This window comes from Malaclemys terrapin, chromosome 1 (genome assembly GCF_027887155.1).
Source record: "Malaclemys terrapin pileata isolate rMalTer1 chromosome 1, rMalTer1.hap1, whole genome shotgun sequence".
Classification (NCBI taxonomy): Eukaryota; Metazoa; Chordata; order Testudines; family Emydidae; genus Malaclemys; species Malaclemys terrapin.
Window position 1 is genome coordinate 195,376,034 of NC_071505.1, and position 144,179 is coordinate 195,520,212.

General features: G+C 43.5%; 2 protein-coding genes across 4 annotated transcripts; one reads left to right on the plus strand and one right to left on the minus strand.

Moving 5' to 3' along the window:
• The first annotated feature begins 11,007 nt into the window (after positions 1 to 11,007).
• On the plus strand, positions 11,008 to 41,881 carry LOC128835220 (interferon-induced GTP-binding protein Mx1-like). The gene is made up of 14 exons (XM_054024611.1): positions 11,008 to 11,016; positions 11,585 to 11,827; positions 14,270 to 14,462; positions 21,917 to 22,054; positions 25,123 to 25,277; positions 26,996 to 27,134; positions 27,602 to 27,800; positions 28,639 to 28,717; positions 29,681 to 29,803; positions 31,755 to 31,896; positions 34,086 to 34,244; positions 34,668 to 34,744; positions 35,763 to 36,020; positions 40,194 to 41,881. Exons 1-14 carry the CDS (start codon positions 11,008 to 11,010, stop codon positions 40,422 to 40,424), a joined length of 2,145 nt encoding a protein of 714 aa, XP_053880586.1. The 3' UTR covers positions 40,425 to 41,881.
• Positions 41,882 to 41,977: 96 nt separating this feature from the next.
• On the minus strand, positions 41,978 to 80,258 carry TMPRSS2 (transmembrane serine protease 2). Of its 3 annotated transcripts, none has more exons than XM_054049502.1 (15): positions 79,952 to 80,041; positions 65,561 to 65,677; positions 63,213 to 63,283; positions 61,925 to 62,132; positions 61,192 to 61,278; positions 58,515 to 58,634; positions 55,901 to 56,030; positions 54,739 to 54,849; positions 53,179 to 53,222; positions 50,848 to 51,022; positions 47,754 to 47,929; positions 45,853 to 45,948; positions 45,335 to 45,477; positions 43,969 to 44,121; positions 41,978 to 43,601 (listed from the first exon to the last, which is right to left on the minus strand). In XM_054049502.1, the coding sequence occupies exons 3-15, from the start codon at positions 63,225 to 63,227 to the stop codon at positions 43,590 to 43,592; spliced, it is 1,470 nt and encodes a 489-aa protein (XP_053905477.1). In that variant the 5' UTR covers positions 63,228 to 63,283; positions 65,561 to 65,677; positions 79,952 to 80,041; the 3' UTR covers positions 41,978 to 43,589. The 3 variants fall into 3 exon arrangements, with proteins under 3 accessions (XP_053905477.1, XP_053905485.1, XP_053905469.1); XM_054049510.1 differs by lacking the exon at positions 79,952 to 80,041 and adding an exon at positions 67,417 to 67,435; XM_054049494.1 differs by lacking the exon at positions 65,561 to 65,677 and having other exon boundaries at positions 79,952 to 80,258.
• Positions 80,259 to 144,179: the final 63,921 nt, after the last annotated feature.

Below are 144,179 nucleotides of genomic sequence, written 5' to 3' on the forward strand. Positions count from 1 at the left end.
GAAGAAAAACTGAGGGGTAAGTCCAACATTTCCCCTTTTAGACAAATGTTAGTAGAATCAGCTGAATTGTTTTTGAATTTTGAGTACTAGGAAAACATACTTTAAGCTATCTGGTCTTAGCAGCTAGCTTCATTGAGCTGAAAAATGGCAGAAGCTAGAAACTTAGCTTATTTGTATGTGGGGACATCAGTGGGGCTTAAGCATAGGCTTAAGTGCAGTCCTGAATAGAGATGAATGTAACGATTTGCTTAAGAGCTTTCCTGAATCGAGGCCTTTTAGAAACAGCTCTCAGAGTGCTATGGCCAGTATCCTGCAATGTTTATAAATTCTACAGAGGAGACCATTGTTTGAGCCAGGGAGCATTTAGCATAAACTCAGGGCCAAGGAACTACAAACTCCATTGGTGAAGCCAAAAACCCTCAGTTTTCTTTTTACCCCATTCAAATACTAGTGCAATGAAATAATAATAATAAACAGTTAATGTTAAGGCTGAACTATTCAAGCACTCTGGGGTCATTATGAAATTCCTGAAGTTAAGGATGCTCCACCAATGTTAACTCAGCTACTTTGTACAGATGTATGTTTTCTATTCTTGTTTTCCTTTTTAAATGTTAACTTCAAAATATTGTTGTTTATAAAAATGTATTTATATAAAAGGATGCAGATCATAGCCACGTTAAAGAGGTAGTGACAGCCTTTAGCTTTCAATTTGTCCTGGCCCTTGAAAACATGATATTCCAAATGAAGGGTGCACTACTTCATTTGTATGAAACTATTTCCCAGCAGAAGCTTTTCCTACGGTCCTTTATAGAGTCACTTCCAAGATGTGCCAACCTTCTCTAAACACCAACACCAGGTTCCCACCATTCCTAGCCCAGCTATTACCCTTCATACTTCAAGTCTGGGAAAGGCATGTAGGCTTAAGAGCAGATTCTTTACTGAGTTGGGAGGCCCTCCTGGAACAGTCAATAAAAGTCACTGCTGGAAAGGCCTTGTAGGGGGCCAGATGTGTACCTTATTCTTGGCAATGAACCTGGGAGCGCAGCACATTGCACCCCCGCAATGTCTGCAGCTGCCTCCCTATACTAGGAGCACTGGAATAAATGCCCCAGAGCTCATCTTCGACAACAACAAGCCCAACCATCTAGCACTGGGGAATACCAGCACTTCCCCTTCCATTTCCTTCCTCTCTCCTTCAGGGATTATAACTTCCCCTCCCTGTTCTTAGTCTTGCCTTCCCCTGTTTTCCTCTTCCTTTTCCCTTTCCCCTATCTTTCTCTATCACATTTCCCTCTCTTTCCAGTCTCCCTCCTTTCTCTCCACCTCATTTTCTATCACCCTCTTTCACCCACTCTTTTTTCTCTCTTCTCACCTCCCCCATCACTGTCTTCTTACTTCTGTTTTCTTCCACTCTGCTAAATTTCAGTTTCTGTTCTTGGGTCTGATGCAGGGAAACTGAAACTGATGTAGGCAAAGAGGAAAAACTCCCATGAATGACCGAATGTGCATGAGCCCCAGAGAAGTTTGCATCCATGTCATTTTGAGGTGATTAAAAGGGAAGAACGGATAAAATTATAAACTGCCAAAAGAGAATTCTTGTGAAATTGCTGTTAAAGGGAGCAATCCAACAGCAGAAAAAGAGAAGGTATGAGGAGCTTCTCATTAAATTGCAATACACAGAGTAATTTTTGTTTACTCACTGCTAGCTGTCACATCCTTTTTTCCTCATCTTTGCTCCTGTTATGCAGCTATACCAGTTGCTACATAAAGATGCTGCTGAGTTTTCATAAGAAGTCTGAGTTTGCCCCCCCCCCCCCCCCCCGCTTTAATAATAATACTAAAAAGAGAAAGACAGCTTAGCCTCCAAATTGATGATAGGTTAAGTCTTGGGCTGCCACTGAATTCTTCTGGAAAATGTAAAGTGATTTGGACATGGGCTTGCTGATTTATAATGCCATAACAATAGAGGAGGTTTTCAGTTTCTAAAGTTTTGGGGTTTTTTTGGCAATTTTGTAGTGGAAAAAAAAACAGTAGAGAAATAAAATTAATGTCACTGGATGGATTCCCCTAGATGTTATCTGGTGCACAATACCAAAATATAGTTTTATGAAGCTAATCATCAACATTACTATTAATTATTTGTAGCACCTAGAGGTGCCGAAAGGTATTGGGCCCCCATTGTGCTACACACTGTGCAAACAAATAATGAGAGACAGTTCTTGCTCCAAAGAGCTTACAATTGAACTGGAGAAGACAGCAAAGATGGGGGGAGTTGGAAGACACAAGGCAGTGAAGTGACTTGCCTAAGGTCACACAAGCTTATTGGCAGAGCTGGGACTAGAACTTAGCTGTTTGGTGTCCCACTCTGGTTTCCTAGCTACTGGGCCATACAACTTGGGAGGATACTGTGGTTCTTCATATCTGGTATGCTTAGGAGAGCTTGTCAGGCACAGTAGGAACAATACACTTCCTTTAAACAAAAAGTAGTTCTCTTGCCTTTTTCACCACAGAGATAGAGCCCAAAGTGTAACTTGATCCCAAACCAGTCACTGGAGAAACAGATATTTTTTTCCCCAGCCAAAGACTTGAACAGGGAACTGAATCCTCCCAGTTGGAGGAGAGAGAGGAGGGGTGTGTGGCAGGGAGAATGAGATCAAATGCAGGCAGCTGGGAAGATTGCAATTATAGAGAAGTTTGGGGGGACATCTCTGGCTCCCTCATAAGCATTCCGACTCCAAGGGACATCATCAGCCTCCCTGCTGCCTTCCTGTTGTGATGATGAATCACCTCAGGTTTGGCAGAGTGGGAATCCCTGTTGCTGATCTGCAGAAGGCTCACCAGACAAGGATGTCAAGTATCAGGGGGTAGCCGTGTTAGTCTGTATCTACAAAAACAACAAGGAGTCTGGTGGCACCTTAAAGACTAACAGATTTATTTGGGCATAAGCTTTCGTGGGTAAAAACCTCACTTCTTCTATGCATCCGAAGAAGTGAGGTTTTTACCCACGAAAGCTTATGCCCAAATAAATCTGTTAGTCTTTAAGGTGCCACCAGTCAAGGATGGAGCCACTGGAATAGAGCTGGTGGCAGTGTCTCAGACAGCTTCAGCTCCATGTCCCCCCCTCTGCTGATGGGGAGTCAAAAGGCCTACATGGAGAACATTACTAAGGGTTTCATGGATGTGGGGGGCATGTATGGCTTCTGTCTTCCCCCACACTGTGTGTGTGTGTGGGGGGGGTGACAGTGGGAGAGACTGGGGATACATATGGCAGGGGGCATAATTGCACACATATGGGGAAGGGGCAGGAATGTCCCTGTAAGTGCTGTCCCATATTAATGTCCCTCATTCTTGGGAGGGTCCAGCTCTCACCTGAGTTCCTCAGCTCTTTTGGAGAAGATCTACCACGGATGAAGCCAGGGCTCTTCATCACGGAGGGAGATGGCTCAGCAGCTGAACTGCTCTCCCTCGCCACTATGTGAGCAACACCTTGGAACATCCTGGGGGACAGAGCCCACCCCCGCATCTGATGGGCTTCCTGACACAGGAAGCAGAATGGGATTCCTCTTCGTGTGACGATCTAAGACCTTATGACAAGGGCGCCAGAACCTTCGCCCTCCCAACTTCTACAAGGCCAAAGTAGCAGAGGCAGAGACAACCTGTACCTGCCAATAGTGGGGGAGGGCCACAATTTAAATATCCCCATCCCCCCCACAAGCAGCTCTTCCCCATTACCCTCAGTCTTCCCTCCTTGCAGCTCCCAGCTGTTGCTCTTGCCTCTCCCTGTTGGGTGCAGTTCCCAACTCACCAGCTCCAGCAGCTGCTGCGCCAGGAGGAGGCCCAGCCGCACCATGTGACCGAGCGGGGCTGGCAAATAGAAACAGAAGTCTGGGGGCATGTGACCCTATGTACACCCCCCCCTGCCACCGCCGCTTCGCCTCTGGACAGAGGAATTAAAATACTACTTAAATATCCCACAGAGAGCGCATTGCAGAAGGCCTGAGCTATTGACTATTTGTCAGTTTAGCCCTTGGGCAGGAGCCCTGAGCCACAGACTTCTTACTAGCCTAGCCTATCCCCCATCCAGGAGGCCAGAACTGCCACTTGCCCCATGGCTCAGCTGCAAACCATAATAACTGATCACCCCACTTAATGCGAGCACCAATTCCCCATTGCCACTGAAGGGGGCTCCTCAAAGGAGACCTGAGGGAACCCTACACATCCGGATTCAGGATGGGACAATTTTTCAATATCTTGAAATGTTCATGGGAAGGGAAAAACCATTTCCCACCCAACCCTAATAAAAATGATACTTTTGCATCTGAGAGGGGGAATGAATTGGGGACCTTGGTGCTGGGGACCCTCAATGGGAGATTAGCCTGGCAGAAAAAACAGAATTTGGGTGGAGAACTGGGGGGAGTGTGGAAAGAAGAGAGAAGAGGCCAGGGAGCCTGGATGGGAGTAAGGGGAAGTAGAGAAGGAACCTGGAACTAGAGATGCTGCATGGAGAGGAGACGACCAGGACAAAAGAGGCTGGAGGCTGAAGAGACAATGGATTGAGGGGAGTAGGCTCAAGTTTGTGTGTTTGGGGAGATTGACTGGGATTGTTGAGGAAATTGGTTTTTGAATGTGCGGCGGGGACATTAAGACTGATTAGGTGCTGATTGGTGGGGACTGCCGGCAGGCGGGAGGCACCTGGGGCTGGGGAGCAGATGGAGGGCTGCTGACGTATTACTGTGGCTCTTTGGCAATGTACATTGGTAAATTCTGGCTCCTTCTCAGGCTCAGGTTGGCCACCCCTGCCCTATATAAATACAACATGTGAGAGTAAATGCAACACTGATTCTAGAAACATGAATTCCATTGTGAAACTAATTTACAGTGATGCTAAGGATACTCTTTCCAGTTAGTTTCATTTCCCCTGGTTACTGCCTGAGAATGTGGATGGAGTGAGTGACAAAAGTGTAAAAGAAAGAAAATGTGTTTCATTGCAAAATCAATTCACAGTGCTGCTACCAGTGGTAAGCTTTTGAGTTACTTTCATTTCTCCTGTTTTCTGTCAAGTATTGTGGGTGGAGCTGGTGACAAGCTGAAGAACAAAGACATTCTGTATTAGATAGTTTCCTCTTGAACCGAGCTCAACACAGGTAGGAATTTTTCTTTTGCCTCTTTTCAGTAAGTATTTAAAAGTTTGTGGGTATGTTTAGTTCATCTCTTTTCATAGCTAAGTGTGGGTAGGCTGGTGGACACTGCAAGGAAATCTGAAATAAGAGAGAAGACTAAATGAGTTACTGGGCATAGAGATACTGATAATTTTATAGAGGAAATGCCTATCAGCATACAGATTCAGGATACAAAATAAATACAAAGTTTGTTACCTCTTTATGAAGATGTGCTGGGAGCCAAAGTTTTAAATTGTTAAAGTAATGATGCATTTTTAGATGAGTGTGTGTGTGAGAGAGAGAGACAGCCTGGATAATCCTCTAATAGTTTTCAGTGCTGTGAACACTGGTCCAACTTTCATCTCCTGTGGGAGGCTGTGTGAAGTTAAAGTATAGCAAAAAGGATGGGCTTTAGACATAGGCATAGTTTGACTTCTATCTTTGGGAGGTGTAGGTGGGGGCTTAATATTATTAATAGTGGGTATAGGTCTAACTTTCAGATTTACCGATTGACAGACCCCCTCCACAGCCTCACAGACACCCCTGCATTTGCATGGGGACCAACCACCCCCCCATATCCCATCCCCCCTGCCCCAAGGAGGGACCAACAGACCTCCCCTTCACCCTCCAGGAACCCCCTGCACCCCATAGGGACCTCCCTAGATCCTGTAGCCCTGCCTGGGAAGGGACCAACAGATCCCCTCCCCAGATCCTGCCCCCTCCCACCCCTCACTCTCAGAGATTATCTCCCCCCCCTCGCATGCCCATAGGAACCCCCCCCCAGATCCTGCACTTCTGCAGACTCCCCCATACTTCATAGGGAACCCCCATGGACCCCGACCATCCCGGGGAGGGACTGACAGGCCAACCCTGCATCCCCTCACTCTTGGGAAGGACCAACAGACCCCTGCCACACTCCCATTGGGAACCCCCCCCCAGCTCCAGCACCCCCTGCCCTAGGAAGGGACCAATGGACACCAATACACACTCCACCCAGTGACACCCTCCCTGCACCCCTCCACAGGGAATCCCCCAGGGTTCCACACACATCCTGGGGAGGGCTCGACAGAACCCCATACTCCCCCCTGCCTGCACACTCCCTTTAGGGAAGCTGCCAGGATCCAGCACCCTCCTATAAGGGACCCTCCCCCAGATCTCGCACCACCTGCCTGGGGGAGGGACTGACAGACCCACGCCCCATAGGGAACTTCCCCACGATCCCATACCTCCTAACCAAGGGAGGGACTGATAGAGCCCCCCCCATATTGTCCACGGGGATTCCCCCCAAGATACCTCCCCCCACTCCAGGGAGGGCCCAATAGATGCACCCCTCCCTGTGGACCCTCCTGCACCCTGCAGGGACAAACCTGGCTAACTCCACTTTTGCCACCAGGAAAGGGGCAGGACCCCAATGTGAGTTCCCCACAACTAGGATTCCTCCACCTGCCCACCCCACAGGGGGATTCACCCTGCCAGGCAACTGGGAGGTGGTGAAGAGCAGGGGGATCCCCTCCCTGACCCCACACTCCTCCCCCTCGCTTCCTGTTGCTGGAGGAGAATCTCTCTCCCTGGCCCCCCATCTGGGGGTGATACCCCCCACCAGTCTTTGTCCCCCCCATTTGGGTGGAGTGACACCCCCCCATGTCCCCTGTTATCTGATAGTGATGCCCTCACAAGTCCCTGCCCCCCCAACCTGGGGGGGGGTGACACCCCACCATGGCCCCTCTTATCCGAGGGTGCCATCCCCCCCACCAGTCCCTGCCCACCCATCTGGAAGGATGCCTCCCATGTTTCCCCATAACCTAAGGATGACACATCTGGAGTAATGCATCCCCCACTCCCTGCCCCCACAATCTCTGGTGGCGATGCTCTCTACATCCCCCCTACCCAGGGATGATGTTCCGGTAGCTAGGGTGATACCTCTCCAGTCCCTGACTCCTCACCTCTCTCCTCACTGCCAGCACTGGGGAGTCTCTGCCCCTCCTGGGCTTCTCAGGGGGCAGCAGCCTCCTTGCAAGAGTCCCCCCAGGAAGGCAGGGGGGCACTGGCGGAAGCACTGCTGGGGAGTGGAGTCCCCAGCCTCAAAGGACTTTGCCCAGCAGAAGCGGATTTAGAGTTAGTGGGGCCCTGTGCTCAGCTTCATTTCCCCCCCCCCTTCATTTTTTTCTGCATTCTCCTCCTGGGGCTCAGGGCTGGAGGTGCAGGGTCTGGGTGGGAGTTAGGGTGCGGGAGGGGGCTCAGGGTTGGGGTGCAGGGTCTGGATGGGAGTTCATGTGTGGGAACAGACTGTGGATGGGGGGGGTCTGGCCAGGAGTTAGGGTGTGGGAGGGGGCTCAGGGCACTTACCTGGGGCAGCTCCCCTTTGGTGCGGGGAGTTCAGGTGGCTCCGTGCTGCCCTGTGTTTGCCCACAGGCACCACCCCCCACAATTCCCATTGGCTAGGGTTACCATATTTTAATTTTTAAAAAGGAGAACACTTCATGGGGCCCCAGCCCTGCCCAACTCCACCCCTTCCCCTCCCCCAGCCCCACCCCAACTCTGCCCCCTCCCCTGAACGCTCCGCCCCCTGCTCCTCCCCCTCCCCTGCTTTTGATTCGCGGGAAGCCTGAAACAGGGAGGCAGCAGGTAAACTGGGGCTGGGGTGGGGTGCGGCCGAGTCCGGCCCCCCTGGCCGAGCGGCTCCCTCTGGCGGCCAGCCGGCCCAGGCCAAGAGGCTCTGGCCCCGGCGTCTCCCGCCCGGCTCGGCTCGGGCCCTGGGGCACTGGTCCCCGGCCAAGTGCCCGCACCCCCACCCCCCCCCCGGCCCAGCACCGCGCTGGCCCCGGCCCCTCCCGAGCACCACGCCGCCGGCCCCTGCCCCAGCAGCCCCAGCCGAGCACCACCGGGCCCTCCCTCCCTATTTTTCCGGACATGTCCTGCTTTTTGGGATTTCCCCCCGGACGGGGATTTGGGGCCCGAAAAGCCAGACATGTCCGGGGAAAATCCGGACGTATGGTAACCCTACCATTGGCTGTAATTCTCGGAGTCACTCCCCGCCAGGAAGAGCCGGAACGCAGGGGCTTTAGGGGCTGCAGCCCAGGCTAAGTGGGCCCCAGAGCCCTGGGCTGCAGGCTTCAGCCCCTAAAACCCCGCCCCCTTTCTGAATCCGGCCCTGCAAGCACGGGCTGGAGGACTCAAGTGGAGCAGGGGCAGCCACGCAGCTGGAGAGAAGCAGCGGTTTCCCTATCAAAGCGCCGCTTCTCTCTGGCCGGCTGTGCCTCTGCCCTGTGCTCCTTCCGCCACCCGCACCTTCTGCATGCTCCCCTGAGACTGTGGGTGAGCCTCCCTCCCTACTCTTCTGCTCCCCACAGCTTCTACCCCCGCAGCCCCCCTCCTGTGGAGCAGCCCCCCTGCAAGAGGTGCGCCGATGCTGAGCTGCCCGAGTGCCCGGCCCTGGAGCCCCCTGTTGTTGGGGGGCCTCATGCCAGGGCACTGTGTTTCATGGTAAATCTGCCCCTGCTGCCCAGGACACGGGAGCTCAGCAGTGCATTGTGGTAGCTATCCCAGTATGCAATATCCCAGTATGCAAGTGGCTGCAGTGTGCTTTTCAAATGGTGGGGTGGAGTGTGATAGGGAGTGTGTTGTGTGTCTGTGGGGGAAGAGACAGTGTGTTTTGGGGGGCAGAGAGTGTGTCAGCATGCTGTCTTGTAAGTTCAGACAGCAGCAGACCCACCCCCCCCACCTCTCTCTCTCACACACACACACACGCACAAATGCCTGCCTCTGCAGCAGGAGCAGTCCACAGTAATGGTTTGCTTTGTATCCCGGAGCAGATAAGCATGCTGGCTGTCAGAAACGGAGCTTTGAAAGGGGATATCCACATGCCTGCAGCCAAGTTCAAAACAATGACCAGAGTGGCCATTTGACTTCAGGGGATTATGGGACGTTTCCAGAGGCCAATCACAGCACAGTAATGCAACACATTGTGCACACTGACACCTGGGCGTTTCAGCCAGGGCGCAGCAAGCTCTATGCTTCTCGTGGGGGTGGATTACCAGGAGCGCTCCAGCCCCGGAGTCCAGGCACTTTAAGTGCCTTGCCAGTGTGGACACCTCAGGAGTTAGGGTGCCTAGGGCTGATTTTATGTACTCTAACTTGCAAGTGTAGCCAAGCCCTAAGATGACAGGAGAGAGATCTCCCTTTGGCATAATTAAACCATCCCTAACGGGCAATGGGAGAAACTCCTCTCCCAACATAGCACTGTGCACACTCCCATTTATGCCAGCGTAATTTATGTCACTCAAGGGGCTAGAATATTCACACCTCTGAGCGACGTAAGTTTTATCATTATAAGTGGTAGTGTAGACATGGCCTAAATTTAGGCCCTTTCTTTTAGCACCACAGCTCCAAAACAGCCATCGGAAAGTGAGCAGGATTGTAGTTAGGGTCACATATTAAAAAAAACTTGTTAATTAATGCTTAATTTTCATTACTAATAATGAAATCAGTGGGTGCTATTTCAGTATATTTAGGAATGGATTCATGACACACTGGGAGATAAATACATAAAGGTGAAGGAAAAAATTAATCCAGTATTATATTGATGAATGGGGTTACAGGTTGCTCTGGAAGGGAATAATGTGTGACTTTACTAGCAGCAGTCCTGTCGACAACAACAAAGGGGAGGGAAAGAAGGAGGAGAGAATTGTGGAATACTTTTGAAAAATAACTTTTTTTCACAAAATTTGAAAAAAATTCAGCCAGCTCTATAGCTAGTTAAAAAACGACATTTTTTTCAAAAAATTCCTCTATTCGTTTGTTTATTTTTTTCATTTTCAAATGTCCCTATTTCAACCATGTATTTTTCCTTGGATGAGATATCTCCACTGATTAACATGGGTTTTCAGGAGCAGTTTGGGACTGATTGCTACCCAGTCTCGCTCAGCTGCCTCAGGGCCAGGACTGAAGGCCGGCAAAGTGTTGATTTAAGGTGAGTTTAACAATGAAGTTGGACATGTACAACTTTTTCTTGTTTATGAAGTATAAAGAAACCCTAAATGGTTGGGTTTTTTTAAAAAGTTCTATTTTTTTTCTCCTCTGCTGGTTTCATGCATTAGAACTGTAACTAATGTCAAGTCTAGTCTTCCCCATTTTGCTATAGGCTTGTTTTAGAAGACCCAGAAGTCTGGATCAGCCATTGATTAAAGGGATGAGGGTTATGATACTTCCACTAAAGAATTTTTCTTCTTACTCCTTTTTTCAAGCATCTCAATTAAGTAGGTTTTTAATAAAACAAACGCCCCCTCCATTTTTAAACCAACCACATTAAAGAAAAAAAAATCACTGCCTCTCTCAGTCTAATTGCCATGGTAACTGAGATCATAAACCTCCTGTTTCTCCAGCCATTCAGATATTTTTCCAGGAAAAGGAGGGGAGACAAAACCTGAATTTTTACTACATTAAAACTAAACAGGAAAAGAAAAAAGAAAAAACTTCCAGTTCTGCTTTTCACAATATAATGCAGCAGAAAGGCCACAACCCCTTTTTTGTTCTTTTACAGGCCATTTTTAAGCAAAGGGAGTGTCCCTAAGAAGCAGAGCCAGCCACTAGTTGTCCAGATTTGTCCTTTTGAAACATGAAATGGCCTGGGGCTGACACAAGTAGCTGGGGCGCAATTTAAGGAGGGTGGAGAGGCTCCTCCTTCCCCTCCCGAGTTTTGCACCACAGGTCTAGTCGCAGCACACGCCCCAGCCCCAGTCGGAGCTCTTACCTGCTGCACCATGCAGGCAGGTCCCCTCCTTCAGGAGCCGGGGTTGTCTGGTTGTGGCACCCACAGTCAGTTTCCTCCACTGCACTAGGGCCTCTGGGGATGGGACAGGCAAGTAAAGAGTCAGTCAAGGTGGAGGGGAAGCACAGGGGCCCCAGTTGTGGGGGGGAAGAAGCAGAGAATCCCCAGTGGCCGGGGGGGGTTGGAACTGGTAGGGTGGGAAAGGGGAGTCACTCTAGGGAGAGGTGAGGGCCCAGGGCTGTGCCCTAAGGGAGAAAAGACGCTGGGGCAAGGATCCTGAGGGTGGGGGAGCTTAAAAAGGGGGGCCTAGGAGCAGTTAAGTGGGTCTTGGGGTCTGTTTGCCTGAGAGAAGCAGGGAGCACCCTCACCTCTCCCTGGGAAGAGGCTGAGGACAGACCCCACTAAGCTAATGCAGTCTCTCAACTGACTAATGTGCTCTCTGCCTTCCTCCCCATCTCTCCTACTTTAGGGTAACCTTAGGGTTACCATCCGTCCGTATTTCCCCGGACATGTTCGGCTTTTGCGTCTCTAAATAGCCATCCGGGAGGAATTGGTAACAAGGTTAAAATGTCTGGGGGTTTTTTCTCCCTCGCCTCCCTCCCTCCCTTCCATGCAGAGTGTGGCTGCTGATTGGGCGGCTGGGCTGATTGACCCACAGTCTAAAGCAGTTTTTCCAGGATCACTCCCAACACAGTCAAAAGAAGCTTTAACAAGACTGCAACCAACAGAGTCAAAAGGAGCTACTGCAGTGCCACACCCTTGCATGCAGAGTGCACCTCCAGAGTGGAATGAGATGATTCAGAGACAGATAGCAGCAGCCCAGTGTGCGGAGTCTGAGAAATATCAAGAAGAGATGAAACAGCAAGGGGGAATCCCTGATCTCGAAGAGCAACAGAATGAGGCAAGTCGGATACTTGGCACTTGAGTGAAAACTGACACCTCTTCTGAGATTTTAATGCTCAGCTGCTGCTGTCATTTAGGGCTGAATTTTCAGCAGTCTGCCTTCACTTCTGCACACATGATTTTCAGGCACGGATCAAAATAATTCTGTCTCTGTGTGAGAAAGTCTGGGCACTAATCCTGCAAATACTTATGCACATGTTTAACTTCATGCACATGTGTAAATCCCTTTGACTCGTATAATACTTTGTAAATCATATGTGTAAATCTTTGCAGGATCGGGGTCAGGTGTTCAGTCATGTAATTACTAAGGGCATGGCTACACTCAGGGCCGGCTCCAGGCACCAGCATAGCAAGCTGGTGCTTGGGGCGGCACATGGAAGGGGGCGGCACATCCGGCTCTTCGGCGGCGGGTCCCTCAGTCCCTCTCGGCAGGAAGGACCTGCTGCCAAATTGCCGATGAAGAATGAAGCGGCAGCGGTAGAGTCGCGGCCTAAGTGCCGCAGATCACGATCGTGGCTTTTTATTTATTTTTTGGCTGCATGGGGCGGCAAAAACCCTGGAGCTGGCCCTGGCAACACTTGCAGATGTAGAGCGCTGTGTGTTAAATCAGCCCTCGGAGAGCACAGTAGGGAAAGTGCTGCAGTGTGTTCACACTGTCTGATTCAAGCGCACTGGCATGGCCACATTAGTAGCTCTTGCGACGCCACAGAGAGCAGTGCATTGTGGTAGCTATCCCAGCATTCAAGTGGCTGCAACATGCTTTTCAAATGGGGGTGAGGTGTGACAGGGAGTGTGTTGTGTGTATGTGGGGGGAGAGAGAGTGGGTTTTTGGGGTGCTGAGAACGTGTCAGCATGCTGTCTTGTAAGTTCAGACAGCAGCAGACCCCCCTCGCTCCCCCCTCTCTCACACACTCACAGCAAGCAGCATTCCACAGTAATGGTTGTTTTGTCCCGGAGCAGATAAGCATGCCGGCTGCCAGAAACGGAGCTTTGAAAGGGAATATCTGCATGCCTGCAGCCGAGTTCAAAACAATAACAAGAGTGGTCACTTGACTTAAGGGAATTATGGGATGTTTCTGGAGACCAATCACAGTGCAGTAATGCAACACCTCATTCACACTGACGCCCGGGTGTTTCAGCCAAGGAGCAGCAAGCGCTATGCTTCTTGTGGAGGTGGATTACCAGGAGCGCTCCAGCTGCAGAGTCCAGGCACTCTAAGTGCCTTGCCAGTGTGGACTGGTCGAGAGCTAGGGCGCCTGGGCTGCTTTAATGTGCTCTAACTTGCAAGTGTAGCCAAGCCCTAAGATTCGCACCTGCATTTCATTTACAGATTTAAAAAAAAAAGAAAAGAAAAGTAGGCATCGAAAATAGAAGGGCCACAGCCTAACTCCAGCTTTCCCCTAGAATGTATACCTTAATGAATATTCACAATAAGAAACTTTAAACAGATATTATGGGATTTGGGTTTTTGTTCTTCTACACGAGGCTCCAGTGCATTCAACAGAAATTGGTAGAAATACCAAGACTCTTATTTAATGTTTCCTATGTTTAACACTGAGAAAACCAGAATAGACTTTTGAAAAATTTATACTAAAGTTAATAAAGCAGTTAAATAAAGTTATTAGATAATAAGCATTGCAGTTATGCTCCAGGGGTTCAAAAATATTTTCTTCTGGTGATAAGTATTGTTTTACTTATCACTAAAGATAGCTATTCTGTATTTGTCTTTTCATATATTTATTTCCTGAAATAGTGTTTTTAATTCAGGCTGGGAGATAAGAATTTAGCTCTTTATCTCTATACACAGATACCAAATTTTAGATTAAAATAGGAAGCTGCCTGACCTGTTAAATCATAAAATTAGGGCTGTCAAGCGATTAAAAAAATAAATCACAATTAATCACGTGATTCATCATGCTGTTAAGCTATAGAATACCATTTATTTTAAATATTTTTGGATGTTTACTCATTTTCAAATATATTAATTTCAGTTACAACACAGAATACAAAGTGTACAGTGCTCACTTTATATTTATTTTTTATTACAAATATTTGCACTGTAAATGTATGATGCATTATAAATAAATGAAAGAAAAAAAACTGCAGTTACCAAAAATAACGGAACAAAGTACATTTGATGGGGTGTTGTTCTTACTTTTCTTATTGTGTATTCACTTACTTGCTAATTTATAAAATTCAGTAATTTGCAATAGATATTTCAGCCATTGGTGCAAATTAGCTAAATTTTGCTGAATTTACAGAAGTGTGTTTACCTTGTCAAGAATACTACAGAAGGCTTGTAGCTCACAGTACTAAGCGAGTGGTCTGGTGGTGTGAAGTATAGTTTGCTGATGATGTACATCATTTATGGCATAGACATGTTTAACTTCGCCTGATTCTGTGAAACAAGCTCAAATTAAATGAAACACTATTCTTACAGAACACAGAACACACCTTGTACAACTACTATGAGGAGAAAATCCGTCCCTGTATTGATCTCATTGACTCCCTGAGAGCGCTCGGAGTAGAGAAGGACCTGGCTTTGCCAGCAATTGCAGTGATTGGAGACCAGAGTTCTGGAAAAAGCTCAGTTCTAGAAGCCCTGTCCGGAGTCGCTCTTCCTAGAGGCAGTGGTAAGAATTTACCTTTCACCTTTTCATCTCAGAAATCTGACTCTTCCCCGAGTCGCAGTGGTGTGTTTCTATCTGATATTCTGTACTTCATGTCAGTTTGGGGACACTGAAAGTTGGGTTTAGATTCATCCCTGACACAACACAAAAAAATTTGTATTTTCCCAATCCCATCATACAGAAAACACTGTTATGATGAGAACTGTCCGGCAACTGGAATATCCCTTTTGTGGGAAATTCCACTGTTTTGAAATTTGCTTTCATTCCATATTGGAAAACAACATCATATTTCAGACTTAATTGTGAAACAATTTTTGGAAATGTTATTTTGGGTCAATTGAAACATTTAGATTCAATAACATTGAAATGTTTTGTTTCAATGTTGACTTTATGTTCTATTATAACTTAGAATATAAAATAAAAATTGAAAGAAAAAGTCATTTGAAATGAAAAAAAAACCCAAAGTCAATAGTTTAGATTTTTCTAAATTAAATTTTGTTTAAGTCAACACATCTCCCTGCAACATAAAGGAGAGATGACACAGAACTGGGGAGCTGGAAATCAAATCAGTGTCTTAGATGTCTGTATACTAATGTGAAAAGTATGGTGAATAAGCAGGAAGAACTCAAAATGCTAGTAAATAAACACAACTATGACATAGTTGGCATCGGACAGACTCGGTGGGATAATATGCATGACTGGACTATTGGTATAGAAGGGTACAGTTTGCTCAGGAAGGACAGGCGGGGGAAAAGGGAGGAGGTGTAGCCTTATATATTAAACATGTATACACTTGGACTGAGGTTGAGATGGAAATAGGAGACAGAGTTGTTGAAAGTCTCTGGGTAAGGATAAAAGGGGTAAAAAACAAGGGTGATGTCATGGTAGGGGTCTACTACAGACCACCTAACCAGGTGGATGAGGCTTTTTTTAAACAACTAACAAAATCATCCAAAACATAGGACTTGGTGGTGATGGGGGACTTCAACTATGCAGGCATTTGTTGGGAAAACAACACAGCAGGGCACAGATTGTCCAACAAGTTCTTGGAATGTATTGGAGACAATTCTTTATTTCAGAAGGTGGAGAAAGCTACTGGGCAGAGGCTGTTCTACATTTGATTTTGACAAATAGGGAGGAACTGGTTGAGAATTTGAAAGTGGAAGGCAGTTTTGGGTGAAAGTTATAAAATGATAAAAGTTCATGATTCTAAGGAATGGTAGGAGGGAGAACAGCACAATAAAGACAATGGATTTCAAGAAGGCAGACTTTAGCAAACTCAGGGAGTTGGTAGGTAAGATTCCATGGGAAGCAAGTCAAAGGGGAAAAACAATTGAAGACAGTTGGCAGTTTTTCAGAGAGACATTATTAAGGGCAAAAGAGCAAACTATCCCACTGCATAGGAAAGATAAGGCTTAACCAGGAGATCTTCAATGATCTAAAAATCAAAGAAGAGTCCTACAAAAAGTGGAAACTAGGTCAAATTACAAAGGATGAACATAAACAAATAACACAAGTATGTAGGGACAAAGTTAGAAAGGCCAAGGCACAAAACGAGATCAAACTAGCTAGAGACATAAAGGGTAAGAAGAAAACATTCTACAAATACATTAGAAGAGGAAAACCACGGACTGAGTAGGCCCGTTACTCAATGAGGGGGGAGGGAATACCAACAGAAAATGTGGAAATAGCAGAGGTGCTTAATGACTTTTGTTCCTTCCTAAATAGAGTACAATCAGTTACACACATACAAAATGGGAAATGACTGCCTAGGAAGGAGTACTGTGGAAAGGGATCTGGTGATCATAGTGGACCATAAGCTAAATATGAGTGAACAGTGTAACACTGTTGCAAAAAAAGCTAACATCATTCTGGGATGTATTAGCAGGAGTATTGTAAGCAAGACATGAGAAGTAATTCTTCCGCTCTATTCTGTGCTGATTAGGCCTCTACTGGCGTATTGTGTCCAGTTCTGGGAGCCACATTTCAGGAAAGATGTGGACAAATTGGTAAAAGTCCAGAGAAGAGCAACAACCAACCCTCCCTGCCCCCAGCCCCTTACCGCGCTGCCTGGAGCAACGGTGGCTGGCGGTGCTACAGCTGCACCGCCCAGCTGGAGCCAGCCACGCCACCGCGCAGCACAGAGCACCAGGTCAGGCCGGGCTCTGCAGCTGCGCTGCCCCAGGAGCTGGCAGCCCCACTGCCCAGAGCATTGCACCAGCGGTGGGGTGAGCTGAGGCTGAAGGGGAGGGGGAACCGCAGGGCAGGGGCCGGGGGCTAGCCTCCCAGGCCAGGAGCTCAGGGGCCGGGCAGGAGGGTCCCACGGGCTGTAGTTTGCCCACCTCTAGACAAACACCTGTCAGGGATGGTTTAGAATTAGATAATACCTAATCCTGCAAGGGACTGGACTAGATGACCTCTTGAGGGCCCTTCTAGTTCTGCGATTCTATGAACATTTTGATTTTGTTGAATCAGCATTTTCTGATTCAGAACATTGCTGGAAATTGTCAGAAAATTTTTGACCAGTTCAAGTTATGACTATATCCTTGAGCAGTAAGTCACTTTTTCCAGTCAGGTGGGAAACATCTAGAAGTGTTCTACTAGGTAAGAGGGACTATTTGTGGTTCAGAAGGATGCCCATCCTTACTCATTACAATAAATAAAAAACAAACAAACTGCAAACTCCCTACCAGTTGAAAAAAATCTCTCAATTCCTCAGTAAATACTTGAATTTTTATCACTTTTGCTATAGTATATCTAATTTTTGCTTTATCGTTATGATTGATCTACACAGATCAGGAAACATATTAAGGAAACATTTTTAGTTCAAGAAATGCATTTGTTTAGATCTCTTCATAACCAGCACCCAATTCCAATCACTGAAGGATATAAAGGGGACTTGATACTTTAGCAAAAAGAACAGGAGTACTTGTGGCACCTTAGAGGCTAACAGATTAACTCCCACCTGTTTATGCTCTCTGTATGTGTGTATATATATCTCCTCAATATATGTTCCATTCTATATGCATCCGAAGAAGTGGGCTGTAGTCCACGAAAGCTTATGCTCTAATAAATCTGTTAGTCTCTAAGGTGCCACAAGTACTCCTGTTCTTTTTGTGGATACAGACTAACACGGCTGCTACTCTGAAACTTGATACTTTAGCTTAGTCATGTTTTCAGGTGGATTGCCACATTCAGTGAGTATGTTACTGAAATTCCCCAAGAAATCTAATACACCTCCACAGTTTCAGGGTGGCTCATATTTGGTGGGCAGTAATGTCTCAAGCACATGAAACTATTTTCTGATAACATCTGGTATTTTAGTGTATTCTACACCATCCCTTACGCCAAGATGCAGCTTTTAATTTTGTTTTCTAGAGGTTCTATTTTCATATTTAAAATAAAGTTTTCCTTCGTCAGAACTACAGAAAGATTTTAAACACCAACCAATGCCTTAGAACAGTGGTTTTCAAACTTTGGGTCGTGACCCAGTACTGGGTCACAGAATGCAAGGCACTGGGTCGCCTTGCTCAGCACTCAGGGACCCTGGTGGCTGGCCAGTAAAAACTAGTAGTCCCTTCCTGTTCTGACACCGTGCTGCACCCCGGAAGCAGCCAGCAGCTGGTCCAGCTCCTAGGCAGGGGGGCCACGGGGCACTGCACACTGCCCCCACCCCAAGCACTGCGGTGCCTGTGGGCAAGAGCTGTGTGGAGCCAGACCTGCTGCTGGCTGCTTCTGGGGCACAGCACAGTCTGCGGTGCCAGGAGGAGACGGGAAGCCTGCCTTTGCATCCCGCCTGCACCGCTGACCAGGAGCCACCAGAGGTAATCCTGTGTTTCAACCCCACGCCCCAATCCTCTGCCCCAGCCATGAGCTCCCCCACAAAACCGGAGCCCCCTCCTGCACCCCTGTCAAGGCTGGATCCCCACTTTGAACTTTAGGGTACAAATGTAGGGGCCTGCATGAAAACTTCTAAGCTTAACTACCAGCTTAGCTCTGGTTCCGCTGCCACCATCAATTTTCCCTCCCTGGGAAGCCTTGAAAAACCTTCACCAATTCCCTGGTGAATACAGATCCAAACCCCTTGGATTTTAAAACAAGGAGAAATTAACCATTCCCCCTCCTTCCTCCCACCAACTCCTGGTGAATACAGTTCCAACCCCCCTGGGATCTACAACAGGGAGAAATTAACCATCCCCCCTCCTTCCTTCCACCAACTCCTGATGAATCAAGATCCAAACCCCTTGGATCTTAAAACAAGGAAAAATCAATCAGGTTCTAAAAAGAAAGCTTTTAATTAAAAAAAAAGGTAAAAATCATCTCTGTAAAATCAGTATGGAAATTAACCCTACAGGGTAATCAAACTTAAAGAGCTCAGAGGACTCCCCTCTAGTCTCAGGTTCAAAGTACAGCAAACAAAGATAAACACTCTAGTAAAAGGTACATTTACAAGTTGAGAAAACAAAGGAAAACTAACACGCCTTACCTGGCTATTTACTTACAAGTTTGAAATAGGAGAGACTTGTAGAAAGATGTGGAGAACCTGGATTGATGTCTGGTCCCTCTCAGTCCCGAGAACGAACACACTCCCAAACAAAGAACACAAACAAAAGCCTCCCCCCCCCCAAGATTTGAAAGTATCTTGTCCCCTTATTCGTCCTTTAGGTCAGATGCCAGCCAGGTTACCTGAGCTTCTTAACCCTTTACAGGGAAAAGGATTTTGGAGTCTCTGGCCAGGAGGGATTTTATAGTACTGTACACAGGACAGCTATTACCCTTCCCTTTATAGTTATGACAATCCCAAACCCCTCATCCCCAGCCCCATCCCAGAGCCTCACCCCCCTGCACTCCAACCCCCTGCCCCAATCCAGAGCCCCCTCCGATACCCTGAACCCCTCATCCCCAGCCCCAGCCCAGAGCCTTGACCCCCCTCCCGCACCCCAAACCCCTGCCCCAGCCCAGAGCCCCCTCCCACACCCTGAACCCCTCATTCCTCACCCCAACCCTCTGCCCCAGCCCTGAGCCCCCTCCCACACCTCTCATCCCCAGCTCCATTGGGTCATGAGCATCAACAATTTTCTTCAACTAGGTTGCCAGAAAAAAAGTTTGAAAACCACTGCCTTAGAACATCTGTTGCACTTCTCCCTCTGCATATCTTTACCATGGGTTGGTATATCTCCCACTTCAGCTAGCTGAGGAGCATGTATCAGTGCAACACTCCTCCTGCAGCATTAATAGCAGAGGTAATTGTGTGGAGTGAAACCTTTGAAAGGGAATCAACACTGTTTCCTAGCCAGATAATAGCAACCTTTGTCCCAAAGAACATAAGAATGGCTATATTGGGTCAGACCAAGGTCCATCTAGCCCAGTATCCAGTCTTCTGACAGTGGCCAATGCCAGGTGCCCCAGAGGGAATGAACAGAATAGGTAATCATCAAGTGTTCCATCCCCTGTCGCTAGGGTGACCAGACGGGACAGGGGGTGGGGGTTAATAGGTGCCTATATAAGACAAAGCCCCAGACTGTCCCTATAAAATCAGGACATCTGGTCACCCTGCCTGTCACCCATTCTCAGCTTCTGGCAAACAGAGTCTAGGAACACCTTCCCTGCCCATCCTGGCTAACACTTCCTTATTTACTCTCTCCACACCAGTCATGATTTTATAGACTTCAATCATATCCCCCCCCTAAGTCGTCTCTTTTCCAAGCTGAAAAGTCCCAATCTTATTAATCTCTCCTAATACAGAAGCCGTTCCATACCCCTAATAATTTTTGTTGCCCTTTTCTGAACCTTTTCCAATTCCAATATATCTTTTTTGAGATGGGGCGACCAAATCTGCACATAGTATTCAAGATGTGGATGTACCATGGATTTATATGAGGCAACCTGATACTTTATGCCTTATCATCTATCCCTTTCTTAATGATTCCCAACATTCTGTTCGCTTTTTTGACTTCTGCTGCACATTGAGTGGATGTTTTCAGAGAACTATGCACAATGACTCCAAGATCTCTTTCTTGAGTGGTAACAGGTAATTTAGACCTTGTGAGGGTTTACGCCCCTGGTTGCCGGGCAGTACAGCCCAATGGCCACAGTCTATAGGATCGCCCCTGGTTGCTGGGCGGTACGGCCAAATGGCCAGAGTCTCTCCCACTCGACCGGGCCCCGGCCTGCGGCCCTAACGACGACGTAGGACCTTGCCACTGGCTTAGCAGGGGGGTCCTACCAAAACACATGGAGGCTTACTGGGGGTAAGGTACCAGTCCATCACACACCCCCGGGTGTGTATAGCTTCCTCCCGGCTTGAGAGTTGGGGTCTCCCATGAGTCCCAAGGGTCTCCGCGGGTCTCCAGGTCCGTCACCTGGGCTGCTCCGTGACAGACCTCATCATTTTATATGTATAGTTGGGATTATGTTTTTCAATGTGCATTACTTTGCATTTATCAACATTGAATTTAAGCTGCCATTTTGTTGTCCAGTCACCCAGTTTTGTGCAATCCCTTTGTAGCTCTTCACAGTCTGCTTTGGACTTAACTATCTTGAGTAGTTTTGTATCATCTACAAATTTTGCCACCTCACTGTTTACCCCTTTTTCCAGATCATTTATGAATATGCTGAATAGTACCAGTCCCTGTACAGACCCCTGAGGGACACCACTATTTACCTCTCTCCATTCTGAAAACTGACCATTTATTCCTACCCTTTATTTCCTATCTTTTCACCAGTTATCAGTCCATGAGAGAACCTTCCCTCTTATCCCATGATAGCTTATTTTGCTTAAGAGCCTTTGGTGAGGGACCTTGTCAAAGCCTTTTTGAAAATCTAAGTACACTATATCCACTGGATCCCCCCTTGTCCACATGCTTGTTGACCCCCTCAAAGAATTCTAGTAGATTGGTGAGACATGAGTTCCCTTTACAAAAACCAGGCTGACTCTTCCACAACAAATTATGTTCATCATGTGTCTGACAATTCTGTTTTTTACTAGAGTTTCAACCAGTTTGCCCGGTATTGAAGTCAGGCTTATTGGCCTGTAATTGCCAGATCACCTCTGGAGCCATTTTTAAAAATTGGCATCACATTAGCTATCCTCCAGTCATTTGGTACAGAAGCAGAATATGAGCCCTGTGCTTACACAGGAGGACACCCACCTGCAGCTCTCATGACCCAGGCAGCAGTATGGGCATGCAAAAGACCTTCTGACAGCATATGCTGAAGCTAGTGTCTAAACGGGAGACACATGAATTGCACTCCAGGTATTTACGAAAGACACTATGTTAAAGCTCTGCAAAAGGTGTTGTTATTCTGAGCCACTTTACTCTGTCTAACAACTGAAGAACTTTGAGCATTCTTCTGCATACTGTGGGAAAAGCTACATTCTGTGTTGTGCTCTGTACCCATTCAAAGTAACAAGGATGATCGTTAACAGAATTAACTCTCTTTATGGACAACTGCAGGTATTGTTACCAGATGTCCCTTAGCCCTCAAACTGAAAAAACTGGCTCCTCAGCAGGAATGGAAAGGGAAAATTAGTTACCGGGATATAGATGAAGAACTCCACGATCCCGCAGTGGTGGATAATGAAATAAGAAAAGGTAAGTGCTATTTATTGCATTCTGATTTAATTCATCAGATCCTCCTTTTTATCCTCTATTCCCTTCTGTTATGCAGCATAACATTTCCCAAATTAACACCCTGATCATCAGTGCTGAGAATGCCAAGAATACAGGGAGCCACATTCACAGTGGCGTTGCAGCATTTTACATCAGAAGTGATTTGCTCCAGGAGTTTTCAGACCAGCTCAGGCCATAGTGTATCCTTGCACTTGGCATTGGCCAATACCTAGTATTCTAAGGGAAGACAAAAAAACATGTAGCTAGCTAGTTGTAGTGTTCCACCTGATGGGAGAAAACATCTCTCCTACCCCTAAGGGCTATCAACTTATGCTCCCAAGCTTCACGTTTCATTGTCCTTGTTGTCGTAGCTTGCATACTTACATACATCGTTACTGGTGATAACGTTGTTTGGTTTTAAGTATATGTCACTGTGCCTAAGTGGGACATAGCTGCAAATGCCAGCTCAGGACAGATTGCCGAGAAACAGAAGAGGCACACTCTAAACTGGTGGTTATTCTGTCATTAAAATTTATCTAACCAGTAACAAAAAGTGAGTTCTTGTATCATCATACTGGTTAACAAGAAGCCAAAACCACAGTCTCCTTAGGGCATTCCAGTCCCTGGCTCACCACCCAGACCACTGAACTTTATGATGAAAGGTTACTGAAAACCAGATTCACCATACATAAGGTTCTTCTAATTCCAAAGGGTCAGACACACACACCAGGTCAAATTATAAACTTTAGCATTTTACCAAATACAACACAAATGCCAATCCTTTAGTAATCTAAAACTAAATGTTTATTGATATAAAAGAAGAGAGTTATTAAATGATTAAAGGAGCATATACAACTGATTTTAGAGTCTGTAGGTCAGGATCATAGCAGTGATGGTAAGTCTGCTAGCTTGCAAAAAGTCTCTCTGGATCACCCAAACAAGTTGGAGGTCATCAGTCCCTTGTTCAAAGCTTCCTTGTTAGAAATCACAGTCCAGAGGGGTGAAGTAGGAATTTAGACAAAGTAGTGATGTCACGTTATCCTCTTTTATACTTTCAGCCCATGTGCCTGGAAAGTTACTAGCAATAAGATGGATTCTTAGGTCGCATGTCCTTATCACATGTCTTGCTGAGTCACTGGGCAATGATTGCCTCAGTGCTAGGGTGACCATACATCCCATTCTGGCAGGGACAGCTGTCCCGACTTATTTGGCAAAAGCGGGTATTTGTCCCATTTCTTCTTGTCAACTTGATCAGTTGGCAAGAGCAAACATGACAAATTCCCGCTTTTGTCAAAAAAGGTGGGTACAGAGGAATGTTTGGGGCGGTGGAGGGGGGGGGGGGGGCAAGCACGGACACCAGCCCTAGCCTTTGGCAAATAAGGTCACCCTATCCAGTAAGCGTGTTGCTGATCGCCTGAGCCCTGCCTGCCCCCCACGTGGGGAGGGGGGCTTGGGCGAGCGGCTTGGGCCAGCTTCCTGGGGAGGAGAGAGAGGGCCAGCCCTGCGCCATATCCCGTCTTCCTTTTTGGAAATATGGTCACCGTACTCAGTGCCCTCTGAAATGTCTACAGGAGGAACTCACTGGCTGAGTTGAGTCTCTTCAATGGCCCATCAACACATGGATGGTTAGACCTGATGGAAATCTGATTTGGGGGGCGGGAGGTTACCCAGGAATACAACACATGTTTGAGATACAAATACATAGCAAATATTCATAACTTCACATACAAATATGATACATGCATATAAACAGGATTATTATACTTAGCAGTCTATTGTCTAAGTCTATTAAATGTATACTATGATGCTGTATAAACGGAAGGTGACCATGTAGATCACTGTTGTTACCACTGTTAGAAAATGACCATAAATTTGTACAAAGTATTTCAATAGAATACTTTACATGAAATACTTTGTACAAATTTATGGTCATTTTCTAACACTGGTAACAACAGTGATCTACATGGTCACCTTCCTTTTATACTGCATATAGTGTACATTTATTCTCTAAGGTTTTCAAGAAATAATAAAAAAAAAAATTGGTACGGGAGCGAGGTAAGTGACATAAAAGTCAAATAAGCTAATTATGCATCTGAAGGTTTCTCATGAGAAATTATTTACTTTGGTATCAAGAAATAGCAGCAACACACAGCTATGAAATGATGTAGTTATGTTGAATTAACAAATCAGTTGCAGGTACTAGCAGGCTTCTGTGAGATGGTGTTTGATTTAGACAGTGTGGTCTGATAGTTAAAGCAAAGTACTGGCACTCAATATCCTTCCATTCTGTTCATGACTCTGCCACTGATTTGCTATATGACCTTGGACAGGTCACTTAATCTCTGTGCCTCACTTCATCCATTTATAGAATGTGTATAATAATCCTTTGCTACCTTGCATGGTTGTCAAGGATTAATTAATGCGTGTCCAGCATTTTGAAGATGAGGAAGCAATTGTGTAAATGCTAAGTAGTTTATTGTATCACTATATTATTATTTTTATAAGCCATCTCCAGATATTTGATTTTTGTACATTGAGATTTCTGAAAGTTTAATTCAGAGACCAGGAATCGGCAACCTTTGGCACGCAGCCCATCAGGAAATCCACTGGAAGGGCCGGGATGGTTTGTTTACCTGCAGCGTCCGCAAGTTCGGCTGATCTCAGTCCCCATTGGCCTGCAACGGTGAACCGCGGCCAGTGGGAACTGCGATCGGCCAAACCTGTGAATGCTGCAGGTAAACAAACGGTCCCGGCCCACCAGCAGATTTCCCTGATGGGCTGAGTGCCAAAGGTTGCCAATCCCTGTCACAGACAATGTATTCTTCAATTTTTATTAAGGCTCAAATCCTGAAAAGGAGTCTATTGATTTCCATAGGATTTTTGCCTGGGCGGGATTGTTCCCCAAAATGCTTTTCTAAAAAAAAAATTTAAAAATACAAAAAAAACAGGTGGTAACAGGAGCTTTCCAGTTCTGATATGTGCTAATCTGAAATTCCCATGATGAGTTTCTAAACTTTGCTTTTCCTCTCTTTCCCTTTCCTCCTTTGTAGCCCAGGATGCAATGGCTGGTGAAGGAGTGGGCATTAGCCAGGAATTAATTTCCCTAGAAATTAACTCCCCGAATGTTCCAGATCTGACGCTGATTGATCTTCCAGGGATTGCTAGGGTGGCTGTGGGGAATCAGCCACAAGACATTGGAGAACAGGTAATGCACATACATGTTCTGAGCTAGGAAACAGTAAAGTTACATTAGTAGGGATCTAATGCACAAATTATCTTAAACAGAAGGTTTTACTGGAGGATCTAGACAATAATGTTCTATACAGTTCACTTAGCTCATAACCAGAATTAAAGATGTTGTAGATAACAGACAGGACAGTTATTGATGGAGGAAGTGCTGAAAAGAAGTGTGGTGGCCACTTTAAAATGTCTTTAGTTTTGAGCTATCCTTTTGCTGAATTTTGTCTGTAGAGCTGACCAGCATATGTTTCATTCTATCTAGTGTATTCTTCTACAACTGAGGATCATGTTGTGTAGTAAGGAAAAGACAAACTGGCTCCATTATTAATTTTACTGTCTCTCAGTGCTTCCCCACATAATGGATCAAATTCTAACTTCAGCGGCATTATTGCGAATTTACAGCAGTGTAAATGAGAGTAATATTTGACCCATTTTTTTCTGAATCGTGTAGAACACTTTATGGAGTGAAAGAGATAATGCATAAAGTAGAAGTGAGTGATGATTTTCCCGTCTTTATTATAGAAAAGGTAACAAACTAAAATATTTTTAATTCAAATAAGAATTCTGCAAAAACAAGGCCACTTATAATGTAGCCCTAGTGTTAGCAGGAGCTTAAGGGATGGATGGTGGTATACAGTAGATATGTGTATTAGTACCTCCTCCACAATACATGTAAATGGTAAGCTGTAATGAGAGTTGCAAAGACTTGACAAATGTCATCAAAGGTTAATTAAATGAGAAGGGTTTGGCCATGTATTGCAACAGTGTCAAAGATAATACAAGTGGGCTCCCTTATCCAGCCAGAATGCAAGAAAACAATCACTTTATTTTGTGATGAAATTACTATAGTAATTTGTACAACTCTACTCATTTTATCCAGAATAAAATGGTTGGTGTGACACCAGCTGCACATGTCAATTGTCCTGAATGGCCCACGTTCTCCAGATGCAAAATAAGGGAGATAAAGCATCTTACTTTTTGAACGTGACAGAAAATGTTGTTGAAGGGAAATATAGAAGACAAAGGAAGATTTATGGAAACTCAGATAGGATAATAGTGACATGAATTCAATATAAGTAGAGCTGTGTGAACTTTCGGCAACACAACACAAAACCATGAGAAACTCTGATCTTTGGGATTCAAACATGGGGGGGGGGGGGGGAAACAGCCAAGTTTCATGTTGGGTTTTTTTTTTTACTTTTTACAAATCTCTCATTGAAAGGCAAAGAAAAGACATTTTGTTTTCTTTTGAGAGATACACTTTTGAGATGGATGTATTTAGCTCTACATTTTATCTGATCTTGACATGTCAATATAATCCAACTTGATTTTTTATTTCTTAGCTGTGCATTTAGACAATATAATTTGGTTGTCTCTAATGCAGGTAAAATATTATTAGCATATTCATCAACTAGATTGTGTACCTGCCCTAGTAAATTTTTATGATAATTTTCCAAGGCTGATATAATAGCAATCTGTTCTGGGGCATGTTACACATTTGGATTACCTTTAGATAATCAGGCTGAATTCAGCTGCTGAAATTTGCACATTAGCTTCTATTGTATGATTGTATCCATCATGTGTATGACATTCCACCTAGTCAGATGAGGAGGAGCCTGGCATCCAATGACATTTGTCACATCAAACTTTACTGCATTTCTTTCTTACCATATTTTATTACAGATCAAAAAATTAATTAAAAAATTTATTGCTAAGCAAGAGACTATAAATTTGGTAGTGGTGCCAAGTAATGTGGATATCGCAACAACAGAGGCACTGAAAATGGCTCAAGAGGTAGACCCTGATGGAGAGAGAACGCTAGGTGAGACATACTTTTAAAAATACAAATGGGGGGAAGTTAGGTCATAGAGTTCTAAATTCTTCCCACCCTGCCCCAACCCTGCAAAGAGTTACCTGCTATAAGGAAAAAACAAGCTCTATGGAATAACATGAATTTTGCACACTGATAAAAGGGAAACGATATCTAAAGGGATAGCATAATTTGGGGTCCTGCCGCCATTGATATTATGGCTATAAATATATTGAAAACTGAAAAGATTAAAAGTTAATATTGTAAAAGCACTGCTATTAATTTGGTGTTCCTGGAAAAGGTGGGGGGAGGAGATAAGGGTTGGGAGTGGGGGGGAAACTTTACAGGACCACTGGAGAAGTCACTTTAGCATATGTTACAGGGAACAGACCTGCATTGGGTGACTAGATACCCCCAATAGATCTTTCCCATCATTAATTTCTGTGCTTGTCTAATCTTCTCATCATATTACTTCCCAGGGATCCTAACAAAACCAGATTTGGTGGACAGAGGAACTGAGTCGTCGGTTGTTGATATCGTACAAAACCTTGTCATCCACCTAAGGAAGGGTTACATGATTGTTAAATGTCGTGGGCAGCAAGATATTCATGACAAGCTCACCCTGGCCTCTGCAATCCAGAAGGAGAGAGCATTCTTTGAGCAGCATGAACACTTCAGGTAGTTTTCAAACAGGCCAAAAAGGGCCTGATCCAAAGTCCATTGAGGTCAATGGAAAGATTCCTGCTGACTCCCGTCGGATTTGGATTAGGTCCACAATGAGAATTATTCTCGAGTTTGTTTGGGATGGGTTTTTTTGTTTGTTTGCATTGTCTGTGTGGTAGTGTTTTCCAAAATGCAAGAATGAGTTTACATGTTAAATAACTTCTCTTAAATGCAACTTCTTTTCAGATTCAAGTTTGATTTAAGCCCTGATTCAGAAAACCATTTAAAAACATGGTGACCAGTAAACTCTGAAGTAGTCCCAAAGGAGTCAAGTTAAGCACTTGTTTTAAAGTGCTTTGTTGGCTCGGGCATTAACGCATATCGTTCTATTCACTGGAAAGTATGGGAAAACTCACAGGAAAGATATGGTCTGTGTCAGGAGAACGCTATCCTCCACAAACTATTGCTCTTCAGCGTTTCATGCATAAAGAGAATTTTTGAACCCGAAAGTGGTTCTGAATGAGTATCCCTACCATATATAGCAGTACATACGTTCTTATAATACAACAATTAATGTGGATATTCTCATCTCATGATCTTTTTCTGAAGTTATGGATCTGAACCTTTTTCTGTTCTCAGTCTGTTCAGCAAACAGCTCATCATTTCAAATCTAATCTTGCACAAAAGCAGATTTGGCAGGATGTAGTGAGGCTACAGCTGCACCTTCACTAGCATTCCCCTGCTTGATCTGAAGAAACTGTATTTACCTGCTTTGTGTTGCAGAACTAGGGAAGACACTGCTCTCTTGTTTGGCAAATGCGAGTCTATATTTGTATTCTTTATTCTGTTTCAGAGTTCTTCTGGATGAAAACAAGGCTACTATCCCCATTTTGGCAGAGAAACTTACAACTGAGCTTGTGGAACACATTAATGTAAGCTAACAAAGAAACACTTTACATGAGTAACCATTTAAAAAAAAATAGGACCCGATCCTGCAATTTTGGAGGATTGAGCCCCTCAAAATTATTTCTATGAATAGCCTTTAATTACCCCGCCTGATGGCAATCTGGAAGTATATGGTCCACTATACTGAGCCTTGGCTTGGCAGTCAGGTGTAGATCTGGGCGGATAATTGATTTTTCAGTTCAGCTGCCAAACCGGGGGTATAATCAGGGAAATATTCATTTTGGTTCCAATAAAGTTTGGAGTTTGTCAGTAAATTAGAAAAGTCCAGCTCTTCCCCAGCTGAAACTATCGGGTCATATTCAGATAGTTTTGGGTTGACCGAAACTGCTTTTTAGAGTGAATAAATTATTCATCCAAAAAATTTTACTCAGTGATAGTCAGTTGACCAGTATTCTATTCTCAGATTTGCTGCTGATCTACTATTTAAACATGGGTAAATCACTCTGTGATTCAGTGTTCCTGTCTTTAAAGTAGGGATTCTGATACTTGCTTTCCTTTGTAAAGCGCTTTGAGATCTATGGATGAATAGTGCTAACTAGAGCGAACTATTATCATAATTGTCAACTTTTGGAAGCCTGAATAATTTAGATACAGTAAATATGAAATATTGTAGATACTATGTGTGCTTTTTATAAACAACTGGTTAATAATAATGGAAAGGTTCCTGAGATGCACTGGTCCTCTAAATAGGATGCTGTACTAGACCAGCAAAGCAACACTGCTTTTTTTTTTTTATGTAAGAGAAGCACCGAAGAACAACACTCTTTAAACCTTCCCTATTTTTTTCTCAGTACAGGCAGTGTTAGTTTAGCCTGCAGAGCATACCTGGACTTTTAAGGGCAGTGCAAGATTCACTCTGAAATGTTCTGTTTCTTTCAAAGAATGGAATTGTCCAAACTGTACAAATATTGTTGTTTTTTCTCCCCTAGAAATCTTTGCCCGCTTTAGAAGAGCAAATAAACATTCAACTCCAAAAAGCAACTGAAGAGTTACGCAAATATGGCAAAGGCACACCAAAAGCAGAAGGCGAGAAGTTGTTTTTCCTAATAGATGTAAGTATAAATATGTATTTGATTGTGTAGCACAGCAAAGAGAGCTGAGCAATTACTAAACTTTCCTGAGCTTATCAAAATCAGGAATTTCAAATGAAACAAATTGATTTCCGCCATCAACGCTTTGTAGGGCTTTCATTGCTTACAACACACATAAGCCTAAGTGCATCCCTGGATTTAAACCATGGATGCATTTGGCTCATGGTGTCCAGTCTGATGATGTATTTTGCCCGAAACGTTCACAGAACTTAGAGAAGTGGATATAAAATAACTTACACGTATATTCCCTTACCCAAGCTTAACTTCTCTGTCCACAGCTCAGGCAGGTCTGGGGCTTCTTTTTCATCTCTGAGTTGGGAGAACCAGTCTACACTGCTTGCAACAAGCTTCCTCTGCCTCCGAATGAGACCTCACAGCCTGTCAGCTGTTTTACAGACACTCTCAGGGTCACCTCCCCCCTGTCACTTGAAGTTCCCTCCCTTTGATATAGCCTGTGAGGTCTCAGCTTTAGCAAAATAAAGCCTGTTTATTTCACTGGCATCTGGAAGTAGCATCTCCCAGTAATGCCCCCATTGCTCTCTTAGTTGCTATGAAGGTGTGGTACCTGAAGCTGTCTGATCTGTTAATCCTAGTTTTGTTTTCTGCCTAGGACAATCCCCAATTCCAGTCTGATTTAACCGTTTGAGTTCAAGCAGGCAGCAAAACAAAATGGAACAGGGAAACCAGGTCAAACATAATATTCAGTAGAAATAATACAGACAATGAGCTCCTGAGAAAGCCAAGGGCTTTGGTCACATAATATAAGTTTCAGGACAACTCAGGATAGGGGAAGCTGAGATTACTACATTTACTCAAAGGTTTTAATCTTCATATCCACATATCTAGCTGGCCCCCAACAAAACCACATCTCTCTGTGTGAAAAATGAAACTAACAAAAGTAGGATAATGTATGGCAGCTTCTACCCAGCCTCGCTATTGTCATCGGGCTCTATTGCTCGCTCTGAAAAATCGTTACTGCTAATTGCTATGATGGCTGTTCAGTGGTCTGTACAAAATGAGTTGGTGGTCTCAGCAGTTCTCAGCAGACAAGTGGCCACAGTAAGGAAAAAAGAAACCTCACAGTCCATGCTGATTGCTAGCTCTCTCAGCAAAGAAAACCAAGGACTAAATGAGCATGGAGAAGGAACTACCCCTCCAGAACAGGGCTGAGGCACATGGACAGAATGCTGATGGAGACGCTCGTACATCTGCTGTCCTGGCTGATAACTAGACAACTTCAGACTCAAAGGCTGTCAGGAGCAGTAAATTTAAAACAAAAAAGAAAAGAAAAAAAGAACAACTTTTTCAAAAGTAGGTGTTTAAAAATAGGTACCTCAAGCCAAATATGGGCACCCAAACAAATGGTCTGATTTTCAAAAATGCTGGGCACCCACCCACTGCCACGAAAATCAGGCCACTTGTATAGGTGCCTGAATCTGGATTTAGGAGCCAGTTATAGGCACCATTTCTGAAAATCTTGGCTGATGTTAGAGCAGCTTTTAGGGTAAAGAAAAAGGGACAAAGGAGGTGAATTAAGATTTAGGTTGGGATTTTCAAAAGTACCAACGTGAGTTAGCAGCACAAATCCCATTGACTTGTAGAGCAGTTCAATGCTGGACAGAACTTGATCAATATGACATTATAGCGTTCCATGGTTACGTCTCAATGATTTCCATAACACATGTCCTCAGTTTACAAATATAAGATGCTGGTTCTGCAGACAAAAATAGGCCCTCAGCTTTGATACCTGTGTACACTGTACCTGTACCTTCATTGGCTCTGCATAAATCTAACCGATTGGAATTTAATAAAAGATTGCCTTTATCCACAAGGAAAACAGAATCAAGTTCACTCTTGCTTAGCTATGCTGCCTTTACAGAACTCAGAGTGTTTTTTCTAAATCTCATTACAGAAAATCAAACTGTTTAATCAAGACATCGTGAGTTCAGCGGTGGGAGAAGAAAAGTTGTTTGAAAATGAAATTAGACTGTTTACAAAAATCCGCACAGAGTTTCAAAAATGGGGGAAGATACTTGATGACAGTGCATTGACTGGTAAGTACAGGGGATTGCCTGTGAAGCTGCTATGAAATATTTATTTTGACTGAAGTTGTAAGACAGCTAATAGATCAAGATTAAAACTTGAAGTGATGAGAACTTATCTACCAAGAGTCTCAGCTGGTGTGAACTCACATAGCTCCACTGAAATCAATAGATTCCCTCCATTTCCATTGAAATCAATGATGCAAGGACAATTTCACCAGCTGACAATATGCCCTTCTTGATTCTTTGAATACCTTACATAAAATTTTTTTCTAAAAGTCTATGGTTTAAAGTCTAGCAATTTATGAATAATAAAATAACCACCTAAAGAACACCCATGTTTCACAGATAACCCAGTCTGCTAATTGCTTACTGAATCCAGATCTAAAAGGAGAAGAATGTCTCACAGAAATTGAACTTTAACATCAGCTCAAAACATTTCTAAACCTCTCAGACTACCCATTAATTCTTCCTCTTGGTGAACATGTAGCACACATTTCTGTCAAGCAGCACCTATTACTATATGTTTTTAGCTGTCCGTGCATGTCTACATAAACATTGCTAAATGTAATTCTAAATGAATAGTTACAAAATTGATGCAGGGGTACATGTCACTGAGGGGCAACTACATTTAGACACAGGTGTTTTCTATGGTCTAATCTGTCCTATCCCACCACATACCTAGAGCCAGTTAATCTAAAGGTGTTAGGTGAGTGAAAAAAATAGGAAAACAGGTGCAAAGAGGAGATAGCAGGTGAACAAAAACACAGGGAAAAGAGAAGAGGAGAAAGCCAGTAAAAACTAGTTTCTTTATGATGTTACTTATTCCCTTTAAGAATCAGTTGAAATGCTTGTGTGTGTGTGAATGGGAGGTGCACCTGCATTGCATGTAAAATGGAGATAATGATACTTCCGCCTTCCTTGAGATCTACCCATGAAAAGCACGGTGTATGAGGCAGGTATTATTGTTTATATAACTGAAGTCATTGCAAGGTAAGTTCATCTAACAGTTCTAGTTGCAAATCATCAGAGAACTGGAATAAATATTAAACATAGCAGATAAATGGAATAGACAAGACTTACTAAATTATTCAAGTTTTTGGACTTTCTATTGTAAAGTACATTGGAAGATGTTTTTCTGGTTGACTGATTAATTTTACAAACCCCTATACACCTTCCTTCTAAAGTTTTGCCTCTCAAACTCCAGTCTACTTATCATTAAACACTGCAAAAAAAATTGCAGTGTAGTTTGTGTCAAGCCCATAAGTTTCTGGAATCTCTTGGAACTTCTAGGAGGAATGGTCCTTAAGAATTGAATGCAGCATTACCTGTGCACCTCCTGCCTCCAGTCATGCATGATTATGCTATAATTTCTAAATCCACACATGATCAATCAAGATTGGACACTTTTTAATGCACTGACCAGGTAGACAGGAAAAGCCCCGCAAACTTTTGAATTTCATTTCCTGTTTGCCCAGCATGGAGAGCACAGGTGACCACGCAGAGCTCATCAGCACACCTGTGTTCTCCATGCTGGAGCTCTTTTGCGATCCTGGGACTCCATCATGGTTACCTGTGCTGATGAGCTCTGCGTGGTCGCCTGTGCTCTCCACGTTGGGCAAACAGGAAATGAAATTCAAAAGTTCGCGGGGCTTTTCCTGTCTTTCTTTCAGTTAGTGTGTCTGAATTGAGCTGTTTCCATCAGCAGATATGGGAATTATAAAAACAGTTCATTTTCACTTGTACATGCGGATGTGAGGTACACATGTATCAAAAAGGGGAACAAATATTATGTAGGATGGCAAATTTCTCCAGTGTTGACAATGTTTTAGTGATGGTGTTGTCTGAGTGTACTAGAAGGTCTAGAGTAGACTTATTTGTGGCAGTTTTTCAGCTGCAGAAAAGATATCAGACTGATAGGAGTTGCTGTACTGGATCAGACTAATGACCATTGTTCCTGTTTCCATTAGTTTATATGTTCATCTCAGTGAATGAAACAGCTCATTCTTAAAAGTAGTAATGGCATATTTTGGCTCAGTTCTACGGAAATCAACTTGCTTAAATGATCAGCTGTGTACTAGTTCTTCCAGTCAAGTGTCTTCAGAAAAAAGAACTAAACTTCCACTTTAAATCCATAATTTTCTTTTATCAATTCATCAGATTTGGTGTCTTTAAATAGTGCTGTTGTTTTAATGTTATAGTTAGAAAAACTATACAACATGAAGTATGGAGATTTGAAGAACAGTATCGTGGAAGAGAGCTCCCAGGGTTTGTCAGTTACAAAGCATTTGAGACCATTGTAAGACAGCAAATCATGGCACTAGAAGAACCAGCTATTGAGATACTGAAGAAAGTAATTGGTGAGTTTCATTTACTAAGCTTATCCTAAGCTTTGGAAATATTGGGTTGTCTACATTTTGGTTGACATGGCAAGAGCCGTATCTTGGCTGCTTCAGGCAGGGGAAAATGAATCTGAATCAAACCAATTTCATGGCATGAGACAGATCTCTAGACCTCAATCCCTGACCTTCAGACTTTGAAAGTACAAATTCCTAAATGGACATTTCTGAAAAAGTTAGAAATCGACCACGATAGGAAAATGAAAGATCATCATAGATATGACCAGGAGGGATTAAAAACTGCATTGATGAGGCATAGCTCCAGGGCAGTGTCATTTGGATAGATATGGTGAATGACCAGTTTTCACAAATCTTGTATGACCAGTAGCTCAGTAATCACGTTTACACTGCTACCTTTATTTTATGTCTCTTTTCTCCCCTCAGAACTTGTCCGAAAATCTTTTACAGAAGTTGCCAAAGATCATTTTGAGGATTTTCACAATCTTAACAGAGCTGCTAAGGTGAGACACCACATGCTGCCCAGAAAACATACAAAATTATTGAAGATCTGGAAAACATGACCTATGAGGAAAGATTGATTAAAATTGGGTTTGTTTAGTTTGGAGAAGAGAAGACTGAGGGAGGACATCATAAGTTTTCAAGTACATAAAAGGTTGTTATAAAGGCAAAGATGAAAAATTGTTCTCCTTTTCTCCGAGGATAGGACAAGTAGCAATGGGCTTAAATTGCAGCAAGGGGGGTTTAGGTTGGACATTAGGAAAAACTTCCTAACTGTCAAGGTAGTTAAGCTCTGGAACAAATTGTTGGGGGAAGCTGTGGAATCTCAGTCATCTGAGGTTTTTAGAACAGGTTACACAAACACCTGTCAGGAATGGTCTCGTTATTATGTAGTCCTGCCTTGAGTGCAGGGGACTGGACTAGATGACCTCCTGAGATCCCTTCCAGTCTGACACTGCTATGATTTTATGTAACCCAATATAAGACCAGCAATACTGAATGGCATAATATATTGTATATAGAACATCATGTTACTCCTTCACTCTTGATCAGTCAGTTGTTTGATGGTTGTACCTTTAAGCAACTTGTGGAGATTCCTGTAGACATATCACCTTTATGACTATGTTGAGGCTCAATACAGCATCGACAATCACTACATGCTGTATCAGAACATATTGAATGATCCCATCAATATTTCCCTTGCCCTGCAAACTCATCCCTCGGGGGGTTTCTTACATAGTTGGCAGCACAAACACTCCTCTGTTGTTTGTACTCAGGGAACTCAAACGGCAGGCTTTTGGCTGTCCATGTCCACAAGTGTAATGGGGACACAGAGCAATGCAGCCTCTCCTGCCTGCTGACACGGAACCAGAATCTAGCACTTATCGTGTGCTCTTGAGAACTGTGTGACACCATGTCACATGTTACCTGTCACAGGGGGCTGGTCCTATACTCACCTCTACCACCTGTTGCTTAGTAGATTTTGATAGTTTGCTTCCCCCCCTCCCTCTCCCTTCACAGGACAGAATTGAAGACATTAAAGACAAACAAGCAGAGGAAGCTGAAACAATGATCCGAGTCCAGTTTAAAATGGAGCAGCTTGTATACTGCCAGGACAATGTTTACAGACAAGACTTAAAAGTTATCAGGGAAGAAACACCAACGGAAGCAGCCAACGGTCTGAACCCGGCCTCCTTGAGTTTCAATTTTGGAACTGTTCCAACCCAGAACCACTCTGCCATTATGGAAATGGGTTATCACCTGGCGGCATACTTCAATGTGAGTTTATGGATTCCTACCAGTTTTTATTCCATTCCAAATCCTTCAGCATGTACTAATCCCGTTCCCTTTGCAGTTTTTAATTTAAGAAAACCCTGGTACCATTTATAAGGCATATAATTCCCCCCTCCCCGCTGTCCATGGCTAACATCTTTTTGCATTAACTGGAATTTTGAACAGCCGATGTAAAATGTCTATGGGAAAATTCAGAAGTGATGTGAAAGACATGTACAGTATCAATGTACAGAATCATTATGTAGGGGTAGTTACAGGCTGAGTGCATAGCATCTGCCTTTTGATTGCTTTTCCTGCCATAAGTCTACCTCGGTTTTCAAATTACCCCAACTTTCATCAACTTAATGACAAAATTTATGCCACCTCTGAATTTAGCCCTACATCAACTCAGAGATTAAGGCCCTGATTTTTAGGTGAGTCATAGCCTGGTCTGTAGCGATGCACTACCGGCAAAATTCAAGTGCAATGGCACAAAATGGATGCATGTGTAGATACAAATCAATGCATCCATAATACTAGAGGCAGCTATTGAACAACCAGGCCTGTGTTCTCTCTCTCAGAACAAAATGGAAACTACATGTAGCTCCTGTTAGTAGAAGTGGTTATTTTAGCCATAGATGCTATGAGGTAGGGTGAAAAGGCAAAAGAGAACTTGCTTTTATATCATCTCACACAGACTTGTGGTGTCCTAAAGTGCTTCACTTGGCAATAGGTTAAATAACACTAGAGCAGTAAATCTGCAGCAAAGAGCCATTAGACACTCAGCATAGGGTTGCCAAGTGTCCAGTTTTCGACTGGAATGCCTGGTCAAAAAGGGACCCTGGAAGCTCCGGTCAGCAGTGCTGACCAGCCACTAAAAGTCCAATCGGCGGCGCAGTGGGGCTAAGGCAAACTCCCTGCCTGCCTTGGCTCCGCGTCCCCCCCCTCCGGCACCTAGGTGTAGGAGCAGCCTGGGGACTCTGTGCGCTGCCTCCGATCCAAGTGCTAGCTCCGCAGCTCCCATTGGCTGGGAACCGCAGCCAGTGGGGGTGGCGCCTGCGGATGAGTCAGAGCACAGAGCCGCCTGGCCGCGCCTCGGCGTAGGAGCCAGACAGGGACATGCTGCTGCTTCCTGGAGCTTTTGAGGTAAGCACTGCCCGGAGCCTACCCTCCCCCATGCCCCAACCCCCTACCCCAGCTCTGATCCCCTTCCCATCCTCTGAACCTCTCGATCCCAGTCCAGAGCACCCTCCTGCACCCCAAGCCCTGCATCCCCAGGCCCAACCCAGAGGCCCACACCTCCAGCTGGAGCCCTCGCCCCCCCCACTCCAACCCTCTGCAGCTCAGAGCCCCCTCCCGCACCCCAAACCCCTCATTTCCCAGCCCCACCAGAGCCCTCAGCCCCTTCCGCATCCCAACCCACAGCCCCCTCCCACACCCTGAACTCATTTGTGGCCCCATCCTGGAGCCTGCACCCACTGCTGGAGCCCTCACCACCTCCTGCATCCCAACCCCCTGAGTCAGCCTAGTGAAAATGAACGAGTGGGGGCTGGGCAAAGATATTCAGATTTGTGAGAGTAGAAAGTTGGCAACCCTAACTAAGCAACATTTTCAAGAGACACTATGCAGTTAAATACCATCAATTTTCCATGAGAATTAGGCTCCTAAGTTTGTCACTTCTGATAATGGGATTTAAGCACCTAAGTACTCTTGGAAAATTTTACCCTCAGCTTAATGATTTGAAAGGAGAAATGTTGGGCAATAGACTGAGATTTCTCACAAAAGTGTCCTTCATTTAAGTTCCTTCTGCTAGTCAGTCACCTTGAATAGCTTGTCTGAATTATAAATCGCTGCCTCTGTTGTACTCTCATTTGTTAGATTAAGAGGGAACTAGCTCAGTAAAATGCAATTAGCTTTCATGGTTCTAAATAAATGATCAAATCCCCACGATGACATCCGTTAAGGCGAGGGCATAGCACTAAGGCAGCCCTGTACTTCACAGGACTAGTACAAATAAGTTCTGGATACTGGGAGTTGACTTTGGGCTGTGCCCATTTGACTGCTTGTGCCAGATGAGTTGATAATGTTAAAGAGGTTCAAGCTAGAATCCTAAGATGTGAAGTTTGTGATAAGTAAGTAGGTAGGACAAAACCTAATGTACTATGAGCCACTCCATTACTACCCCTCAGCAGTTTGTGGAAGCAGGTCAGCCACACACTATGGCTTCTGTGGAAGGAGTTTTCTTTACAACAGTACAGTAACTACCTGCTTAACGGTGTAGTTATGTTCCTGAAAAATGTGATTTTAAGCAAAACAATGTTAAGCAAATCTAATGTCCCCATAAGAATTAATGTAAAGGCAGGGCGGGGGGGGGATTAGGTTCCAGGGAAATGTGTGTGTGTGTGTACACACACACACACACACACACAGAGTATAAGTTTTAAACAAACAATTTAATATTATACATAGCAATGATGATTGTGAAGCTTGGTTGAGGTGGTGGAGTCAGAGGGTGGGATATTTCTCAGGGAATGTCTTGAGGCTAAATGATGAACTAGCAATCGGCTAAGCCCTCAAGGGTTAACACATTGTTGTTAATGACAGGTATCAGAGTAGCAGCTGTGTTAGTCTGTATCCGCAAAAAAAAAAAACAGGAGTACTTGGGTCACCTTAGAGACTAACAAATTTATTTGAGCATAAGCTTTCGTGGGCTACAGCCCACTTCTTCGGATGCATAGAATGGAACATAATATTGAGGAGATATATATACACATACAGAGGTCCGTCATCCAGGTGGCAATTTTGCAACAGAAAAGCTTCAAAAACAAACTCAGAGATTGCTGAGTTGGAATTGATATGCAAACTAGATACAATCAATTTAGTCTTAAATAGGGACTGGGAATGGCTGAGCCATTACAAACATTGAATCTATCTCCCCATGTAAGTATTCTCACACTTGCTGCTTATCAAACTGTCTGTACTGGGCTATCTTGATTATCACTTCAAAAGTTTTTTTTTTCCCCCTCTTACTTAATTGGCCTCTCAGAGTTGGTAAGACAATTCCCACCTGTCTCTCTATATGTATATGTATCAGGGGGTAGCCGTGTTAGTCTGTATCTACAAAAACAACAAGGAGTCTGGTGGCACCTTAATGGTGGCATCTGTTAGTCTTTAAGGTGCCACCAGACTCCTTGTTGTTTCTATATGTATATATATCTCCTCAATATTATGTTCCATTCTATGCATCCGAAGAAGTGGGCTGTAGCCCACAAAAGCTTTTGCTCAAATAAATTTGTTAGTCTCTAAGGTGCCACAAGTACTCCTGTTTTTTTTTTTTTTATTGTTGTTAATGTAGCTTCACACTCTACAAGGCAGCACTCTAAGTACATTGCCTTTTTAAATAAATCAGCAAGTTGAGACAGCAGCTGCTGCCAGCAAGCTCTCTCCGTCCTGAGCCCTGTCATGTCCCCACTCTGCTCCATGGAGATGGGGGGGCAAGGGGGACACCCTGACATTACCACCCTTCTTTCTCCCCTCTGCACAGCAAGCAGGAGACTCCCAGGAGCAGCCCATGGCAGTTGGGGGAGGGACAGCTGAACTGCCCAGCAATTGATAGCCTGCTGGGCAGCTGCTGCACAGGGAACCTTGGGGTGTGGGGAGCTGATAGGGGGCTGCTGGTCCACACTGGCTCCAAGCCGCCACCAGCTAGCTCCAACAGGCTGCTCTTTCTGCAAGCAGTGGACAAAGCAGGCAGCTGCCAAACAGTGTTATAAGGGAGCATTGTGCAACTTTAAATGAGCATGTTCGCTAATAGATCAGCAATGAAACACTGTTAACCGGGACGACCTTGAGTGACGAGTTACTGTAAGTGGTGTTTACTGGATGGCCCTCTGCTGGCAAATGTCAGCATTAATTAGGTTATACAAGTAGTGACTGGTCTGCCTGGTGTTTATGCTCCTGAGAAAACTTGTGGTTCAAATTAAGAGCACATCTCATTCATATTTTCAAATGGGATTAAAAAGGAAAAGTTGCATCTCAGCTCTCTGAGCCATTTACAGGCTAATTCATGAAGATGCTGGAACAATCACTTGCCACAGAACCTTGTAGCTTCTTATTGACTTTCACTAGAGAGCCCTTCCTGTGTCCTCTCTTTGTTTTATAACCATCTTCTGTTTTCAGAGTGCAGGTAAACGTCTCTCCAGCCAAATTCCTCTGATCATCCAATTCTACATCCTTCAGGACTTTGGAGATAAATTACAGAATTCAATGCTGCAACTTTTACAAGAAAGAGAAAAATTGAGCTTCTTTCTTCAGGAACAGAAAGATGCTGCCGATCAGAGACATTTTCTGAGTGGACGAATTCATCGTCTTACACAAGCTCGCCTTCGCTTAGTAAAATCTGTGCTGTAGCCTCTCTGCTTTAAATGGTCTGTTTCAAATGTCAGTTCTTGGTACTGAAAAGATCTATAATCAGAGCTTTGTATAAACCCTTTAGAAATTGTGCATCTGTCTACATTGGCCTTAAAAACTGAATTAACTAAGAGTTTAGCTAAATCACGTAATTGCTTTAACCGCATCAGTTATGTGTGTCTCACATGTTCACCTGTGAACCATTTTATTTTGTTTTAGTTTCCTATGCTTCTTTGTAATTATGTTGCTACAGGGAAACATTCTGAATGTGTTCATTTTAACAAGTGAGGACATGAGCTCTCTGGTACAGACCATACAACCTTCAGTAAGCAAATGAATTAAACCATATTGCATGAGAGACTGAATCAAAAGTGTAAGTATATTTTAAATGTGTGCTTTCCTTCTTACATTTTTTGTTGTGTTCTTCCACATGCTTTATTTCAGCCCTGGAAATGAGTTAGTCTATTTTAACATTTTGAAATTATGGTACATATTAAAAAAAAAAAAAAAAAAAAGGTAAATGTCACTTTGCAAGTGTAGTGTAGGATATAAAGTTGTTAGATGCTGGACTGAGATCCTCTGTATGTCACCTGATGTCCTGGCCCAATCACCGGCAAAGAACCTAATCATAATGTGGCTCAACAAATCATGAGTTGAGACCAAGTTGTTTCTGTGAGTGTGTACTGTAATTATGCTTCTATGAAACTCTTAAAACTTTTTATACTGTTCTGGTAAAGCAACTGAGGTTGATCCCATCAGAGGGTTCAATTGCCTACCCAAAGGAGTGGTAGAGAAGCATATGTAGCTCATGTTGACCTGTTTGTTAGACACAATGGAAGAGCTGAGGGGCAAATGGGCATAGATTGAGCTTTCTTTAGTATATACCACAGCTGTGTGGTGTGGAAGCTTTCTTGGCCCTACTCAACTCCAGAAACTAAAGTCTCTATTTATAAAAAGAGGTACATTACTCTGCTGCTATTCCATCAACAGTAATGTGAGCTTATGGTCTTAAAAGAAAAAAAGACCTGAAAGAAACACTTTTGGACACAAGTTTTCTTTGATTAAACTTCGTTATCCTTCATATGCATTCAGTAGTGAACTTGGTGAATACTTTTCTTTCAAGTATCATCAGAACACAGCACATGCCTGTTACAACTAAAGATAAGTCCAGTACCGACTCAAATCCAACCTTTTATCCGGCAAAATAGCAAAATAGATACTTCCCCTCAGCCCTTACTGCCTTTAAGATGAGCTTCCTTGCCACTTGTAAGTCCACTAAGTATCACTAAAATTGTCCTTCCCACTGAAGTTATTTAGCAGTGGGGGGTAGTCAGCACTTCTGAAAGTCAAGCCAAGTAACCTGTTTAAAGAACTACCAGGAAGCTTGCTGAAAGGTTGGAGAAAAAACCAGCTCCCTTAGGTGCCCCATCTTGTGCTTAAATCAGAAGAGTATCCTTCATCTCTGAGGCTCTCAAGGTGCTTTATAGACTTTCAGTCAAAATCAAAAGATTGAGAGAGGTAGAAATGCTGTAATAAATTACTGCAAGGAGAAATGATTTGTAAAAGATTTATTAGTTGTACCACTTATGTGCAAGACAACTGTATTTGTTTTCTTAAGAACATTTTGCCTTGTTTTGGTATACATTGCTATTTTAAAAAAAGTCATTCCCCTGAAGAGATTTGTCATTCCTATAGAAAGTGACTCATTATGGCTTTTGTGTCCCCCTGAACATTCTAGCCTTTACAACCATTTTTAAAATATTATTTAAGTGGCACTCTGATATATAACAGATTATGGTTCCAAAACTGAAGTGGAAATTTCTCCAACTCAAGCTTTGGGAATTAAGGTACCATTCAGTAACAGCAAACTTGGTCATTTCACTCCATTAGAATTGGAGAGCACATAAAGCAGAAGGGATGTACTGAGTCTCATTACTTTTGGTCAATTTGTCAGCACCATACCAGTGTCTTTTTGTACACATCTAGAACTACAGCATTTTATTTTTCCTCTCTTAGAACATTAAAATCATGAGACTTATGTGAATGGTTAGTGACTTTGTGTTTTGTTTTGTTTTTTTAAAAAAGCTTAAGTGATTGGTCTCCTGCTAAAAATCGCCACATGGACAGGTACAGAGAACTTTCTACGGAATTAAAAGCCAGATTACTTTAAAACTGAGGTAGTCATGTGTTTGGTGGAAATGGGTTTTTTTTTTGCATCTCTGATTTCCACACTTTCCCAGCCTTCCGTACCTACACTTTGATCACAGAGAATGACTACATGGAAGGCAACCGCACAGCAAAGCTTTGTTCTTTGCCTTTCAGAGGGAAGAGTTCTCGGAATCAGTTAGCAGCTCCCAGCTCATAAAACTGAGCATACTACTGGTACACAGTGTCCTGCTACAAGCTGTTCTCAGCAGCCTACCTGTGTTGACTAGCTTTAGAACAGTAGTTACTGTATTTCTCCTGCATGCTAGATGTGGGACCCAGGAAGGGTAACCGTGAAGAACAATGGCACATTTTCAATTACTGAGCTAAATGCTGATCCTATTTATGTTGGGGTAAAGCCAAAGAGATCACCCTGGCTGTTACCGCACCTGTAAAGATCCTGAGGATTTTTAACCACCTGAACATATGCCAAGACATCTCTCCCTGCCTCTAGTCTCCAATGCATGAAACAGTTTCCCTTTACCTATAATGCCCAGACTGACATTCATCATGTGTTTTCCTCTTTAAGTCACCAACTAGGACCCCAGAGATTCAGATTTACACCACAACTTACATTTAAATTAAATTATGCCAGTAAAGCAAGTGTCAAACCACCCTGCTTGTAATTGAAACAGTGATTATTTCAGTTACAAATGTGATTATAGAAAACCCTATAAACTTGGAAGCTACAAAACTAAAGGAACATGTCAGTTACCAGTTGACAGCAACTTTGTGCCACCAGGCACCATAATGAGAAAGGTGCTTGTTGTGAGTCTTCTACTTCATTAAATAGTTCAGTCACTGCAGCCAGCACAGAACTGAGTGTGCAAAACTTCAGGTTATTTGCAAGTAGTAAAACAAATTGTAAGCATCTAGAAATTCTTTTTAAAAGTACATAATAAGGTAGCCAAGAAAGCCATAGCTCCATTTAGGATTGTTCTTGAAAATGATTCAGCAAGATCATCTATTTGCCTGTTTAAAAAAAAAAGAAAAGAAAAAAAGTGGTGAGTATCATATGTCTCAGTTTTCTCAATTACTTGATATGATAGAGTCAGCTAATGGTTCTCAAGGTCATTAAAAATGTGATGTTACTTTTCATAATATGAATAATGGGGATTTGGAATAATAAATAGTGGGGGTTCTCTAACTCAAAGTCTTTAAATCATGATTTGAGGACTTCAGTAACTCAGCCATAGGTTAGGGGTCTATTACAGGGGTGGGTGGGTGAGGTTCTGTGGCCTGCAACATGCAGGTGGTCAGAGTAGATGATCACAATGGTCCCTTCTGGCCTTAAAGTTTGTTTAAAATGTTGAAGAAAGAGCATGAATATATATTTTACCTGCATATTTCTGTAAATCCAGTCGGTGAACATAGTCATATTTCCATAAACTCCAGGTCTTCTGCGACTGGCACAGCCAGTTCCCCAGCTTGTGTCACCAACTAGCCACCACACGGAGTTTTTCTCAGTTACTAACGGACCTCCACTGTCACCCTGGGCAAAAATAGGAGCCCACAAGCATGCTATTAGTGACCGTGCCCATTAGAAAGAGCTGATGGTTACAGTGTTTGAATCTGTATTTAAGTCTCAGAGGGAACAATAAAAAAATAAAACCCACTAAGTATTGCTTCCACACTGCATCTAAAACAGAGGTTCCCAAACTTCTTTTGCTGCAATCCCCTGTGGAGAGTCATGTCCAAGCATGTCCTCCTCTTTCTAAGAAACAGTATTCCATGGACACCTAGGGTCCAGGACCCCACCCCACAAGCCTCCCCTGCACAGGACACATTTCAGGCAGGCAGCCTCAGCAGGACACAGCCAGTCATGCTATGCATTCTCCTTGTGTCCCCGCCAGAATCACTAACAGGCTGCAGGCTCCTCTGGCCTTAGCATGATCCCCAGCACGCATGTGCAAGAGCCTATGTGGGCAGAGAGGAACTACCTCCCAAGGAGAGGCCAGAGAGCTGCAATCACCCACCCCACCCCTCCTACAAGGGAAGAGGCCATGCCCTCTCAGTCCATCCCTCCCTCCTCCTTGTTAGTTCAGCCTGGCAGCAGGAGCTGAGCAGGAGGCTCAGCTGTTGGAAGAAATTATTATTTTATCAATGCTGTTTTGAAGAAACAAGACAATTCTTAACCAGCCAGGTCCTTGCCTCCCCGATAACCTTGTTCTGCCCCATCCCCAACCCCGGGAGGCCACGCCCCGGTTTAAAAAGCAAATGATCTAAAACAAGGGCTACCTCAGTTACAGTACTACATAGTTAGCTTACCCACCAAAAATGCAAGAACTCATATATTGTTGGCTGCGTATTAAGGGTGGGAGAGACTGGTTTTCCCTTTTCTCAAAAGCATGAGAAAAGTGTTGCTACATTTGTGAAAAGTCACTCATTTTCAGTGTTCCCATGAAATTGTTACAGATTTGCATTTGAAAATGAGGGGCTAGCACTTTGCACAAATTTAGCAACAAGTCGATATTGGCATCGAAGACTGAGGAACTGGGATGGGAGAATCCAACTATCAGCCCTACCTCTAGCAGTTCTCTCAGCATGATGAAAACTGGAAGCCCGACTGCAATGCTCCAAAGACAGTCACTTGTCTATTTAACTAGACCTGTCATAGTCACTAGCATTTTAAATACCCTTTCCTGCAAGTGTTAGAATAATCAAAAAATTAATCTTTAAGAGCTAAAATAAACACAGATTATTACCTGGCAGGAATCCTTTCCTCCTTCTATATACCCAGCACATATCATGGTAGGCAAAACTAAGCCATTATAGAATTTGGCAGAATTACACACAGAACGTTCTATTAAAGGCACCATTACGGCATTCAAGACATCTGAAGTTTTACCTAAAGTTGAAACACGCACACACACAAAAATGAAGTTAGAACAGGTCTCAGATTGTCATGTGTAAAGGTTACAAATCCCAGCAGCTAAATTTGCTTTCAGTGGTGCACAAAATCAAAAACCAGTCAGCAATGCCTTGGCATAAACACGGACCTTTGATTAAAAGTAGAACACAGATATTAAAAACCAGTTTGAAGATGACAATACATTATCCTAAACAACATAAGAATACCCATCCTGGGTCAGACCAAGGGTCCATCCAGCCCAGTATCCTGTCTGCCGACAGTGGCCAATGCCCAGTGCCCCAGAGGGAGTGAACCTAACAGGCAATGATCAAGTGATCTCTCTCCTGCCATCAAGTATATTAAAAGTCTCACCCCCTTGGTATTCTGCTCCCCATCCAGATATCCAGCACTGTTGATCAGGTTGGAACATCATTCCAGGGTTAGGCAAACAAACAGGTGCTACAGTGTCTGTGAAGTAAGAATATACTGGTGATTAGCAAGCCTAAGTAAGAGGACATAAATAAAAAAATAAAAAAAAATAAAAATCTATTAGAGGGTCTTCCACCCAAGAGGAGACCCATGCTACACTGAATACTAGGAACTCCAAGTACACACTAGCGCTTTTAAATATAAAGGCTCCTCCCCTGTCCATTTAGCTTCCTAGCATCTAAGCAAGTATTGTGGTCATAAAAGCTGCCAGCCTGAGAACACTGAAGATCTCTTTATCCACAAGTAGTACAGGATGGGTAGAAGAAGTGTAGGCTTCCAAATGTTTCTAAGCCTTGACCTAAAGTTTCAGCCTCTGGGGATTCAGAGGGAGGTTAGTTCCCTCTCCATCACTCAAGTAACATTTAATTAACAAGTTAATGCCAACTGTTTTGATAGGGTTTATTTTCGGGGGGTGGGGGGAGAGTGAGTAGGAGAGAAGGGGGCAGAGGGAGCAAGACATGGAGATGAGACACTGATCCACTAGGACACAGACTGAGGGCAAGCATTGGTCAAGAATGCTTAATTCCCATGAGCATTGTGTACTTTCCATGCAAAGTCCTATTGAAATTAGTATGCTGCTTCTTCCACAGATTCCAAATAGGTTGTGCACAGCATGCAAACTAGCAGTAAAATATCTGTTAAACAAACCTTTGTTTGCCTCTTAGCATGTAGGGCTCATGCTATTCCTATCACCAGCAGCAAGAGGGAGTTTTCTTCATGCTATTTTTGCCATTTCTCCAAGCACTATACGTTGTTTTTCTTCATTGCATCTTATTAGAAAGTCTTAGGACTTCAGGTAATTTGAAAAGTCTCTTGAATGCCTTCAAATTCGGGGCACTGTAGTTGAGAGCATCCTCTCTGCCATCTCTCTCTGGGTTTGCCCTATGCCTTGTCTTCCAGTTTTCACTTCTAGTTTGGCCACTGCGCTTCATTTCAAAAAGAGCCCACTTCAGTTTTGCACGCTCTTCCGGGGTCTGAAATAGTTTTGCTTCTTTCTGGAAACTGTTTTAGGTCTTGATCCATTGTGCACTATTCAGCTTAGGGCAAGGTACAGAAGTTAGTAGCAAGGCCTGGGAGTTATGTGCACCAGAATGGACTATGTGTTTGATTTTAGTAGTTCATTTTCAAGTGCTTTATAGTGGAAGAACTGTATGCTGTTTTGATGGAGAGGACACTAGGAGTTATAGCTAGTCTGAAAATCCCTGATGAATGGATTATGTGGTACACACACACTGGATTTAGAGTGTTTCCTTAGGTACCTCCTCTTTTCATAAAAAGATTACTCATTGCATTTGATGTGTAAGTCCCATATGTTGCAGTATATTCCTTGCATGTATAGGCTCTCTAGAAGGCCACTATGGGTAGTTAATAGAATGATCAGGTCATCAACACACAGCAAGGATTTCATTTCTCATTCATGAAGAATCCTGGGTTCCAGTAGAGCTGGCAGGTCATTTAAGTGTCCTTTGAAGAGGGCAGTGCTGACATGACATCCCTGCCATACCTGCAGACCTCTGATAGCTGATAAATTGACACCCAATTAAAAAAAGTACGTTTTATTACCGTTTCTATTTTGTAGCAGCTTAGTGTTCAATCCGGGCTCGCTGACTACAGGTTATTAAAATATCTTCCCATGCTTTGTATTTTTCTCATGTTTTCTAAGTGTCTGCAGAGCAAGCCCTTCCTCTTTAATGGCTGACACAATTTAAAAAATAAATAAAAGGGGGTGGGCAATTTCTGCAGCTGAGTTTTTGGGCTTAAGCACACAACAAGAGAATACCTACCAGTAATACTCAGTGGTGTCTGTAACTTCATCAGGGCAACGTCATTGTCTTTAGTATCTGAATCATAATTAGGGTGGGAAATTATTTTCTGCACTCTGGATCCACTTCTGTAGCGCGTTTCCGTTTGCTTCAGAATCCCAGCATACACGCTCCAGTAGTATGGAGAAGAAAACTGTCTGGAGAGTAAAATAAGGTTAGATTATTTGCTTCTGTATTAAGCAGAGCCCCATATACTTTCTCCTGCAGCAGTCAAATGATTTCAGATCTCATTGACTTTTTACTGTGAATGGATAAGCACAAACATTGAACTATTATATCCTAAGAGAGTGGTAAACAATAGATACCTATTGTTCCCAATCCTCCTTCAGTTGCCAAAATAACAGCAAGAAGAATGTTAATACATTTAATCTATATGTGGCAATGAAGCTGGGAAAACCAGTGTTCACAATGGAGATGGTAGTGAGAGAAGAAACAAAGACCTGGTCTACACTGGGGGGAGGGGGGATCGATCTAAGTTAAGCAACTTCAGCTACGTGAATAACTTAGCTGAAGTCGACGTACTTAGATCTACTTACCACGGTGTCTTCACTGTGGTAAGTTGACAACTGACGCTCTCCCATCGACTCTGCCTGCACCTCTCGCCCTGGTGGAGTACCAGAGTTGACACGGGAGAGTGCTCAGCAGTCAATTTATCGCGTCTAGACTAGATGCAATAAATCGACCCCCGCTGGATCGATCACTGCCCCTCGATCCAGCAGGCAATGTAGACAAGCCCAAAGAGTACGGAAATCCTGGCACAGACATTCCATATTTACCCACAGTGTGAAGATGTAGACATACAATATAAGAAAGAGACAGTCAAATTTTTGTAGTCTTGGTGTCATTTCAATGACTGACCCTGAAGACAGCAGATCACAATGATGGGATTCACAAGGGGGCCTAACTACCAAAATGTAGTTCTGGGGAAGGGAACCCCAGTTATTAGGAAGAGACAGGCAATAGTAATGGGGGATTCAATTATTAGAAATACAGATAGTTGTGTTTGGGATGACCAGGAGAACTGCAGAGTGAATTGCTTGCTTGGAGCAAAGGCTGCGGACCTCTCAAGACATCTAAATAGACTTATGTGCAGGGCTGAGGAGGAGCTGGTGGCAGTGATACATGAAGGTACTGTGGAAGCAGAGAAAGAACTGACAGGAAGGGGATGCAATGCATGACAGTTCGTTAGCAAGAGGCTAACTGTAACCCTAATAACGCGAGATTTGTAGAAGCAAGGATTGCGTGAGGTGAGTGGGAAAGAACTGTGTGAGAAGTTGTTGCGATCTTGTGTAGATAATGTGTAGAAAATATTGTATGTAGACTAGAGTCAAAACAAGTGAGAAAAATAAGATATCAAGATGGCCTATGTTTAAACAAAATGCAGCTGTTGCTTATTATTGTCTGTAATGAAAGGTATAAAGGTTTGCCGTAATTGTTTACCTGTAGAGAGACCTGTTTAGCTCTCTCCCTCTAAGCAATTGTTAGAGAAAATAAAGTATCTGACTTGCTGTACCCAAACAAAAAGTGAGAACTCTGTTATTCTCCGACAATTTGGGGGCTCGTCCGGGATGGCAATGCCCGCAGAGGTACCGGCAGCTGCTACGGATCGTTCCCCTTCGAACCCCTTGGCGCCACAATAGAGGTAGGAGACCTTTTGAAATCTCTATTGGGGTGTTGGAGGAGGACTGTCCGACTAAAGTTCTCAGCTATGAATCCCAAGTGGAGATAGATGCTTTCCTCAGACCCAAAGTTAGGCACTGAAGTCCCTCAGAGAGGCAGGGCTTAGCACCTACCCCTCTCCTTACCATTTCCAGGGGACAGACAGGGAGCAGGGGTCGGTTGGATGGGGTGGAGGTTGGGGGGGGGGGGGAGGTAAGGGGATGAGGGGGTTGGATAGGCATGGGAGTCCCGGGGGGCCTGTCTGGAGGCGTGCGTGTGGATAGGGTCGGGGCAGTCAGGGGACAGGGAGCAGAGGGTGGTTGGATAGGGGGTAGGGTCCCGGGGGTCTCTGGAGGGGGCAGTCAGGGGACAAGGGGGGGGGTTGGATGGATCATAGGTTCTGAGGGGGGCAGTCGGGGGTGGGAAGTGGGAGGGGACGGATAGGGGGTGGGGGCTAGGCTGTTTGGAGAGGCACAGCCTCCCCTACCCAGGTGTAGTGTATTAAATTGCTCCCCATACGAATGTTCTACTTACTGTGACAGCATGGCTGCCAGTCCTGATGCTCCATAAGTAACACATTCCTAAAGGGAGCAATTTAATACACTATATCCGGTGGCTCTCGCAGCCGTGCTGCCCTTCAGGACCTCGCAGCCTCACCACCCAGGGCGCTGGCAGCACGGCGAACTGAGGCTGAGGGGTAGGGGCTAGCATTCCTGGCCAGGAGCTCAAGAGCCGGGCAGGACGATCCCGCAGGCTGGATGTGGCCCACGGGCCTTAGTTTGCCCACCTAGATAGATTTTTTTTTTTTTTAATTAAGTATATTGAAAAACAGATTTAACCAGTCTTTTGTATGGTTTTAACTGGAATTAGCTTTGTGCTTTCTGGTGTAGATTTTTGTTCCCTAAATAATCAGCATAATTACCCAAAGTCCTCTGTATCTTCAAGTGTATCTGCATCCCTATGACATATAGGGAGGTCCAATTTTTTAAAAAAGGGAGGGTGGAGCGGGGGGACAGGCCCCACCCATGACATGAATGGAAACAGATGCTTCCTATTGAAAGCAAACAGCAAATTCCCAACTACCCTCTTACAAAGTGATTTTCCTTTAATAAGGTTAAAATGGTAAGAAGTTAGAATACCACAGAACATACAACCAGATCGTCTCTCCCCACCCTCCACATGCACATCTTGCACTGATTGTATGTAAAAGAGGGAAAAAATTGATCAATTCAGTTTGAAACCCAGGAGGAGTTCTCTTAGATTTGACTTCCCCTACAACCTGAAGTCAGTATGTCCACCATCCCAAAAATCTACACTCAACCGTATATGTTGTGCAGTACCAGAATTCCCTCTCTTTGGGGAATCAATTGACAGAATGCAGTAGCTTAGGACTTACCCTTCTACACAGTGAGCAGCTGTCACTATCCATTCAGGGGTGATAATGGAGCCTCCACATACATGGGAGCCTTGGACTTGAAGGCTGACCTGCCACGGCCAGTCCCTCAGCACTGCAGCGCTGCCACCCACAATTCTGCCGGCAGGATTCGCATTTTTACGGGATACGCCACACTCTGAAAAAAAACCAAACACAAAGATGGGGTGTGTGAGAGAGAGATTGTTTTCAACTATTATTGGCTGCAAGTCTCAGGATAACGATAATTCAAAATTATGTTGGGATTTTCCCATTTAAAAAACCACCACCAGTTAACAAGGTGGAAAACTGGAACTCTGGAGGCTGAAGCTTTTAAATGCAGTTTATCAACAAAAATAAGTCATGACCCTCTGGATGGGTCTTTGAAGAGACTGAATCCAGGACCTTTGGCTCTGAAAGCATAAGCCTCTACTGCCTGAATTAGAGGGTCAGAAGCAGTAGCAGACCTGTAACCTTCCTTAGGTGGTCCACCCACTAGAGGATATACCTATCTCATAGAGCTGGAAGGGACCCTGAAAGGTCATTGAGTCCAGCCCCCTGCCTTCACTAGCAGGACCAAGTACTGATTTTTGCCCCCGCTTCCCTAAGTGGCCCCCTCAAGGACTGAACTCACAACCCCAGGTTTAGCAGGCCAATGCTCAAACCACTGAGCTATCCCTCCCCCCATAGAGCTGCTCTACTCTTGGTGTCTTATTTGGTAGCTTTTTTAATTGTCTGCCAGGATGTCTAAATTAGTCAGGATCAGCAGTCTAACAAATTCACGGGTTCAAAATTCCATACTAAAGGCCCAATTCTCACTTATACTGCTCTTGCAGTGTGAACTATTGCAAGTAGTTGCTGATCTCTGGATGGGAAATGAAAAGGTGGGTCCTTTTAACTATCAGCATTTCAGATGGAAGACAAACAAACCCAAGTAAGGGATACCCCCAGTATGTAGGATTGCTTACATTTCAAAACAAACTCTGGGGAAAGAGGGTAAGTCTATATGAGCTGTTGCTGTCCGCTTACCACTAGAATACTTAACAATTCAGAGATTTCCCCTCCTCCTCCACCCCCCAAGGTACTTGGTCTCCAAGTTGCATCCTTAAAAATCTCACTAATGAAGAGGAGTCACCAGGTTACTTCTCTAACAAAATGACATGGGACTAGCTTAATTTTTCATTCCACCTTTCTTTCCATCAAACTTGGAGTCGGTATGTGGAGGAGGTGGATGCAGGATTACTTGTAAATGACTGACCGAAGGATGACGATTGGGGTGGGCTTAGAACAACTGCATAACTATATGAATTTGTACCACGCTGTCACACACACTAGTGTTCCTGTACTAGAGCCTGCACAAGGGAGAAAAAAGGAGCTCCCACACCAATAAATATAGGCTAAAAGGCCAGACATCATCGTATTCCAATCATTCTGGATTCTATGTATAATTGTAGGGATAAATATAAGAACATAGGACTGGAAAGGATCTCCTGGGTTATGTTCAGCCTCCTCTATTGCAGACAACCCCATCATACAATATGGATTATCATACAATATATAAAAGACATAACAGGTATGAAGTATCATTACTACAGACACAAGAATCTGTCCCTAGATGTTTGCCAGGATGGGAGACTGTCCTTGCAAAACTATATAATCAAATGTCCCTTATTTATATAGAACAAGGTACCTTACCATAAAGGGAAGGGGAAAACTACACTTAGGCATAAGCAGAACTGCGGAGAGCACTTTTCTCCCCTCTGAGCCACAGAGAATAAATATTACTAGGGATAATGAGAACATCCACAGATAGGATAGGAATAAAAGAAGCTAGAAGGGATAAATGTTTCACTAACTGTCAGGGATTCATGAAAAAAATTTACACTATGGGCAGGTTATTCCTCAATTGCTCATTACAGGGTTTTTTGGACTTGCCTCTAAAACATTTGATACTGGCCACTATCAAACAGGATTCTGGATTAAATGGCCCTACTGGTCTGATTTTTATATGGCAATTTCTATATAAATTTAATCTTGGGCAGATTATTCAAAGGTTCTGATAAAGCCAGCAACAATACAGTTAGACAAAGAAAATTTGGGATCCAATATCCTGCTCGTCTCCCCTAACTCTCCCCCAATCTGCTAGCCCTCCCCCCGCTCCAGATTCCGCATTTAAACTACAACTAAGATGCCTATCCCATCAGAATAAGATGTGCTTCAACATGCAGAACACTTGCACATCTGCTTTCTAGACAGTCACTGGAAACAAGACAAATGAAAAAATTATATTCTTCTAAAGAAACAGAAAACACTTACTTGTGCAACGCAGAGATACCACTGCTCCAGACACACACGAGTCACTAAAATAAATCAGCATACAGTTAGTCTTTATAGTGCATATAGTTAGTGCATATAAAGACTCTGCTTAGCAAATGGCAGTCAGAGAATTCTCCAGCCACAGCAATACATTGTGCCCTCCATCCAGCCACACTTGTCTCCTTCCCCCACTCACTCTCTGACTGTCCTGCCGGTGCTCACACAACCTTCACTTCTGTTTCCTCCATTAGTAGGAAGCATGCAGCTCCGATTGTAACCGGCAGAAACATAGAACTGTGAGATATATCAGTACAATGAAGAGATTGAGGTGAAGGGCAGTGGAAGAGAGGTGTGATCACACCGGTCCCTATTACTCATGGGGTGGAGTGGCCCTCAATCCTTCATACAGCAATATTTTAAAAAATAAAAAGGGGAGGGAATTGGTGAATTTTGTAAGTGCAGCTGCCCACATACCAGGGAATTGAAATGAGAACATATGTATGTTTCGTAAAGTACACCGCTACCTCGATATAATGCGACCCAATATAACACGAATTCGGATATAATGCGGTAAAGCAGTGCTCCAGGGGGGCAGGGTTGCGCACTCCGGTGGATCAAAGCAAGTTCGATATAATGCGGTTTCACCTATAACGTGGTAAGATTTTTTTGGCTCCCGAGGCCAGTGTTATAATGAGGTAGAGGTGTAGTTTAACTTGGGGTCTGCCACTCTAGAAGGTGTCCTTTTAACTCTGCTACATGCATATTAATACAACTCTAAAAAAGTGATACCAAAATAATGCTGTGGGTCTTTTAATATTTTATGATTGTTACCACTATGAACGCAAATTTTCATATAGTAACTCACATCATGAGTTTTCTCCGAAACAGTCTTTTGGATGGTGTAGGATTGAATGCGAGAGAGAAAAATCAGGTGTCCTCAAGAAATCAAGCTTTATTAAGTGGGCACTGAAAAATAACCTTTAAAGAGACAGTGCCAGGAATTATTCAAAAGTTATGGATTTAATTTAATGAAAAGCAGTTATTGTGATCAGCCACAGGAACTTCTCTTCCCCCCATTTTAAAAAAAATGAAATAGAGCAGGGTGGATAATGGATTTTTTGGTTCACTGGCAAGTCTGAAAAAAAAAGTCAAAAATTTGTCTGGGGTTAAATTAAATATTTTGTTTGACCTGAAACAAACTGTTGCACTTAAATTTTGACCATTTTATTATTTTTTTTTAAAGGAAATTTTGAAACAAAGTGATTTCAAAACAAAAACAAAATAAAACACCCATACAAATGTTTTGATTTTATTGGCACTGTTTTGCTTTGTTTTTTCCCTCCACCCAAAACAATTTGACAAAAATCTACATGAATTGATTAAATATTTCACTGTCACCAAATCTGCAGATTTTGCTGATAAAGACTTTATGCAAAAAAATTTGTCCAGCTCTAATAATTCCCATCAGCGGTGTTTGCATCATGGTGATGGTGGAAGCCACCTTGCTTCCAACAGTTAAAAGTAACAAATATAAAAAATGCTTATATGAAATATAAATACCTGTTATACAGTTTTTTGTATAGGTCTATGTTCCCAGCACTTGTATTCAACCTCATAAAGCTTGTAAAACCTCTTTCAGGTGTTATTCCTTGACTAGAGTAATAAGTATTTCTGTATAAAATAAAATATTTAGTAAGAAACTCAGATATTTCAAATCCTATCAGAAAGTTCCTTTTAGTAACGTAAAACTTTCCACCAATCTAAAGCATATAACATGAACAATAATATTATGGAATACTATATCATAAGAACCACAAAGGTGCTGTACCATGGCAGAATTAAATTTTAGTTTCTAAGTAACTATTTGCTATGTCCACTTTTACAATCAAATAAGACTTTGCTTTCATCTAACACTTTTCATGGTGAAGATCGCCACGTTCTGACCAGACTAATCCATCACTCCAACCACCTCATGAATAGAAATGTAGCACCACCAGTCCATCTACATTTGTGAATCTTTCCCTCCCCCCACCCCTCACTCCCAACAGCAACAACATAGGTAATTATAGCTACAGAGGATTTCAGGTAGATAAAAATAAGTTACTGTGGTTGGAATTTGTCCAGAAACTGGTTAAATGTCAACGTTTTTGTGAAAGAGCACAATAAAACCTTTAATGTCCTCCAGAGGTCAGGGTTGTCTATGTAATATTGGTCACAATGAATAGGTTTTTTTTTTTTATAAGGTTTTACTCTCAGTCCAAGAGGATCCTAAGCACTGTGCGTGTGCGTGCATATATTGATGCACAAACCCATCCCACAACTATTATATATGGCATATGCATTACATGGTTTTGAAGAAATGTCACTTTGATTCAGCAACACCTACTGATTTTTATTTTAACTGGGACTGTTTTCTATTCAACAAAATTAGACTAGCAACAGAAAAAGCAGTAACTGAGTTTTTGCTGCAGGTGTCCATTCTTTGGAAAATGTAATCATAGAATATCTGGGTTGGAAGTCAGGAGACCATCTAGTCCAACCCCCTGCTCAAAGCAGGACCAATCCCCAGACAGATTTTTGTCCCAGATCCTTAAGTGGTCCCCTCAAGGATTGAACTCACAACCCTGGGTTTAGCAAGCCAATGCTCAAACCACTGAGCTATCCCTCCAATGAAACAGTTGTACTAGCTGTACAGCTTTCACAATTAGATTGTTATACTTACACATTGTATCCCATGTCTTTACAAGCTATCTTTCCATAGTTCTCATTCCAGTCATCTTTGCATACTGGATACCAGGATTTGCTGATATATGAATAGACCTCTAGGATAAAATTTGGTCCATAGAGTCTAACTGCAATCAAAGAAGACAATATTGCTGACCATCCTGTTCGAAGCCTACGATTTTCATATTCCTAAAAAGTATTTTGCACCTACTACTCTTACAAGCAAGCTCTAAGAGTACTAGAGCTGCAAGATTAAAGAAAAGGTAGAAGGATATTGTTTCAGTTTACTTCTTCATTTGACAGCACTTTGTGGATAGCTAGTTTCAGGTTTTTTCCTGTATATTCGTTTTCTTAAAACTATAAATAAAAAATGTGATTGTGAAACCACAAAAGTTGTCACGGGCTCCACAGACAGGTGTAGCACCTGAAATTACTTTTTGCTTTTAAAGAAAAACTTCCAGTTGATGCTATATTTTGACACACTTTTTATGAAGTTTTCATGTACTGGATTTTTACATATCAATTCCTTTTTCTAAAGCCATTCAAATGAGTTATTACCTTAAGTTGTATTTACATTTTAATGCTCATTTTTTATTGTATGAACATTTTAAAATTAGCACAACTCTTTCCCATGCTCCACCCTCAGCCTGAGTGATTGGCAATAACAGATAAGCTGATCAAAGGATAAGAAAATTATGTCCTATACTAGTATAGAAGATCACAAAGCAAAGATTTTAACATGGAACAGCTTGCCCTATACCGTCAACCCCTATTATGTATCTGATTTGAAGAGATAGTGTGTCACAGAGGGAAGACAGAAAAGAGTTCAATATGAAAAGTTCAAGAACAAGATAATGGCAGGAATAAGCTATATTACTGTAAAGAGACCCAATTATGCAACCAAACAGGAAAAATCATCAGGTAAGTGTCAGTACTATGCAGACTATGTCAGAAGAGCAGAGTTCCAAAAGCATGTATCGGTAATGTGCTAGTTGGGGGTTGTTTTTTTGGTGTTTTTTATTATTATATTATTATTGTTGTTATTGTGTGGGGTTTTTTTATTATTGACAAAAAACACTTTTTTGGGGTCAGAAAATTCTGATTAGTTAAAACTGAAACTTTTCCAGTAAAGGTTCAGTTTCAATAGTCCAGGATGGAATCTCTGGTCAGGAAGAGACGGAGGATAACCACTACCCTAAGTAGTTGGGGTACTTAACTGGGATGCGAGGCACTCTAGTTTAAATCCCTGTTCTGCCTAAATTGGAGCAGGGACTTGAACCCAGGTCTCCTACCTCCCAGGTGGACTATTCTGGGCTGGATAGCTAGTTGTTTCTCTCAAGAGTTTGAAAGGTGTCTGTTTCAAAGGTCTCTCTTTGGAATCTCAAAAATTTTCATGGGACAGGAAAATTGTTTCTTGCCCAGCTTTAATGATAGGATCAAATGGAGCAGTCTGCCCTCTTCAAGATCATTTTCTGGAAGTCATGTATTATAGAACACAGATATTAAAAACAAGATGGATGTGGCTTTTGAGTGTACACATTAATGATATTTACAACCAAATATTCTCTGGTGACTACCACCAGTTCATCACGAAAGTCTCCCTCTCTCCATCTCTTCAGCTGAAGTCACTAAATCAGTTAGACCAATGGTTCTCAAAGCTGGTCCACCACTTGTTCAGGTAAAGCCCCTGGAGGACCAGGCCAGTTTGTTTACCTGCCATGTCCGCAGGTTTAGCCGATCGCTGCTCCCACTGGCCGCGGTTCGCCGCTCCAGGCCAATGGGGGCTGCGGGAAGGGCAGCCAGTACGTCCCTCAGCCTGCACCGCTTCCCGCAGCCCCATTGGCCTGGAGCAGTGAACCGCGATTGGCCGAACCTGCGGACACAGTAGGTAAACCGGCCCGGCCCAGCCCGGCAGGGGCTTTCCCTGAATAAGCGGCAGCCCTAGTTTGAGAACCACTGAGTTAGACAGCCTCCTACACTGAAAGTTATGTAAAGCATTCTTTGGAAGGTGAAGCTTTTTGGGGGCGGTAGTAAGCTTCCAGCTTTGTTTTGCTTTTGTTAGACTGGCACACGCTAACATGAGACAGGTGGATTTTTTCACCGGGGAGGCGTGCTAGGGAGAGGTTGAAAAGTGAGGGGAGCTGGTGGAAAAGGAAGTTTAATAAGAATGAGCCAAGCCATGTCATTGAATTCAAGCAGATAGGACCACCACCACTACCACCACTGAGATTGTTGTAAGAAAGCAGCTACACAATAGGTAATGCAGACATTTCTAGGGCCTTGTCTATATTAAAAAGTTGCACGAGTTTAATTTAAGGTGTGATTTAAACTGATCTGGCACAAAATCCGGTGCGGGACGTTTTGATTTGGTTTAAGTATGGGTTATTTTAGTCCAGCAACTCGATTAGCAATGGAATTAAGGTAACTGATATTAAGCCATTCTAAGACCAAAAAAAGATTGTCCATACAGGGGTTTGCACTAGTTTAACTAAATTGGTTAAAGTCACACCTTAAACTCAGCTAGTGCCACTTTGTAGACAAGGGCTAAGAAAGGAGATGTCACCAAGAGGCTTCCAAGAACAATTTTACCTCTGCATACTTGAAATACTTACCACATCGGTTTTCATCTTCACCATTGGAACAGTGGGCCACTCCATCGCACCACTGAGATGGTGAGACACATGTTCCTGAAGATCCACACTCTATTGATGAGCCAAGACAGCTATTGGCCACTGCAAGGGGATCAGAGTGGAAAGGAGATAGGTGTGTGGTTATTAAAATGGATCCTTAAGTTAAGAGTGAGCCTCAATTGTTATGATTTCTGCTGAGTTTTCTAGGAGAATATGAATTTAATCAAGGCATATGTTGAAAGAGCTTTTGATTGTTCGTACAATTTGGGGAGAGCACATACAAAAGAAATATGGGCAAGAGGGCTGGTAAAATGGAAGAATGTACCGTATATACTTGTTCATTAACCCGTTCATTTATAAGCCAACCCCCAGGATGGTTAGGTAAAAATAGCAAAAATTGTATGACCATTTCATAAGCCGACCCTATATTTCAGAGGGTGGCAAACTTTGGCTCCCAGCCCATCAGGGTAAGCCACTGGCGGATTGGGACGTTTTGTTTATTTGGAATGTCTGCAGGCACAGAGCCCCTCAGCTCCCAGTGTCCGCGGTTTGCCGTTCCCAACCAATGGGAGCTGCGGGAAGTGGCACAATTAAATTATTAGACCGTCTAGACTGACCTCCTGAATAACACAATCCATTAAGTTTTACTCAGGTGCCCCTGCTTTGAGCCCACAACAGGTGTTTGACTAAATTTAAACACAGACTTAAGGCTTCAGACAGCCTGCTTGGGAGCCAGATTTCTGTTAGGACGTCAATTAAGTCAGCTTGTTCCATTTCAAATCATCACTATAAAAATGAGAAAGTTTTTTCTTGTGGGGAGGAAAGTGAATTCAATATTAAGCAAAATCCACTCTGTCCTGAATGTGTCATTCTGCAATTTTTTGGTATATGTTCATTAAAACCGGTCAAAAAGTGCTATATTTTCCTCTAAAATTAAAAACTTCAAACTTGGGGAGGGGGCGTGCGGTGTCACGTTTTTTCCCTCTCCTACACCCAACCCCAGAATTCTTTGGTCTTCCAGTTTGAGAGTTGAAATATTCTCTTTTTTTAATTCTCCCCCTCACTCTTCTTCACACTTGTTCCTTCCACTACCACCATCACTCACTCACTCACACACACAAAAAAGGTGTGGGGAGGAAAAAGAAGAGAGGGCAAAAAGCCCCAGAAAACTGCAGGTTTTTCCAGTTCTTCCCACCAGAAAACTTCTACCAAAATGAACATTTGTGTTTTAGTGGAAATCAGTTTCTTCATTAAAAAAATGCTTCAATTAAACTATTTGAACCAGCTCTAATATTAGAAGATGAAATAGAAAGTCTGATTTTATTTTATATTTTTTAAAGAGCTGATGAGTTCTCCTGACTCCACTTGAAGCAAGTGGGAGCTGCTGGTGTTTAGCACCAGAGTGGACTAGAGGAGATCTATTCCAGAGGTGGCCAACCTGAGCCTGAGAAGGAGCCAGAATTTACTAATGTACATTGCCAAAGAGCCACAGTAATACGTCAGCAGCCCCCCATCAGCTCCCCCACCCAGCTCCCAGCGCCTCCCGTCCATCGGCAGCCCTGCCGATCAGTGCCTCCCCCCTCCCTCCCTGCACCTCCCAATCAGCTGTTTCGTGGCGTGCAGGAGGCTCGGGGTGGGGGAGGGGAGAGAGGAGCGAGGGCACAGCAGGCTCAGGTGAGGTGGCGGGAAGGGGTGGAGTGGGACCAGGGCCTCTGGCCGAGCCAGGGATTGAGCAGTGAGCACCCCCGGTACATTGGAAAGTTGGCGCCTGCAGCTCCAGCCACAGAGTTGGTGCCTACACAAGGAGCCACATATTAACTTCTGAAGAGCCACAGGTTGGCCACCCCTGGTCTATTCAATTTGCCGAAATTTTACGGAAATGCGTTCACTTTTGACATAGGAAGTGGTGTTGGGTGTGTCTGCACCTCCAACTATCTGCCTCTGCCCCAGACCCAAAAACCTTCCCTTCAAAAGTTTAGTGAAAACCAATACATCTCCACAAAACATTTTAGCTTTGACAAAACAGCATATTTCATGGCAATGAAGTGCTCCGATCAGTTCTACGAAGCACTTGTGAAAAATTAGTCAGGCCTAATATGTCTACACATACCCAATCCTTCCTTTCTTCCCTTTCCCTTCAGGGTTGCAGTTAGGAGGAAACTGTGTAACTTAAAACTTCTATGCCCAGTGTCACTTAGACCTTATAAAAGCCCTTTGCTCTGGGGCAAACTGCACTCAGCAGTTCGTCCTGAATTTGGCATCCTAAGTTGTGACCCACTGAGGCACAGTTATACTTTGATATCACATTACTAAAATAGTTGTACAAAAGCTTGTCCTAGACCAACTGTTGCTAAACAGTTTGTGGGATCTCAGAGAATTCAGATGAATAAGAGGGTGCTGCTGAGTCAAGGACACTTATCAAATGTAAATATATTTGAAGTTAAAGGAAAGGACAACAGCAACAGTGACACTAGTTATGACAAATAATTAAGCTTTTAGATATTAAAATAAGTTGCATTCATAAAAGAGATAGATAAGAATTTCCTGTTCTAACTTACCCTTCTGGAAGATGACACACTTATGTTGGGAAATGGAAAAATCTCAAGACATTTTAGCTTTGAATAAAAGATTTCTATCAACACAAACAATGCATTCTTACCAAAATACCAGATAAGGATAGCTGCAATTATGGCACCCGATAGTATTATTGCAACAGATAAAATGATGCATAGAGCTTTCTTAACTTCTGTAATTAAAAAGGGAGAAAAAGAAGAGTTAGGTTTGCAAACAAATTATTTTACTAGGCTAGCCTCCATCCCTGTCTCCCTGCAAGTAAACCTAGGGCTTGTCTACACTGGCACTTTACAGCGCTGCAACTTTCTCGCTCAGGGGTGTGAAAAAACACCCTCCTGAGCACTGCAAGTTACAGCGCTGTAATGTGCCAGTATAGACAGTGCCCCAGCACTGGGAACCGCGCTCCCAGCGCTGGGAGCTATTCCCCTCGTGGAGGTGGGGTTTTTATAGCACTGGGAGAGCTCTCTCCCAGTGCTATGCCGTGGTGTTAAAGCCAGCGTTTTAACATTACTAGTGAAGACATGCCCTTAGATGGACAGTTTTCAATCATTACTAAGCAGGCGTGAATCTGCAATTCAGATGTTACAGAGTCTCCCCATCTCATCATCACTTCAAAGAACCACCCAACTCCTCACACCTTTTACAAAAAAGTATAATAGTGTAATTGACTTGTTTGGTTACCTAGCACTCTCAGGGACAAAGAGGTACTCCTGGGATAGTCCCTCAACATAAGAGCTTGAAAGGAAACAAGTTTCATCTGTTAAACACATGCCAGATTGCAATCAATCTACATAAAAAGAAAACCAGACAAATCTTACCTGATGTGCACATTTTCGCTGATGGAGGCTTTGGCTGTACTACTGGGGGAGCTGACTGATGAACAGGAACTCTAGGGACATAATGTGGCACTGACGGAGGATAATATGGAGGAGGGTACTGTGGATACACATTAGCATCCCCAGGCTGTCTGGAAATATAGACGTTTTCTGGCTGATAACCATGATTTTCATAATATGGTGGTAGCTCCTAAATAGCAAAATTGAGGTGAAGGTGGGAAAAAACATTCATATTGCAAAGTTAGAACAATATAATCATTTATAAAAAAAACATTAAGTGTCGCGTGTAAATACAGTAAAAGCCCACTAATTCTCATTGCACTCATTCATAAATTCATTACACTCACACACACAAAAAATAGATATACAAAGTCTCCTGAGAAGTGGAGTGAGAGGCTTAGAGACATTCAACTGAGGGATTAATTTAAAAAGAAAATACAACTAGTTTCCAATAGATCACATCACCCTCTAAATATGTTTTAAATTTAGATTTCAAATTTCTTTATAAAGAAATTTTTTTTTTGCTTCCTTAAGAGTCTCTTCTGCACAATTTTTTTTTCAATAAAAGAGAAACTAACAATGAAAATAAAAAACAAAACTGGAAAAATTGCGTATTTTTTTCTGATAACATATTTCAGCTGTAAAAATTTAGGGGGTAGTTACTATGTTAGGTGCAAATTTTTCAGTGATAAATTTGATTTTCCAGTTGACAGCATCGCTTCAGTGCTAATTATCAGATCTCACTACAGCACTCTGCTAAGACTTCATTACTTTTACCAAATACACTACAGAACAAATACCATTACATTCTGAATTATAATGAAAACTACTCATTATAATCAGCAAGGTATATCTTGTCATGCAGAATACTTTATGTTGTGTATTTTTTCTCCTTCTAGCCATAGGACAATAATCAATAACTGGTCACCCAATGATTAATGTAAATTAACAAAGTTCTACTGTAATTGTATGATAGGTAGGTTTGTATTCTCATAGTACCCTCCGAGAATGGCAGAGTGCTAGATTCATAAACTACATCTATCACTGTGATATCAGAGACTTGAAGCATTAGTTCATTCATCCCCATAATACCCTGTGATGCAGGCAGGTATTTTCCCCATTTTATAGATTAGGAAACTAAAGTCAAGAAACTTTTTTAAAAAAATAAAGCCATGTATACCTATGTCCACTTTTAATTAACCTGATTATTAATTCATTACTCAGTAGACTGCTACCCACAGAAAATAAAATTGAATATTTAACTACTTACTGAGTTTACAGCCATCTTAGCTTTGTCAACAGTGCCGAGACCGCTCAAGTGTTTGAAAAACTTGGGATAACCTGTAAATATACAACAAAAACACATGCATTCATAGTGTTACAATTAGAGCTGGCTGAAAAAAGTTGTGACAGCAGTTTTCAGTTGGAAAATGCCATTTCCAAACAGAATCAAAACATTCTGCAGGAACATAGGATTTCAAAATTCGTAATGGGAAATTATTGAAATATGTATATATTATACAAGAATGTTTTGATCTTGTCAAAATAAAGGTTAAAACTAAATTTTTCAGAATATTCCATTTGTTGAAAAACAAAAAAACAAAATCAGAGATTAACTTTTTGTCCCACTTTGGGAATTTCAAAGTCTCTGAATTTCCTGCAGGACAGAAATACCATTTTTCAACTATCTCTAGTTAAGCTGCAAACCAACAAGCACAGTGATGTTTTTAGTTATGACTGTCATTTCACTCTTAACTCATCCACTTCTGTCTAGAAATGTATTGTATAAATTAAAGAGAATTAGTTTCTCAACCCTCTAACATAACTAAATATAACAGCATAAAGTAAACCTATCAGCACTACAGATTTAATACCTTAGTTTTCCTGTTAGGCTCCAGCTCTCAAATATGTAATAATATTGTTGCGGAGGGTAGGCAGTGACTGTTAACCATCAAGAGACAAAACTAAAAAAGCCATCCTCCTCCGCTACACTATAAAATTAACACTGGTTCTAGGCTACATTATGGACTAAGAATAAAATGCATGGAAATTTTCAATTTCAAGTTCAGTTAGACCACCACGCACACCCAGAAAAGAAAAGAAGTTTGCTCTCCATTAAGGGGCCAAACATTAAAAATGAACTCCTGTTGAGATCACTGAAGGAGAGGCAGAAAGGAATGTTCCTGTGCAAGTTTCAGCTCAAAGTTCATCTTTACATTCAAGCAAAATGCAAACAAACATGCTTCTATAAAACTTAACACACTGATGCAGCCTTAACTATTGCACAGCAGCAAGTAACAGCCAGCTGCATAAGTGCCCCACAGCCCAAGAAAGTGAACTGAGTGCCGTGCTCACTCTCAAAACAAGAGTACTGATACTGCCAAGCCTTGTCTCGCCTCTGAGAAAGGGGCAATTTTTTGCCTCAGGGTACACTGCAGTCAAACACCCGCAGCAGGCCTGTGTTAGACTCACAGGGCTATAAAATTGCAGTGTAGATGTCCAGGCTCAGGCTGGAGCCCACGAGCGGGGAGGGGAAGGAAGGATGGGATTGCACAGAGCCCTGGCATAGGGGACTCTGGTATAGGAAGATTGGTAATGAGAAGAATAGGACTGTTAAGGCTGTATCCCCACTTTGAACTTTAGGGTACAAAATGTGGGGGCCTGCATGAAGACTTTTAAGCTTAACTACCAGCTTAGCTTTGGTTCGCTGCCACCATCTCAAGCTAATTCCCTTTCCTGGGAAGCCTTGAGAGACCTTCACCAATTCCCTGGTGAATACAGATCCAAACCCCTTGGATCTAAAACAAGGAAAAATTAATTAGGTTCTTAAAAAGAACTTAATTAAAGAAAAAGGTAAAAATTATCTTTGTAAAATCAGTATGGAAAATAACTTTACAGGGTAATTAAACTTAAAGAGCTCAGAGGACTCCCCTTTAGTCTTAGGTTCAAAGTACAGCAAACAAAGATAAACACTCTAGTAAAAGGTACATTTACAAGTTGAGAAAACAAAGTAAAACTAAGACGCCTTGCCTGGCTATTTACTTACAAGTTTGAAATAGGAGAGACTTGTTTAGAAAGATGGGGAGAACCTGGATTGATGTCTGGTCCCTCTCGGTCCCAAGAGCGAACGAACTCCCAAACAAAGAGCACAAACAAAAGCCTTCCCTCCCTCCCCCCCCCCCCCCCCCCCCCAAGATTTGAAAGTATCTTGTCCCCTTATTGGTCCTTTGGGTCAGATGCCAGCCAGATACCTGAGCTTCTTAACCCTTTACAGGGAAAAGGATTTTGGAGTCTCTGGCCAGGAGGGATTTTATAGTACTGTACACAGGACAGCTGTTACACCCTTCCCTTTATAGTTATGACAAGGACTAAATTGCAGCCATCTCTTCAGCGGATTGCACCAGTGGCATAAACAGTTAGAACATACCAACACTCCACAGCAATTTAGAATAGGAAAGCCAGGGGGGTGGGGGCGGGAACAGAACTGGTCAAAGCCACAGGAGAAATTTAGGTCAGCAGAATGCTATTAGTCTTATTTGGGCAGGACACTGGGGTTAAAACCATTTACTCTTACTTACAGGAAAGGCAATGAATCAAGTGAACACAAGTCGTCAGTACCTCTGTTTTATGTCTCATCCATTCTTACTCAGATGTTCACAGCATATAATGGTGGCACGCAGTTCTGCCCCACCTCAGTGGTTGAGTAACACTTCGCAGAAGGGGTTATTCTATTCTCTGGAAAAGGTGATATGAAAACAGAATGGTAATCAACGCAACCTTAGAAATATCTGCTGCTTGGTCAGCTTCTTAAATAAAAGACTTAGGCTATGTCTACACTACAGATGCCTCAGTGGCACAGCTATGAAGCTGCAGCTGTGCTGCTGTAACACCATAGTGTAAACAATTGCTCTAGCAACAGAAAGGGGGTTTCCATTGCTGTAGTTAATCCACCCCCCTGAGAAGTGGTAGCTAAGCTAGATCGATAGAAGGATTCTTCCATCAACCCAATGGCATTTAAACTGGGGCTTAGTTTGGCCTAACTAAGGGTGTGAATTCACACTTGAGGGTGTGAATTTTTCAAGCCCCAGAGCAACATAGCTAGGTTGACCTAAATTTTCAGTATAGACCAGGATTAGGCCATGTTTGCACTACAGCAGTATAGCTACGGCCAGGTAGCTATGCCATTGTGACCTGGTAGTATAAACATAAGACTACAGCAACGGAAGATGTTTTTCCATCACTGCAGGAACTCCACCTCCCTAAGTGACGGTAGCTAGGCCAACAGAAGCATTCTTCTGTCAGCTTAGCTGCTCCTACAGCAAGAATTAGGGCAGGATAGTGCTCAGGGGTGTGGATTTTTTAACACCACAAGTGCTGTAACTATGCTAACCCCAATTTGTAAGGTAGACCAGGCCAAATGCTTCCACTACAAAAAACACTAGGCATTTTTTACTCTCCATAGTGTAAGATACTGCTAGGAATTTTTAAAGTAAGTTTCTCATACCCACTTTATCCTTTGTTATTTCACCAACTATTTCCTCCTGTGTTTGCAGAAAGAGATGAAGCTATAGTGCCTCATCAGTCACTGGCTTTTGCACCAGAATTACCAATACAGTTTGCGTTAGCTTGCCCTCCCTTTGCTGGCTGATAATTGTTCTGTGTTAACAAATCACTAAATATAGGCCCTAGTGATAGTGTGTCTATTTATTAATCAATATTTATACAAAAGTATTAAAAATCACATCATATTTTGCTAGATTTTAAAGTAGGCCAGATGGTAAACTAATTAATAAGGTCTATTTAAAATACTACCCCACCTCATGTAAAACTGTACTAGATTTAAAAATGTCCTAAGGGTAGTAAGAGGGAAGATCCTTTCATGGATTGAGAACTGGTTAAAAGGGAACAAAGGGCAGGAATAAATGGTAAATTTTCAGAATGGAGAGGGGTAACTAGTGGTGTTCCCCAAGGGTCAGTCCTAGGACCAATCCTATTCAACTTATTCATAAATGATCTGGAGAAAGGGTAAACAGTGAGGTGGCAAAGTTTGCAGACGATACTAAACTGCTCAAGATAGTTAAGACAAAAGCAGACTGTGAAGAACTTCAAAAAGATCTCACAAAACTAAGTGACTGGGCAACAAAATAGCAAATGAAATTTAATGTGGATAAATGTAAAGTAATGCACATTAGAAAAAATAACCCCAAATATACATACAATATTATGGGGGCTAATTTAGCTACAGCTAATCAGGAAAGATCTTGGAGTCATCGTGGATAGTTCTCTGTAGACGTCCACGCAGTGTGCAGCCGCAGTCAAAAAAGCGAACAGGATGTTAGGAATCATTAAAAAAGGGATAGAGAATAAGGCTTGGTCCACACTGGGGCAGGGGATCGAGTTAGGAAACGCAACTTCAGCTACAAGAATAGCGTAGCTGAAGTCGACGTTTCCTAGATGGAATTAAGTTTACTTACTGCGGGTCCACGCGGCGCAGGCAAGCTCCCCCGTCGACAGCCCTTCCTCCTCTCGGCGAGCAGGAGTTCCGCAGTCGATGGGGGAGCGCTTCTGGGATCGATTTCTCTTGTCCAGATGAGACGCGATAAATTGATCCCAGAAGATCAACCTCTACCCGCCAAATCAGGTGGGTAGTGTGGACCTAGCCTAAGACAGAGAATATTTTATTGCCCTTATATAAATCCATGGTACACCCACATCTTGAATACTGCATACAGATGTGGTCTCATCTCAAAAAAGATATACTGGCACTAGAACAGGGTCAGAGAAGGGCAACTAAAATGATTAGGGATTTGGAATGGGTCCCATATGAGGAGAGATTAAAGAGGCTAGGACTCTTCATCTTGGAAAAGAGGAGACTAGGGGGGATATGATAGAGGTATATAAAATCATGAGTGCTGTGGAAAAAGTGAATAAGGAGAAGTTATTTACTTGTTCCCATAATAGAAGAACGAGGGACCACCAAATGAAATTAATGGGCAGCAGGTTTAAAACAAATAAAAAGAAGTTCTTCTTCACACAGCACACAGTCAATCTGTGGAACTCCTTGCCTGAGGAGGTTGTGAAGGCTAGCACGATAACAGCGTTTAAAAGAGAACTAGATAAATTCATGGAGGTTAAGTCCATTAATGGCTATTAGCCAGGATAGGTAAGGAATGGTGTCCCTAGCCTGTTTGTCAAAGGCTGGAGATGGATGGCAGGAGAGAGATCACTTGATCATTACCTGTTAGATTCACTTCCTCTGGGGGACCTGGCAGTGACCACTGTCAGCAGACAGGATGCTGGGCTGGATGGACCTTTGGTCTGACCCAGTATGGCCATTCTTATGTTCTTAACATGCTAGCTACTATTACGGAGAGACTATTAGTCTCCTAGTAATTAAAGCTGTACTTGATTTCCATCCTATGTAAAAACCAACTCATGTTTTTTTCCAGAGTATAGTGTCAACTTTCAAAGAACAATTTTCTTCTAACAGCGTGAAAGAAGCGGCACAAATACTTTCAGATGAAAAGATGTTAGGATAACTGAATTTTAATAAAGTTTAACTTTTGTATCTCTGCATGTTGATAACAGCGATAAATGCCTCAGTATTCACTTGGGAAATAACTTTCCATCATATCCTTATTCATAAGATGGGTGGGAGTTCACACCGCCCAATGGCTTTGAATAAAAATGCCAATACAACCTCCATGTAACTCACTGGAGCTGCTTATCATACTGCAGTTCTCTGTCTGAAGGAATTATGAGTGTTTAAGTTATCCTTTGACGCCTTCTGAAGAAAGGTTGTGCACCTGGGGCCTGATCCAATAATCACCGAAGTTAACAGAAAAACTCCCACTGACTTTATGGAAGATGGAGTGGTCACCAACCAGATGCCCTCTTAGAACTCATAGACTTTAAAGTCAGAAGGGACCATTATGATCATCTGGTCTGACTCTTTTCCTCTGCCCTCCACCCACGCTCAGGAACAGTGCCCTGGAATAGCTGATGACCTCAAAATGCTGTATCATTAGCTGATGGTTTACAGGGAAGAGTGAAACCTTTTGGGAGACCACCAGCAACACTTCCTGAAGCACTCTAGATTTATCTTCAAGAACAGCCATCCAAGGTAAAACACTGGACATTCCTTAGCTTGGGTTGTCCAAAAAGGGTTTACCTGCATAATGGGCACATTTATAGTTTTGTACCTATTAAAATTTCCATTAAAGCTATAGATCAAATTAATTATGATATTGTGACTATATGATCAGTCCAAAATCTGTTTTTGTTCAGTTTGAAAGATGTTTTGTCAGCTTGCAGGCCTGCCAGTGCATATTGTAAATAAAACCAGTAAGAGGGTATTTCAAAGCATGAATCAGAAATGTTTGTGTAAATAAAAATTGCTATGACTGAACCGGAAACTTTCCAAAAGTGTTATGCAAAAGTAAATAATTTGTTTATTTTCAGTGCATATACAGGAGATAGCTTATTAAAAAGGGGGGGAAATGGTCTCATAACTGTTCTTTGCTATTAGAAACAGCTAGACCCTTAATAGAGACTATTAAAATAGTCTCTATGAAAGTGTAGGTTGTTATTGGGTAGTTCCTTGGCTGTGCAGAGAGTTGATCATGACACACAATTCAGAACTTTTTACTCAGATGACCTCACAACCGTCAGAAACAAAACTGTGGATCAAAATACTAAAAATGTTTGAATAGCCAACATAGTAGAAGTCACCCGAAAGAATTTTGAAAGCTTTTTTTTTTTTTTTTTTTTTTTTTTAATATTTTCACTGGCACCTCTCTGACCTCCTTCTCCCACAGTTTCTCCCCCAGGCACTTCCTCCAGAGTAGAAGAATGTCACATACGTGCAATTGTGCTTGTTATCATAGGATTGCCAGGCAGCGGATGCTGCAAAGCTTATTTTAGAGCAGTAGATAAATTTTCCAAGACTAATTGGGCATTAGACATATTCCTATTATATTGTTAAATCTGAGCCATCAACCTTCCCAGCATCCCTTCAGTCACCACTAGAACTTGCTGCCCCAGGTAGCTGGCAAAAACACTGTGCAATAACAAAGATGGAATTTTAGCCCTGAACACCCAGCATAGACACTGACAATATCCAGCCAATCACAGACCCGGAGAAAGGGAAGATCAAGTCCAGTTGCATTTGCATTTTTACAGTACAGTTACTAATATGGCATTTTTAATGGTTCTAATGTTTAACACACAAAATGCGGTGCCTCAATAATGCTCTTAAGAAATTGGGGGAAATTCCTCAAAAAGATTCTAGCCATCTGATTTCACCCTATGGGAAGCCTGAAGCTACTCAGTGTCAAAGCTAGCAATAGCTTAATTTAGTTTTACAATAAGTTTTGCACCTCAAAAAATACAGTAAACAAGATCAGTCATTTCCTCCCAGTCTCCTCAATTTGAAATTGAGACAAATATTTAAGGAAAGAGGACATCAAATTCCTGTTTGTTTGTTCTAATCAGTTACAACTGAAACATATATCTGTAGCTAAACTAAAAGTAAAAGAAAAGACCTGTCATTGTTCAAATATAAAGAAGCTAATAAATTTAGGAGCAAACTAACAGTGATCAATGACTAAGTATTTGAAATCACTGTGTGGTATTTGAGAGCTTATTGCACACTCTAAAAAAGATCTCTCACAACATAATGTCCCCAAAAGTCCCACTAGTTAGGAGCCTTTACTCTATTACTAAAACAAGCAAATAGTCTCTAGAGGAAGGAATTGGGGGTCAGGAAACCCTGTCTTTTAATCTCAGCTCTGCCAATGACTTCCTCATAGCTCGACAGTAAGTAATTTCTTTCTGTCTCTGGTTCCCCAGCTGAAAAACGGCAATAATGCTTACACGCCACACATAGCATTCTGAATTACTTTATAGTTGTACAGAGCTTTGGAAACAAAAAGTGCTATTATTAATTACATTAGCTTCCTCAGACTCTGTAATTGGCTACGGCTACACTAGATTAGAGAGTTTACAGCAGTGCAGCTGTAAACTCTCTAATGTAGCTGCTCAAAGCCAACATACTCCAGCCCCCACGAGTGGTGGTAGCTATGTTGGTGTGAGAAGCTCTCTCACCAGTACATAGCGCTGTCCACACCAGTGCTTCGGTCAGTATGACTTATGTTGCTCAGGAAGGTGGCTTTTTCACACCACTGGGCGACATAAATTATACCAACATAAGTGGTAGCGTAGATATAACCTAAAAGGAAAGACAGCATTAGTTTTGATAGCAACACAACATGTATGGAAACCAGTACTGTGCTTGTACTTTCAGAAGCCTAATTTAAGCAAACTCACTCACCTTAGTCTAGATATCTACAGCCTCATGATGACAGTATATGTCCTCCACCTTTGTACTCACTATACGTTTTAGCAGTCTTGTGTCCTGAAACTTATTAGTTGTTTGCCAAGTTTCTGAGATACGAATCAGCAGTAAATAAATCAGACCAGTTATTTATAGGTCTAGCTACGTCAGAGCAAACACTTTGATGAGGAAGGATAAAAGACAAGGAAGTAAGTATAAAATAAAACAAGTAAACAAACTAAACTGTAAACTATGCAAAATCATGGTGCTGATTTATAGTCATGGCTAAACAAAATACACAACAAAAAACATTACAGGTAGAAAAACTCAGCTCTCGTCCCCTAACATCCGTACTGTACTTGTGCTACACTGATGACATCTTCATCATCTGGACCCATGGGAAGGAGGCCCTTGAGGAATTCCACCAAGATTTCAACGATTTCCACCCCACCATTAACCTCAGCCTGGACCAGTCCACCCAAGAGGTCCACTTCCTAGACATTACAGTGCTAATAAATGATGATCACATATACACCATCCTAGATCGGAAACCTACTGACCTACATGCCTCCAGCTTTCATCCAGACCACATCACACGATCCATTGTCTACAGCCAAGCTCTAAGATACAACCGCATTTGCTCCGATCCCTCAGTCAGAGACAAACACCTACAGAATCTCTATCAAGCATTCTTAAAACTACAATACCCACCTGGTGAAGTGAAGAAACAGATTGACAGAGCCAGAAGGGTACAGAGCCAGAAGGGTACCGAGAAGTCACCTTCTACAAGACAGGCCCAACAAAGAAAGAAACAGAACACCACCAGCCATCATCTATGATCCCCAACTAAAACCTCTCCAGCGCATCATCAAGAATCTATAACCTATCCTGAAAGATGATCCCTCATTCTCACAGACTTGGGAGACAGGCCAGTCCTCGCCTACAGACAGCCTCCCAACCTGAAGCAAATACTCACCAGCAACTACACACCACACAACAAAAACACCAACCCAGGAACCAAACCCTGCTACAAACCCTGGTGCCAACTCTGTTCACATATCTATTCAAGGGACACCAGCATAGGACCTAACCACATCAGCCACACCATCCGGGGCTCGTTCACCTGCACATCTACCAATGTGATATATGCCATCATGTGCCAGCAATGCCCCTCTGCCATACACATTGGCCAAACCGGACAGTTTCTATGCAAAAAAATAAATGGACACAAATCTGACATCAGGAATCATAACATTCACAAACCAGTAAGAGAACGCTTCAATCTCTCTGGTCACTCAATAACAGACCTAAAAGTGGCAATTCTTCAACAACAAAAAACTTCAAAAACAGACTCCAAGGTGAAGCTGCAGAACTGGAATTAATTTGCAAACTGGATACCATCAGATTAGGCCTGAACAAAGACTGGGAGTGGTTGGGTCATTACAAAACCTAAACTTAATTTCCCCAGTACTAATGTCCCCCTACTGTTACTCACACCTTCTTGTCAACTGTATGTAATGAGCCACTCTCTTACCACTTCAAAAGTTATTTTTCCTCCTTTGGTATCCTGCTGTTAATTGATTTATCTTGTTAGACTGACCTCACACTTTGTAAAGCACCCCCATCATTTTTCACTTCACGCTTCTGATGAAGTAGGTTCTAGCCCACGAAAGCTTATGCCCAAATAAATTTGTTAGTCTCCAAAGTGCCACAAGGACTCCTCGTTGTTTTTGCTGATACAGACTAACACTGCTACCTGTCATCATTCAGTTGTGACCCCCTACAAGTTTTCAACAGTGTATATGTAAACAAGATTACCGAAGAATTTTAGCTGAGTGGGAAAGGAGAAAACAACAGGAAAAGGAATTGTTTTACAGGTTCACTTTGTGTGGTCTTTTCACACATCCCCCAATCCTTCAGTCCTTACTGCATGGGCAAGATACATGGAGAAAGGCCAATGTCCCTACTTAACAAGCATTAGCATTTTGCATTAGTCAAATTAATAATGACAGGTTTCAGAGTAGCAGCCGTGTTAGTCTGTATCCGCAAAAAGAACAGGGGTACTTGTGGCACCTTAGAGACTAACAAATTTATTTGAGCATAAGCTTTCATGGGCTACAGCCCACTTCTCAATATATGTCCCATTCTATGCATCCGAAGGAGATATATATACACATACAGAGAGCATGAAAGGTGAGAGTTGTCTTACCAACTCTGAGAGGCCAATTAAGTAAGAGAAAAAAAACTTTTGAAGTGATAATCAAGATAGCCCAGTACAGACCGTTTGATATTGGTGTAGAGGGCTTCTACATCCATAGTGGCCCGGATGGTGTTTTCTGGATGTAGAAGCCCTCTACACCAATATTCCACACAAAGATAGACTACAAGCTTTCAGGAACACTATCCCCGATAATGTCACAGCTAACCCGCATGGCCCCACAGTATGCCAACATTTTTATGGCTGACTTAGAACAAAGCTTCCTTAGCGCTCGTCCCCTAACGCCCCTACTCTACTTGCACTACATTAATGACATCTTCATCATCTGGACCCATGGAAAAGAAGCCCTTGAGGAATTCCATCCCACCGTCAACCTCAGCCTAGATCAATCCACACAAGCAGTCCATTTCCTGGACACTACTGTGCTAATAAGCAATGGTCACATAAATACCACCCTATACCGGAAACCTACTGACCGCTATACTTACCTACATGCCTCCAGCTTCCATCCAGGACACACCACACGATCCATTGTCTACAGCCAAGCTCTAAGATACAACCGCATTTGCTCCAATCCCTCAGACAGAGACAAACACCTACAAGATCTCTATCGAGCATTCTTAAAACTACAATACCCACCTGCTGAAGTGACAAAACAGATTGACAGAGCCAGACGAGTACCCAGAAGTCACCTCCTACAAGATAGGCCCAACAAAGAAAATAACAGAACACAACTAGCTGTCACCTTCAGCCCCCAACTAAAACCTCTCCAGCGCATCATCAAGGATCTACAACCTATCCTGAAAGATGATCCCTCACTCTCACAGACTTGGGAGACAGGCCAGTCCTCGCCTACAGACAGCCTCCCAACCTGAAGCAAATACTCACCAGCAACTACACATCACTGAACAAAAACACTGACCCAGGAACCTATCCTTGCAACAAAGCCCAATGCCAACTCTGTCCACATATCTATTCAAGGGAAACCAGCATAGGACCTTAATCACATCAGCCACACCATCTCGGGCTCGTTCACCTGCACATTTACCAATGTGATATATGCCATCATGTGCCAGCAATGTCCCTCTGCCATGTACATTGGCCAAACTGGACAGTCTCTACGCAAAAGAATTAATGGACACAAATCTGACATCAGGAATCATAACATTCAAAAACCAGTAGGAGAACACTTTAGCCTGTCTGGTCATTCAATGACAGACCTGCGGGTGGCAATTTTGCAACAGAAAAGCTTCAAAAACAGACTCCAACGAGAAACTGAGCTGAAAATGATATGCAAATTAGATACAATCAACTTAGGTTTAAATAGAGACTGGGAATGGCTGAGCCATTACAAACATTGAATCTATCTCCCCATGTAAGTATTCTCACACTTCTTATCAAACTGTCTGTGCTGGGCTATCTTGATTATCACTTCAAAAGTTTTTCTCTCTTACTTAATTGGCCTCTCAGAGTTGGTAAGACAATTCCCACCTTTCATGCTCTCTGTATGTGTATATATATATATATATATATATATATCCTCAATATATGCTCCATTCTGTGCATCTGAAGAAGTGGGCTGTAGCCCATGAAAGCTTATGCTCAAATAAATGTGTTAGTCTCTAAGGTGCCACCAGTACTCCTGTTCTTTTTGCAAATTAATAATGTCATGATTTACACAGAAGTGTAATAAAATTGTTGAAATATTCCAATTCCGATTACTTTTAAAAGAAAGGGTACTTAGTTGGATCATCTGTGCTCATTTGAGCTCCTGCACTGTATGTTCATCAAAATATTGACAACTTTCATTTTATCAGGGAAGTATTACCAAATGCTTCTGTTACAGTGCCTGAACGCATTCTGAAATAAATCGTTCCTGAACCTCCTCTTCAGGCCTTCAAACAACCCCTGAACCTCTCCAAGCTCATCATCAGAAGCAAACTCCCCACAGAGCAGGACACACCAACTCAAAGCAGCACCAGACCCTACCAGAAAAACAGATGCAAAACCTGCAGACATATCTCCACTGCTACAGTGATTAACACCCCCTATACCACACCTTTCAAGATCCAGGGGTCAGACACATGCCTATCACAACATGTGGTGTACCTCATCCAGTGCACTAAATGCCCCAATAGCAACTATGTGGGTGAAACAAAACAATCACTAGTACGCTCTCAAAAAAACGATACAAGACAAAAACACCACATCACCTGCGACTGAACACTTTTCACAAAGTGATCTATCTATATCTGACCTATCAGTCCTCATTCTAAAAGGAAATCTGCACAACACTTTCAAAAGATGAGCCTGGGAGCTTAAATTCATAACTTTGCTAGACACTAAAAATCATGGACTGAACAGACACTGGATTTATGGCTTATTACTACAATCTGAAATCCTCTAACAACCCTCCCATCAGATGTTTTCCCCTCCCTTTTTCTCCCTGTGATTGACGGAGTGTTAACGGGCCACTTCATCTTGAATGGTCCCTTGAAATGTGTGTTGTTTACTTCTGCTAAATAATCTGTTCCATCTGGTATTTAGCTGTGACCCTCTGAATTCATTTCCCAGACCTGAAGAAGAGCTCTGTGTAAGCTCAAAAGCTTGTCTCTCTCACCAACAGAAGTTGTTCTGATAAAAGATATTCCCTCACCCACCGTTTCTCTGAACACATTCAGACAGTTTAGCATTCTGGGTGGAATTCACCCCTGTGCAAAGTGGCTGACAGTGATCTGTGTAGGGTGACCAGATGTCCCGATTTTATAGGGACAGTCCTGATTTTTGAGTCTTTTTCTTATATAGGCTCCTATTACCTCCCCACCCCGATTTTTCACACTTGCTGTCTGGTCACCCTAGATCTGTGTACCATTTAGCCCTCAAAATAGGTCTTTGTTGACATATGGGCCTTGAGCTGGTCCTCTGCACAGGGGTGAATTCCACACAATGCGCGTGTGCTGGAGCAATTAAGCCTCATCCACAATGAACAAGATACTGTGAAAAAGACCATTCAAGTGTCAAGTAGAGCTGGGAATTTTTTGACAAAACTTTTTTTCCTTGGAAAATTCTGAATTGTTGAAACCAAAACTTTTTTTGCAGAAAAGGGTGGGCTTCAACAAATTGTTCAACTTGAAAAAGGTTTAGAAATTGTCAAAATAATTTGTTTTCCTATCCTGTTTTTCAAAATGAAGAATTCCAGTCTTCCTTTTAGAAACAACTTTTAAAAAAATATATTTAAGATAAAGTAAGAAAAAAAATTAAATTAAAAATCATCAAAATCAAAATGAAATATTTTGATAAACACAAACCACATTTTTTGTGGGGGCGATGGAGGGATTTTCAGTTCACAAAAATGTTCAAGATTAACTTTTTGTCCTGATTCAGCACAAAGAATTTCAGTCTCAACAACTTTTGCAGGATAGGAAAACTATTTCCCACCCAGCTCTAGTATCTGGGTAGAAGACTCACCCCATTTATAAAATGTAAATGCTCCTCCTGTGTTCCTTGATTGTTCCAGACCAGAGTATTTTCTGGGACTTCGTTAAACTGCTGAATTATTCTGCATCATGCAAAATGGAAATGGTTCTATTTATAATGCACATGTACATTACCAGAACTCTGCCCCCTCCAACTAAGTGCCACAGGAAGGAACTAGAGAGCCATATGGCAGTAGCAAAGTCCAGTTAAACGTCCAATTTAAGCAAAAAAAAACCCACCACACACATCAGCCAGTGTTCATGCCAGAAGTACTTGTGTGCGCATTCTGGTAAGGAACAGAAACAATACCATGCAACTCTATTGGCCTTGCAATACTATTCCAAACAAGGAATCCAGAAACGGGAAGCATGGGGGGCAGTGAAAAAAAAAATCAAGAATATTTGAATACATTCAATAAACAGGTGATCAGTAATTGTCATTTACTAGTGCATATTTTAGGAGCAGAAAAATAGACTAAATACAAATAAATGTGCTCTGTTCTATTTATGATTAGTTATGCCACCACCACAGTTGGCAAATTTATTACCTTGATCCTGCAACTTGCTCTGCATGTACAGACCCCTGCATCTATATGTCATCTATTGACTTTACTTGAACAGTACATGGGAGTAGGGGCTCATCCATGAACATCAGCTTGAAGGATTGGGACCTTAAAGATGGTGGGTTCCTCCAAAAAGGTGCCTTGGCCAACACCCTAACCTGCTATTTAAAGTTGGTGGGGGGTTTCCTGGTAGCACTACTGTGCTACATTTGATCTATATTAATAGTTTTTAAAATTATACTGTCAGGAAAGACAAAATTGTCAAATTAAAGGTTACATTTCTCAGCCTGTGTCTACTTTACTTAATTTGTATTTCTTGGCTTTTATGTTTTAGCCCTACCTAATTTGAATTTGTTATGTTTTTCCTATGACTGTGTCCCATACACATTTGTATAACGGCAATGATTATAGCAAATTCCCTATCTTCATTCATTTACCTCTACAGCATCATTTCTTTTGTGATGCTCATCTGAAGTAACAAACCACTGAAATCAAAATTCAAAGTTGCTCCCGCCTCTGTTTCCCCCAATTGTGCTGGTATTTCCTCTAGGTCTGTTAGAATATAAGCTTGCAAAAGGAGGACTGTCATTTCATGCTTTCTACAGAGCTAGTGACATTGTTAGCACTTAATAAATAAGAGATATTAAAAACTGGATATTTAAAGGAATTAAGTTGGAATATACTTGTCTCTTTTTGGTCTACTGCTGAAAAACCCTGGGGTGAATCCAGGCCCTACTGAGGTCAATGAAAGTTCTGCTATTGACTTCAAAGGGGTCAAAAATTTCACCCCTGGAATCCATTTTTAAATTGGGCTGGGCGGGGGGAAGAGAAGAGATAGTTTGGGGGTGGGGAGAGTTACTTTATATGAATTTAGCTGAAAATGCAGGAAATGTCCCCCCAGAAATGGGGTCTTTTGTAAAAATATAGCAATATCAACATATTTTTATATTGAATGATAAGAGTACAGGACTAGTAAAGAATTCTGAGCTAGTCTCACCTCTGACAGTCATTCAGCGTGACCTTGGACAAATTGCTCAATCTCTCAGTTCCCCTCCCCCACAACTGTGAAAGCTAGATAATATTTACTCAGTTGTTATTAGGAGGTTTAATTTAGTGTTTGTAGAGCACTCATGGCCTTTTTTCCCCAGGGATATCAAAGTACTCTATTATTCCATCCACAGTATTCACTCAGACTTTCCCATTCCTCTTACCTACTGTGGGACAGAGGATGGAAAAATGTATTTATCCAGGGTTGTGTACTGTGCTCACCAACCACTCTGGTACCCAAGAGATGTGTGTGGAGGGCAAGGGCATACAGTGGTGGGTGGCTAAGCAATTTAGGGCCTAATGCTTCAATCCTTACTCATTTGAGTCACACTTGTTAGTAGCCCCACTGAAACCAATGAGCTACTCACATGCATAAAGACTATTTGCACAATTTCATAAATTAGATGTTCCTCTGAAATGATTACAATATAAGGAAGTGTCTTTTTTGCCTTTAAGATGCCATATCTACCAATGACACTATTATTACATACAGTGATCAGGATGCACGTTACTGTTTTGCACTACATCATGCTTTCCATCCAAGGACCTCAAAGTGTTTTGCCAAGTAAAGTCTCACCACACCCCTGTAAGGAAAATATCCATTATCCCCATTTTACCGATGGTGAAACTGAGGCATGGAGCAACTACATGAATCGCCCAATAGCAGGTAGCAAGTCTGTTGCAAAATTCAAGAGTTCCTAGCACCCAGTTCTATGTTCACATATGATCTGTGTTCCCCGAGAACATCAAGATGAGCATAAAGCTGTCAAATTTCAAACAGCTAAGACAAAGCAGGTAACAACTCTCTCATTTCTTTTGTGATCCTAGAAACAAAAGCCATCCCATCCTCGTCTAATTACACCGCTTTTTGAGACACCTGCCTAGCATGAAGGATGGGTTATTTATGAAGCACCAGCTGTCATATAAGGGGGACTAGAAGGGGCATCAAAAGATCCCTTTGGAAAGGCAACATTTGCTGTTCCACATAAACTCTCAGGGGAGCCAGGGCTCTTGAATGGTTACCCAACACCCTGCATATGGGCAGGGTTATTTTTCGGCAATATCTAACCACCCACTAACTACATTCTGTGCTGATTTCCCACCCCCACTATCCCAGCCAAGGGACGAACCTGCTCCAGCCACTACCGACCGGAGCCGGCGTGCAATTCCAAGGCTGGGATCTCGGCATTGGCAATGCCGCCGGGGCCACCCGAGGCGCTGCCTTCGACCCAGCCAATACGTTGAAAGCGAGTTTCCAAAGAGAGCTGCCAAATCCCTGCCAAGGACACACACGAGTCGCCGCTGGCTGCGGGCGGGGTCGATGAGCCCCCGTCACACGCCCACCCCCCAGAGCCACCGCAACCCACTCACCGCCGGACTCCCCCGTTGCTCTAACCCGCGGTGGGGCGGGATTCCCGAGCCCAGGGGCGCCCGCCGCGCTCCTGTTCCAGCCGGGCCGGGCTAGCTGTGGAGTTTGCCCCGCGGCTGCTGCTGCTGCTCCCCTGGAGCCGGGACTGCGCCCCTTGCCCTGCCCACAGCCAGCCGCGCCGGGAAAGTCACGGAGCGGCGGCCGCGGGCGGGGAGGAGCCTGGCGGGGGGAGAGGGAGCGGCTGGCAAAGGGGCAGGTGGCGGCGTGGTGCGGAGTCACTGCCCTCCCCTTCATCGCCCCCCCCCCCCAGGCGCGGGCAGGAGCCGGGGCGGGATTCCAGGCGCGGGTGACACACCGCGCTCGGGGAGGGGGCCGGAGACAGGGAGTCCAGGGGCTGCAGCCGGCCAGGCACCAGTCAGCTCATCCCCGGGGCGTAAAAACCAGCCAGCCGCTCCCCGCTGGCTGCCCCAGCCAGCTCTCCCGCCTAGGGCGCCCGGGCTGCTGCCGGGGGGTGTTAAGGCCGGTGGTTTGTAACGCGTCCCCACTGCTCCGGGGCGGGGAGGGGCTTGCTGCGAGATCTTTGAAGGGGGGGGGGGACAAGGCGCCCTGACGGCTGAAGCTAAATGCGTATTTTGGTGCGATTAAAGAAACACAGAGAGCCACCGACTGGCTTTGTGGCTCCCTTCTCGCCTTCCCTGGGCTGTGCAGGTGTTTGTGTTTCAGCCTTTGGAGCAGCCCAGCTCTCGTTACAGCCGCACTGCACCGGTGAGTTAAATCCTGGTGCCAGATGTAACCCTCTGCAGTGGGAGCTCAGGGTTTCCTCTCTGAGAAGGCAGGCGAGGGCTCAGTTGGAGGAGCGCCTGGGATCAGCGACACCAGGAACCCTGCCGGGTGCAGCAGGTGGTCCTGTGACTTGAGTCCTCGCCTAGCGAGCAACCACGTGTAGCTACTTCTTCCTCCCCCGGGCGATTTGCAAAGCGCACTCATCCCAGGAAAGATCAGAGCCCTTCCTGACACCTCACCGTCTCCGCCCTTTGCTTTTAATGGGCTGCCTTTTGCATTTGGAAAGGACGAAGAATGATCGTTAATTGGCTTGCCTCACACCTGAGGAGGATATGGAGGAAGATTGCTCCTTTTTTTAGCTGTCTTCCTTCTAAAGTTCAGTAATTTACCTGCCCCAGGAAATGTATTTGTCTCTAGTTCCTCTATACGTTATTCTGTCATTTGCATTAGCATATGTTAAGTGCATTGCAACATGCTATTTGCCACCTCCCGCAGCTCCGGGGCCTTAGTTTGACTTCCCCGCCCTTCCAGGAATTTCACAAATAGGTCATTGGGTTTGCGACTTGGAAAACGTGTGCTAAACCCTTTTAAATCAGAGTCCAAAATGGCCTCTATTGGATGTGGGTTCTATCGGTCTTGAAAACTATGACTTAAATGACCTTCCAGAAATAAGTTACATTACTAATAAGACACTTTACATTATATTACTAATAAGACACTTAAGTGCTTCACTTTTTATTATGTGAGATGTATGAATTGTTCTTTTAAGTCTGGACATCTCTCCTTGCTGTTAAGTCAATAGCAACACCTTATCTAGAGGGAGAGAGAAATTTGGCAGACCTCCAAGTTGAAAAGCCTGGTTTCTCTTCCTGTTATTTACACCATATAGAAGCGAGCACAGTGTTAATTTTCAGAGTAGCAGCCGTGTTAGTCTGTATCTGCAAAAAAAAAATCTCCTCAATATATGTTCCATTCTATATGCATCCAAAGAAGTGGGCTGTAGTCCACGAAAGCTTATGCTCTAATAAATTTGTTAGTCTCTAAGGTGCCACAAGTACTCCTGTTGTTTTTTTTCACAGTGTTAATTGTCATTCTTTTGTTTGACAAAGGGGCATGTCCCACTTTCCTTGAAATGGCTGGCTGTTTTGGGTGCATAAAGAATGCAAGATGGACCCTAAAATTAGGACTGGCAGCACCTGTTTATTTAAAGGGGCACATTTATTTTGCCCCAATAGTATAAAAACATGTCTGAATGTGACAAGAGTGTAGGCGTGTCTTGAAATCTTAGGTTCAGAATCATCCTTGCACCCATACAGATCCCAAATAGAGACCATATGGATCCACCCAGATGTTTGCCAGTGTGGATCCAATTAGAGGATTTGGGCCTTATATTTCACCATAAAGGACATATATGATCAATCTATACCTACAGCCATAATGTCTTTCCCTCCCCCTTTCTGATTCCTCTAGAATCCTAGTTCTGTGACATGTTCCCTTTCCCCCAACACTATGGATGGCTCTGCACAGGCAGCCTATGGATTTGGAGTGGGATGGTTGCTCTTGATGGCATTCTGCATATTCCTTTTCTTCTCCCAAAGAAACTGCACAGCAAAATGACACATGTTAAAGGTGACCTGTAAAATGGGATTTTGTCCATTTTGGTTTCTTTATGATGTATAAAAAGGCCTGATAGTTTGTATTTAAAAAAAAAAAAAAACTTTTTTTATGTTTAGACATTCAATTCTTGTTTACCCTGCTTTTCTTCAAAATTTTACATTGTCATTGTGTCCAGTTATATGTTTAATCACATTATTTAAAAAAAGAGAGAGAAATTTGGAAATCACCAGGTATATTCTAATAATTGCCCCAAAGAAAATTTTGGAAATGGGTAGGTGTATTCTAATAACTGTACCTAAGAGTATTTCTTTAAGTGTTAGTTCTCAATCTGGGCTTGCCCAGACAATTTACTTGACAACTACAGATTGTTGTAGTTGGTGGTGTAAGATACCCTTACGTTTTATATCTGTGTCGATGTGTAAATATGTATTGTGCATCTGTACAGGTGTTTCTAAAGTAGTACAACCACCTTAGGGGGCAGAACAAACAGGTGAAGGGGCAGCATAAAAGCAAGAATGACCTGTGTTGTCTGACCTGTCCAGGAACGACATATTTTTGACGGAACAGCTTTAAACATTTTAATTGGTGTCCATGTTGCTCTGTGAATGAACAAGTAATGGACCAGATCCTCAGCTGGAGTGACTCAATGCAGTTCTACTGAAATTAGTAGAGCTCCATCGATTTACATCACTTAAGAATCTGGGCCAGTGAGTGCATGTCAGATGTCGACATATTCTCTCAGAGTTTTTCAAGAAAAATGTAACATTCCTAGTAACAATCAATTGGTCAGATATCTAGAATCGAGGGAATGTATCCAATCAAAGAATATGTTGCTATCCCTTTTGACCCAAGCAGCTGGTCACAGTTCAGGGCCCTGAGGGCTGTTCCAGTTGGGATTAGAAACTGAGGCTGAAGGCTGTTACCTTTGATGAAATCTTGTTTATTTACAAGAAATGTACAAAATCCTGTTTTCCCAAATGCAGAAAGAACCAAACAGAAGGAACCAGTTCCTTTGTTTGCTGACCAAGGCAGCCTTTCCAGCCAACACTACATACCCAAAAAGCTTTTTCTCTTCACTTTATCTCACAGTTCCATTTCTGTGCTTCCAGGCTGTGTCCAGTTTGCATTCTCTCTCTCTGTGCTCTGTTTGTCTCTCCTTGGGCTCTCACAAACAGACCAAACCCCTTGGGTCACATGACTGAGCATTTACTCAGCTTTTCCATGTGCCTGTGTTTTGGAATGCTACTGCTAGGCTGTTTCAACCACCTGATTACAATGGTTTCTTTACATTTATCCTGAGTGGAAAGTGGTGACCATACCTGACCCATAGCAACAGTACCTATCCCAAACTCTCCCTCTCATTTATATAGGTGAAATCTAAATTATCAGCATCCCATTTAGTCTCTATTATTTACAAATATACAGGCCAATATTTTTAAACATGTATACCAAATATTAGGTACTTTCATTCATAGTTAGGCATACAAACAAGTGGCCTGAATTTTCAGAGATGCTAGTATAGGCCATCATCCTACTATGTCTTATGCTCTTCTGTTTCAGGCCTTTTTTGTGACATACCCTTAGCATGCGCATTACATTCATTTTGCATGTCCATTGATCATCAAAGCAATACAGGTTACATTATCTTAATACCTACTTAATTTGCTAATCAACTTGCAGCCAACTTGTAACTTACTCCACTCTTTCCATCACTGCTGAATTTTGCACACATGTTTAACAGAGTCTAGGTTAAGACTCAAGAGAGCCTGAAGTAAAGACTTCTCAATAGCAGGCCCCAGGCCCCCAAGCACTGCTTCAAAGAAAATCAGGAAGAATATAACCTTGCCATTTTCAGGTCATGCCACGCCACAAGACCCACCTTTTTGCCATAGCTTTTCCTTAAATATTAGAATAAAGGTAAACCAAAGGGCATTGTCAAAAGTAAAGCCCACAGCTCTACCAAAGAGTAGGATGGAGAGCTTAGAGGCTTTCAATTTTCAGAGGCAAAGAATATCGCAGGGTGGTGGGGATGAAACTCCTCTCACCCTGCCCTGGAAGAACAATACTGTCAGGAGTCGTCATAAGCAACCTTTCCTTTTCTCTATGTACATACCACTAAGGCTGCCTTGGTGAGCAGCTTATCTATTATCTAAAACTAGAAAAACGAGACTGAATAAAAATTCAAACAATGTCCTTGGTTTACATCCATTGAAATTCAGTGTTCATTGTTGTAACTGAGAACAGAACAAAGCCTGCAACCTTAATCAAAATACTGGTGTTTATTATAAAGAAAACAAACATTGAACAACTTGTATGTATCATATACATTTACAAATACTTGGGGCCATTTTCACTGATATGCTCTGGCTGCTCTGTTCTACTCCAGTAAGGCAAAGCAGTCATTAACTCAGCATAATTGGTCAATTATGGCTACTTTTGTGTCAGAGTGGCTTGATACAACTGGAATGCACCAGTAAATCTGACCTCTGATGCAGAGTCAGTGCACATTTGAATGTTATTTGAAAAGTGAATTTTTAAAATGTGTTTTAAATAAAAGAAAGCAACTGGAATTTAAATTGAATTAATCTCAATCAAAACAGCAATATTGTCAGTTCTAATTAACTATTATGGGAGCAAATTCACTGGCATCAGTGATACATACTCAGACAAATATTCTGAAAAGCTAAATAAAAGTAAACCCAGTAAAATGAAAACTACTAGCTCCTGAATAAGGATAACTTCTGACAAGTGGAAACTAGGAGTGAAGTTCTGCCCCTGCATAGTCAGTGGCAACACTCTTCAATGGAATCAAACTATCAGTCTAGATGCTTGAAGCTTGTGTAAGGAGACATTTAGAACTTGTAAAAAGATCAAATGCCAATCCAGAAATAATGGAATCTTGGAATTCCATTGATAATTTCTCTACTGAAGAAAGAAACTCTATGGACCAATTGTCCTTCTGGATCACTTTTTCATCGAGTGTTGTCCGAAGTTTGGTTAGTGCCAGACTTTTTAATTGCTGTATTATTTTACTGAGCACCTGCATGTGATAACACTGCTCTACAGCCAAAATGCTTCTGAAATAAATGATGTCAAACTTTACTAATTCTAGGTCACTGAGAACAAAAATGATGCTTAAAATTGTTGATTGGCTCTAGTTTTCAAGATATGCTATTGAGTCAGTATATACGACCCTTGACTTGGGAATGGCGGAGGATAAGGGATTTATAAAGGGAAGGGATCTCAATTTAAACCAGAAATGACTAAAATACATCTTTGACTGGATCTATGAATAAATCTATGACTGGGTTTGGACAGTATTTGCTTTTTAGGCAAAACAATGAATGATGCAATCTGAAGCTGGTATTGCGTCATACATGATCTGAATTGAATCATGTTATTCCTAGACGTCATGGATGATGCAATCATAACGAAGCTTACATCACTCTGCTGAACAAATTGCCCTATATCCGCTCTAGAAATCATAGAGTGTTGTGCTCTCTTATTTGTCAGTGTTTGATTTTGCAAAGGGACACATTTCTGTTTAGCCAAAGTGAGCAGAGATGCCTCGTACTTGTGTGAAGAGTACAGATAACTTCTGCTATGTTTGTGGTGAAGTGACTTTTGCATCACAAAAGCGCAGTATAACCACTATGGTTAAGAAAGCCTATCACCTTTATTTTGGCTGTAAAATTGGAGATCAGGACAAGAGGTGGGCCCCACACATATGCTGCAACACTTGTACAACAAATCTTCGCCAGTGGTTGAACAGGAAAAGGAAATCTATGCCTTTTGCAGTGCCAATGATTTGGAGAGAGCCAACAGATCATACCAGCAATTGTTACTTCTACATGGTGCCTCCAGTTGGGAAAGGTGTGTCAAAGAAGAAAAAGTGGACTGGGCACTATCCAAACATTCCATCAGCTATACGCCCAGTACCCCACGAAGAAGGACTGCCGGTTCCTGATGCACCAGAATCATTCTCACTTGAGTCAGATGAGGAAGAGGAAGAGGATGAAACTTCTGGTCCTGAACCATCAATGTCACAGGACCCACATTTTCTCCCATCCTCCTCCTCTGAACCACACCTCATAACACAAGGTGAACTGAATGACCTTGTCAGGGATTTGGAACTACCCAAGAGTAAGGCAGAGCTGTTGGGCTCCAGACTACAGCAGTGGAATCTCCTGGCAGATGATGTTAGGGTTTCCATGTTCCGTGACCGTCAAAAGGATCTTGTCCCATTCTTCTTCATGGAAGGTGATCTTGTAGCCTTCAACAACATCGATGGTGGGATGGCAGCCCTCAACATCGTTCACGATCCAGATGAGTGGAGACTGTTCATTGATTCATCGAAGACGAGTCTTAAAGCTGTTTTACTGCATAATGGCAATGTTTTGCCATCAATTCCAGTTGGTCATGTAGTCCATATGAAGGAAACCTGTGACAACATGAAACAACTTTTGAGGTGTATAAACTATGACCAACATCAGTGGCAGCTTTGTGGTGATTTGAAGGTTGTTGCTCTCTTGCTTGGTCTGCAGACTAGATACACAAAGTACTGCTGTTTTCTCTGCGAATGGGATAGTCGTGCAAGAGATTCCCACTACATCAAGAAAGATTGGCCACTCGTCGGAGCCTGGGAGGAAAAGTCATTGGAGCCTGGGAGGAAAAGTGTTCAGCATCCACCACTTGTTGAATCAAGGAAGATTTTGTTACCACCCTTACACATCAAGCTGGGTCTGATGAAGAACTTTGTCAAGGCCATTGACAAAACACAAGCAGCTTTCAAGTACCTCCATGGAAAATTTCCAAGGTTAAGTGAAGCTAAGATAAAGGAAGGTGTCTTTGTTAGTCCTCAGATTCGTGAACAACTTCGAGATGATGCATTTGACCATGCACTGCGTGGCAAGGAAAAGACAGCATGTAAAGCCTTCCAGTTAGTGGCAATAAATTTTCTCAGAAACAACAAGGCAGACAACTACAGGTTGTTGGTGGAAAACCTCCTCAAGGCATACAAAAGCCTTGGTTGCAACATATCACTAAAGATACATTTTTTGCACTCTCATCTAGATTTTTTCCCACCGAACTGCGGAGCAGTGAGCAACAAGCATGGCGAGCGATTTCACCAGGACATTGCAACAATGGAGAAATGCTATCAGGGCAAATGGAGCCCATCAATGCTTGCAGACTATTGCTGGAAAGTGATAAGAGACAAGCCAAGAAGCGCAGAGTAGACACTGAATAGGACTAAATTATGTACATAATAGTTTTTTGCCTTTTGTTTCATAATAAATGTTATTTATATAACCCTTTTGCTGATTTTTAAAGTGTTACATAAACAGGACAGGTGAAATATTATCATGTAAAGCAACCATAAACACATGAAAAGATCTAGGTTTACAATTTATTATTAAAACTCTACTATCTACAACATAGACATAAAATGTAAAAACTTAAATATCTTAAACAGTAGCCAATCAGTTGTTTTAATTGTCATATTTAAATTCAGCACATCAAAATACATAATAAATAGCACATTTTATCTCTGAAGCAGACGACTTCTCAAAAATTGTAGACCAGTAAAACCAGAGATGTTTTGTGGAAGGAAAGCATGGTCTTCTGCTAAAACATGACAGGAAGCAGTGTTTCCTCCCCCCCACAGTTCTGTTAAAGACTTGCTGCGTGATTTGGAGCAACTCTCTTCTCTGTGCATCAGTCTCCCACTCATAAATGGGGGTTAATAATACCTGCCTACAGAGTTATTGTGATAATAAATTTATAGAATCATAGATTATAATGCTAGCAGGGACCACCAGATCCATACTCTGACCTCGTGTATATCACAGGTCACCAACCCCCCAGCACCTACACACAACCCAACAACCAAAATTAGTCCAAAATATTACCACCCTTGGAGACAAAGTATTAATATTAATATTTGTAAAGAGCTCAGAGATTCTTAAATGGAATATGCTACTGAAGTGCAAAGTAGTTTCGTATTTTAGTATATACTGTTATCATTCAAGCTTTTATGTCCTTTGTCTACATCAGTTACAACAGTTCATTTATCAAGAATCAGACATTGTTTTAATTCCATGATAAACTATATAGCTTAAATCAGATAACTGTAAATCATTAATGACTTGTTGCAGCCAAAATACTGATATAGACCAGTAGGTAAATCCAGACAAATGATAAGGAAGTCACATATGAATATCAAACAGTTACAGCTTTGCACAAAAGAGCACAAAACTAAACAAGCCAAAGTTGTAATAAGTGGAGTTAACATATTTAAAGCATGAGCTCAAGTTCCTGGTACTGCAAAAAGAATTTTAAGAGAGGACTCTTGAAATTCCTTAACATGCTTTAGTGAAATTTGGTAAATCACTGCCTTAAATGCAATGATATACCAATGATACATCGATTATATTTTCATCCTCGGGACAGATGGCCTAAACTTCCTCATAGATTTCCACGACAGCTTCTTAATAACCACTGCCCATCCATCAAACTCTCCCTAGAATACTCCCACACCAGCATCAGTTTCCTGGAAACCATGATCAGCTTCATCAATGGAACTCTACAGACAACTGTATACAAGAAACCAAGGAATCACCACACCTACCTTCAGAGATCCAATAACACACCAAGACATCTATCTACAGCCAGGTGCTCAGATGCTACAGACAATGCACTGAGGAGAAAGTCTGGGGTATGCACCTTAACGCACTTAAGACCTGCTTCACCAAACAAGGCCACTCTAACAGAGAAGTAGGTTGCATCATGGCATGGGCCACCCAAATACCCCAAGACAACATGATTCAATTCAGGAAAAAAATCCCTCGGACTGCACACCCCTAGTTTTCACCTACCATCTAACACTGGAACACATATGAGATATTAAAGAATGATAACCCATACTCGATGGGGAGCACATCCTGAAATAAATCTTTCCTGAACCCCCTCTTCTGGCCTTCACATAACAAACTTCACCAAGCTCATAATCAAAAGCAAGCTCCCCACAGATCAGGACACACCAGCTCAAAGCGCTACCACACCCCGCCACAACAGATGCAAAACCTGCAGCATATCTCTACTGCTACAATGATCAACACCCCCCACAAAACACCTTTCAACATCCACGGGTCCTAAACCTACATATCACAATATGTGGTGCATCTTATCCAGTGCTCTAAATGCCCCAATAACAACTATTTGGGTGAAACCAGACAGTTGCTATGCTCTCAAATGAACTCACACAGGAAAATGGTAAAAGACAAAAACAACATACCATCAGTGGGCAAACACCTTTCACAAAACCATCTCTCTGACCTATCAGTCCTCATCCTTGAAGGAAACCTGCACACTTTCAGAAGACGAGCCTGAGAGCTTAAATTCATAACTTTGCTAGACACTAAAAATCATGGATTTAAAGGCATGGGATTTATGGCAAATTACTACAATCAACAAACTAGCCCTTCTATGTCCTACAACTGGAAATGTGATAATTGCCCACTTCACCTTGAATGATCTCTTACAACATGTTAACTCCGTATACTCTAACTATCTGTTCCCTGGTATTTAGCTGTGACACTCTGAGGCCTTGGCTACACTGGTGCTGTACAGCGCTGCAACTTGCTGCGCTCAGGGGTGTGAAAACGCCCCCCCTCCCCCAAGCGCAGCGAGTGCAGCGCTGTAAAGTGCCAGTGTAATCAGCGCCTGCAGCACTGCACGCTCGCTCGCAGCACTGCAAGCTACTCCCCTCGGAGAGGTGGAGTACACACAGCGCTACAAGAGAGCTCTCGCAGCGCTGGCGGCACGACTACACTCGCGCTCCACAGCGCTGCCGCGGCAGCACTGTGAATTCCCGAGTGTAGCCAAGGCCTGAGTACCTTATCCAGACCTGAAGAAGAGCTCTGTGCAAAATCAAAACCTTGTCTCTCTCACCAACAGAAGTTGGTTCAATGAATTACATCACTCACCTTGTCTCTTTAAAACAACAGAATTTTGGTCTCGATCCTGAAAAATGGGTCCCTCATTGTAGCAGCATAGAATCGCACCAACATCAAGATGCAGATGGTAATGGCATAGTTGTGATTTTCAACTACTTAATAGCCCCTGGGTACTGAATAAAGGAGGGGTGGCTTTTGCTTCTAGGTCTCTTTCAATACTTTGTTTTATTGTCAATACCTGCTGGGTGGTGCATGCACCTGTGCTTCTCTGCTGTTTGTTTCCCACCTTTTTGTGCTTGGGTTTACTACTTTTAATAGGGAGGGAAATAGGATTTCATGATGGTCAGTGTTACAAGAGCTAGTGAGTAGCAGGCTAATGTATGCTCTTTCCTGGTGGAGATGATTGTATGTGAGTTCTTTTATTCTGCCAAACATGAGCCAACACTGATCAAAAATACTCCCCTACTAGCATTCTCTCCAAACCTCTGCGGTGCAGGCTATCAGAACAATGTGTACTTCCTGGTACCAGCATTCGCTCTCTTTAATTACACTTCTATTTATCACACAGCCATCAGCAGGAACTAGAACATTTAGCTCTGCACTACACACTGTACAATAAGTAAACCAGTGTTTAGCCAGCGCAAACTATTTTCTCTTTGTCCCCATCCCAGTGGAAATGGTACAAACACAAAAAAAGTACAGATTAATCTTTATCCGCAGCGCTGCCCAGGAACTATGTCCACCTCATTCTGCTGTTTAAGAAGCATAAAACTATACCGGCGTTGTAATATTTTGTAATAATTTACTCCTGATTAAAATAACAAGAGGCCTGCCTATATTCCTTAGTGCTTTCCTCTGGCTGCTGGGGGAGGAATGGGACGTGCCTTCATTTCTCCCATTTGACTGGTGGAAGAACGGACGCTATACTCTTGTTTTTGTGCCAAGGGGAGGAGTCCATTCTTCTGTTCCTCCTTCTGGCATTCACCATACTTGATCCATTATATACACATGTCAGAGCAGGGAGTGTTCTGCAATTAGATCCGGTATGATCAATGGAGGGTCAGTTAGCAGAACCAAGCAACATGTTCAGCAGTCTAGAGAAAAATACACATGCACCATAACAGAGCACACCAGCCAATTTTAAGCCTGTCACTCACCATATCACATAATTGGGCTTGTCATTGGCAAAAGCATTGGTTTTAGCTCTGTGTAAGAATAAGTCTATTGTTGAGATGAGCCTTTTGTTGAAAAAGTTGCAGAAATGGTGTATGTCTGTCTAAAATAAAAACACTAAAGCTGATAAAATAAACTTCACGATATTAAAAATTTCCAACAAAAAGGGGACACATTTTTCACAAAAATTTTCATGCCAGATTTTCCCATATTTTGGACTGGTTCTACAAAACACCTAAGATGAAATCCTAACCCGATTGAAACAGATAAGAGGTTTTCCCACATTTAGAGTGCAGTTTTACTTTAAAGAGTTACTCTTAAATTTGGCATTTTGTAGTTATCTTAAAGTTGGCATTTATTGCATCTCAGTAGTTTGCAGATGAAATCCACATTGTTATCAAGTTTAAAATGCTATTTCTAACTGCAAATTCAGCCTGCAATCAAAAAGCTAAATTGGGTTCTGTGTGGCTCATGAAATATAAAAAGTAAAAGTACCTGGTATAGAAGTAGTGGTATATACTTAGCTATTTTGTTGATAATCCCCCAATTTGAAATAGAATTGGGTTCACTCTTCCATAACTGTACTGTTCCTGTCCTGTGGTATTACAATATATAGGATATGCTTTTATACCAATAAGCAAGGCCAACCTAACAATTTGTGAGGGCTCAGGCAGGCAGAAAAGATGAAGGTTATCAGCCTTGGTGACTTCTTCTGGAATGAGTAATATGGTCATGACATTGGTCAATTGCCAGAGGGTAAGATATGCCAGTCCATCAGTGACTGAACTTGAACTGTATGCAGAGATCCAAATGACAATCTGCTTTGCTTGTATCTATGGCTAGCCCTATTCCATGGGTGGTGGGTATCACAGGCCAGGGGAGGCTAAGACTCTCCAAACAACCCGGTGTGGCCCCACCCACGCTCCACCCCAGATCCCCTCTGGCTTCCCGCTCTTCCCCCCGCCTGGGACTAGAGTGGCCTGCAGTTGGAACTTGGGGTGGCTCAGGCCATGCCACCTGGCACTCCAGGGCTGGGGGCACTGGGGCCACGCCGCCTGCCCAGCACTGGGGCTGGGGACACCAGAGCCACACCACCCGCCCAGTGCTCTGGGGCTGGGGGCACTAGGGCCATGCCGCCGGCCCAGAGCTCCGGCACTGGGGGCACTCGGGCAGCTTGGGGCTGGGAGACTGGCTGGGCCTTGGGCATAAGGGGTGGAGCCAGGGGCTAACCTTCGCCAACAGGTGGTTCACGTGCCACCCATGCCCTATTCCCCACAACCATTCTGCTCTGGCAGTCTTAATGGCCTGTTTTGTTAGGCCTTAGAGATCTAGAACCCAGGCCTATAGAGCAATCAGGCAGTAGACAGCTCCAGGCTGCCACACAGCAGCACTTGTAACCAATTTGTGCTCCACTTTCCATGACCGGCTGTGGACACAGCCCATGGGATGTTCTGCCTTAAGGGTTTGACAGACAGCAGCCTCATGGCTCCTGATTGGCTCCCTGCCCTATATAAACCCAAGGGGCATTCCAGGAAGTGTCCAGGCAATGGCGTGGATCTTCTGTAGCCACCATAACTGGTCTTTGGTCTTGAATTTCTGGCTTGACATCAGCTTGATTTGGACTTTGCCCCCTGACTCAGACCCTGAAACCTGACTTGGACTCTGACCCTTGGTATTGACCCTGACCTGGACCTGACTGTGAACTCCTCTGCTACTCCCAGCCTCAGATTTTCCCTTGCTCTGACCCTTGGCTCTGACTGCCTTTGTTAGGATCCTGACATGTTTGTTCTTTTTTCCTCACACCTATCTCCATGCCTTTTTCCCCTGTTGCTTCTATGCATGGAAAATCATCCCAGTCCTGGGTTTGCAAGGTCATCACTATATCTCCTCATTTAAATCCCTTCCAAATATTCAGTTTTTCTGTGCTGCACACAAAAGCTCTACAGAGAAATGTGGGATAGAAATAACTTGTCAGTTCTTTCCTAGTTTGTCCTTCCTTCTTTAGGCCCATCTGCCTAGACCAGGGATTGGCAACCTTTGGCACGTGGCCCGCCAGGGCAAGCCCCCTGGTGGGCCAGGCTAGTTTGTTTACCTGCCACGTCTGCAGGTTTGGCCGATCACAGCTCCGACTGGCTGTGGTTCACCGCTTCAGGCCAATGGGGGCTGCGGGAATCTGCAGACGCGGCAGGTAAACAAACCACCCCGGCCCGCTAGGGGGCTTACCCTGGCGGACCGCAGGTTGCCGATCCCTGGCCTAGACTGTAAGCTCTTCTGGGTAGCTGCTGTCTTTATCTGTTGTGCATAGTAAGAAGTATATTATTGGTATTAAACAAGTAATAATGTTAATATTAAAAATTAGGGTTTGTCCATGCATGAAAATGTATTCAGAATAAATTAAGATGTGAGTTTAAAGCTGATTAACTATTCCTATGTAACCCTTCTGCCCATCTAAGTTGGCAGCAACAAGGGCCGGGTTCTGTATCTAGGGGTTCCGTTTCAATAACACAATGCAAAACCGGCTCGAGCCCCCACCCAGTGACCTGGGACAATTACATACCACCCCCTGGGCGCCTCTATGAGGCAATACTTCCCCTCTCGCAAGCACGGAGTCTGAGTGTAGCAGAAAATGTTTAATAACATGAGGTAAACGACATCAGCATTAAATTGGAAAAACACCACAAACAGGATTCATAACACAAACCATGAGCAAAAGACCCACCCCAGGAAATTGGGCTGTGTCCTTTCCCTTTGGTACTTGAATCCAGCAACCCAAAAATCACCCAGAGTCCCCAAAGTCCAACACCCCCAAAGTCTCTTGGGTCCAGCAACCACGCAAAGTCCCAAAAGTCCAAGAACCCCCAAAGTCTCTGTCCCTGGTCAGTGCAGCCCCAGAGTAAAAGGGGGGCACACAGGGTGTTAAGGGGCACCTTACGTGATCCGAGACCAGCCAGCCATCTCTCCATGGGGTTCCACCGCAGCCTTCACCACGAGCCAGTCCACTTCCTGCCGTCCCACAAACTGCTCTGCTCTACGATCTGCTCCGCTCACCGACCTGTGAGCCGCTCCAGCCGTCCCCACAAACAGCTCCGCTTGCCGTTCCTTGGGCTGCTCCAACCATCCCCGCAAGGCTCCACTCGCTGCTCCTCCAGTCATCCCCGCAAAATCTCCACCAGGTGCTTAGCAATATAGCTTCAGGCACCCCCATTAGTTAACACAGCACTCAGTGATCTCAGCTTTTAATAACATTAGCTCTTTTGTGATTTCAGCTCATAGTAGGGGAGCCCCAGTACTGGTGCACCTTTGGCCCAAAGTGAATTCAGCTCAGCAGCCTGTAACTAGACTCCTAATAGAATCAAAGGTAGCTCTGACATTCAACGGGGGGGGGGGGAAGGGAAGAGGGAGAGAGGAGGTGGTGCAATTGGTGTTTCAAGCTCTCAAATAAGAAGAGGGGCAGCATACCATCAAGTACCTATACCCTCTCTCTCAATTCAGTGGGTTTTGTAACCCATGCTCCTTGTCAAGCAAGTGCTACTTAGGTAATGGTGAGTCCTTCTGTCATACAACAGTTCCACTGGCCTTGATTCACAGAATCAGGGTAACAAAACTTTATTCTTTCTGCCCCAATAACAGAGAAACTGGGGATCCCACACCAGCCAAAGTAACCACTTTCAGTTGCTGTTGTTTCATGCCAGGCAGGTGGGTGTGCCTATGCAAACAAGATCAGCCCCGGGAGTTCTTTTCCACACTCGCCATAATTCACCACCAGATGTCAGGGTAGAGCTCATCCTGACTTTGCTTACACCTAATTAAATCCATATGTGGCTACTCTTATTCCAGAATAAAAGTGCCTTATTCTGAATTATCTTAATCCATTTAAACTAACTGGAGGACAGGGGAAGGTGCTCTTATTCCATAATAAGAGTGTCCACACATTGAGTTTGTCACCATGCCTCCATGGGTCACATAAGAACAGCCATACTCGGTCAGACCAAAGGTCCATCTCACTCAGTATCCTGTCGTCCAACAGTGGCCAGTGCCAGGTGCCCTAGAGGGAATGAACAGAACAGGTAATCATCAAGTGATCCATCCCATCGCCCATTTCCTGCTTCTGGCAAAAGAGGCTAGGGACTTCGTCCCTACCCATCCTGGCTAATAGCCATTGATGGACCTATCCTCCATGAATTTATCTAGTTCTTTTTTTGAATCCTGTTATAATCTTGGCCTTCACAACATCCTCTGGCAAGGAGTCTTACAGGTTGACTGCGTTGTGTGAAAAAATACTTCCTTTTGTTTGTTTTAATCCTGCTGCCTATTAATTTCATTTGGTGGCCACCAGTTCTTGTGTAATGAGGAGTAAATAACATTTCCTTATTTACTTTCTCCACACCAGTCATGATTTTATAGATCTCTATCATATTCCCCCCGCCCCTAGTTGTCTCTTTTCCAAGCTGAAAAGTCCCAGTCTTATTAATCTCTCCTCATACAGCAGCCATTCCATAATCCTAATAATTTTTGTTGCCCTTTTCTGAATCTTTTCCAAATCCAATATATCTTTTTTGACCACATCTGCACGTAGTATTCGAGATGTGAACATACCATGGATTTATATAGAGGCAATATGATATTTTCTGTTTTATTATCTATCCCTTTCCTAATGATGCCCAACATTCTGTTCGCTTTTTTGATTGCCGCTTCACATTGAGTGGATGTTTTCAGAGAACTACCCACAATGACTTCACCTTCTTGAGTGGTAACAGCCAATTTAGACCCCATCATTTTATATGTATAGTTGGGATTATGTTTTCCAATCTGCTATTCTCACAACTGAGAACAACAAATTTAGGACAAGCTGCTGGGAAAAAGGGCAGACACCCCCCCAAACCAGTGGTTATTCTTCCATGAGATATATCAATCCGGCAACAAAAGTAAACTTCTGTCTCACCACACTGGCTAACAAGAAGTCAGAAATGCAGCCTCTTTAGATATTCCAGTCCAGGATTCAACACCCAGACACTAGGCTTAATGATGAGTGGTTATTTAAAGCCAATTTCATCAAACAAAAGGGTTCTTCTGAGCCCGAAGGACCAGCCATATCCTCAGGTCAATATATAACTCAGATCTTACCCAATAATCACAGTGTTGCCAAGCTTGCTCGTTGGGGCCCTGGGTGCCTGGGACCCGTGTAACGAACGCGTGCTGAGGACCTGTGGGGTGGGCCGTCATTACGCGCGGCTCATGAGACGCCTAATGGTCTCGGACACTATCCGTTGGTCCCGGGACATCTACATCGAGCACATCACCGGCCACCACCAATACCGAGAGTGAGCCGGGGAGACCTCGTGCACCCACACACACCCCCTGCTGGACCCTATCCCCTGAGTCCTAAACCCACCAAACCTATCTGAATCCCGCCACGTGAGGGTCACCCCATCCCCATTACCCAGCCCGCTTACTTATACTCATGACTGTCTCTACCTCCCGTATGGGTGATAGACCCTCACCGCTTATCGACTGTTTCCTGATCCCGCCCACCGGTTACCCACCCCTCATTGGGGACATTGCAGTCTGTATATACTATGTGTGCTGCCCAGCCCCAAAACACCAACATACCCCCATACTCTGTATGTTACCCCCAATGACCAATAACTGACGCTTCAAATTTTCTGTATCGTTTATTTTTTTCTAAATATTCTCTAATATCTAAAGGTTTATTTATAAAGAAAGAAAGGTGAGAATTAAAATTGGCTAAAGGAGTCAAATACATACAACAATTGCAAAGTTCTTGGTTCAGGCTTGTAGCAGTGATGGAATAAACTACTGGCTTATTAAGTGTCTGGTTGCTTCCAAATCATTGGAAAGTTCTCAGTCCCTTGGTTAGAATGCTCCCATTAGTATAAGTTCATAGTTCAAAGGTTTGAGCAGGAAAGAAGCAATTTTTATAACTTCTGCCAAGTGAAGGGAAACCCATTCTTCTCACTGTGGAAAATTAAAGGGAACAAAATAGTGTTTGGAGTCATGTGGGCAAGTCACATGTCCATGCATGCTTCTCTTAGGCCTTGGCTACACTTACCAGGTAGTTCGACGGCTGGAAATCGAAGTTCTGGGTTCGACTTATCGCGTCTAGTCTGGACGCGATAAGTCGAACCCGGAAGTGCTCGCCGTCGACTGCGGTACTCCAGCTCGGCGAGAGGAGTACCGCGGAGTCGACGGGGGAGCCTGCCTGCCGCGTGTGGACCAAGGTAAGTTCGAACTAAGGTACTTCGACTTCAGCTACGTTATTCACGTAGCTGAAGTTGCGTACCTTAGTTCGAATTGGGGGGGGGTAGTGTAGACCAAGCCTTAGTCATAATAGAAGCCATTACCCATACTCTAGTTAGCAGGTTCACAGGAAAGTCCATCAGGTGTGTGTTTATGTGAGTAGTCCCATGGAAATTGGATTGCACAAGTGAATAAAGTTATGTATATGCTTAATTGTTCTCAGGATCAACAAAAAAAACCTTCAGAAACAGACTTCAATGAGAAACTGCAGAGCTGCAATTCATTTGCAAATGTAACACCATTAATTTGGGCTTGACCAGGGACTGGGAGTGGCTGGCTCACTGCAGACGCAATTTCCCCTCTCTTATCTAGGCACAGCTACTGTATAGTGGCTTACACCCAGCAAAGCAAGTACTTTATGCAGCTGAATTGTTCCTATTCACTTCAATGGGACTTAAACACATGCATAACTTCATTCATGTGACGCGTTTTTGCAGTATGATGGTCTATGTGCTTAGCAGTAATTCCTGTACTACCTTAAATGTTAGATACTGCCTACTAAAAAAAAAGCTTTCCTGGATGAAGGTGAGAAAGTTATACTTCCCCCTCCCTTCCCCCCCTTAATTACGTTACAGAAGAGCAAAACTCTGGCAGATGCTCTGTTTGCAGCTAGAGGATATTAAAAGGAAGAAAGGAATTAATCCTCTACCCTGAGTTATGATAGTTATGAGGATTAATTACTAAGCATGGCCAAGGTATTATTTTCCTGTTTGTTCTTAAATAAACATTAAGAAACTTTGTCTTTGCCCTTGCACATACAATTTATTGTTAATTTCATAACATTTAATTGAATATAGAGTGTAAAATATTAATGACCAATCACCTGGTTTCAATTGCTTTCTTATCCTTTCAAACCAGAGTTTCTATAAACTTAATGTCTGGATAAAGTGTGTTTATAACCCGTCACAAGCAAGATAAATGTATCACAAGAGTTGGAATACTTACAAAGCCATCTGAAGGGTTTACCTTTTGGCTGTGTGAGTTACATTTTACATAGAGTGGGACATTCTGGCCTAATTCATATCTAATGCAACCCCACTAAAATCTGCAATAGCTGCTGTGCACTGAAATGTACTAGAATTTTAGAACCTAATCCATCAAACACATATGTTAGTAGCTTTGCTCATTGAGGCATCTCACTGAATTTAATGACCCTGCTCACACAAGCATAGTTATCTGCATGCTTAAGTGATTACAGGCGCAGGTCCATAAGGTTTGAATTTCCCCCCCATCCCCGAGGTACTGAGCACCTACAGTTCCCACTGATTCTCACTGGAGTTGTAGATGGTTGGATCTTCTGAAAATCAGACCCTTAGCATGTACCTACTGCAACATAATGTATGTGTTTTGCCATGAATTATAAGAAACCTATTCAAGCAGAAGCATGACTCATCTCATTAACTGCCAGAGGTGAGCTAAACGATCTGGCTGTTTTATTTTAACTTCGTCAGCTGAGTAGGTAAAGTGTGGAAAACTTTATATATGACAATGACCATTTGGGGATATTTACCTTTACTAGCCTTCAATCTACTTACAGCTTCTGTTTTGAAATCAAAGCCCACCTTATCTTGTCCCAAGAGCCTTCACTTCACGGGAAGCCGCAGCACTTAGAAGTGGAAACTTTTCAGATCATATGGAATTGTTGGATTTTTAAAATCCTTGACATTAATACTAATTGATTTACTGTAGTTATCTGAATAAAGTCACATCCTTAGCTACCAGATCAAGTGTACCCCGGGTGTAACTTCATTGAAGGTAGAGTCATACCACGAATTATTTTGGCACATAAGGTGTTTGCATTTTTTATAACAGTGTTCACTCAGCATGCCTGTTGAACATGTTGATTACAAGATCTGACAGCAGGGCCAGCTCCAGGGACCAGCAAAGAAAGCAGGTGCTTGGGGCGGTCAATGGAAATGTCCGCGTCTTCAGCAGCAATTTGGCAGCGAGTCCCTCAGTCCCTCTCGGAGCGAAGGACCCACTGCCGAATTGCTGCCGAAGAATGAAGAGCTACCGCTGAAGTGCCGCCGATCGCGGCACTTTTCTTTTTTTCTTTTCCTCCACTTCGCCGCTTGGGGTGGCAAAAAAGCTGGAGCCAGCCCTGTCTGACAGAGAGGGTCTATACCCTACTTTAATGAAACTCTCAGCTGATACTAAATTGGGAACAGGTAGAACACAAGGAGAGAAGGAGGATTAAGAGACCTAGAGAGATTACACTGGTCTACAATTTTTGAGAAGTCATCTGCTTCAGAGATAAAATGTGCTATTTATTATGTATTTTGATGTGCTGAATTCAAGTATGACAATTAAAACAACTGATTGGCTACTGTTTCTAAGATATTTAAGTTTTTACATTTTATGTCTATGTATATTGTGTAGATGGTAGAGTTTTAATCATAAATTGTAAACCTAGGTCTTTACATGTGTTTATGGTTGCTTTACATGATAATATTTCACCTGTCCTGTTTATGTAACACTTTAAAAATCAGCACAAGGGTTATATAAATAAAATTTATTATGAAACAAAAGGCAAAAAACTATTATGTACATAATTTAGTCCTATTCAGTGTCTACTCGGCGCTTCTTGGCTTGTCTCTTGTATTCATTAAATGGAGCATCTGTTGTCACTTTCCAGCAATAGTCTGCAAGATCACCTTCCATGAAGAAGAATGGGACAAGATCCTTTTGACAATCACGGAACATGGAAACCCTAACATCATCTGCCAGGAGATTCCACTGCTGTAGTCTGGAGCCCAACAGCTCTGCCTTACTCTTGGGTAGTTCCAAATCCCTGACAAAGTCATTCAGTTCACCTTGTGTTATAAGGTGTGGTTCAGAGGAGGAGGATGGGAGAAAATGTGGGTCCTGTGACACTGATGGTTTAGGACCAGAAGTTTCATCCTCTTCCTCTTCCTCGTCTGACTCAAGTGAGAATGATTCTGGTGCATCAGGAACCGGCAGTCCTTCTCCGTGGGGTACTGGGCGTATAGCTGATGGAATGTCCACTTTTTCTTCTTTGACACACCTTTCCCAACTGGAGGCACCATGCAGAAGTAACAATTGCTGATATGATCTGTTGGCTTTCTCCAAATCATTGGCACCGCAAAAGGCATAGATTTCCTTTTCCTGTTCAACCACTGGCGAAGATTTGTTGCACAAATGTTGCAGCATATGTGTGGGGCCCACCTCTTGTCCTGATCTCCAATTTTGCAGCCAAAATAAAGGTGATAGGCTTTCTTAACCATAGTGGTTATACTGCGCTTTTGTGATGCAAAAGTCACTTCACCACAAACATAGCAGAAGTTATCTGCACTGTTCACACAAGTACGAGGCATCTCTGCTCACTTTGGCTAAACAGAAATGTGTCCCTTTGCAAAATCAAACACTGACAAATAAGAGAGCACGACACTGTATGATTTCTAGAGCTGATATAGGGCAATTTGTTCAGCAGAGTGATGTAAGCTTCGTTATGATTGCATCATCCATGACTTCTAGGAATAACATGATGCAATTCATATCATATATGACGCAATACCAGCTTCAGATTGCATCATTCATTGTTTTGCCTAAAAAGCAAGTACTGTCCAAACCCAGTCATAGATTTATTCATAGATCCAGTCAAAGATGTATTTTAGTCATCTCTGGTTTAAATTGAGATCCCTTCCCTTTATAACTCACTTAACCTCCGCCATTCCCAAGTCAAGGGTCGTATATACTGACTCAATAGCATATCTTGAAAACTAGAGCCAATCAACAATTTTAAGCACAATTTTCGTTCTCAGTGACCCAGAATTAGTAAAGTTTGACTACATTAATTTCAGAAGCATTTTAGCTGTGGAGCAGTGTTAGTAATGGGCTGAAAGTGAATTTAACATGGGAGTGGAGGTAACCACCACTGGGATGGAGAAACTTAGAAAGTATTAATACTGAAAGACCTGACAGAATGATAAGGGTTGCAAATTACGTATGAATTTCCAATGGGATGTGTGCACAAAAAGGCTAATGCAGATTTGGGCTGTGTAACATTTCCCAGATCAACAAGGTAATAGTCCTTTTCCCTCTGATACTGGTGTGCATGCACCTACAATATAGTAACAAATTTGATATTGATCAGAGAACATCAACAAAGATTATCTGATTTAGGAGAAAAGACTCAAAAGATAAAATAAGAATATTAGCTAGGCAACAATGAACACTAAAGGATACCAATCTACAAACAATTAAAGACTGTTAATGCCAAGGATAACAGGAGTACTTGTGGCACCTTAGAGACTAACAAATTTATTAGAGCATAAGCTTTCGTGGACTACAGCCCACTTCTTCGGATGCATATAGAATGGAACATATAATGAGGAGATATATATACACACATACAGAGAGCATAAACAGGTGGGAGTTGTCTTACCAACTCTGAGAGGCCAATTAGTTAAGAGAAAAAAAACTTTTGAAGTGATAATCAAGCTAGCCCAGTACAGACAGTGTGATAAGAAGTGTGAGAGTACTTACAAGGGGAGATAGAGTCAATGTTTGTAATGGCTCAGCCATTCCCAGTCCTTATTCAAACCGGAGTTGATTGTGTCTAGTTTGCATATCAATTCTAGCTCTGCAGTCTCTCTTTGGAGTCTGTTTTTGAAGTTTTTCTGTTGTAATATAGCCACCCGCAGGTCTGTCACTGAATGACCAGACAGGTTAAAAGTGTTCTCCCACTGGTTTTTGAGTATTTTGATTCCTGATGTCAGATTTGTGACCATTAATTCTTTTGCGTAGAGACTGTCCGGTTTGGCCAATGTACATGGCAGAGGGGCATTGCTGGCACATGATGGCATATATCACATTGGTAGATGTGCAGGTGAACGAGCCCCTGATGGTATGGCTGATGTGATTAGGTCCAATGATGATGTCACTTGAATAGATATGTGGACAGAGTTGGCATCGGGGTTTGTTACAAGGATAGGTTCCTGGGTTAGTGGTTTTGTTCAGTGATGTGTGGTTGCTGGTGAGTATTTGCTTTAGGTTGGGGGGTTGTCTGTAAGCAAGGACAGGTCTGTCTCCCAAGATCTGTGAGAGTAAAGGATCATCTTTCAGGATAGGTTGTAGATCTCTGATGATGCGCTGGAGAGGTTTTAGTTGGAGGCTGAAGGTGACAGCTAGTGGTGTTCTGTTATTTTCTTTGTTGGGCCTGTCTTGTAGGAGGTGACTTCTGGGTACTCGTCTGGCTCTGTCAATCTGTTTTTTCACTTCAGCAGGTGGGTATTGTAGTTTTAAGAATGCTTGATAGAGATCTTGTAGGTGCTTGTCTCTATCTCCTCATTATATGTTCCATTCTATATGCATCCGAAGAAGTGGGCTGTAGTCCACGAAAGCTTATGCTCTAATAAATTTGTTAGTCTCTAAGGTGCCACAAGTACTCCTGTTCTTCTTTTTGCGGATACAGACTAACACGGCTGTTACTCTGAAACAATGCCAAGGATGTGGATTTATTTATTTAAATACATGGGCATGTGAACGGATGATATAAGGGGGGAAACTTAGGCTGAGTATCAGGAAGAATTTCCTGAGGTGACAGGTACATGGCTCTGGAGTAGTCTTCTAAGGGGCATGTAATTCTATGTCTTACAGCAAAAAAACTTCAGGACCAGACTTCAAAGAGGAACTGCTGAGCTTCAGTTCATTTGCAAATTAGACACTATCAGATCAGGATTAAACAAAGACTGTGAATGGCTATCCAACTACAGAAGCAGTTTCTCCTCCCTTGGTGTTCACACTTCAACTGCTAGAAAAGGGCCTCACCCTCCCTGATTGAACTAACCTTGTTATCTCCAGACTGATTCTTGCCTGCATATTTATACCTGCCTCTGGAAATTTCCATTACATGCGCCTGACGAAGTGCATATTCACAACAAAAGCTTATGCTCCAATACATCTGTTACTCTTTAAGGTGCCACAGGACCCTCTGTTGCTTTTTACAGATCCAGACTAACATGGCTACCCCTCTGATACTACGTCTATATACTGTATAAGCTAGGGGGGTAATTCCTCAACTCATGTACACATACTCATTCTTGCTGTCCTTGATGAGAGCTAGTGTGAGTATGTGTACACGAGCAGCCCTAGACCGGAGAACACTAGAATATCTCCAGTAGGGAACAATCCTGGATCTAACTTCTAACAGATTTTTCCCCATCTCTGTTCTATTTATCACTATAAAATGGGGGGAAAGAAAATAGTGATTTGGTCCTAAACACTTTTTTTCCCCAATCAGAGATTGTTTTTAAATTTCCATTATCTGCCTTCCTGGTCAATTTTCTGAAAGAAGGCAGTAAGTGCAATGACCTATTTCCCGTTCAATGCTAAACTAAAACCAGCCTACCCAGGTTTGATTTTTCATAAATGTGCACAATACATTGGATAGCTGTACCAGGTTTCTCAAGCAGTGTAGCTCAAGACTTCTTCAGCAGCAGAGAAAGCATGAACCAAAATCCCCTGGCACCAGGTTGTAATGTTCTCTTGTTTTCCCACTAAAAGTTGTCCATTATATTTGCTGAACTCCTAAAATTCCCCATTTTCACCCCCCTTCTGGACACAGCCACCAGCTTTCTAGTCAAGAAGCATCTAATTGGATTCCCTCACTGCTCATTACTCAGACTTCAGTGGGAGTCAGTTCAGACCCTGTCGGAGTCTTTCCATTGATTTCAGTAGGAGTTGAATCAGATGTTCAGCTACTGGTGAGGTTGTAGACTGATGCGAGGCACTCCTCATCTCTTTCCAGTCTTCACTTCTGATCCTAATCTGTTGTGTAGTGTAGGATCTGGTCAGGAATTTTTTTTATGAAACAGTTTTTCACTGAAACCAAAACTTTCATGGGAGCATACCAGTTTCAATTAAAGACTTCTCAAGTCTGGGATGGTAGGGGGAGGGTGTGTTCCTGCACCTTCCCAGACCAGGCAGTAGCTCAGTGGTACCCGGATCTCCCACATCCCAAGAGAGTGCCCTAACCATGGGGCTATCGGCTACTCTGGGTTGGGGTCTCCCCCTCTAGTTATTCATCAAAATAACTTGGTTTTGTTTTGTCCTAATGGAAAATGGAGACATTTTCATGGTATGGGAAAATCATTTCCCATCCATCTCTATTGCTGTCCACTTTGAAACAGCTGCTGTGTTTCACTGCAGAGTTATATGAAGTAATTCCGATATATCCCTCCTAGAGATGGCATGGGTTTTCGTTAGTTAGAACAAGGCTGCAATAGGAAGGTGAAGTTGGATGGGCAGGGATGGTGTCCCTAGCCTCTGTTTGCCAAAAGCTGGGAATGAGTGACAGGGGATAGATCACTTGATGATTACCTGTTCTGTTCATTACCTCTGGGACACCTGGCATTGCCCACTGTCGGAAGACAGGATACTGGGCTAAATGGACATTTGGTCTGACCCAGTATGACCGTTCTTATGTTCTTACATTCTTGCTTATTTATTTATTCTCATTTGCCACACTGGCTGTGTGGCACAGTCACTGTTTATTTTGTTCAGTAAGACCAAGATATTTAATTTCACAAACAGTTATACACAAGGAAACTTGTTTTCATCTCTGCCAGCTTGTTTCAGGAACTGCCACAGGCTGACAAAGATATTAATGTTTACACAGATCAAGATGTGTATTTTGACTTAAAATTAAGAAGCTACCCACAATGACCTTATATAATGTGAATGAATCAAAACTCATTTCCTTTTTGCTGTGTTTACCAGTACTCTACATATTGTTCTAATATTAGTTACTAGTCACCCAACTACATTCCTTTTAATCATCATCTATACAATAGGTCACACACCTGTCATGTGCAGTTTTCTTACTTACCCTCACAGAAGAAATTAGGTTGTACTAAAAAAACAAGGAGTCTGGTGGCACCTTAAAGACTAACAGATTTTATTTAGGAATAAGCTTTCGTGGGTAAAAAAACCCCACTTCTTCAGATGCATGGAGTGAAAATTACAGATGCAGGCATAAATATACTGACACATGAAGAGAAGGAAGTTACCTCACAAGTGAAGAACCAGTGTTGACAAGGTCAATTCAGTTAGGGTGGATGTGGTCCACTCCCAATTGTAGTCCACCCTGACTGTTGTGGAGATAAAACCCCTTATGTTTGAATTATTTCCTCTAACTGAATACCATATTAGTATACAATTACTGCACATGCCATTTAGAAAACAAAAGAAATCTCGAAGTAAGTTCTTTAATCAAACCAAACAGATCTTATACAGACATGACAATGTGGAGAGAATGGGATATTAATATCAAAGGTCACCTTCAAAAAGTGTGAAGATGTTTACGGAACAGCATGGAATGATCAGCTTCTTTGTGCACAGCTTACTGTAGCACTACTCAGAGAGCCACTCTGCAGACAGCAAATTACTGTTCACCAGCAGACACATGCTGGCAGCTCTCGCCTGAACAGGAATGCTGTTGGAACAGCATTGTTAGGGTGACAGAATACAAGTCAAATCTTTCCCCCTATTTCATTTAAAATTGCATGTGGGAGAGACCTGCTTATAGGTGGAATAAAGTGTGTCGTGGTGTCTTGTCACTATTTATTATTTATTAATTCATATTAGTCAGCCTTCTTGGATTCATTCCATTTGGGATGAAACCCAAAGGGGAAACCCTTTCAGTCTACGCTGTGATTTTAATGTTTCACGATCAGCAGAACTGAATCTCAGTGAGTGTTCTGTGAGGGAGGACCAGTGAATGTAATTTGTCATCGTAAACTGTGGTTCAGCTCTGAAAAGCGGTTCAAAAATAGCAATTTCTCACTCATCAGATCTGGCTCTCCTGTCTGTTTATGTTAGTGACAGAAATAAGCATAGGCGCCAACTCTCTGGGTGCTCAAGGGCTAGAGCACCCATGGAAAAAAAATTAGTAGGTGTTTAGCACCCACCTGTCCCTCCCCTGTCCCCAGCATCTCCTACTTGCCAGCAGCCCCGCTGATCAACTCCTCTTCCCTTCCAGTGCCTCCTCCCCATGGCAATCAGCTGTTTCGTGGCATGCAGGAGGCACTGGGAGGGAGAAGGAGCAGGGACGGGGCACGCTCAGGGGAAGGAACAGAACTGGGTGGGAAGCGGCAGGGTGGGGATGCGGGTTTGGGAGAAGGGGTGGGGTGGAGCCTGGGGCAGAGCAGGGGTTTGAGCACCCCCAGGGTCCAGAGGACACTGGCACCTGTGGAAATAAGGTCCTACTTTACTTGAGCATGTGTGTTTGCTGGATCAGGGGCTACGTTTTTACTACTTTTGTAAGCTCAGCGGAGCTTATACAACTAAGGGAGGTTGATTTGGATTCTATTCTAGCTCACACATTAACAGAATTATTAAATGCAAGGCCAAATCCTGCATTCAGTTATGCCTATGTAACTTTGTTGTCCTCAGTTGGTCAGAAAACGAGTCGTGGGTGTGGAAATCATGATTTTTCCACCCACTATTTTTCATTATCATTTCAGGATTTTTCAAGAAGTTTTGACCACAGAGAAGTCTTCGGTGAGGACAATGGAGTTTGCACAAATGTAACTGAGGGCAGAATTGGGCCTATGCTATATTTACTAGTGGTGCGGATGCTGAGCCAGAGAGTAGTCTGTTTTTTCCCAGGCTGAGTTGATAGGGTTGGCATTTCTGAAGACTCTTAACTAAGCAAAATTGATATGGAGCCATTGAGAGACAATGTATGTTGAACCCCATACTGCAGTGTATCAGAGTAGAACTCCACTTCAAAGAGAAAAACACTTGTAATAACCACTACTCAGATGTTACATCTTTAACATTTACTATTTGGGGCTAGATTCACAAAAGGATTTAGGCACCTAACTGCCACTTGAGGTGCCTAAATCCCAGATTCAACCGCACTGGTATTCACCTTGTTCTGTTGTCCCCAAGCCCTGTAAGCATCTAAAAGTGTTCTGCGCCTAAATTTTTTCAGTAAAAGTTCCCTAGGCACCTATGTTTCTGCTTCTGAGCATGCATAACACAGCCCCACGCCATGCATCCAGTTGGCTAAGCCTCAGACCTATGCATAAATTGGGAGGAACATCTATCTTCCCTGACTAACGCATCTGCAACACCTGATCTGGTAGGCAAGTTCTAAGCTCACTTACCTGATTGGGCCCCTGTAGAGAAGCTTATACAAAACACAAGTGTGGGGGGAAAGGTAAGGAGAAAAGACGATGACAACTTCCCTCATAGCTTTGAGCCCAGTGGTTAGGATCTGCCACCTCTCACTGCCCTAGCCACTGGGCTATTGGATATTCTGATCTAGGGTCTCTGTCTCTCCTGTTGAAGCTTTTCCACTGTGGATAAATAAGTCATTGGGCCAGAGAAAGAGAAAGCATGACAATGGATCTGTAACCTGGTGATTAGAGCACTTCTGTGAGAATCCCAGGATCCAGGCCCTCGGCTCCAATTAATTTTTTAAAATGTATCCACATTGGAACAGCTTCAGCAGGAGAGAATGACAGACCCCACATGACAGTGTTCCGTAGCCCAGTGGCTACCTGAGAGGTGGCAGATCCCTGTTTAAATCTCTTCCCCTCGTCATGTGGAGGGGGTACTTGAACTGGGGGTCTCCCCCATCCATGTGAGTACCCTAACCAGAGCTAAAAATTATGAGGGGGCTGTGTGCAGAAGCTCACTACAGAAGCTCTCCAGTTTGTTTATTGAACCCCAAGATCATTACACAGGTAATACAGCTTTGTTAGAGCCTGAACTTTGTCTCAGTGCAAAGATGTGTTTGCATCCATAAGTGAGATATTTGATGAAGTCCATAAGTCTTGCTGCCTCCAGAATGAAGAGTGTCCAGTTTGCTATGACTGTTTGAACTCTGCTTGCAACCTAGGTAGATGAATGTAACACTGTCTATGGAACTCAATCCCAGCTCCAGCAGGGGTTCTGGTGGTCTAGCATCGGTCCTGGGGCCGGTTTTGTTCAGTATCTTCATTAATGATCTGGAGGATGGCATGGATGCACCCTCAGCAAGTTTGCAGATGACACTAAACTGGGAGGAGTGGTAGATATCTGGAGGGTAGGGATCGGATACAGAGGGACCTAGACAAATTAGACGATTGGGCCAAAAGAAATCTGATGAGGTTCAACAAGGACAAGTGCAGAGTCCTGCACTTAGGACAGAAAAATCCCATGCACTGCTACAGACAAGGGATCGAGTGGCTAGGCAATGTGATATATGCCATCATGTGCCAGCAATGCCCCTCTGCCATGTATATTGGCCAAACCGGACAGTCCCTAAGCAAAAGAATAAATGGACACAAATCTGACATCAGGAATCTTAACACTCAAAAACCAGTAGGAGAACACTTCAACCTCTCTGGCCACTCAGTAACAGACCTGAAGGTGGCAATTTTGCAACAGAAAGACTTCAAAAACAGACTCCAACGAGAAACTGCTGAGCTTGAATTGATTTGCAAATTTGATACCATTAACTCTGGCTTGAATAGAGACTGGGAATGGCTGAGTCATTACACTACTTGAATCTATTTCCTTATGATAACTATCCTTACACCTCTTGTCAACTGTCTGTAATTGACCATCTTGATTATCACTACAAAAAGTTTTTTTTCCTGCTGATATAGGTCACCTTAATTAATTAGCCTCTTAGAGCTGGTATGGCATCTTCTCTGTATGTGTGTATACATTCTTATTATATGTTCCATTCTATGCATCCGATGAAGTGGGCTGTAGCCCACGAATGCTCAAATAAATTTGTTAGTCTCTAAGGTGCCACAAGTACTCCTGTTCTTTTTACAATATTTAAAGTTATTTAAACTATTGGGATTTTAGGTAGCTGCTGGTACAGTAAGTCCTAGAACATCCCAATGTAACACATGCCAAGCAGACAGAGAAAGGAAGAAAGAAGCGGAATGACCATGAGAGTTGTCCCAGCCAAGCCCTGTGCTGTGCCTCAGTTTCCCCCATCATATAAATCAAACTCTGCCCAGGGCTTTGCCTCGGTCAATCCCTTATTCAGGGGACACTATTGATCAACAACCACTAAATCAACATAAAGACATAATCCATGGCTTCTGTTTCTTCCTTACCAGTCTTATTCTTCTCCTTCCCCCTTTCGCATCAGTAAATAGCCAGCAGCCCCTCTTGGCTCACAAACTCAATGGCTCTGGTCCTTTCTCACACTGGCTTTCAGTCTCTAGTCTAGCTAATCTTTCTTGGAGAGCTAGATTCCCTAGAGGGGGACAAGTAACTTTCTTTTTACCAGCACACGCTTGTTCCTCTTCAGCCAGGCTCAGACTGTCTGCCTCTCTGTTCTAGGATAAAGAAGAACAGGAGTACTTGTGGCACCTTAGAGACTAACAAATTTATTGGAACATAAGCTTTCATGGACTACAGCCCACTTCTTCGGATGCATATAGAATGGAACATATATTGAGGAGATATATATACACACATACAGAGAGCATAAACAGGTGGGAGTTGTCTTACCAACTCTGAGAGGCCAATTAATTAAGAGAAAAAAAACTTTTGAAGTGATAATCAAGCTAGCCCAGTACAGACAGTTAAGAAGTGTGAGAATACTTACAAGGGGAGATAGATTCAATGTTTGTAATGGCTCAGCCATTCCCAGTCCTTATTCAAACCGGAGTTGATTGTGTCTAGTTTGCATATCAATTCTAGCTCAGCAGTCTCTCGTTGGAGTCTGTTTTTGAAGTTTTTCTGTTGTAATATAGCCACCCGCAGGTCTGTCATTGAATGACCAGACAGGTTAAAGTGTTCTCCCACTGGTTTTTGAGTATTTTGATTCCTGATGTCAGATTTGTGTCCATTAATTCTTTTGCGTAGAGACTGTCTGGTTTGGCCAATGTACATGGCAGAGGGGCATTGCTGGCACATGATGGCATATATCACATTGGTAGATGTGCAGGTGAACGAGCCCCTGATGGTATGGCTGATGTGATTAGGTCCAATGATGATGTCACTTGAATAGATATGTGGACAGAGTTGGCATCGGGGTTTGTTACAAGGATAGGTTCCTGGGTTAGTGGTTTTGTTCAGTGATGTGTGGTTGCTGGTGAGTATTTGCTTTAGGTTGGGGGGTTGTCTGTAAGCGAGGACAGGTCTGTCTCCCAAGATCTGTGAGAGTAAAGGATCATCTTTCAGGATAGGTTGTAGATCTCTGATGATGCGCTGGAGAGGTTTTAGTTGGGGGCTGAAGGTGACAGCTAGTGGTGTTCTGTTATTTTCTTTGTTGGGCCTGTCTTGTAGGAGGTGACTTCTGGGTACTCATCTGGGTCTGTCAATCTGTTTTTTCACTTCAGCAGGTGGGTATTGTAGTTTTAAGAATGCTTGATAGAGATCTTGTAGGTGCTTGTCTCTATCCGAGGGATTGGAGCAAATGCGGTTATATCTTAGAGCTTGGCTGTAGACAATGGATCGTGTGGTGTGTCCTGGATGGAAGCTGGAGGCATGTAGGTAAGTGTAGCGGTCAGTAGGTTTCCGGTATAGGGTGGTATTTATGTGACCATCGCTTATTAGCACAGTAGTGTCCAGGAAATGGACCACTTGTGTGGATTGATCTAGGCTGAGGTTGATGGTGGGATGGAAATTATTGAAATCATGGTGAAATTCCTCAAGGGCTTCTTTTCCATGGGTCCAGATGATGAAGATGTCATCAATGTAGTGCAAGTAGAGTAGGGGCGTGAGGGGACGAGAGCTAAGGAAGCGTTGTTCTAAGTCAGCCATAAAAATGTTGGCATATTGTGGGGCCATGCGGGTACCCATAGCAGTGCCGCTGACTTGAAGGTATATATTGTCCCCAAATGTGAAATAGTTGTGGGTGAGGACAAAATCACAAAGTTCAGCCACCAGGTTAGCTGTGACATTATCAGGGATACTGTTCCTGATAGCTTGTAGTCCATCTTTGTGTGTAATATTGGTGTAGAGGGCTTCTACGTCCATAGTGGCCAGGATGGTGTTTTCTGGAAGATCACCGATGGATTGTAGTTTCCTCAGGAAGTCAGTGGTGTCTCGAAGATAGCTGGGAGTGCTGGTAGCGTAGGGTCTGAGGAGAGAGTCTACATAACCAGACAAGCCTGATGTTAGGGTGCCAATGCCTGAGATGATGGGGCGTCCAGGATATCCCAGAAGTCACCTCCTACAAGACAGGCCCAACAAAGAAAATAACAGAACACCACTAGCTGTCACCTTCAGCACTTTAACCTGTCTGGTCATTCAGTGACAGACCTGCGGGTGGCTATATTACAACAGAAAAACTTCAAAAACAGACTCCAATGAGAGACTGCTGAGCTAGAATTGATATGCAAACTAGACACAATCAACTCCGGTTTGAATAAGGACTGGGAATGGCTGAGCCATTACAAACATTGAATCTATCTCCCCTTGTAAGTATTCTCACACTTCTTAACTGTCTGTACTGGGCTAGCTTGATTATCACTTCAAAAGTTTTTTTTCTCTTAATTAATTGGCCTCTCAGAGTTGGTAAGACAACTCCCACCTGTTTATGCTCTCTGTATGTGTGTATATATATCTCCTCAATATATGTTCCATTCTATATGCATCCGAAGAAGTGGGCTGTAGTCCATGAAAGCTTATGCTCCAATAAATTTGTTAGTCTCTAAGGTGCCACAAGTACTCCTGTTCTTCTTTTTGCGGATACAGACTAACACGGCTGCTACTCTGAAACCTGTTCTAGGATAGACACCAGCGCCCTTCCTGGAGCTTACTGACAGGAGTTCCCAACTGTTTACCTTCCCCCAGGGTTGGGGTAGGGTTGCCAACTTTCTAATTGCAGAAAACCAAACACCCTTGTCCTTCCCTGAGGCCCCGCCATCAGTCACTCCATCCCCCTCCCTCAGTCGCTCACTCTCCCCCTCGCTCACTTTCACTGCAAGGCACAGGCGCCAACTTTCCTTGGCGCCGGTGGGTGCTCGCGCCCCCCTGACCCCTCCCCAAATCCCCGCCCCGGCCCCTTCCTCGAGCGCCGCGTTCCTCCTCCTCCCTCTCCCTCCCACTGCTTGCCACGCGAAACAGCTGGAGGGAGCGGAGAGAAGCAGGACACGGCAGCGCGCTCAGGGGAGGAGGCGGAGGTGAGCTGAGGCAGGGTGGGGAGCTGCCAGTGGGTGCAGAGAACCCACCAATTTTTCCCCGTGGGTGCTCCAGCCCTGGAGCACCCACAGAGTTGGCGCCTATGCTGCAAGGCCCAAGCAGGCACCAGGAGAAGGTCGGGAGCTGCAACAGTTTGAATGTGGGAGATGGAATGTGTGATTCAAATGCCCTTCACCTCACCAGGGAAAGATTCTAAACACTATTGTGAAATTAATTGCCCCCACAAAAGAGTCCCACTCACAATGAGTTAGACTAAAGAGACTATTGCAGGAGCATGGCTTTCCTTGCCTTCAGCCCACTGTCCTGGTAGGAGATCCAGTAGTGCTGCAGCCACCGACTGACTCCTTCCCTACCTGACAATCAACTGTCTAGCCAGAGGGGAAAGTGACGCTGTTCCAGGTTTAATGACTAGTTTAATTGTTTAAATGTAATGTATGCTTTAATAGACAATATATGCAATGTGGACAAATTAATGTAATGGGAATCTTAATGTTAACATTTCCTGACACTTGTTTAAATATACAAGTTTAATATTGCACTGATGTTATTTTATGAATTCATTATAGCTCTTTAATGTTAAGAAGGTGAGGTTGCATAAAATGTAATTCATGCTACAGAAACTGACCTCTCCCTATTTTACCATCCAGCTAACCAATAGATTTTCTAGTGTTCTTTGTTTCAAGTTTTTTCACCTGTACCGAGTCCCAGATTTGTGCCAAAGTAGGTTGAGGGAATGTTAGAATGTGACACGCAGCGTGACCACCTGATCTTTGTTCGGTGCCCAATGTTCCACATTACACATCAAATCAATAAATATTGTCTTGTATACACCAATAATCATGCAAAGGATTGTGCCCTGTAATACAATGTGTTATTTGTATACGAGTGTGTGTCACAAATAAAACATTGGGGAGGTGCCCTTAAAAATAAACTGTCTCCTATAATTTCCAAGTTGTCTTTTATTTGAAACATAAATGGTCTGTATATGGGCGTGAGGGAGATTACCAGGGACTAGCTCTTCTGTTTCAAGAACATCAGTCCTAGTGAAACCATGCATTCCCTGTTGCCAGACCCCTTTTGTGCTGCCTGTGGTATTGGCACCATCAGACAATATGACCAACTTATTTTTTGCAGACTCCAGTGGGCACCACCAGTGTGAAATGCCAGGCTTTGTGCACAGCGATATCTGGCTGCAGGCATGGCTCCTGATGTGCCCCGCTGACTGGATGGGTTACAGTGGCCACCTCAGTAGCCGAGGCCAGACTAGCCCCAGTACACTGCCCCTGGATGCACCGACAGAGACATGCCCAAAAAACACATTAACCTCCATGCCCCTCCTGCAGGGGGGGACTGGCCTGCACAGCCACCTAGGCGAGCAGCTGCTGTGTCCCACTTGTGGAGAGGAGGCGTGGGGTGTGTCTCTACACAGCAATTACAGCTGGCTGCCCTGTGTCCGCTGACTTTGGCTTGCTGTGGGGCAGCTTGGGCTAGCTGAACCCTAAGATCGGAGACCCCCGAGGTGGGAGGGACTCAGAGAGCCCCAATGTCTACACAGTAGTGTTACAGCCCCAGTACGCTGAGCCAGGCCAGCAGGGTGTTTAATTGCAGTGTAAACATACCCCAGAGAGCTCAGAGGGGCTGAAATGGAGGCCCCTGGCTAGGGACTACCCAGGCCAGAAATGAGGGTTCAGGGTGTGGGTGAGGCTCTGGCTGGGGGTGCGGTCTCTGGGGTAGGGCCAGGGATGAGGGGTTTGGAATGCAGAAGGGGCTACGGCCTGGGGCAGAGGGTTTTGGAGTGTAGGAGGGTGCTTTAGCTGGGGTTGGGGTGCAGGAGAGGGTAAGAGTTCCAGGCTGGGGGTGCAGGCTCTGGGGTGGGGCTAGAAATGAGGGGTTCAGGGTGCAGGAAGGGGCTCTGGGCTGGGACTGCAGGTAGGGTGACCAGATGTCCCAATTTTATAGGGACAGTCTCGATTTTTGGGTCTTTTTCCTATATAGGCTCCTATTACCCCACACCCTCTGTCCCGATTTTTCACACTTGCTGCCTGGTCACCCTAGCTGCAGGGTGGGGCCAGAGATGAGGGATTTGGGTGTAGAAGGAGGCTCCAGGCTAGGGGGTGGGGCCAAGGGGCTCAGAGTGCAAGAGGGGCCTCAGGGCTGGGGCAGGGGGTTGGGGTGAAGGCTCTGGGCAGCTCTGGCTGATGCAGTTCAAACAGAGACTCCAGGAAACACCAACCTGAAGCAGCCCCTTAGCAGCCTCATCAGCGCTGCCTTGGCATTTCCCGGGGACGGAGGAAGTCCACACAGCTCCCAGGAAGCTGCGATATAGCCCTCTGGCTCCTAGGTGGAGGAACAGCATGGGGGGGGTCCATGCACTGCCCCTCCCACCCACAGGTGCAGTCCTGAGCACTGGCTCAGCAGCTCCCATTGGCCATGGCCACAGCGCAACAGATTCACACCTGCTTCCCTACCAATAGGAGCTGCAGCAACTGCAGGCAGGGGCAATGTGCAGAGCCCCCTGGCAGCCCCTCCACCAAGGCATTGGAGGGACATGCACTGCTGCTTCCAGGAGCCACGCAAAGTTGACCGCTGTGGCCAACTGGACTTTTAACAGCCCAGGCAGAGCCACCAGGGTCCCTTTTCGACCACGTGTTCCAGTCAAAAACTGAACACCAAGCAACCCTACCCCAGGGTCTCTGACAGCCCTTTGGCAGGCCCGCCCAGAGAGGGGGGCAAGTGGGGCAATTTGCCCCAGGACCCGGGCCCTGCAGAGGCCCCCACAAAAATGTCAAAGGCTCCCCCCCCCGCCTCCGCTTCCCCCCATCCCCCAGTGCGCCGCATCCAGGAACAGCCCTGGACAGCGCTGCAGCAGCGTGACTCGGGTGGGGCCCGAGATCCTCCCGCTCGGAGCCGCGTGGTAAGGGGGCGGGGCTGCGAGCTCTGGTGGGCCGAGCAGCAGGAGCTCCTGGACGTGGCTCGCTGAGGCTCTGGGAGATGGGGAAGGCGGCACGGTAAGCCCCTCTGAGCCGCGCACCCCCAACCCCCAGATCCAAGACCAGCCACTCTGAACCGGACACCCCTGACCCCATCCCCCCCCCACAGCCCTGACCCCCAGCTCTGAGCCCAGCCCCTCTGAGCTGGGCACCCCCCGACCCAGAGCCCAGCTCCCCACCCAGCTCTGGGCAACAGTAGCACCACCCCCAGGCAGCGACAGCCCATTGGCATCAACTATCAGCATCACCTAGCGACAGCCCATTATGTAACTGCAAATGTATACATACCATTAAAGCATTTAATGTTTTTAAATAATGTATTTTGTGTATTTTCAAATTATTAAAAATTAATTTTTGAATGTATTTCACTGATTATTTATTACATTTCCAAATACATGTTACTATAGTATTGCAACTTTTTTTTATGGGAAGGGGCCCCCAAAATTGCTTTGCCCCAGGCCCCCTCAATCCTCTGGGCAGCCCTGCCCTTTGGAGGCCCTTATTGTGAACCCGAGTCCTCCTTCAGGGTTTGTTCCCCCTGCAGAGGCCTATTTTTCCCCTCTTGTAGGTTCCTCATTCCTGCACAGCCACAGAACTTACCTGGAGAGAGCTCCTCTTTGCCTAGGGCAACTTCCTTGTTATACTTTCCAACAGCCTCCTCCTACCACAGCCGCTCCACCGCTAATCAGCTAGAGGGACATCACTGGAACCTGATTGCTCCCAGGTGTAGCCACCTGGTCATCATGAGCCAATTAGGCCCCAATTCTCCTGAAGGTCATGAAGAACATTGCAGGGCCAGTCATGCTAATGCAGAAGGCCAGTGTTCTTCCAAAAACCATGCTCCAACTCAGTTAATCCCTAGTGGTTGGAGCCAGGGGCCAGTCATCAAGTCTCATAGGGTATGGTTACACTGCAACATAAGCCCAGGGTTAGAACTTGAGTTAGCAGACTTTGGGTTTGTTAACCTAAGGCTTGAGTGTCTACACTCATTTGTAAGCCCAGGTTAGGAATTGTTGAACTATGGGTCCCAACCTGAGGCTTCAACAGCTACACTGAATTATGCAGGCCCGAGTTCAACCACCCATATCCCAGACTTCCTAGCACTCTCCCGAAATGTGGCTGCTCTAGCCCTTTGTTCATGGTGCAGTGTGGAAAATCTTGACTGTCCAGAGGACCAAGAAAGTCAGATCATGGGATTGTGGAATACTTTTGGCAGACTCCCCAGATCACGAGTAGAGCTGCATCTACACTGCAAAGCAATAGGGCTTGAACCCTGGGTTCCTGCTTAACTCCTTCCCCATGGGGTCCTTGGATCTAGGTCTGAGCCCTGCGTTAGCATGGTGTATGTAGACAGGAGAGGGGTTAGGCTTGAGTCTGAGTTCTAACCCTGGGCTTACAATGCAGTGTAGACATAACCTTAGGAGGGCTATTACCAGCTCTGCCACTGACTTTGTTCTGTGACCAGGGCAAGTCTCACTTTACCGATTTGTAAAATGGGTTGATAATGCTTTCCTGCCTCAAATGTATGTTTGTGACGCACCTAAAATTTGAGACAGAACAAAGCTTTAGACACGTACAGCTATCTTTAACCACTGAAATAAATGGTTTCATTTTCAAAGGTCATGAGCAGCCGCAATTGCCAGTGACGTCAATGCGCTATCTGAAAGGCTGGCTGGCCCTCTGCACAGAGGTAAGTTTCATATTAGAACTTCAGAGAGATGTTGCATTTCTGCCCCTCGTCCAAGGTTTGGTGTAAGTCTACCAGTATGTCTACAGCCATAGTCTCTATACTATGCGGTGTCCCTCACTGCTGGTCATTCACCACCCTAATTGATCCAATTTTTATTCCATCACACTAAACATCAGACAAAAAGTCCTTCACATTTACCATCAATGTCTCCCAGTTACGCATGATTATTCAATCTTGAGACACCTTATCAGTTTAGTTTATCTGTAGAACTATGGAAGCCACTTGGGAACCAAAATGGCAGAAAACTGGACTTTGGTCTGAATTAATTTGTGTAAGGGGATCCCCTCCACCACCACCACCACCCTGGAATTATTGGCAATAGAAATTCTCTGGCTAATGGGAATTCCATGGCTATTTCTCAGTTCACTGTACTGAATATGGGCCCTAAGTAACAAAAGGGTTTATTACAAAAATGCATCTGGATATTTACACAACTTTGCTTCCACCTCAGACACTGCTGTTGTACTATGTTATGTAAGATTAGAGGATGGGTATTTTTCTGCTGGATAATTTTCTGAAGTTAGATTGATTACTAAAAAAAAAATCGAATCATATTTTAGCAAGCACAGGAGCAATCAGATGTTCTCACTCATATCTGTAACCTCTCTGGGGAAGGGACTATCCGTTATCTGTACAGTGATAGAAATAACACTCCTACAGCGGGTTCAAGCAGCCACTGCAGTGGAGGTGGGCAAGATTTGCCTCTAATTAACCAACACCAGGGGACAAGTCAATCCCTGGATGCTGCAGCACAGGGAGTGCACAAGACTCCTCATTGACTACACCATCACCTAATACAGTAGCTGTAGAACTTCCCTAGCCCAGGGCACTATGGGTTGCCTTCGCCTTAGAACTGAAGGGCCAGTGTACAGCATATTTCACTTCCAGTCCCTGTGCAGGATGAGTGATCCACTAGAGTTGGGTGAAGTGGCAGCTAGAGGAGAAAGGAAGAGGCTTGGAAGGAGAAGGGTCGGAAGTGGCAAGTAGAAGTCTGGAGCAGCAAATGGGGCTAGAAAAGTCAACTGGGAGACTGTTTGGATCAGATGAGAAATGTAGCTTGGAGGCCAGAGGGGATTCAGGTGGAGCAGAAACTGTATTGAGGAGATCGTGTGGAGGCAGTCTGGAAGCTAGAGTCCATTGAACTGGGATGATGGTGAACTGGGAGCATTAGAGGAAAGAGAGGCTCAAAAGGGAGCTAGACAGGACACTGGGCTTCTGTGAGGTAGAAGAAAGGGTAGTGAGACAGGGAGGGGAAATCAAGGAGGCTTGGGAGGAGCTGGGAGGTAGCATTGTAGCAAGAGGACCAGACTAGACTGGGAAACCTTGGATGGAATATAGGGGCAGCTGCCCAAAAGGGAGTTCGGCAGTGCCAGAGGGTGACAATCCCAAACTCTTCAGAGAACATGTGGCTTCATTTTGGCAAGAATAAAATTAAGTGCTCAAATCAGGCTTTTAAAGCCATTCAGGTGACCTTTAAAATGTCTTTATTTAGTATTATGAAGCCTATTCACTTATTGTGTTCATCACTCGGACCCCGCCCCCCGCACACTTGGGGCATTTTTTTCCATTATGCAAAGCATTTCAGCTCACCTTCAGACAACATGTGGCTGTTGTACTGGGTGGTCACTGTGAGGATTCTCTCTTCCTTCATGTCCCCTCTTGTTTAGAGGATTTCCCTGGTGGCTGAGTCAAATAATGGATGCCACTTAAGGCCAGCTGCTTCCCATGGAAAGTTCCACGTGTTGTTGTACTTGGTACTAAAGTGTTTTTCAGATACAGTTTGCCCAAGGTGGCCCAGATTAATCCCTGAGCCAGGGCACATCCCAGTGCAGGGACCCTGATGGCAAAGCAGCGTGCACCTGCAGTACCCTGGAGATGATAGAGGCCAACTCATCCCCCTGATGCAGGCAATGCTCCCTATACCAGGCATACTCCATAGCAGAGACTTACAGCTGCTTTGCAGTCATTTTACACTGGCAGAACTAGTGCAAAGTGTTTGCAGGGTGCCCAGGCCATGAATTCCCCCTATTGTGTCCTTATTTATTCTGATGACAACCTCAAAAGAAACACATCTTCTTGACCCCAAGGCTAAATAACTGTAATTTCCCCTTTCCAGTCTCCTTAGCAGGGCTTTTCCATCCCTTAAGGCTGATCTACATATAAACTTGCACCGAAATAACTAAATCTGTTAATTTCCACCTTTCGCTAGTTAAGTCCAGGTGTGGACATTCTTATTTCAGAATAAGAGTGGCTAACAATGATCTAGCTAAATGCACTTATTTGGTTAACATTGGTAACAGACCAACTTCAATTAAAAACGCTTTAACCACTTTTCTTCTGAAATAGGCATCTACACACAGACTTGGACCAGTATGGGAGCAGAGCAGCCCTCACCGCTTGTTCAGAATGCTTTGCTCTTTTGTTTGAGAAGCCATGATCACCTTGTGTACTTTACTGCCTGTAAAGTGGCAGACTCCATTTTATTTAAGGTAGCGTGGACTTTTTTTTTTTAAAGCCAATAGCAATTTTGGACATATGGCTCAGTTTAGTCCTATTTCTTAAGCTTCACCTTGAAAGGTGTTTTGGTACTCATGCTAATCACTGCCATGCATTAGGCTTTGTGTATACAAGAAAATTTGCATTGATAAAACAATTGGTTTTGAAGTCGTCTAGTCACCCTGGTACAAATGCCCTGTTTAGATGCACTTAAACCAGTTTACTCCTTGGTTAAATTGGTATAAATTATTTCAAGAAATTACCAAATTAACCCTCCCTTAAATCAAATTACCTTAAACTAGTTTCAGTCTATCTAGAGCACGTCCAGTTATTAGCGTCATCTTAATGTGGTAGAAAAAGGCTAAATGGCCAATGGGGAATAAAAAAAAACTTTAAAGACACTAGGGGGCGCTTTTAGATAAGGAATCAAACATATGTGATCGACTGAACCTAACACTCTTGTTTTAAAAAGTGACAACGTGGTAGAGTATCAACTCATTTGTAGGTAGGGTGACCAGATGTCCTGATTTTATAGGGACAGTCCCGATTTTTGGGTCTTTTTCTTATATAGGCTCCTATTATCCCCACCCCCTGTCCCGATTTTTCACACTTGCTGTCTGGTCACCCTATTTGTAGGGAGAATTCATGGGCTTGCAGTTGCATCATGAAGAGGGGGCTTCCAGGTTTTTTTAGCTCTTTTATCAATGTTTCATGTGATCAATGGCTGGGACTCCTCACACAATTAAGTCACTCATGTAGGTATTTGCAGGATTGGACTCTAAGGGTATGTCTATACTACCCGCCAGATCAGTGGGCAGCGATTAATTCAGCAGGGATCGATTTATTGCGTCTAGTCTAGACGCGATAAATCGACCCCCCCCTCCCCGAGCACTCTCCTGTCGACTCCTGTACTCTACCACCGTGAGAGGCACAGGCAGAGTCAACAGGGGGGTGGCAGCAGTCGACTCACCGCAGTGAAGACACTGCGATGAGTAGGTCTAAGTATGGCGACTTCAACTACGTTATTCACATAGTTGAAGTTGCGTAACTTAGATCGATTTCCCCACACACACACACACACACACAGTGTAGACCAGACCTTAGCGTGGTGTTGGACCCACCTATACCAAAACCTCTTTTCCCCCAAATGCCTATAAATTCTGGTTCTATTCCCAAGCAGAGCTTTTGCCTGCCTAAAATAAGTAGGAATCAGACCTAATAATACTAAGCATTCCCATAGCACTTTTCATCCATAGATTTCATCCATACATATTGTGCTCTTCAGAAAGTTGAGTAAGCATTATTCCTGTTTGCAATAACAAAAGAAATTGAGCTAACTCAGTATTAGCCACTCTAACGTCAATTTAAGAGCACTTAGATCACTCAGAGACTTGCCAGGTCTAGAACCTCGTAAGTGTCATGTCCATTCTTTTTCCCCAATCCAATCTGACTACTCCAGCTGTCCTAAAAAAATTCAGCACCCAGATCATCTGTGATCAAGACCCGCAGTGGAGGGTTAACCAGAAACCATCGACATCTACAGTTCTTTCCTAAGAAAGAACAATCAACAGAGCAAACCCTACAGAAGGAGATGTAGAACAAGAGGAGACAAGAATTCCAAAACAACCACAGCCAGATGTTGCAACTAATGGACAGCCAGATGACCAAGTTATGCATTCACATTGTGTAATTAGAAAACAGTAGATTCAGAGATGCTTAAAGACTGATGCATACTGAACTTTAAAGATGGCATGGTAATATAAATATTGTATGTAGGAATGTAGAACTTAAAGGGGCAGGTGTAATAGAATGCTAACCTGTATCATACTGTTCAGCCACAAGGTGGCACTGTATACAATACCTTATTTAAGCTCACTAGTCAGACCTGGCAGAGCATTAAAGTATCTGATGATGAACACATCTGGTGTGTGTAAGCAAGCTCTGACCAGTCCATATATGGTACAAAAGTATATGACAGAGATAGCACTAGTTTTAACAACCAATTTAGTTAAATCGGTGCAATTTTTTGTATGTAGTATAGTTCCCATAGCTGATGTTACCTTTAAAAACAATGAGGAGTCCGGTGGCACCTTAAAGACTAACAGATTTATTTGGGCATAAGCTTTTGTGGGTAAAAAAAACAAACACATTTCTTCAGATGCATGGAGTGAAAATTATAGATACAGGCATAAATATACTGGCACATGAAGAGAAGGGAGTTACCTCACAAGTGGAGAACCAGTATTGACAAGGCCAATTCAGTCAAGGTGGATGTGGTCCACTCCCAATAATTGATGAGGAGTGTTAATACCAAGAGTGGGAAAATTGCTTTTGTAGTGAACCAGGCACTCCCAGTCCCTATTCAAGCCCAAATTAATGGTGTTAAGTTTGCAAATGAATTGTAGCTCTGCAGTTTCTCTTTGAAGTCTGTTTTTAATGTTTTTTTGTTGAAGTATGGCTACTTTTAAATCTGTTATTGAATGTCCAGGGAGATTCAAGTGTTCTCCTACTGGCTTTTGTATGTTACCATTCCTGATGTCTGATTTGTGTCCATTTATTCTTTTACATGGAGACTGTCCGGTTTGGCCAATGTACATGGCAGAGGGGAATTGCTGGCACATGATGGCATATATCACATTAATAGATGTGCAGGTGAATGAGCCTCTGATGGTGTGTAGCTGATGTGGTTGGGTAGCCTCTGATGGTGTCACTAGAGTAGATATGGGGACAGAGAAGGCAACGGGGTTTGTTACAGGGATTGGTTCCTGGGTTAGTGTTTCTGTGGTGTGGTGTGTATTTGTTGGTGAGTATTTGCTTCGGGTTGGGGGGTTGTCTGTAAGCAAGGACTGGCCTGTCTCCCAAGGTCTGTGAGAGTGAGGGATCGTTTTCCAGGATAGGTTGTAGATCAGTGGTTCTCAAACTTTTTGGTGTTGGTAACCCATTTCAAACACCAAACCTCTGCGTGTGATCCCCCTTAGAAATTAAAAACACATTTTTTATATTTAACACTATGTTAAATGCTAAATTTAAACCCTATTGCTTAAAATGAATTTAGTTTTTCTCACTGATTTTAAATTAAGACTAAAACACATTTTTATCAAATTCAATATAAATGTAAAAGTTATTTTTAAGTAGAATTTTATTTTAATACTTGACAGCAATTAATGAACTGAAGCAGCCAAAAATCAGTGAGCTTGATGATGCTGTTTATTTGACACAAGAAGTTTTATTCTTGGTGTTGTTTTAGAAAGGGCGCATCTGATGTCCTGCACATCAAGCCGGTTTCGAGACTTCGTCTTTATTGTGAGAAGGCTGGAGAATCCACTCTCGCATTCGTAGGTAGTGGGAAATGGCAGAAGGACTAGCAGGGCCATTTCAGACACCAGTGGGTGTTCACTTGCAACTGAGCACCAGAACTGGTTTGGAGGCAGCTGTGTGAATTTGGCTTTCACTTCATCATCATTGATCATGTCAACAAACTGTTCCTGTGTGTGAATATTGTCAGTAGGTAACTGCTCAGCTGTCACACTGAAAGGGTTCTTCACCAGGGAATGAAGTGCTTCTGGTAGTGCTGGGAAGTAGCGTGAGAACTCTTCATGAAGGGCTCTCAAATGTTCACTGCTTGCTGACTTGAAAGCACTCTCAGTGTTAACATCCTCCTCCTCGCTGAATGAGAAGAGTGTCTGAAAAATGCCATATCTGTCTGTGTCCAGCTTCCTCCACCACAGATCCAACTTCATCTGGGAGGCTTTGATTTTATTAGACAGGTCTATTAATATTGAACGTTTTCCCTGACGTAACAGATTGAGATCATTAAGGCTACCAAAGGGTATGTCTTCACTACGGGATTACTCCGAATTTACAGAATTCAATTTTTGGCAACAGATTGTATAAAGTCGAGTGCATGCGGCCACACTAAGCACATTTATTCGGTGGTGTGTGTCCATGTACCGAGGCTAGCATCGACTTCCGGAGCGTAGCACTGGGGGTAGCTATCCCATAGCTATCCCATACTTCCCACAGTCTTCCCCGCCCATTGGAATTCTGGGTTGAGTTCCCAATGCCTGATGGGGCAAAAAACTTTGTCGCTGGTGGTTCTGGGTACAGCCTCACCCCTCCCTCCATGAAAGCAACGGCAGACAACCGTTTTGCGCCTTTTTTCCTGGGTGAACACTGCAGACGCCATACCACGGCAAGCATGGAGCCCACTCAGCGCAAGACAGCAGTCATGAACATTGTAAACACCTCGCGCGTTCTCGTGCAGTTTATGCTGAACCAGGACCTGAAAAACCAGGCGAGGAGGTGGCGGCGATGGCAGCAGAGCGACGAGAGTGATGAGGACACGGACACAGAATTCTCTCAAACCGCAGGCCCCGGTGCTTTGGAGATCATGCTGTTAATGGGGCAGGTTCTAGCCGTGGAACACCGATTCTGGGCCCGGAAAACAAGCACAGACTGGTGGGACCGCATAGTGTTGCAGGTGTGGGATGATTCCCAGTGGCTGCAAAACTTTCGCATGCATAAGGGCATTTTCATGGAACTTTGTGACTTGCTTTCCCCTGCCCTGAAGCGCCAGAATACCAAGATGAGAGCAGCCCTCACAGTTGAGAGGAGAGTGGCGATAGCCCTGTGGAAGCTTGCAACGCCTGACAGCTACCGGTCAGTTGGGAATCAATTTGGAGTGGGGAAATCTACTGTGGGGGTTGCTGTGATGCAAGTAGCCAAAGCAATCACTGAGCTGCTGCTACCAAAGGTAGAGACTCTGGGAAATGTGCAGGTCATAGTGGATGGCTTTGATGCAATGGGATTCCCTAACTGTGGTGGGGCGATAGATGGAACCCATATCCCTATCTTGGCACCGCAGCACCAGGGTACCCAGTACATAAACCGCAAGGGTTACTTTTCAATGGTGCTTCAAGCACTGGTGGATCACAAGGGACGTTTCACCAACATCAACGTGGGATGGCCGGGAAGGGTTCATGACACTTGCGTCTTTAGGAACACTAGTCTGTTTAAACGGCTGCAGCAAGGGATTTACTTTCCAGACCAGAAAATAACCATTGGGGATGTTGAGATGCCTATAGTTATCCTTGGGGACCCAGCCTTCCCCTTAATGCCATGGCTCATGAAGCCATACACAGGCAGCCTGGACAGTAGTCAGGACCTGTTCAACTACAGGCTGAGCAAGTGCAGAATGGTGGTAGAATGTGCCTTTGGATGTTTAAAGGGTGGCTGGCGCATGTTACTGACTCGCTCAGACATCAGCCAAACCAATATTCCCATTGTTATTGCTGCTTGCTGTGTGCTCCACAATCTCTGTGAGAGTAAGGGGGAGATGTTTATGGTGGGGTGGGAGGCTGAGGCAAATCACCTGGCCACTGATTACGCGCAGCCAGACACCAGGGCGATTAGAAGAGCACACCAGGAAGCGCTGTGCATCAGAGAAGCTTTGAAAACCAGTTTCATGACTGGCCAGGCTACAGTGTGAAAGTTCTGTTTGTTTCTCCTTGATGAAAACCCGCCTCTCTCTATGTCTCTCTCTATGTCTATATTATATAAATAAAATATTGTTGTATTTAAAGTAAATAAGATTTTTAAAATATTTAAGAAGCTTCATTTAAAATAAAATTAAAATGCAGATTTTATCAATTTAGTGTGATCCTTGCCTTGGATCCTTGTCTGGGGTTCCAGCCACCAGCCCCGCTCAGCCCACTGCCGGTCTGGGGTTCCATTCACTCAGCCGGCAGCGGGCTGAGTGGGCAGGTGGCGGGCTGAGCAGGGCCGGCGGGGGGCTGAGTGGCTCAGTCCGCTGCCAGTCTGGGGTGCTGGCAGCACTTAGTCTGCTGCCGGTCTGGGGTTCTGGCTGCCGGCCCCTTGCCAGTGGGGGTCCCAGCCTCCTGCCGGCCTGGCTGGGCAGAACCCCAGGCTGGTAGTGGGCTGAGTGGTGCCAGTGGCCGGGACCTCAGATGGGCAGCAGCCTGAGCTGCTCAGCCCGTTGCCAGTCTGGGGTCCCGGCTGCCAGCTCCTGCCAGCCGGGATCCCCGCCACCAGCCCCCCTCAGCCAGCTACCAGCCTGGGGTTCTGTCCACCCAGGCCGGCAGGAGGCTGAGCAGGGCTGGTGGCTGGGACCCCCACTGGCAAGGGGCTGGCAGCCGGAACCCCAGACCAGCAGCAGGCTGAGTGCTGCCAGCACCCCGGATTGGCAGTGGACTGAGCGGCTCAGCCTGCCGCTACTCTGGGGTTCCAGCTGCCGGCTCCTGCCAGCCGGGGTCTCAGCCACCAGCCTGTCAGCCAGCTGCCAGCCTGGGGTTCCTTGGGGGGCCCCAGGCCAGCAGCGGCCGCTGAGTGGGGCTGGCGGCCGGGACCCTGGCTGGCAACGGGGCAGCAGCCGGAACCCCAGAGCAGTGGTGGGCTGAGCCGCTCAGCTTGCTGCTGCATGCCATCAAAAATCAGCTCGCGTGCCACCTTTGGCACGCACCGCAGGCTGCCGACCCCTGCCTCAGAGTGACACTTTCCAATAACAAAGTGCAAGCAGAGTACCATGTCATGTAATATGAATAACTCTTGATCAGAGTAGAAAACTAGGCTCTATTGTTAAGCTAAAATCCTGCCCTTATTATAGGGGCTCACATTATGGGGTGCTGATAAAGCAGTGCCAACCACCCAGTAGGGCGGAGGGAAATCCTGCTGGTGCAGTGCAGGACAGGATGACTCAGGGCAACCAAGGGAGGAGGAAAACAACACATGGGTGTGCCCCTTGCTACTGCTCCCAAAAGGTGCCTCATGCGTGTCTGTCTAGCACTTGCCATACATGCCAACATATGCTCTGGGCACCTGACCACACTCCCTAGCCTTGGGGCTACAGCCTGCCAGCCAGGACGACAGCTAGTCCATTAGTCTGCTATTCTTTGTTATGATTGCATTTGTTATTCCTACAGCACCCTCCATGTACTCAGCACTTAGATAAAAGAGAGATTCCTGCTGTGGGGAAGGAGTGTCTGAACTACACCTCCATGTGCCAGTGAATCCCTCTGGACCCTGGGGGAATTCACCCACACCGAGAACAAATAAGGGTGGAGCTGCCAGCCTGCCATGTGGACTTCCACCCAGAAGCTCACCTGAGTTTCTCTTGGGGTTCCCTAGGAGTTCTATTGTTGGATGGTGTAGCTAGAATTTGTTGAAGCAACTTATACCTCAGCCATTATGCCCAGGCCCCATTTTCCTGGCCAGTGTCACACTCTTTTGGGAGGTTTCAGAGTAACAGCCATGTTAGTCTGTATCCGCAAAAAGAAGAACAGGAGTACTTGTGGCACCTTAGAGACTAACAAATTTATTAGAGCATAAGCTTTCGTGGACTACAGCCCACTTCTTCGGATGCATCTCCTGTTCTTCTTTTTACTCTTTTGGGACTGCATCGGCTTCCCATGGGCCTTTAGTGGAGGTGAGTTCATTCTGCACAGCCACTACTACTTTTAATTGTGTAAAACAGAGAGATCTAATTTTTTTTAAAGATTGCTTTTATTTCATTTGGACACAGTGAGGCCTCTGGGTTGCACAGCGCCATGTTTCACAATCATTAGCACATACAGAGATGGCCATGAATCATGACGGTTAAGGCAATAGGTGGGCATGTTGGAACACAACCCGTGTCATCAATCTCCACAGGCTGTATATGAAGAAATATGAGGCCTCCCCCATAGCAATACTCCTAACATGTCAGTCAGATATCAAGTATGTGGTGCTCATGGCAGATTTATTTTTTTAATCTGTGAAGTAGCCACAATCTGTTGGTTTACCTTTGTACAAACACATTTCTGATAATCACAGATCATCTGCTAAATCAGTCTTCTGGAGGAATTAAGGGATGGGCTGGGAAGGGGCCGAGGGAAGGGAAATCTCACCAGATTTTCAAGCAGAAGACGAAGACTGAGCAACACAAGGGATTTAACCCCACATATTCCACTAATTTCATGGTTAAACCTCCTACACTACTTTAATAAGCTCAACCAAACATTTCTGCCCTGGAGAAAGCTGAAGGATAGACACACCTCAGCCACACAACCATATCAGATATGGGTTTTCAACACAAAGAGGCAATCAATTTTTTCTTTCTTTCTAGTCTATCTGTCCAGAAAAGTGCCTGTCCAACTATATCATCCGATCCTACTAAAACTCAGCCAACCACATACATATCACAGTCTGACTCAATCCGTATAGTTCTTAGCCACAGTGATTTGACCAAGAACAGCACAGTGGAGGGTGTGAGCTCTCCAGTGTACATATTTGTTTGTGTAGTGACAAAAGGGTGTTATTCTTTAAAAACAGGTCTGAAGACAAATTCCCTGTCCCAAAGCATTTATAATCTAGATGAGCACTAGAGAAAGACAGAGGGGGACAGAACAAAATAAAAGAAAAGCTGAGTGCATGAATGTTGCAGTTGTAGTGAACGTCTTGACAGTGCTGTTAGTTTCATTTGGATTTTTTCTCCCAACAAAGAAATAAATTGTATTTATGAATGTATTATTTATTCACTATTATGTGTATATGTGTATCCCTATGTGTATCTTATTGTCCCTAAGCTAATTATTTGGCTTAAAAAGTGGTATTATTGATCCTACAGGGGCTTGGTAAGCAATAACATTATATTATCTTTGATGCTAATGCCAGTGTCTTTAATAGAATCATTCTCCATTATAGATAACTTTATGTTTTGCCTGCTGTATTTACTGGAAAACCCCACTAGGTGTACTCAGTCAATAACAATTCATGTGCAGTAACAACCTGTTTTCACAATAGAGCTGTGGTCTGAGGTTTGGGAACAAACGGAGCCATCTGGAGTGGTTTGGGATGGAATAAGTTCTTTTGCATATAACTATTTTCACTTGCCTTTATAGTCCAGCTGTGCCAACAATGAAGCACATCCTATTATTGCTATGTTGTGATATGAAGACTCCATATGTAAGATACTGGATACATCCTTTTGAATACATTTAGAAAGGCACATTTCATGGACTACAGTAGCAGATGACCTCTTTATCTACTATATTTTCGTGTGCCCCTCACAGTAATATTTAGGCTATGTGCTGAGATGTAGTTTCTAGGTGTTTCATATTAGGAGTGTAAAGCGATCCATTGCACTACAGCCATATCTGAACTGTTGAGGAACCTCAATATTAGAAGCTTCTGTTTGGAAAGTACCCCAACATTAGGTGTTTAGCCACCTCATCAAAATTATATAAACCTCTTGGGTCTGCAAAATTGGGCAGGAAACATAGAGGTTTTATTATGAGTCTTCTGGAACTCACTGCTCCTGGCCAGGACAGAAATACCATGAGAACAGCCATCCTATGAGTATCTCAGCTTTTCCTCTGCCAGCCCCTAGCGATGCAGGAGAATGTGGCAATAATGTAAGAGTTATCAAACTGTACTTATTAACAACTGATCCTTTGGTACTCTTCCTGGGGCTTCCTGGCAGACATGGTCACACAAAAAGAAATGAAGAATTAATCTCTCATCCTGTAGTAGCTGCTTGGCCACTGGAAAAAGAAAAATAGTCCAACCATAGAGGAATTGTTAACACACAAATTACAGCAAAATATACAGAGGACAAATAGGTAACTTAGATGTTTGGTTACCTTTTATTTAATACTCAGACAAAGTACATTCATCTGCAAAAAGCCCCACCACACCTATTCAGTTTGTCTGAAATGTTAACATTTGATAAACATGACTGGTTGGTTCTATATATGTAATCAGAGATTTCACTCAATTTAATAATATCACTAGAAATTAAATGTTATAGGTGTTGTGATGACACGCTGTAGTATGGTAACACTCTGTTAGAGAGATCTGCTGACTATATTCCTGTATAATGTTTCTCTAAACAAAAGCTTACTGTTGTAATGATTATTGTATTGTTTGATACTTACATGGCAAGGATTTGTAAACCTCTTAGTACTAAATAAATAAATAGTACATAAAAAAGTTATGAAACTCTTTCATACATCAAGAAAAGTTCATTTCAGGATTCCTTGTAATTTGGGGCAATGATGGTGCAAATCTGTGCTTGTTTTAGACAATCTGGTTCATCCGTCCCATTTGCTATCTGCTGGGATGTACTGATAGCAAAGGTTCAAAATCTGTGCAGGATACAGAGCCGGCTGAAATTTTTATGTAGAAAACTGCAGTGTTGAAAAGTACAGTTTAGTTGAGACCAAAACTTATGGCAGGTTAAGGTTTGGTCCTATGAGAGAGTTAACTTTTTTAGCATAAAATGACAAAATGACACTTTTTGTTGTATGCAGTGTTATTGTAGCTGTGTTGGACCCAGGATATTAGAGAGACAAGGTGGATGAGGTCATATCTTTTATTGGACCAACTTCTGTTGGTGAGAGAGAAAGAATCGTTCAAGCTTACACAGGGCTCTTCTTCGGGTCTGGGAAACTAACTCAGGGCTTGTCTATACTTACCGCGCTGGTTCGGCGGCAGGCAATCGAACTTCTGGGTTCGATTTATCGCGTCTAGTCTGGACGCGATAAATCGAACTCAGAAGTGCTCCCCGTCGACTCCGGTAATCCTGCTCGCCGCGAGGAGTACGCGGAGTCGACGGGGGAGCCTGCCTGCCGGGTCTGGACGGCGGTAAGTTCGAACTAAGGTATGTCGACTTCAGCTACGTTATTCACGTAGCTGAAGTTGTGTACCTTAGTTCGATTTGGGGGTTTAGTGTAGACCAAGCCTCAGTGTCACTGCAAAATACAAGGTTTGAACAGATTGTTTCAGGTTAACTGAAACAGAAACATTGTATGCTGAAATGTCAATTTAAAATAACAATTGTTATGTTCAAAACTGTCAATATTTTTGTTTTGACACTTGCTAGTAGAAACATTTCAGAAATTTTTTATTGTGTTACATTTTTTGATATTTCAACTTTCCATTCCAATTTGGAATGGAAACTAATTTCCCATCTTCTAATTGTATTTTGTGAACAGGTCTGATAGAATGGCAGACTTGTTACCAGCAAGTCTTCTAAGGGATTTTTTTTAAATTAAAATCAACACAAAAGTTATATTAGAAGAATGATCTTCAGAACGGAGCTAGGCAAGCATCCATGCCTAGCCAACACTAATTCTAGTCCAGGGGTCGGCAACCTTTCAGAGGTGGTGTGCCGAGTCTCCATTTATTCACTCTGATTTAAGGTTTTGCATGCCAGTAATACATTTTAATGTTTTTAGAAGGTCTCTTTCTATAAGTCTATAATATATAACTAAACTATTGTTGTATGTAAAGTAAATAAGATTTTTAAAATGTTTAAGAAGCTTCATTTAAAATTAAATTAAAATGCAGAGTTAGGCAGTGTGAGTGCCACTGAAAATCAGCTATGCGGCACGCGTGCCATAGGTTGCCTACCCCTGTTCTAGTCATTTCCATGCTGACATCACGGTTAATGGTTTATAGCTATAAGGAAAAAGCAAAACATACCAATACCATGGCCAAAGCCATGGGAAGTCAAAATTATAGCATTCGGTACTTAAAATGTGTATGTAATTTATCTTACTCCTCTATATACATTTAATCCTTAACAGACTTGATATCTGGCATGCTATATAACCTTATCTGAATGTTCCCGTAACACATATTTTTACAGTATAGGGCTGAGCAGCCTTTTCTTTTGTAAAGCAGTGCATATCTTGCTATTTCAAAATACTGAAACCATTTTGTACTTCCAGATGAAAAATGGTTTCAAGAGTTAGAAAATGTGCAAAATCCCTGTAACAAACCCATTTTAATGCCTTTTAAAACTAATTTAATTCCATTTAGTTCTACTGGAAAGTGACAACTTTGGAAGATAAAGTTCTGCTTATCCACAGAACAGATGCTGCATGTGCAGAAGTAGTGCAGGATCTGCCAAAGTACCACAACCTTGGCATCATTTTGATTTGTTTAAGTCACACAGCAACTTCTTTGAACAAATGTTTCCTCCCCCATCTCGCTACAATGGTCCAAATATTAAAGATCTCAATACAGCACTGGAGCTGCCAGAGAACCTGCTGACCCTATACATAATTGACGCGTCTCTAAATATGTACACATGCCAGCCCCCCTCAAAAGTTGTTAGCCCTGTCTGAGCATTAGCATGAATTCATTTGAAGACGATAGCTGTTTCTCTCAGATATCAGACATGGAGATCTGTTTACACTTGCGTCTTCTAAGAAGGAAAATCTCTTGTGCTAACAAGACAGGAGTCAGTCTGGCTAAATATAGCACTTCAATAGCATATCACCCTATCCAGAATTTCTTCCACGTTATCTAATTTTTTGTCTTACTATGACTAAAATCAGAGAGCTTTATGAGTGTTTTTCTTCCTGGCTTTTTTATCTCAACTCCATTCTATTCTGCAGCCCTTTGTTCTTGTATTCATCCACCCACAGCTTTCCCAGTTTTATTGGTGTCAGAATGAACACTCCCACCTCTTTAGGCCACTATTGATATAGTTCCACCCAGCTTCAAATAACCCTTTTTGTGTCCTGATGCCAGATTGAGAATTGGTTTTAGTTTAAACACACAGGGGATTAACAGCTGCAAAGTCAGACGAGGCACAGAAGACAAACCTTAGTTTTCTACATTCTACTAAGATCTTTCCATCATGCTTTAGAGTTTAGGGAGTGTTCTTCTCTTAAAACCCGCTGTAGTCATGCCCTTGGGGTATTGTCAGGCAGCAGAGTCAATTGTCTTGTGGGAAGATAACCATTTATCACACTTCTGCTTTTTTTTTTTTAAGGCTTTTACTCTAATCTCCAGTAAACATCTTAAAACCCCGACACAGCTTTGGACTGGGAATCTGCTCACATGAAGGTCAAGGATGGCTGGAAGGCAGAGGTGTGACAGTGCACTGTCACTGCTCTGAGGGGGAAGCTGGCACAGCACTTGCCTACCAGACATGTGTTCACTACTAACTTTTAGGCACACTTTGTGTCCTCACCAGGAGTGCTTGTGTTGACACAAAATATGGTGCACTGAAGGTACATATTCCAGTGTGCCATGCGCCGCCCTCTGAAGTAATGCCTTTTGGGGAATTTTCACAACGTGTTGTTGCAGATCTGCAGGAATTACTGCAACAATGGGGGAGATGATAATTTTTTTGAGGACAGATTGCTGTGGGACATAGCAAAAACCAATGCAAGATTGGAGGCATTCATGGAGCAGCTGCAGACACCGGAGTACTGCTTGTGGGCCCAAGAAATGAGTACTGGCTAGTGGAATGGCCTCAGAATGCAGGTTTAGAATGACGAGCAGTGGCTGCAGAATTTTCAGATGCAGAAGGCCACATTCTTGGATCTGTGTGTTGAGCTCACTCCAGCCCTCCAGTGCAGGGAAACCAACATGTGAGCTGCACTGACAGTGGAGAAGCAAATGGTGATCACACTGTGGAAACTTGCAATGCTGGATTGCTACTGATCAGTGGGAAATCATTTTGGAGTTGGAAAATTCACCGTGGGGGCCACTGTCTGACATTAATCATCTCCTACAATGCAGAACTGTGAATCTCAGCAACCAGGATGTAGTGGGTAGATTTGCAGCTGTGAGGTTTCTGAGCTATAGTGGGGCAATAAACAGCATCATTTTGACCCCAGCCCAACTTGCCACAGAGTACATCAACAGGAAGAGCTACTTTTCTATGATCATGCAACCATTAGTGAACCACTGGAGATGCTTCACTGACATCAGGGTAGGTTGGTTGGGGAAGGTGCATGACACTCCCATCTTTAAAAACACAGGCCTTTTCAGGAAGCTGCAATCAAGGACTTCCCCCACCCCCACAACCAGCAGATTACCATTGATGATATTGAAATGCCAATAGTGATTTGAGAGGGGCTGCCTACCTCTTGCTCATGAAGCCATACACTGTTCACCTTCACAGCACCAAATAAAAATTCTTTCCACCAGCTCAGCAGGGACAGTTGAATGTGCTTTTGGCCGATTGAAGGGATGCTGGTGGTGTTTATTCTCTAGATTAGATCTCAGTGAGAAAGATAAGACAATGGTTACAGCTGCCTGTTATGTCCTGCATAATATCTGAAGCAAAGGGGAAGAAGTTGCAGCCAGGGTGGAGGTGGAGCAGCTATCTGCTGACTTTGAACAGCCAGACACAAGGGCCATTGTAAGAACTCAACACAGAGCTACAGGGCTGAAGCAGTCTTTGAAAGAGTACTTCAGGGAGACAAGTAATGTGCTGTGCTGACAGTGCTCTACTGGTCATGAAGTTCCGGGGGTTGTTAGGAATTGTGTAGCACTTGGTGTACATTTATGAATATTAAACTGTCTTTTAATGAACCTTTGAATTATCCAGGGCTTACTGTGCACTTATAATTACTACATTGGTTTTCACCGAACCTATAAGATCTGGGTCCTGTTTTATTATAAATAATCTGTGCTTTGAGGAATGCTAGGCATTCTGCATATATGTTATGAACTAAATTCATCTTTATTTCCAAATATAAAAATTTACTGCATACCCAAACCAGTGCAAAACATTAATGTGCAATTAAAAAACAGCACAGTGAAAACTTCTAAAATAAATTAATGCAATAGAACTTTAAAATTAGAATGATAAAAACATTAATGTCCATGTCAGTCCATTTCTGCCAAACATACACCCACCCTGGCTCTCTCAGGTCAGTGTATGAAGCTGTAGTTTTCTTTACGGTCCCCAAGGCTGGAGTGGTAGGTACAGGGGTGCAACTGATGATGCTACATGGAATGTTGGAGGGTTTGGGGAGCTGCAGCAATGGAATGATCCATTGATTGCAAAGAGATGAGCCCCTGATTGTTGGACCTGTAGGTCAGAAAGTCCAGAGGATTTGTGTTTATTGCTGGAGAAGCCCCATTATGTCCTGGCGCATCTCCCGCTCCTGTTCCTACTGGGACTCCTGTACCTTTCTCCTGTCTTTTTCCCTTCTCCAAGCTGTCTTCTATATTCACTTTCCAGACCCTCCATTCACAGTCCAAAACATCACTGGACTGCAAAATCTCAATACACGCATCCTCCCTAGTCAGCTTCTTTCTCCTCCTCATTGGGGTCAGGCATTCCTTGGGTATGGAGGGGGCTCCTCTCAAGACCTCTACAGCAGCAGCTACAGATAAAACAGACAGATGTTTCATTGTATCTACAGTCAAGGGAAAGTGAAAGATAAGCTTCAGAATTCCCTTCCATATTCTCATGGGAGTTATAAATAGAACATGCTTATTGACACTTCAGTTGTGCAGTGCTTCTTCGCAGCTGTCAAGGTGTCACCCCCACTCTGAACTTTAGGGTACAGATGTGGGGACCTGCATGAGATAACCCCTAAGTTTATTTACCAGCTTAGATCTAGTAGCTGCCACCACCAAATAGTTTAAACAAATGTTTGTGGGAAAGACATTTGGAAACTATGTCTTTCCCCCCCAAGCATTTCCCCAGTCTTTATCCCCCTTTTCCTGGCAGGATTGAGACTGATTCACCTCCCACCAATTCCTGGTGAGCCCAGATCCAAAAAACCCTTGGATCTTAAAACAAGGGAAAATCAATCAGGTTCTTAAAATACTTTTAATTAAAGAAAAAGGATGAAAGGAATACCTCTGTGAGATTAGTATGCAATCTACTCTCACAGACAACAGATTCAAAACACAGAGTATTTCCCTCAGGGCCAAAGCTTAAAGTTACACAAAAGAAACCCAATTTGATTCTCCCTCTTATGCAAAAGAAGTCACAAAATAAAATAAAAATAATCTAATACATTCCTTCTTTAAATACTTACTACTTTTAAGAAATGTTAGATGGCTGATTCCTGGATCCTTCACTCCGGCACAAACTTTTCTGAACAGACCAAAGACTGATTTCCCTCCTCCCTCTTTGAAAACATCTTGTCCCCCCATTGGTTCCTCTGGTCAGGTGTCAGCTAGGCTATGTGAACTTCTTAACCCTTTACAGGTAAAAGAGGAATTAACCCTAAACGGTCTGTTTATGACAACAGCACTGCTCTGTGGCCACAGGCATGGTAAGTATGGCCTGGCAGGGGCAGGGAGAGGAAAATGAGGAAATTGTTCAGTTGCATAAAAATAATAAAAATCCAGCCCCTATTTCCATGTGTATGAGTGCAGGGCAATGGTACTATATCCTGACACTATTTGCCATGCGCAGTGGTGATTTTAGCCTACATCTCACTCCTGACGGTCAGAGTTAGAAAACAGCTGCTGCTGGCATCCCAAAGCCACTTGGGCCCATATGCTGCTAGCCTGCTTACTGCAACAGTGCCTGCCAAAGTCACTGTGGGGAAAAGTGTTCTACTATGGAGGAAGATATCCCCAGAAACCTTCGGGAGAGGATTGCAATGTACTTCCATGCAAGTTTTGTTGAAATCTTTCTGGAGGATACAAGGGATATCCCTACATATATAAACAAGCTGCTCTGCTTGCTCCCACCTGCAATCTTACAGGAGAATGAAAAGCAGAGCACTATCTCTGTTGTACCCCTACCTCTTCTCGTACGAGTAAAACAATGAAAAGTAGATACCTGTGACCTGTTAACTTGGGGTTGGGCTGGGTCCAGCTTCACATTTGAAGGGAGAATGCATGCACGCACTTATCTGAGGTTCCTTCCACTAGTTCAAATTTGTCCATGCTTGGCTGGTGGGACTGCTGCTTGAAAAGATCCTGTGTCATAGCTGGAACCCCACCCCCCGCACATCCCTCCACCATTTCCTCCTCGCTGTTCACTGCAGAGGTCTGTCTTGGGCTCCACTGAGATATCCATGGGGTCCCCAACAAGTATGGCAAGCAGTTTATTGTAAAAGCAGCACTGTCCATGATCACTGCCACATCCCTTTCCAATCTTTTCATAGATGTCCATATATCTACAAGGGGTCTGTAGCTGTGCCTGCACAGCCTCTTCTCCCCTCTTCGCCCAGGAGATCCAATACCTCCTGTCTACTCCAGGCAGGAGCACGTCCAGAGCGTGGTTGGCATGGTCAGCTGGGTAGTTGCACACAACAATGGAGAGCTGCTAGGTGCAGGGCCATCCCTAGGCATTGTAGTGCCCCACACAGCCCCCCTATGGGGGGGAGGATGGCCCCAGCCCTCCGCAGGGGGGGTAGGCATGCCCAGGCCTCTGCAGGAGTGTGGGCTGCGCCCAAGGCTTGTTGGGGGCAAGAGCAGGCTTGGGGCGGCAGGGGGGAAACTGCTCCCAAGCACAAGTTGGCGGAGCAGAGCGGGTTGGGGTCGGGTCACTCCACTTCCTGTCGCCCGGTGAGTGCAAGGCGCACCCGACCCCTGCTGCAGTCCCCCAGATGTAGCTCAGGGGAAGGGGTGATGTTGGGGCAGAGCGGGGTGGGAAGAAGCCCCAAATTTCCTGGTGCTCTACGCAGCTGCGTAGTTTGTGTATGGGTAAGGACGGCCCTGGCTAGGTGTGCTCGCCAAGATGGGCAATCAGGAAAAGGCATTTCAAAAATACACCGGGGGTTTACAGGGGTGGTGGCTTCTGGTTTCCGTGAGCCAGGGCAGTGGAGTTCCCAGTTGTGACCAGAGCAATCACTGTTGGGCATTGGGGGACAGCTGCTAGAGGAGGGTTAGGTTTCACAATGGCTACACTCACACTGCATCAACCACAGTACGTCGACCATGGCTCAGTGCCATTCAGGTAGGTGGTGCTACTGCATTGCTGGAATGGGGCACTTATGCTGGCGAGAGATCAGCTTGAGTGTAGACACATGCACAAAGAGGATGATGTCAGGTGATTAAGAGGAGTTCACACTGCTGAGGCATTGGTTAAAGCTGCCTACAAGACTCAAGCAGACATCACTGCATCAGTTTACATTCAGTTCACAGTTGGAAGGGGTTTTTTGCAACAACGAGGGCTAGAAACGTTTTTTTAAAACAAACATTTAGAACCTGGATAATCTGATTATATCCTGCAGGCCTCATGAATACATGAAGCAGGTTGAATCTGGCTCATGGGCCATCTGTTTCACACCCTTCAAAAGAGAAGGTCATCCCAAGTTTCATGGGGTCATTATCATCCTCTTCATTAGTCCTACTATCTTAGTTGTAGTTCATCTGCCAGAATGTACTTGGATAATTCAGAATATTGATTAAATATGAGCCTGAATCATAAAGGCCATAGCAAAACTTGCATCCAAGTCCAAACTTCCTCAAAGTTCAGGAGTGGTTGGATATACTTTGGTATGGATTCTGGTTCAGCCTCATTATAGCAAGGGACCCGACTGCAAAGCTCAGGTTTGGATCTGATATTCTGAAGTGTTTAGGAACAATTTGGAGCCAATTCTCCATTTTGGATTATTTCTAATATGATGCTAGAGTTAAGACAAGCAATGTTACATTACAATGCAATTTATTTCTGCATAGTGTTTTTCATATGAAGTATTATGCAATGAACCACAGCCATTAGCCAGCCTATAATCAAAGCAACTCAAGTTGCAAACAAGCTGCCAGGAAAAGAAAGACATCAAGGAAATAGAAGAAAGAAAGAAAGAAAGAAAGAAAGAAAGAAAGAAAGAAAGAAAGAAAGAAAGAAAGAAAGAAAGAAAGAAAGAAAGAAAGAAAGAAGAGTGAAGATGTAATAATAATACCTATCCTCAGCTAACTAATTACTATAGATGGTTAAACAATACAAACCTATTTTCACACACCAGAAATAAAATAAAATAAAATAAAATAAAACAAAATAAAATAGAGAGAGAGAGAGAAACTTTGAAGTTGTTTTCATTTCAAACTGACTGAAACACATCCATTTTCTGTTTGTTTTAAATTTTTAAACAAGTGTTTTGAAAAATGGTTTTTCTGAGTGTTTTTAAGAGACATATTTAAAAAAATCAAGATGGTTATAGACATTGTTCATTTACCAAAAGTCAGGTTTTGGGGTTAACAAAAAGATGTTGATAACATTTAAAATAACATTTTTGGGGGGGGGAAATGAGTTTTTTAAAAAAGTCTCAATTTGTCCTGAGAAGAAAAATGTCAATAATTTTAATGAAAGTTTGCTTTTAAAGAGGATATTTATTCATTTGAAAAATGTGAACCAACTATTAATTACCAAGAAATAAAGCCATCCTCAGCATCTCTATAAAGCAGATTACTATTATTGTCATCATACCCATTTTACACTTGGGAAAACTTAGGTAGAGTTTTATACAAAGCTACAAATTCTAGTGTTGTGAGGACTTGACGGAAGAGACGCGCCTCTCTCCTGACAAGATTCTTCTTTATGATGCTCACTAGTCCCACTCCCATAGGATATAGAACAAAAAGTTTTTCCTTACATAGGCTGACCCTATATCGTTTAGGCCTTTAAATGCTAGTGATCATACACTAGTTATATAAAAGAGAAGGATTTCAGCCAGTCACAACACACACATATCAAACATGAACTTCTTACAAACTGCATTGAAATCTTTATTGACAGGGTCGCTGAGCTATTGCATAACAACTCCTTTTCCAAACAGGCCATGCCATCACACAGTTGTTTTTTAAACCTGCCTTTGTACAACTATTTACCTCAGTGTCACCCCCACAATGACATGAAAAGAAAGTCATAGAAAGCAGAAGCACAGCACTTTCTAACTGATGAGGCAAAGCAATTGCGGGGAGGGAGGAGTTGTTTGGGTGTTTTATACTGCAGTGTGTTGAATTTTATCTTATTCAAGAAAGAAGAATATTCACAATAAACAGATCCAATGGCTGGCAAGTATCCTGACCACTTCGAAACTATATTGCCCACAGAAGCCATTTACTGCTACATATATTTATTTGCCATGAATGTTATCGCTCTTTGAACAGCACTTGTCTGTCACTTCATTGCCTTACTGCTTCTCAGAGGAAGCACTTGCCCACATATAAAATACTTTGCATTTTTCACATGGGAAGAATAATAAAAGTGTCCAAGATAGATAGAAAAACAACAAAGAGTCTGGTGGCACCTTAAAGACTAACAGATTTATTTGGGCATAAGCTTTCGTGAGTAAAAAATTCTTTTTACTCACGAAAGCTTATGCCCAAATAAATCTGTTAGTCTTTAAGGTGCCACCAGACTCTTTGTTGTTTTTGTAGATACAGACTAACACGGCTACCCCCTGAAGATAGATAGAATTTGACTTGATTATCAGAGGCACTGAGTTATATAAGTTCAGAACAAAAGGAACCATTCATGCAAGCACAAGCTCATTGTCAGGACAGGAATGTTTTGAGAAGTACAGAGGTCAGTGTGTGGGCGGCTAGGTAATAGTCTATATCTCCACAGATGTAAATAGATATCTATTACAGCTCAGCAAAAATTGGAATTTGTCCTGTGGGAAATTCTGATATTTTCACATTTGTTTTCATCCCAATTCTTCTAGCCTTGGGTCTATCTATATTGGTGGGCTCTTTGAGTCTCCCTCCATTCTAGTCTGTCTTGAAGCAATTCCTTGGAAACTCCACAACTAATCAAATCCTTTCATATGATATCCATCCATCTAGTTTTGGGTCTTCCAACCTTTCTTGTACCCTCCACTTCTAAGTTTAACACCTTCCTATATAGTCTTCTGATCTTTTCATATGTTCAAACCATCTCCACCTGGATTCCCTCAGCTTTTTTAGAATAGGTACCACCTTCACACTTCCTCTAATTTGTTTGTTCTGAACATGGTCCATCTTTGTAAGTCCAAGCATCCATCTTAATATTTTCATTTCCACTACATTCAAGATCTGCTCCTGTCTCTTCCTGAGTGCCCATCGTTTGGAGCCACACAAAAGTCCAGGCCTAACTATCATCTTGTAGACCTTACTTTTCAATTTGAAAGGGATTCTCCTGTCGCAGATCACTCCACTCATTTCTCTCCATCTGTTTTCATCCCAAGTGCAGAATAAAAAATTCCTAAATTTTTACCCTTCTGAATCAACATTTCAGTTCAGTTGTCAGTTTGACATTAAATTACAATTGCCTACAGTGCCATGGTGCCTCATGGGAGTTTTATTTCAGTTGCTTCATGCTCTCTTCTTTCGCTATAGACCAGGCTCCCTGGCCAGACAGCATCTCCCATGGTGTACTGCAGTTATGTGATTCCTCCATTGCACTGTTTTTTTCAGTCAGAGGGGACACCAGGGTGCATCATGGGAGATATAGTCCAGTCAAGGAGCCCAGCCCATAGGAGAGAATGGGAGCACAAAGCACCTAAACTACAACTTCCACAGTGCACTGCAGACAGAGGCAGTTTAATGATGAATTGACCCAAATGAAATATTTTGTTTCAGTTTTCCCCATTGAAAATTTCAATTTTGCAGAAACATTTTCCATCCAAAAAAAAAAAAAAAAAGGATAGAAAATTCCCAATCAGCTCTAGTATTTTTATCTGTCCACAGGAAAGGCAGGCCTTTTGAACGATTCCATACACATAAGTATTGCTTCCTGCTCTAGCGCAGTCAAACAATGACAAATCTAAATGAGTAAGATTTTTTTTTCTTAGAAAGCAGCTTTAAGTGTCCTGTTGAAATACAGCCAAGTTACTGTGAGCAGTACTCTTCAGTACAAGGGAGCCATCTTCCCAAATTAGTGAGAATAAACAGGTCTACATAGTCCCAATGTAAACTGGTAGCTGACAGAGTGATTGGCAAGCTATCAAGCCCAATTTTTACCATAAAATGTAAGGCTGAGATTTTCACAGCTGAATAGAGGATTTAGCCACACAACTCCCATTGAAATGTAATAGATAGATGAGTAAGCTCTGAAAAATCTCAGAGGTCCTCCATGTAATATTTGGTGCCTAAATTATGGCACTCAGTTCCACATTTGGACACTCAAATCAGCACTTAGTACTTAAAATGGATATTTGGGCACCTGCATGCTAACTTGAGTGCCCACACTGAAACTGGGTGCCCTCAATTAGGTGCCTATGTTTGAAACTTTAGCCCCTGGTATTATTTGCTAAGCCTGTAAACTGAGCTCTCTTTATTTTTTGTAAACTGATCTTAATTATAGATAGATCAAATATATATTTTAAAGGTGCCAAATGCCTTAGTTTGTTCATGATCTATCTTCACGATAACAAACTTGTCAGGACAGATCAGTTTTTAGATCTAACAGGATATCGGGTTTATCTTAGTAGCAATGCTGAACACTGAACAGCTGCAATGGTTATGAGAGAAAAATCAAAACCTTGACTCCTCCCATTTTCCAGTATGATAAGCAGGGCCGGCTCCAGGCACCAGCTGAGCAAGCTGGTGCTTGGGGCGGCAGATTGTTGGAGGCGGCATTCTGCCCAATCCTAGGGCGGCACGGCCGCTTTTTGTTGTTGTTGTTCTTGTTCCGCCCCGGTCACCCTGTAGGGGGCGGCTGCGCGGAGAACCAGAGCGCCCTGCAGGGCAGTCCTCTTCCTTCCCTCCCCGCCGACCGGAGCGGAGCCCTCGCAGCAGGCGGCAGGAGGCGGCGCAGTGGGAGGAGCCGTGTGGCAGCACCCCTGCTGTAGCCCTGGCCGCCCCCTTCTCGCTCTCTCCCGCCCGTTCCCTCCCTCTACCCCCCCCCCCCCCAGCCGGTCCCCGTGCACCCATGCTCCGGCTGCGCCGCAGGGTTTTTTTCTGTTTGTTTGTTTTTTGCTTGGGGGGGCCAAAAAGCCAGAGCCGACCCTGATGATAAGAATCCTTTGCTTTGCTTGAAGCCGACGCCATAGATAATTTTCTGTGACTGGATCTGCTATTGCCACTTATTATTTCACAGTAAGGCCAATATTTGGCTTGGCATAAATCAAGTTTTATTCTCTATTATGAAATCCTCACTTATAGGACGTACTGCTGGGAAGTTACACCGAGACATTTTCCGGTTATGCATTTAGAAAGACATGCTAGAGCCAATTTTGCCTTAAATTAGAGGACAGATCCTCAGATGGTATAAATCCATATGGAGCTGGTTTAAAATCAGCTAAGAATCTGACCTTGTATGTCTTGAAACAAGACCTAAACAAAGAAAGAAATACTCAGTAGCTTTTTATGAGCAAGGCTGGACTGTTTTATGTTGTAAATTTTTCTGCAACAAAGAATTTTTCGGCTGATTACATATTTTCACCCCAAAGGTGAGACTCTTAATATTATTACAGGAGGCTAAGAGAGTTACTCTGAGTTTGTCATCTGAGAGGTGTGCACGGGAGAGTTAGGGAAATTGACAGCTAGGGAAGTCAGGTGTGGGGGCACGTCTTCAAGGTACAAGCCTGTGTGTGTGTCAGGAGGTGAGTCTAGCTGCTTCTGACCTAGGAAGGGATGTAGCAGGGTCTAGGACTGGGGGAGGTTGGCAGCCCTTTTCATGGGGCAATCTCCCACTCACTTGACAATTCATCCTTGGCCTTCTAGGAAACCAGGCAAGAGTGAAGAGTGGTGGTCTAGAAACAGCACAGGCAGTATTAAACACAGCAGGGAACATCAGCAAATATACTTATTCAGTACTTGTTCCATCCAAATGTAACCAAGCCAAATGCAAACTAATTAAAAAACCCAGACAGACAACTCCCATTTAAACAATAATGATGTGTAATATGTATAGGCCAAATCTCAGTCATTACTCAGTTAATATTCAGGCAAAATCCCCAATGAGTAAGGCTTGAGTAGGTAATTTCAGGATTTGATCCATTGACATGATTTTACACTGCCAGAGAGCTTTGCAGGCAATGATCTCAAAGTACGTTATGAACATTTGCGAGCATGTGTCTGGTTCAGGGTTTTGCTGAGTGAAGCAGTGGGTATGCTGAGACCACTACCCATCACCCATTGTCATCTCATTGTATTCCCTACCTGTCTGTATCCACCTGTTGTCCCTCATCTCAGAGACCGTAAGCTCTTTAAGGCAGGGCCCATCTTTTTGTTGTGTGTTTGGACTGCACCTAGCCCAATTTGGGGTTGTGAGCCTTAACCGGGGCCCCGGGGTACTACCACATTACAAATAATGACCACCACCACTATAGTTCTGGTTTACAGTGTATCTTTAATTCCTTCTCCTTTCAAGCTTTTTTTG

What these genes read in the sequence shown, in the direction of transcription:
- TMPRSS2 (XM_054049494.1), bottom strand. Translation starts at nt 80,243, where the DNA reads ATGAAGGGGAGGGCAGTGACTCCGCACCACGCCGCCACCTGCCCCTTT. An exon ending in TGAAGATGAAAACCGATGTG is followed by an intron (nt 56,031 to 58,514) that starts GTAAGTATTTCA and finishes CTTTGATTGCAG; the next exon opens with TTAGACTCTATGGACCAAAT. An exon ending in GACACCACTGAGTATTACTG is followed by an intron (nt 45,949 to 47,753) that starts GTAGGTATTCTC and finishes CTTACTTCACAG; the next exon opens with ACACTGTAGCACCTGTTTGT.
- LOC128835220 (XM_054024611.1), top strand. An exon ending in TCGAAGAGCAACAGAATGAG is followed by an intron (nt 11,828 to 14,269) that starts GCAAGTCGGATA and finishes CTATTCTTACAG; the next exon opens with AACACAGAACACACCTTGTA. An exon ending in GATACTGAAGAAAGTAATTG is followed by an intron (nt 34,245 to 34,667) that starts GTGAGTTTCATT and finishes TTCTCCCCTCAG; the next exon opens with AACTTGTCCGAAAATCTTTT.